Genomic DNA, 128,757 nt, shown 5'->3' on the forward strand with positions numbered 1-128,757 from the left:
GTTTTTGAACCATCATTGACCTGGATAATTGGACCGTTTGGCCCAAAAATAGTCCAGATAACTGATTCCATTTTGCCTTAAATCGTTCCTTTGTCAAAAACCATTGACTTAGTGACCTACTAACTCGAGTGGTCAAACCATCAATCAATTCGACTTAAAAAATGGTTTTTGGCCATTTTTATTTTAATTAATTTTATATATTTTTTTAATTACAACTGGTCATCCCGGACTGGACGGTTGAACGATTGGCATAGAAATCTAAGGTCAAAACGTTTTTGGTTTTGAGTTGATTTTCAAAACATCTATATAATCAACACCAATAAATATTATTAAAAATAAAAATTTAATGATTTTTTGTATCAATTTAATGAAATTTAATACAGCTTTGTCAAACAATGGATACTACAAAAATAATGCTTGTGATGGATTTAGTGTGACTTTACCCAATAAGAATAGATTAATTTCTTATAATAAAACGTATGTATCACACGTGTCCTGACTAATATAATAATATACAATATACCATGAGGATAGGGCTGAGCTGAGATTTGGGTTGGACTGGTTTGGGCTTGATTTGAGCTCTAGCTGAGCTATTCAAGGTCAAAGCCTAAGACCAGTCCATTATCCATGGAAGACAAAAACTAAAGGTTCAAGGCACAGGCTAAGGTAGGGACTCGTGGACTTAAGACCAAGCTCAAGCCTAATTCATACAAAAAATTAGATTGGGCCACGTCGGCCTCAAGAAGTCAACAAAACGCAAAAGAGCTGATTTGATGACCATGAGCCCAATTCTAAAACTAATCAATCTCTACCTTCACAAATTTGTTGAGACCGGCTTCACATATGGTGCTTCACATCGATCTCACAAGTATATTTCACCATGTATTGGAAATATTTCTTGCATTTATGTATTATGGGAGATGTTCCCAATCCCAAGTCATTGTGAGGCGCCCTGTGTGAAGAACAGATCCCAATTATGTTTTGTTAAGTAATTAGTAACCGGCGCAGCAAACAACCAAAAGCAGAGTTCAAACCTGTGCCCCACCATCTCTCGCCCCACACACTGAGCATCCACCACTTGTCCATTCGCATACGGTCAGTATTCCCACGGGTGGGGCTAACGGAATGGTCGTTAGTTTGTCCCGTTAGCCCCAAAACTAGTCCAAAACCCTCATTTCTACATTCCCACTCCCTCAACTGATCCCTCATGCTTGAACTAGCCATCCCCTAACCCCGTTCTTCTCCCCTCCACCCGAGCTCTCCTTCTCCGGCATCGGCAACTGCTCCGGCGAGTTCACCTTGACTAGGTATTCCCCAACACTCATTTTGCTATTTTGTTTTTTCATTTCAAATCAGATAAACCCCTGTTCTCTGATATTTTGTATATGTTTGATTCTGTTTATGTTTTTTGAGTAAACGTTTATTGACGGTGCCACATTGGCGCCCCATCAGCAAATGCCTCATTAATTGTATTTATATGTGATGGAGCGCGATCCGGCTGGTCTTAGCTGTCCGCTGCCTTGCTTCTGAATTCAAGGTAGAAGGGGACCTGGAACGAAAGAGATGGGAAAGCTCCGGGGGGAACCCGGTGTAGAGGCTCCGAAGCTCAAGTTAGAATCCTTCAAAAGCAAGGTAATACCAGATAGCGCAAAGTTTGCATACCTCCATTGTCGGGGGGCAGGGGGCTCTTATAGTCACTTCGTGTACTCGTCCCGAGGCCCTTGTCAGATCGGGTATGATTACCCTTGCGCTTGTCAACTCGGTCGTCATCCCTTCTGTTGAGACAGAACCGTCACTGCCTAACCGTCTAACTGGAGATGGCGGCGTCAGTGGCGGTGGCAGGTGGCCGTTTAGAGTGCTGCTACCAAATGTCAGATCCCAAGTCAGTCAGGCGTGGCGTCCTCGGGCACGGACTTCCATGGTGTCAGGCATGGTACGACTTGTTTGGCTTTGGCGCCTAGAAGATGATGCGAAGTGCTGAGCGAGGTGGTCTTGGGCTCGGAGGTATCCCGGACTGTTACAAGGTGGGTCAGTTCGGCGAAGTGTCCCGGACTGTTACAAGGTGGGTCAGTTCGGCGAAGTGTCCCGAGCTGTTACAAGGTGGGTCAGTTCGGCGAAGTGTCCCGAGATGTTACAAGGTCAGTTCGGCGAAGTGTCCCAAGCTGTTACAAGGTGGGTCTGTTCGGCGATGTCTATCCCGAGCTGTTACAAAGTGGGTCAGTTCGGCGAAGTCTATCCCGAGCTGTTACAAGGTGGGTCAGTTCGGCGATGTCTATCCCGAGCTGTTACAAGGTCAGTTCGGCGATGTCTATCCCCTTGTCCCCGCCTAGGCTTGGCCCCTTCTGCCGAGCTGTCGTTTCTGCCACGTGTCACATAATGAAGAGGTCGGGCCAAATCTTCCTTCATCAATTGCCCCCCACTCCTTGCGCCGAGGGTCTTGCCATGGTGCGGGGAGTTTTCGCGAGGTAGCTGGTGGATTTGTCCCGTCCTTCAAACCTTTACTGTACGAGACGCTTTTGCTAGGGTTCTTTCGGTTACCGAGGAGGCTGGGAATGTGCTTACTCAAGAACGCTGGTGGTTGTGACCGCGCGTTTTAAATTTCAAACCAACTCGCGCTGCTGGGACGTGACAGTGGGTCATTTCAAAAAGGCACGCCACTGCTGTACGTGCGCCGTCGACTATCAGGGAGACGTGCGGCGCGTTAGCTTCGAAAAGACGCGTGTCAAAGCGACGTCGGTTTCAAAAAAGACGTGCTGACATTTCGCTTTTTTTGGAAAGACGTGCGCCAATCACGTCTCGACTTTAAGGGTTGTGCGGTCGGTAAGAACGTGGGCCGTCGGATCGTCTTCAGTCTCCACGGTCGATTCTTGGTTACTGTAGCTATAAATAGTGGGGGACCCCGGTTGGTTTGTCACTTTTGCGGTTTGTCTACTGAGTTCGCGTCCAACCTTTCAGCTCGCGTCCAAATCTTTTCCAGCTCGCGTCAAGGCTGGTTATATAGTCTTCACGGTTCTTTGGCTTGTTCTTTAAACTTTCCAGTGAGTACTTTCTTGAATCTATCTTTCCCCCAATGTCTAGCTTTGATAGCTCAGACGATTCTTCGAGTAGGGCCGACGTAGGTTCTACCAACCGAGCCGTGTCCCCAGACTGCCTCAGTGATCCTGAGGTGGAGCTTGAAGACTATGAACCAGTGATCCGAGTTGCTTCGGGCAGTTTGGCGTCTACCTCCCGCCGAGGTCGGATGCTAAACAGGTTTGGTCCTTCGACCATGACGCCTGAGGGGCTTCAATCCATACTTCTGTCCTACAATCTTCCTGGGGGGTACACATATTTCATTCCTTCGGGTAGCTTTCCTTTGGAACACGGTCCCGACGAGATCGTGATTTTTCGAGAGCAGCTCGCTGCAGGGTTGCAACTTCCTTTCCATCCCCTTCTTGTCGAAGTCATAAACCACTTCGGTGTCACCATTGGCCAGCTTCATCCGAACTCTATTCGGAACCTGGTGGGGACAATATCCCTTTTTTGCGAGCAGAACTTCCCCTTGGACTTAGAGATATTCTCCTCTATCTTGATGCTCAAGAGACATGCGGGTCCTCTTCCTGGGGGGAGATGGGCGTATTACCTTACTCCTCGCCAGGGTTTTAAGCTTCTGCACGATCTTCCTAACAAGGTCCCGGCGTGCGAAATGCACAAGGATGGCCCTTTCAGATCGGGTGGGGTGAGGCCGCTCCCGACTTGGGCGTAACTCTTGATAAAGAGACGGTGAAGGGTCTCCGGCAGTGGGCACGGCAAGGCTTAAAGTGCCACCACTACTTAACGGAGGCTAAGCTTTTTGCAGCCGGCCTGAGTTCGGGTAGGTTTCTGGCTATGCGGCTTCTTTTTTTTTTTGATGTCGAACTCGTTTCTGTAGGTGTGATGGATGCGGAGAGAACTCACGGCGGGCGTTTGTTCCAAGGTATGAAGAGGAGGAAGCGGGTCACCAAGCGAACTCGTAACGAGCTGCCCCTGGATGAGGAGCCCCAAGCCCTAGACCATACGACAGAGGATCTGCCCAGGGAGCCCGAAGTGACTCCACCAGTGTACGAGACTGCCGGAGCGCCTTTCGCTGAGACCACTCATACGGGCGCTCCTGCGTACTCAAGTGCTCCTCACTCCGGGTCTGCTCATACGCGGGCTGGGCCCTCAGGCTCGGGAGCTCAAGGGGAGTTTAGGAGCGTGTTGTCGCCGAACTACGCTCTTCAGAAGAGTAGGGACGCTACTTTCCCTGAGGAGGTTGCGGCGTGGACCGATCTTCCCTTGAATCAGGTCGCTTGCCGCGCCGTAACACATGCCATGGTGGTGAGTTGGATCCCGTCTTCACTTTTTTATTCTGTTGCTTATGTTGTTATTTGCTCACTTGTTTCTTTTGGTAGGTGAATTCTTCAATTCATGCCTTGGCGGCCCAAGTGGAGAGGAGCTCGCGACAGGCGCGAGCTGCTGAGGCTGCCACTCATGCTGCTGAAGAAGCCTTCCGTGCTGCGGAGGCAAATACCCAGGATGCTGAGGCGGCAGCTTATGCTGCTCGCGTCGCGATGGCCAAATAGGCGACGTCTCAGCGTGACGCCGAGGCCATGGGGGTAGTTGTCAAGCACATGGCAGACTTGAAATTGGATTTGCAGCATCAAGTCGAGTATCTTCAGGAGGACATTAGGGAGAGAACACAGATTTTTTCCCAAGGCATTGAAGACGCCAAAAAGAAGGCAGTTGAAGACTACATTGCCTCCCCGCGTTTTGACGATCTGATGGTGGACTCTTACAGGAGGGGGTTCAAGTTGAGCCGGTGGATGATCCGGAATACATACCCCGACCTCGATGTAAGTGCCATAACCACTTCGCGCATAACTTAGGAGATGGCCAATGCTGCCGATGGCGAGCCAGACTCTGAAGGAGAGGCAGGGCCTTCGGGTGTTGTTGAAGTGCCTTCCGATGGCGAAGAAGTGGCTCCGGGCATGTAATTTTTTTTTTTTGCCAGTGTACTGTTTCTTGCAATGGAGTCTTTTTCCCCTTGCTCATCTTCCCCGAGCTGTTTCTTTGTTGGGTTTTTAAATTTTCGTGGCCTTTTATGCCGCGAACTAATTTTTGTCGAGCTGATAATGTGCTGAAGTTCCTCGGCTTGCCTTGTGGCACATGGCCTGATTTCGTCCACTTCGCTAGGTGGTTTATAGGTAGTATCGCCTCAAATTCACGATGTTCCACGTTCGGGGTACTCATTTGCCTTCCATGGTTTCGAGTTCGTATGCGCCCCCGAGTGCTGTTTTTACTTTATAGGGCCCTTCCCAATTAGGTCCAAGCTTGCCGACGCCGGGTTCAGGCACCATAATATTCCGGAGGACCAGGTCGCTGACTCGGAAGCTTCGACGCTTTACTCTGTTGTTGTAGTAGCGAGCTACCTGCTGCTGGTATGCCGCTGTTCGGATGTGCGCGAGGTCCCTTACCTCGTCCAGTAGGTCGAGGTTGGTGCGTAACTCATCTCCGTTCGTCCGATCGTCATATGTTTCTAATCGCAACGTTGGTATTTCGATTTCCGCCGGGATCACCGCTTCAGTGCCGTAGGTGAGGTTGAAGGGGGTTTCTCCTGTGGCTGCTTTTTCGGTCGTTCGGTGAGCCCATAAGACACTTGGTAGCTCTTCGGTCCACAATCCCTTAGCTCGATCCAGACGTGCTTTCAGCCCGCACAGGATGGCTCTGCTCATTACTTCCGTCTGACCGTTTGCCTGTGGGTGCGCGACTGACGTGAAATTTTGCCGAATCCCCATGTCTTGGCACCACTCCTGGAACTTGATATCCTCGAACTGTTTGCCGTTGTCGGAAATTAGAACCCGAGGTAATCCGAACCGACATACTATGTTCTTGGCACCACTTCTGTCTAACGGGTCAGTTCGACTCGTAGGGGGTCTTCGATGGAAGCTCCGATGCTTAGTGTGCGAGCTGGGTCCGTAGCTGAAGTCGGGATTGCGACTGTTTCCTCCGTGGGCGAAGCTCGCTCCTTACCTTGCTCCGCCGGCCGCTCCAGCTCGAGGTCGTCGGCCGCCTTGGTTTTTCCCTTTAGGGCGGCAACGTAGCACTTGCGGGACTCGAGCTGGTCGCCCCGCGCTACCCCTATACCGAAGTCCGTAGGGAACTTCATGGCCAAATAGTAGGTGGAGACCGCCGCCCGTAGGACATGCGTGATCGGCCGCCCTATTATGGCATTGTACGGGGAGGGGGTCGCGACTACCAGGAAATCATGGTTGAGTCTGACCGCACAAGGCCATGTGCCGACTTCCACAGGGACAGTTATTTTCCCGAGGGGCCTAACTTCCTCTCCGCTGAAACCTATCAGGGCAGTGTTTGCGGGCTTCAGCTCGCTCCTCTTTAACTGCAGCTAGTCAATTGCCGATTTGAAGAGGATGTCCGCTGAGCTGCCCGAATCTACGAGTACGCGCCTGACCTCGAAATCGCTGATCCTTAGCTTAATGACAAGCGCGTCATCATGGGGTAGTGGATTCCTCGCGCGTCGTCCTCCGTGAAAAAGATTGGCTCTTCGGTCTTTGGTCTCTTTGGGGGGTTCCTTTCTTCGAGGGCCGCTTCGCGAACTGAAGTCCGGGTTGCTGCCGAGGTACACCCCGCTACCACCGATCCTCCCACTATTACATGGATGGTTCCCCGAACTGGCCTCTCTTCCGGAGGCTGCTTCTGCAACGGTTCGGTAGGTCTGTTGCTAGACTCGGGTGCATCCCTTTCGCGCTCCCCTTGCCGACCTGCTTTATTATTGTTGTGCTGTACAAAGTTTCTCAAGTATCCGAGACGGATGAGTCCCTCTATCTCGTCCCGGAGGTTATTACACTATTCGGTGCTATGACCATGGTCTCTATGGAAACTACAATACAAATTCTTGTTTCTATCGTTCGGATTTCCCTTCAGGCGAGGTGGCCACTTAACGTACGGAGCGTCTTTGATCGTCATTAAGATCTCTGTCCACCTCGTGTTCAACGACGTGTAGTCCGTCCGAACTGCTAGGGGGGCCTGGAAGGACTGGTTCGGCTTCGGCTCCCGGGTCGGGTTTTTTCTACTCACCGGGTTGGAGAGCTCGCCTTCTCTCTTTCTTTTCTCATTCCTGCCTTCGGTTCATTGGTTGATCTCTTCCTCTGTCCTCATGAACTTATTCGCGAGTTTGAGGAATTCGGCCACGGTCGCGGGCTGGTTGGCCACCATGTGCCATTTGAACTCTTTGTGCGTCACCCCTCTTTTGGCCGCCGCGAGCTGCACTGCAGGGTCCAACCGCGGTATTTGCAAGCACGCCTCATTGAACCGCTTGATGTAGCCCCGAATAGATTCTCCTTCTCTTTGGACCACTCCGAAGATGCTTTCCTCTGTTCTGGGGCACCGTCGGCTGGTGACGAAGTGTGTGGTGAAGACTTGCACAAACTGGGCCCAACACTTTATCGACCCGGGGGCCAGGTTTCTGTACCAAGTGCGGGCTACCCCCCTGAGGGTGGTGGTAAAGGCCACGCACATGCACGATTCGCTAGCCCTGGCGAGGTGCATTTGCGACTAAAAGGCGTCAACGTGGTCGTTGGGGTCGAAGGACCCGTCGTACTTGTCCAGAGGTGGGAGTTTGAAGTCTCTGGGTAAGGAGACCGCCAGGAATTCCGATGCGAGGGGGGAAGGAACGGAGAGAGCCGGGGTAGCCCCTACCTCGTCCGAGCTCGCGGCTTTGCCTCTGAGTTCCGACAAGGCGCGGGTGGTGGTTTGGCGACTCCGGCGCCTTCGCCGTTGAGCGGGCCTTGTGCTAGCGCTGCTGGCCTCCGTGTTACCGAGCTCGATGGGCCCGGAATGCTGGTAGTCCGCCGCTAGGGCGCTGAATCGATTTTCGGTGAGCGGGAGCTCGGGCTTGGAGCGCCGGGGTGCCGACCTCGCGGGCGAGGTTCCCAACCCACCTGCGGGTTACGAGGCGGGGATGACATTTTTCTCTCTTCGGCCTGGGGACGAGGCCTGGCTGTTGGGGTGGTTTTGGGGCCGGGAGGCCTTCGCCTGGCGGGGGCGCCCATCCTGCGGGGAGGCCTTGACCGGCCTCGGGGCGGGGTGGCGAGGTGGAAGTAGTGGTTGGTTCAGTGGCAGTTGGGGGAACTGCTGTTGATAGTGATACTGGGAGATGTTGTGCAGCACTTGGTGCTGGTGAAGCTGGTGTTGCTGGAACTGTTGCATTTGGGCTTGCATTGCCCACATGCACTGCATCAGGTCCTCCAATCGGTCTTGGCTAGCTGCCAGGGGGACGGCAGTTGGTTCAGTGAAAGTTGTCTCAATGGGGAGGGGAAAGGGGACGTTTGTGGTAGGAGGGTTTACGGGTGCCACTGCTTGTGGCGTGTTCAGGATGGGGATCCCATCCGCCGAAAGGGGGATGGTGAACTGTCCAACGCACACTACGGGGACCTGAAGTTGTTCTCCGGTGGCGTTTGTCTCCGTGCCGCGTCCGGTGTTGCTGGAGGAGGCCATGAGTGTTGGGTTTTTTGAAGAAGAAAGGGGGTATCAAAGTTTGGAGGGAGGCTTTTTGAAGCGTTTTCCCACAGACGACGCCAATTGATGGAGCGCGATCCGGCTGGTCTTAGCTGTCCGCTGCCTTGCTTCTGAATTCGAGGTAGCAGGGGACCTGAAACGAAAGAGATGGGAAAGCTCCGGGGGGAACCCGGTGTAGAGGCTCCGAAGCTCAAGTTAGAATCCTTCAAAAGCAAGGTAATACCAGATAGCGCAAAGTTTGCATACCTCCATTGTCGGGGGGCAGGGGGCTCTTATAGTCACTTCGTGTACTCGTCCCGAGGCCCTTGTCAGATCGGGTATGATTACCCTTGCGCTTGTCAACTCGGCCGTCATCCCTTCTGTTGAGACAGAACCGTCACTACCTAACGTCTAACTGGAGATGGCGGCGTCAGTGGCGGTGGCAGGTGGCCGTTTAGAGTGCTGCTGCCAAACGTCAGATCCCAAGTCAGTCAGGCGTGGCGTCCTCGGGCACGGACTTCCATGGTGTCAGGCATGGTACGACTTGTTTGGCTTTGGCACCTAGAAGATGATGCGAAGTGCTGAGCGAGGCGGTCTTGGGCTCGGAGGTATCCCGGACTGTTACAAGGTGGGTCAGTTCGGCGAAGTGTCCCGGACTGTTACAAGGTGGGTCAGTTCGGCGAAGTGTCCCGAGCTGTTACAAGGTCAGTTCGGCAAAGTGTCCCGAGCTGTTACAAGGAGGGTCAGTTCGGCGATGTCTATCCCGAGCTGTTACAAAGTGGGTCAGTTCGGCGAAGTCTATCCCGAGCTGTTACAAGGTGGGTCAGTTTGGCGATGTCTATCCCGAGCTGTTACAAGGTGGGTCAGTTCAGCGAAGTCTATCCCCTTGTCCCCGCCTAGGCTTGGCCCCTTCTGTCGAGCTGTCGTTTCTACCACGTGTCACATAATGAAGAGGTTGGGCCAAATCTTCCTTCATCAATATGTATCCAAAAGCAAACTTCAGTTTCTGTGCGCCTCTCCCGTTTCAGGAAGTTTCATTTTGGAGCTTCTTGAAATAAGTAGGCGTTTATTGACATTTTGCTGATGTGGTGCTAATGGTGCCTATATATCATAAACGCCCTCATTAATTATTTTATAAAATGTTTACTGAATAAATGTAAATGGATCCAAATACCCTCTTTGTTTTTTCTGATATTTTGTTTTTTTTTTTTTTAATTTCAAATCATAAACACCAACACCGACGATCATCCGGCCATTTCACTGTCATAGGTACTCTCCAACTCTCATATCATCACTCGTTCACAAGACATCTCGAGAGATTCCTCAATGCCATTCTATATTGGATTTGCCCTGTGGACAAGAACTTGGGTTTGGATGTTTGATAGCTAATACAATGCCAAAACTTCGCCATCTTGAACTTGGGTTTGGACGTTTCAATGATCGTGGTCTCGATGCCATCTTTACCAAGTGTAGGGCCCTTACTCACCTTGATATTCAAGGGTGTTGGAGTGTGAAGTTAGAGGGAGATCTTGAGGATAAGTGCAGCCAGCTTGTGGTCTTTTAAGGACCCTTGGGATGATGATTATGATGAGGCACGTTCTTTCAGAAAATGAGGGTGATTGTGCGGATGAAGTTGCAGAATCCTCTTCCTCAACTCTGACTAGATAGCAACTTGATTTTAGCCTTGTAAATCCTCTTCCTTAATCAATTCTGTTGCCGGTGTTTTCTCTAATTTGAAATAGAAAAATAAAATATCAGAAAAAAAAATAAGAAAGATATGTGAAATAATGATGATATGAGAGATGGAAAGTATCTGTGATAGTGAAATGGGTGGATGACCGCCGATGGTCATTATAGATGGCCGGTGGTTTCTCTGATTTGAAATGAGAAAACAACAGAGAACAGGGGTTTATCTGGTTTGAAATGAAAAAACGAAATAGTGAAACAAAATGAGTGTTGGAGAATACCTGGTCAAGTGAACTCACTGGAGCGGTCGCCAGTGTCGGAGAAGGAAAACTCAGGTGGAGGGGAGAAGAACGGATCAGGGGATGGCCAGTTCAAGCATGAGGGATCGGTTGAGGAGGCAGGGATGTAGAAATGAAGGTTTTTGACTAATTTTGGGGCTAACGGGACAAACTAACGGCCATACCATTAGCCCTGCACACAGGAATGCTGACCCATGCGAATGGACAGGTGGCGGATGCTCGGTGTGTGGGGCGAGAGATGGTGAGGCGCAGATTGGAACTCCCAAAAGCACCAAATGACCAATGTAGCACCGATCAAGTTTGATTAATCAGAGCCCAAGTTTCGAAATTAAACGTTATTAAACCTGATTTACATCTCAAAAAGAAAAAGAAAAATTACAGATGTATCCTCGGTGCCCCATTTGATAGCAACTCCTCTAGTGCAATTAGAAACTGCTAATGTCTTTGGTTTCCCAATCAGACTATCACGGGTTGAATGCATTGAAATTTGATTTCGTAGTTCCATTTTTCCCTTTGGTTGCAGTGTAAATACAAATATATACACTACATATTTACCTATTTTTCTGTTCATGAATGCAAATAAAATTCACATTTTAAACCGTTGTTGCATTCATCTTGTTTGTTTGAAATCGGTGTAAAGTGTGGGCCCACCATTAAATGTTCCAACTATCTTATGCTCCAATGCCTTAACTTTGGTCAAAAAGTTAATTATCAAAAGAATACAAAATCATATTAAAAAAATAGGTACATTAATGCTCTCTTCTCAAATTACAAAGTATTAGAAAATACAATTTTGATCTAATAATCATTACTTTTTTACATATCAAAGAAACTCTCACAAACGCGAATTGGGGTACATAAATACCCCAGTTCGGTGTTTGTATTGCAAATGATAAATCATTTAGCGGTAGTATGTCATTGACAATTTATGCTCCTTTTAAGGAATTGGGATCTATTCGGAAAAAAAAAAGTTTTTTATAAACTTTTGATGCAAAGATAGAAAAAAAAAAAAAAAAACTCATGCACAAGTCGATTCATACCATGGCAAGGTATTATTCTACCTCTAAACCACTTGTGCTGCTATACTTAAGCTATCATTCAAATGAATATGGTGTCATATTTTTAGTTTTTCCCTTTCGGCCACATTTGAAAACGATGCAAATAAGGTATAAGTGCAAATATGTAGAGTGTAAAATGGTCCATATAAATTGTAAAGTTGGGTTAGTTTTGCACTATCAAATTTATCTTCTTAATGATTTTAGTTATAATGGATGCAAACACGAATTCCAATAAAACATGTGTTTTTTTTTATCAAAAACCCACTTGAATGCAATTTTACTTCATTTTTATTGATATACTCTTACATCTTATTATCAATGTAAATATGCATTGGAAAATGTGTTTTTTTGTCATTTGTCAATGCATAAATGTAATGTTGTCAAACACAAGCAAAAGTAAACCAGATGCAAATTTACCTTGAACCTGGATTTACACTCCATTTGCATTGTTTCCAAACACAGCCTTCCTATTAGTATCCTGGACCTATTAGTTACCTATCAATTAACTTGCAAGTATTTAACTGTCACCCACCCACAGGTGGGCAATGAAACAAGTTAAGGGAGGGTTTTGTAAATTCTAAACCCTATTTGTTTCCCTATATCTGTCCAAAACCTATAATAGGTTGAATTTGAGAATCCAAATCCTCATCGCACATGAAATTTCAAAACCCCCTAACCCTACTCACTGCATTCAAGAGTGGAGCTAGGGGACCAGAGGAGCCCCCCCTCCCCCTCAAATTCACTTTAGGTTTTGACCCCCCTCATAAGAAATTCTTGGCTCTGCCCCTGCAAGGGTAGGGCAGTTCCTAAAATACCCTTTCTTTTAAATTCACTCCATCTCCATCTCCGTATCCATCTTTGTCTCCCTCATTCGGGAAGACTTCATCTGAGCTCCCAAAAAGTGAAACGATTTCTCCATCACCAACCCAAACGGAAGAACAAACCCATTCTTCATTTTAAAGAGTTTGATCTAGCTTTTCAACAAAAATAAGAAAAAAACCAACACCTACTATGCTATCAACCTTTTTATAGTTTATATGCATTAATGGGCAGACTTTACTTTCACAAGGTTAGGAACTAGAAACTTTTCTGGTTCCTCTCGTCTCTGTTATATTATCTAGAGAAAATAAGCATGGAGTTAAATACTAAAACACAAAACGAGGGGTCAATCCAAGCTCAACAGCTCAATCTTCAATGGCCCATATGTGGGAGAAGTTATCAATGGTTAACATTGGAAGAAGCAACATTCTCAGAAATTGCAGCGGAGGAATGGTTGGCAAGTGGTCTCCAACAGTTGCAGCTGGGAAGAAGAAAAGGAGTTTGAAAGAGAGGGTTGAGCGGTTGAGAGCAGACGGAGAGAGAGAGAGAGGTTTGACCATTCGAAATGAAACAAATCTATATTGAGAGTTTGGGCGGGCAAGATATTAGACACGAAATTTTGTTTGTTCTAATATCCTGCCCGTCCAAACTATTAAACTACTCTCTCTCTCTCTCTCTGTCTTCTTTCTTTCTTCTCCCTAAACCTCTGGTTCCACCGCTGCTACCCACCGTTGACACCGCTCACACTAGAGCCAATCATTCCTCTGATGCAATCGTTGAAAATCCGCTCATTCCAATGGACAAGGATGCTTGTGATGCCGAATAACAGGTTGATATTGAGAACGACACTTAAAAGCTATTAGGACTTACTGGGTGCTGAATGATCCTGATCCACCATGTTTTGGCCATTAGTTCATGGGCACAATTAAGAAGATTATTGTTTTTCATCGTGGAAACAAATCATCTTCTTCATTTTGTAAAAAAACTTGAATTCAGATTATTCAAATTTAGCGTTTTTAGTGATGAACGCTCCTGACAACTCCGTTCATTCCAATTTCATCAACACTCCTAAGAACTCTGCTTGTTCCAATTTCTTGCAGAGTAGTCGATAGCTAATTTAACGAGGCTTGACCCCCAGTATGGGTTGTATAGGTAACTTGCTTTAAGCTAACGATGCTTTCTTTCTTTTAATTTTAATTTTAAAAACGAAAAATAGGTAGTTGATCATATCTAATTTAGTATAAGCATTAATTACTTGTTCTCCAACCATGCACATGACTAAGGGGCTATCCGCAAATCTGCAGATGAGGAGCTTCACTATGGGTTCGATGTGATTGTGGGAAAAATTAAATTCCATTTGTTCTAATATCTTGCCCGCCCAAATTCTTGAGATAGGTTTATTCCATTTCAAACAGCCAAACTTGTCTCTCTCCGTCTTCTTTCTTCCTCCCCGGTCACCTACCCTTGCTACCGACCGTTGGAGACCAACTCCTACTCTACAACGTCTTCATCGACGGAAACATCGGGCAAGTGAAGATAGGGGATCTGGGGTTGGCGACGATAGTGGGAAGGAGCCACGCAACACACTCGGTGTTGGGGGCGTCGGAGTTCATGTCGTCGGAGCTATACGAAGACGAATACACGGAGTTCATTGCATCGGATCCGGTGCTCTGGTGGTCGGAGTACCCATATGCAGTGTCGCTGTTGCAGGTGGTGGAATAGTAGCTGGCATCAATAGTTGACCAAGCCCGCAACTATCATCAATCTCGTTGGGTTATAGATTGAAATAAATCGACAAAAGGAGGACAAAAAACGAGGGATGTCTTTTTACTTTTCTCAATGTTGCCTTAAACTTCCAACCCTGCGAATACCGAAAGAAATCGACAAAGTTTCTAGAGCATGATTTCAATACGGTGAAAACCAGAGAGAGGTAGAAGGTGGGTGTCTCCGTATACACACTCCCTCCCCATTTCTCTCTCTCGATTTGTACTCTCTCTTTCCTCTTTTTGCTGTTTTATTTTGAAAATTTGAAGGAGAATAAAGGGTAAAATAGTATTTTTGTGATATTAACGGCAATAAAGTTTTAGACAATTGTAAGAAAATTTAGGGTATACTAAGACAATATGTTAAACATTAAGGATGGTTTTTGTCAATTAACTAAACCATAAGAGTAGTTTAAGAAATTTTCTCCAATTAAAATAATACAAACAAACAACAAAATTTTCAATTATTTGATTAAATCATGTAAAAATGCAAACTACCAAGTTATCTTAATGGGATAGGTCACTTCAAGGCCCATTCCAACAACCATCATAGCCTTGCATTGTGAATATCTCCCCATGAAATAAATCATAAAAGTACAGAGATGTTCCCGATGTAAGGCTGAAAAGGTTGTTCGAACAGTGTTCAAACGGGCCTTGTAGTGACTAAAGCTGATCTCCAAATTATCAATCATATAAAATTTAAAATATTATTAAATTTAACACCTAATACATAAAGTTTAAATGCTTTCCAACAATATGCATGTGAGGGAGAGTTGGGTTTAACTTAATACGATGACCTATCCATATCCATACGGGTTGTAGAATCCCAAAACCCGTCCTTGCCCAAAATTGAAGAGGCATTAGGGGTGCAAATGGATCGGATCATGATCCAATCTAATTCGAGATCCAATCATATTTGGTCAAATTTGGATCACCCATGTTCGGATCTTCGGATCGGATAATATGATTCGATTAAAAAAAAAAACTGATCGGATTCAGATCACCCCTATCCAATCTAAGAAGATCTTATCCAATATATTATATATTTATATAATATATATGCTATTTATTTATTTATAAATTTGTTATATTATTTATTTTTTATAAAAAAGTATATATATGGCAAAAAGAGTTAAAAAATACTTATATTTTTTGTTTTTACTTTATTTAAATTTGTATATCTTATTTTTCTCTTAATAAATTATTAATCTTTAAAGTAAATAAGTCAAATCAGATCAAATCTAAAGATCCGACTTACCGATAGGATTTGAATTCAAATTAAATCATATCAAATCCGATAAGATTGAATCTAACATAAACAATATCGAATCAGTTTCAAATATACCATAATTCTAATCCGATCCAATACATTTGCACTCCTATAGGGCGCTACCCACCACTTAGGGTAAAAATAGCCATCCTTACCCACACAGAAAAGTGGTTACATTTTTTGTATCATTTTAAAAATTCTAAATAAAAGTCTAAACCATAATCATAACACACTAACTAGATCAAATAGTTGAATTAGCCGATTTATCAATTTGTTGACTATTTAGGCTACTAAATTTTTTATTTATTTTTTCACACACACGAAAGGCCTGAGGTGAAAATGGACCAAGAAATTAAACCTGTCCAATAACGAGTTAACTGGTCTAATCAGTTGGTTTACCAAAACTTAAAAACCATTGCTTCAAATAGTATGCCTAATTACCAACTAGGGGTGATCATTTCAGCCCCGCCTGCACAAGCTTGGCCTGAAAATTCTAGGTTTGGGCTTGGTTTTGTGTTCAGGCCTGGCCCGAGCCCACATCAGGCCTGTAAATTTTAGGGCCGGGCTTGGGCTTAATATTTTAAGCCCGGTCCAGGCCCAGCCCGACCTACATGTATTTAAACTTACAATTTTGTATATAATGTATACATGTTATTTTACATTATATTATATATTTTATGTATATATTTTATAACATAACATGTATAATTTATATTATATGTAATATTTTATATTATATAATGTATAAAATAAGTTTATATGCATGTTATGTCATTTAATATATAGATATGTAATGTTTTATATATGAGTGACATTGGTCCAGAATCAGCCTGGCCCGGCCCAGGCCGATATAAACCTAGGCTAGGACTTATGTTTCAAGCCCAGAACCCCGAACCGAACTGGGCCGGGCCTAAACTATAGCCCTTATCATAAGTGCAAAGCCTGGCCCAGCCCATGATCACCTCTACTACCAACTAATGGTGACTCAGTTGATAGGATTTCTGATTTGTCAAAGTGGAGACTTGGGATCAAATCCCATTGCCACGAGAGTTGGGGTTAACGGAGGGGGATGGGCTATTTGATATATGGGATATGAATAAGTTAAACAATATCAATCACATGTAGCATGTGAAGAATAAATTGATACCTACTTGTATAGTAATATTTCAAAAAAAGGAAGAGAGAAGCAAGGTCAAAAGCTAGTGGTTGCTTCTAGGGGTGTTTACAATAAATGTTAAACTTATCAAATTGACCAAACTGGCTTGACTCAATCCGAGTTGGTTGGTTTTTCAAAAGCATCGGTCGGTTTCGATTTGTATGAGAAACCGACAACTTAGTTTAATTACGGTTTTCATGTATGAAAACCGAAACCAAACCAAATCAAATCAATCATATATGTTTAAGTTATTATTAATTAATCCCTACCCTATATGTTAAATGTTGATATATTTTATTTGTGTTTTCTTTGAACTTTGAAAAAAGAAATTAGTTATTTATGATAAAACTAAAAACGTAAAACCAATACAAATATAATACAATGGTACAATATTTAATTCAGTTTTGTATAATTTAATTATATATTGACAAAAAAAATCAATTTTACAAAAAATTAATAAATTTAAATATATATACTTTGATTTTACATAAAAACTAAAAAGAAATAAACTTAAATATAAATAAATATTTAAAATTTATATATTTTAGTTTAAAATATATATATAAAAAACGACTAAACAAATAAACTGACCCTTCATGTTTGTATCGATTTTACTTCAAGATCAACCAATTTCAATTTAATTAACAAGTAAACCGACTAAGTCTCGATTAAAGAAAATAACTCAAATAGACACTAAACACCTCTAGTGGCTTCAGCCACAATTGAATCTGAAAAATGTGATCTATTTAATCACATCCAATTCAGATATCGTGACCCGATCCATCAGTATACACTACACATATAAAAAAATTATAGTATTTGAATTTCTTTTAAATTATGTTAGAGTTGGGATTTCAATAAATTTATTTTTTGAGGTTTATGGTACAAATTTTTCTTTATGTTAAAATTTTTTCCTTATGTTTAATTAATATCATTATCTATTGGATATAAGATTGAATTAGACACCCGCATTTAAATATGCAGAAAGAAGGTCTCGGACCAATTATTTTAGATAAGAAAATTAAAGCAATGTATGTGCGTTGAACTACTTCCGGTTCTCGATCATTCCAAGTCCTAACAGCCACCTGTGGGATCTGCTCCTAACAAAAACTGTCACAACACGCTTCCACTATGATTTATGTCCCTAGAATCTCACCACAAGATTGATACCCACCATCTCCATGTACATATGTGTGTAGGATTTTTAATGGGTCAATTTTATCCAATTGTTTGAATCAAATCAATCCGATTATGTAAGTTATAGTTTCTTTATTTTGTCACCATTAATAATCAGGGTCGGCTGTAGTTCCTCTATTAAATCAATTATTTATTAAATGTATATAATATATTTTTTTATTTTTTTATATTTTTTATCATATTTTATGTCTGAAATGATAAATTTGATAGAAAATATTAATTAAAAAATTTTAATTTACTAACATATAAATAATTCAGTAATTTATTATCATTTTTATTAGGGTAAATTGCTGAAACCTTTACTAGAGTTTTTACCATTGCTGAATCCTCTAAGAATATGCATGAAAATGTCCAAAATGCTCATGTTGCTCCAAATTCTTCTTCATAATAATGCTATCCCAAATCCTTTCAACCTCTTTTCTAAAATTGTTTTTTTTTTTTTTAAATTTATCCTTCTGCTCAGTTTGGATGGAGTACAAATACAAATATGTAGAGTGCAAAACCTAGTATTTATATTATTTTGTATGTATTTATACTCTACATATTGGCATTTGTACTCCTTCCAAACTGAGCTTTCATGTTAATCGCTCAAAGGTAAAGCTGCAATTTTATTTTATTTTTTTGTTGTTTATAAAGTTTGCATTGTTTTTATATGTAGGACGAATCAAATCAGATGGTTCTATTTCTCAATCCTTTTGACTTGCTCTTACGGAACCAAGGTCAAAAAGATTGAAAAAATCAGTCGTTCACAACCATTGATGAAGGATTCCTCAAAAAGTTACGGATTAGTACCAACCTCAATAGAAATTGCTTGGGTATTTTGGACATTTTTGTGCCTCTTGTTAGAGGATTCTAACAAATGAGATATACTTGCAACCGTGTTAGAAAGTTAAGGGTAGGTGATTGCAATTAAAAAACTTCAAGGGAGATTTTAGCAATTTACTCGTTTTTATTAAAGTTATATTATCATAATGTAAGCTTTTAAGTTATTATTTAAGGGGTCACTTGTTAAAACACCCCCTATAGTTTGCAACAAGGTGGAAGTAGAAAATAACAAATTTGACCTTAACATCCCTTCAAAGAAATTTACAAAAAACAAAAAAAAAAAAAACAAAAAACAAAATGGAAACGTCATTCTTGTCTCTAGAAAAGCATGGGCAACATAAAATTTGTTGTATGTTTGAAGAAAGAAGACATGCCTTTTCTAACAAAGAACCCTAGATGTAATTGTTCTCCCTACTGAAGCCTAACATTTCTTATTGATAGATAGGAAATCAAACATTGTTTCTTTCTAGAAACTTGATATGAAGTTTGAGGGGTATTCTTGTGATAAAAAAGCATGGGCTCATGCTCTTAAACATTTTCCACTCTGTTTTATGGTCACATTACCATCTTTAGATATAAATACAAAGGATTCTTAACAAAAGTTTGATTAAGTAAATTGGTTACAAACAGTAGAGATGCTTTAGTAAAACGTAAACTATAAGGTAGGTTTTAGTCAATCCATGAAACGAAGGGGGTGTTTTAGTACATGATCTTTATTTGAATAAATAAATATAGTTTCTAGTGTACTCAAGTCTGTTGGGTCCAAATCCAATAAACTCAACTATTAATTGGGATAGTTCTAGGCCTATGATTTTGTCACAGTTAAAAAATCAGTTTGGGACTAGGACCACCTTGTCCTGCCCAAGGCTCAACCAGTTCTAGGCCCATCACCATTATTTCATTCACAATTAATTCAAGAATCCAACTATGATGCATTTCAAAAATTTTATGACATATTAAATAAAAATCTTAACCAATCATGTTAAAGACATCTCAAATATCTATTTATTTTTTTATTAATTCGCATTTCACTATATATATTGAAATAAGGAAGTTTAGAAAATTTCTTCTTTTTTTTGAATTTTTGAATTTTTGAATTCACTCCATTTTCGAAACTATCAATTAGAACTCTACTCTCCCCAAAAAATCTTCCTAAAATCTCTCTCTCTCTCTCTGCCCCACGTTCCAATAACCTAAATAATCTGGGGTAAAATACAAAAAACCTCCACTAAAGTTTCTAACAATCATAAATACCTTCCATATAGTTTTATTTTAACAAATACCTCCCCTGAACTTTTCAGAAACTCGACAAAAGCCTCCCTTCCGCCACCGTCCCAGATGGAAAGCGTTAGATTGATGCACCAGTTTTTCCAAATATCCATTCTACCCTTTTATAAATGATTTTACATACAAAATTACTGATATAATCCCATTTTAACTCAACAAAAATACATATTTCAGTAATAATTTTGTATATAAAATTATAGTTTTCATTTTACTAAAAAATTTCATATATTTTACAACTTATTTACTTAATCAACCTTTCATCAATGAGTGCTTGTTTTGCCATTAGGCCCATAATTTTTTATTCCAAAAATACCCTTAACACTTTTTTTTTGTACAAAAAACAAAATTGACCAAATATAGCCAATAGAGTGGTTGCTAGGGGTGCTCACCGAATCGTGGGGTGATTTTCTAGACCAAACCAAACTGTTCAATTTTTTCAATTTAACCAAACCGAAACCGAACCAATGCAACCAGTTAACTTATCGATTTTTTGGTTTTTTTATGCCCTCAATATTAAAAAAATGGGGAAAACCTTCCCTGTCGATGGTTTAAAGAGTGTGAACGAACTATGAACTGAGAGTGAGAGAGATGAGAGAGAGAGATTGAGAGAGATGAGTGACTGAGATTGAGAGAAGAGACTAAGAGAGAAGAGATTGAGAAAGATTAGTGAGTCTGAGTGTCGAATGAGAGAGAGAGACTGAGAGATGAGAGATTGAGATTTCAGATTTGAGAGAAGACGCCATATACCGGTCTGAGAGAGTGAAGGCTGAATCTGAGAGGAGATGCCAGCCGTTAGTGATTCGGTTAGAGGGTGGAGCACCAGAGGTCGTCGGTCTGTTGGGGAAGAAGTTGAGAGTCTGAGAGAGAGAGAGAGATTGTGAGAGACTAAGAGTGTGATTCAAAGAAAACCACCAAGACAAAAGAGAATAAAGGGCTAAAGCTTGAAACTTTTCGATTTTCAAGACTGAGAGACTGACATTCTCCAGTCTGGCACTCTAATAAGGCCGAAAATTTCTCTTTCTCTTTGAAACTTTGAAAGTTTCTTTCTCTTTGAAACTTTCCATTTTTTATTTCCAAAGTTCTTTTTGAAACTTTCAAAGATAAAGTCTGAAAAGTCTACTATCGAAAGTGTATATTCGATTAAAAAAATAAAAAAATTAATATTTATAAATATAAATTACTTTATATATATCAGCCGGTTTGGTTAACCGTTGGTTTATTTAAATGGTTAACCGGAACTATCAGTTTTTTAAGAATATCAAATCGAACCGGTTTGGTTAACTGGTTTTTTGGTTCAGTTTCGATCGATTTTTTCAATTGGTTTGGTTTTTATCGATTTTTTTGATCACCCTAGTGTTTGCCCGTGTCTTATTAAGGGAAAAAATGGTAGTTTTACTTTTATTTTCTTGTGATTAAATTTATTTAAGGCCCCGCTTGTTTTTCGATAAGTTATTTACCTATGTAAATGAAATTACTTGGGTAAGTTTTTCCTGGGAAACACTTACCAAGATAAGTGCATTTACCCAGGTAAGTGATACCCAGGAAAATAAACTTTCCTTGGTCCCCACATTAATCTGAAAAATGGACATGGTATTCTTGGTCAATTGGAACCAAAATCCCTTTGACCAACTTTCTCCCTCTCAAAATCCAAAAAAAGAACACCCCTAAATGAACATTAGGGTCAACACTGTCATTTCCCACTATCATCTAATGAAAGATTGATTAGATCCTTTGCAAATTATAAGTAGTATTTTAGTAAAATGCTAACTATAGGGAATATTTTAGTAAATCCATGAAACTATAAGGGGTATTATAGTAAATGACTATTTCTATTATTTAGCTTTCATTTAATAAATCCCGTACATCACACTGTCCCTACTAGTTTATTATTAAAGACTTTAACAACCTTAAAGATGTCACTTTATCACTGGTATATTCAAATATGAATTATGGTGAAACAATTTCCATAAGACTATTTATAATCTTTACCTTGATTGAACCTAGGCCCATTTAAAAGAAGGAAAAGAAATGAAAAAACTATAATATAGGCCCTTACAAAGACAACAAGAATAAAATTACAACATGGTTGGCTCACAAATGACCCATTAAAAGCATCAAAACTTTAAAAGATTCAACTATGCAATATGGTCCATGGTCTATGTTTTAAATAAAACGTTTGTAGATGGGGTCCAAGATAATATTTATTTATGGCAGAAAAATTAAAGAAAGAAAAGTTATTCTGTTGAAGAAAGCAACAGGAGACAAACAATCAAAACATTGAGAAGATACAGCAGCTGCATTACAAAAATGCAAGAACCGCAAAAAATATCGTTGTCAAAATTCTCCAAGTTCTTTTTTTTTTTTTGAAGGATGCGACAAGTTAGGAGTTGAGATAACCTTTGATACATTCACCTAGAACAAAAGTAATATTGGGCTTGGGTGTGGTCTAAATCAATGATTCAAAACAAAAAAGAATTTAAAGCTCACATGGTGGGATTTTTAGACCACACCATTAAAGATATAGATACAAGTTTCATCACGTGAGCTTAATAATAAACTTAAAAAGGTAGGAATGTTTTTTATATGGTACATGTTACACAGTTAAAGCCACATCGCCCCATATTATCATAAAAAATTAATCTTTTTGGTGAAAATAAAATTATTAAATTGATCATACATGATTCCTGTTCGGGTGATGGTTGACTTGGCCAAGGATGCCACGTAATAATCTTCGTGGCCACCTCCTTCTCAGGCCATGTGTAATGGAAGAGCACGACTAAGAAGGAATGTCTTGCACGAAAAATGAAATGAACTCTGCCGGGGAAGAGGGAACCTCCCAAAGGCCTTGATGGACGCTCTCATCTCGACAACCCTTGAAGCCCTATCCATCTAGAACACGGGCACTCAAATATAAATAGGTATTCCCTACTCAAGATAAGAAACTTTTGGGAACTGCATTCTTTGAATACCCCTTTGCACTATCTCTTTGGCATGGACTAGTGCTATTTCGACTTGCTTGTCTTGGCTGCATCATTCTCGATCCTATTGACTTGAGCTCCAGAGTATTTACCTGGGGAACAATTCCTCGGACCTCTGACTTTTCTCCTGATTGCATATCTCGGTTCACGGCTTCGTTCTTTCACCTTGGCCTCATCCAATTGACAAAACTATCTAACTGTATCCTCAATTCAGAACACCTCAAATTTAACAACATCAATTCCATGGACAAACAACAATAAATAACAAAATGATGAAAATAATCATTCTAAAACTCAAATTGTTCTCAAGGCTCAGTTTGGAAGCAATAATCTACATATTTGCATTTATACTCCTTCCAAACTCAGCCCAAGGGTTAGAATTTTACCCGGGGGATAAGTTAAAAGAGAAAATCTATTATGTATATGTGGGTATGTCTTATTATGTACGGGCTTGATGTGGGTTCGGGCCATACAGGCGGCCAGGAGAGAGCGAAAATGGCTTGCTCGGGCCCAAAAATTTGAGGCCCGAGACAAGTCATAAACGACTGAATTTGGACTGGATTCACATATATAGCAGAGAACAGGGGAAGGGTAGAGACTAGAGAGTTTAGGGACTAGCGAGGGAGAGTGGCCGTGTAATTGTGTAAACGCTTCTTTAGTGTTGGCTATATTACAGATTGCAAAAATTAGTCCCACATCGGAAGCACATAAGAATAGGGTGATAATTGGTGGCTATAAAACGTGACGCTACGAGATTTATAGGCGTCATTGCGCTTGGGGCAATGACGCAGCTAGTGAGGTGTTAACCGAGGCGCGTCAATTGCTGGTTGAAAACTATTTCCAAACCCCCTCTGCGGCCTGGGTTTGGCCTTGGCCGTAGAGAATTTCTGGAAGGGCTTCCTTTCTGGGTAAAGCCCTACAAATTTCAGTTTAATGATTCTTTATTCACAGTAGATGTTACTGGGTAAAGCCCTATATGTTTAATCCGTTCTCTCTCTCTATGATTTTCGCTGTAAATATATAATTATTCTTTTATAATGCTCCCGTCCTCCCTTCCTTCCCCACCCCCTCCCCCCCCCAGAAAAAAAAAACACAAGTAAATAAATAAAACCCTTCCCACCAAGTACTTAAGGATAGTGATACGAATTGGGTAGATTTTCAATTTTATACACCGATCACAAGTGGCTAACTAATCAACAAATTTGGAGCTCAGAATGAGTACCTGTGTTCCTCTCACACCTATTCAAAGAAAAAATTTCAGTCCAACATGCCTGGATTTCTGTTCTTGATCTACAAATTCTAATATAAAAGATTAAAATTCCTAATCATATATACATACAATTTTGTAGGTGAGAAATTGGTATTAAAAAATGGAAAGAAAAAATCTCAACAAAATAAATATAATGGAAAAAGAATAAGAATATAATTTGGAAAATTAATAAAAGTAAAGCCAGACAAAAATAAGAAAGTAACTCCAACATCCAACAGATTTTCCGTAAAAAAATAAAAGCAACTCTAAGAAGTAAGAACAAATGTTTTGAGGGCAAAAGGCAGAACTAAAGATGCAACTTGTAGTGGGTCGGGTTAACCGGTTAAGTAGTAACCATAGGTAAGTGTTGTTTGGTAAGTGGTAACTTATCGGGTTGGTGCTGGGTCATCCTTAATCAGGGTTCAGGTTTCTTTTTTTTTTTAAGCAACTTCATTAAGTTGTTAGTATAGATACATCTGGAGTTCCATACTTCATGGGCAGCTGGCCTTTTCATGCTATATAAGCCAAAGTGTGAGCAGCCTTATTAGTGCTCTCTTTACATACAAAAAGGATAAGGTGGTAAAGTTTTTCAAAAGACTTGTAATTCTTCTCCAGTGCAGCTTCTCTAACCAGTCCCCCAGCTTGTTCTTCTCTTGTAACAAAGTTACTAGTTTTAAGGAGTCACTAAATACTGATAGTTGTTGTAGCTTTAGGTGCGAAGGCAGCTGCTTCCAGTCCTGCTATAGGTGCTCTTAGTTCGGCATCATAGCTAGATACAACCCAGCAGGACCTCCCTTCTAAAATGGCTTTGCCTCGATCGATAGCATTGGATGATGAAAGCGCATTCTTCATATCTTGTGGTGGGATCAAAAGAACCATCAATTTGTAGGTAACGAGTGTCAGTGGATGGCATATGCCGAGGCGATGCTGTAGTTGGAGCAGTAGTTATAAATGATCCAAGCTGTGATAAAACGTGATTTGTGATTGAGATGGGAGAAATCAGTATCAGTTCATTGTGAAAGATGATTTTGTTCCTTGCCTTCCAAATGTAGTAGAGAATAACACAACCCTTTCCAAATAGGTAATAGGTAAAGCTGGGTCTCCTTATCGGCTGAGTTTTGTAGAGTTTGCAACCGGCTAGAGATAACGATCGAGAAGGGTTGATTGATCTATAACTCTGTCCGGGTTGAGTCCTACTTGGCCCAATAACCATATATATGAGTAGGTGAAGAAGATATGGCCATATGGGTGTTTGTATCAAGTGTTGAGAGATAGAAAGGACATTTTAGGTCATCTGTCGATAGCCAAGCAGTACATTTGTCTTTGGTGAGCACTCTGTTCCACATAAGCTTCCATACAAAAATCTGGAATCTTGGCGGAATTTGGTTCTCCAAAGGTGTTTCCATATAAAGTGAGGAGTGGATGAGGATGGTAGAGCAGAGGAGAGCTGTTTATAGGCTGAAACAATTTCCAGAGGAGCTAGGTTGGTTTCCAGTTCCAGATTAGTCGGTCAGAATCCACTGTGGTTCAACGGTGTTGCTAAGATGTGTTGAACACTAGAGGCCTCAAAAGTAATGAGAAATGATAGAGTGATTCCAGTTTTGATTGTTTTGGAGGAGGTCATAGGTCATAGACTTTGATGTAACGATCCATCCTTGAGTAACCAAAGCAAGCCGGGCTTCAGATTTTTCCCTTCAAAATATCATGAGCACATTTCCACCAATGTGAACTTGACCGACATCTTTTTGCCTAAAAAATGCTGGTTCTAGGAAATATATACTAGGCTTTTATAGCATTGGCCCATGTAGTGTTGGGACAAGTAAGGAGTCTCCGCACTTGTTTACTGAACATTGCTTTGTTCATTTGGAGATTGTGTTTGATCCCTAAACCTCTCATTTTCTTTGAAAGGCAAAGCTTGGACCAAGATATTGCATGCTTCGTCTTGTGCTTAATTGTTGTCATATCACCAGAATTCTCTCATGCATTGTTCTCTCTATGTTACTGCCTGCTTGGGAGAGAAACCTAGCACTCCATCGATTTACTTTTTGGAGATAGCTTCTCTATCAACTCTTTGTAAGAGCTCACACTTCTCTCCTTGAGACCTAAGTGGATGCCTAGGTATTTGGAGCCTTTTAAGGGTTGTTTAATGTTGAGTATTATTTATTTACTGGGGGAGTTGTTCTGTGTGAAAGAATTCAATCACCATGCATTGTCTAAGAAGAATAAATAAATAAATAGTGTTGACTGTATTTGTACTCCTTCCAAACTCAGCCTAAACAAAAATAAATAACCCCCTATATACTCTCTTAATTCATAGTGTTGACTGTATTGCCTATTTTGAAAATCGATACCCCTCTTATTGCCATGCCTCTGCCACATTTATGGCTTGGCATAAATGTGCATTAGACTCATTTAGTCTTAGAGCTTGCCTATTAGGAATTGTTGAGTCTAGTACACACCATTTTTTTTTTCTCCCGACAATACACAATATGACTACCTTCTTAGTTCTCACATTTAGAAAACATGTGCATTAGAACCCTTCTCACCGCCTCGTCAAGTTTAAACGACAACACAGTGACATGAGAGAAGAACTAGCAAGCGTGGTGAAAGTCACCTAAGGGAAAGAACTACTTGTCTTAGAGCTTGTTTAGGAGGGATTTTGCCTTTGGGGTGTATTGTGTTAATTGAGCTGTGATAGTTGAACATATCAGATAAGCTACGACTTAGAATAGCTTTATATTTGAGCAGTGGTTTGAGTGTTTGAAAACCCCGTATTGGCTTTTTGAAATTTTACCAGACATACCTTCGGGCCTTCCCATGTATGAACCAGCTAGAATGCCCCCGAAGGCCCTCGTAAATGGGCACTTAGGCCGTGTTGGGTTTGATGGAAAATGTAGGTAAAGGAAGGGAAATGTAGGGAAGTCTTTACAAATCATGTATAGGTTTCCCTATGTTTCCCTTCCTTTTCCTTCAAACCAAACACGGCCTTAGAGTGAGAGACATCATGGAAAGGCTTATCAATTTAAAAAAAAAGCACTTTTTTGCTACTAGATTGAAGATGTTGCATTATAAACTACAAAAGCATGATGATATGCTACATTCCTAAAGGTCAATGGTTAAGTTTGATTTGGGACAGGTGGCCTTGTCCCAAACCAATTATTAATTGGGATAAAATCATAGATCTAGAAACATCTTAATTAATAATTGGGATAATCATGTTTGACCCGATAGACCCAATTATATCAATATATAATTATTTATATAAATATCAATTTAAAACAATTTTCATATTATAATGTTAATAAAATGATAGTGATTTTAACTAAAAATATCTTATATATTATCTGTTGAATTTACCCTTTTAGACATAAAATATAATGAAAATTATGAAAATTTAAGATACACGTATATAATATTAACAAAATAATCGGTTTGGGAGGAATGGCAATGAGTAGGGTACCCGTGTAAATTGCCCTACCCATTTTTGAACCCGCCTATGTACCCTTCATCCCAAACCCATCTAACTTTTCCTCTCAATTTCTCAAACCTGCCATCCCATCCCAAACCCATTAAACTCATCTTGACCCATCCCAACTGATCATCATATGATCAAGTTAAACTTTTCTTTAATTTCAATATTAAGTATATAAAAAAAAGTTCTTCAAAATTCATTATCAACCAACAACATTCAACAAGAACCAACATTACATAGAATCCTTCTATATAAAATAACAAATAAAATAGTATATAAATAAAAAAACAAAAATAACTTTATAATTTCAAAGAACAAAAAATCCAACAAAAAACCCAAAAGTCACTCGTCCATAGGTCTTGAATCCTAGTCTTAACTATTAAACCTTAATGGTAGATGGGTAAACAAATAAACATGAAGGTTGAAGGATTGAAACTTGACTTTAAAAAAGGAAATTCTTAAAGTGCTAATTCCTAAAACAATTATGCATTTAAAGGGTATGTTGGTGATTTGGTCTCTCTCTCTCTCTATATATATATTAAAAGTTATGTAATATATATATTGTGTTCTAATATATATTGTAATGCACAATAGCAGTATAATATAATTCCATATATTATTATATGTAATCTATATGAGACTTATGCCATACAAGAAAACTCTGTTAAATCCTTCTAAATTCTAGAAATGTTCACATAAAAAAAACCGAAAAAAATGAACCAAACCAAGGAAATCAAACCAATAAATCCTTTTGGTTTCATCTATATAAAAAGAAAACAAAGAAACAAATTGATGAAGAACTAAGCCAATCAATTAGTAAAACCGAGGGACTAATTGGGTTTCAAACAATTTTCCATGGTTTGGTCAGCCAAACTATGACCACCCTACCAAATTCTAAAGCACTTGATTTCTTTTTTTTTTTTCTTTTAATTTTGATATCATAAGGTGTTTGGGGTTTGGGGATGAGGGTAGCCTATACTCGTCCCCCATACGCATAAGGTCATAATTACTCCAGCTCTGTCCCTCCTCCTAAGAGCCGAATTTGATCCAAATCACTTAAGAGTTAAGAGTATCATTTCAAATTGAGTTTGATTTTGAATTTTGACAGATAGATGCCACCTATAATCTTAATTACAACAATAATATTTTAAAAATAACTATAAATATTTAAAAATCACTAATAAGTATATCACCTAAAAATAATGCTTGGATTGGAGTTGAATTTACCAAGACCAATTGAGTCTCAATTTAAATGCAGACAAATAAATAACATTTGGAAAATTGCAACCCCAAATCCTAATATTATTAATTTAAAGTCCATTTGAATTTAGAAATAATTACAAATAATTGATAAAAAAATTTAACATTCATAGACAAATATTTCACCTAGAAATATTGCTTGGTGAACTTAAACTTTCCCAAACTAATTGGTTCTTAATTTGAATTTAGACAAATAGATACCATTTGTACTTTGCAATATTAAATCCTAATTATATTAGTTTAAAATCCATTTAATTTTTTAATAATTATGTTAATAAAATTTTAAAATTAATTAATAAAAATTTAAATTTCATAAACAAGCAACTCACCCCATAACTTGCAAATAAATCAATTAGAAATGTCATAAGCCATAAGGCTCCTCTTGGCTTTTACTTAATTAATTTCTCTTATATATTATGGCCATGTTTTTGAGTGCTTAAAAATAAGTGCTTATTTGGGCCATTAAGCACTTATTGGTATTTGGGAAATAAGCATGCAATAAGTGCTTATTTTAAAAATAAGGACTTATTTTAAGCCCAAATTTCTAGCTTTTTTAAAGTGCTTATACAATAAGCACTTATTCAAAATTTTTCTTCCAAAATTATCCTTTGTTAAATTTTAAAATACCACTTATAAAATTATACCTAGTTGACTTTTATAAAAGTACTTTCATAAAAGTGTTTTCATAAAGTACTTCGTAAAAGTGTTTTTATAAAAATAATTTAATAAAAGTAGTTCCATAAAGGTATATTTTGAAAATTTGAAAGAAAATGAAGTACGAAATAGTCACAATTGCTTATTTAAGTACTTATTAGAGAAAAAAACTACCAAATAAGCCAAATGCAAATAAGTACTTATTCGAATATGCACTTATTTTTAAACACTCCCAAACAAAACCTATATTATAAATTATTTTATACTATATATTATACTATACTATATATTTTATTTGCCAAGATTTATAATGAGATATCAGGAACAAATACCTGTATCAAATAAAACAGAGTATCAGATATCAGATAACCTAAAGTCAAAATCCAAACATATACCACACTCCTATAGGGTTTTTAATCTATAGGATTTTAATCTAAAATCTCAAACCCTATAAAATTTCTATAAACAGATACCTGAGAATTCCTAAAATTGCCATCGTATTTGGACGCAATACCTAAGTAATTAATTTGAAACAAAATCTTAGTAAGTTAGAAGAAGAACTAATATATTCAATTGGCTTCAGTTTTGGTCGGTAGAAAAAAAAACTTATATAAATGTTATCAATAAAAGTAATGCGTGATTTTAATACACGTGGATTAGTTATAAGGTCTCGGATACATTTAGCCGGTCATTTGTCCACGTGGCTGGACTGTATCCCCTACTTGGCTAAAGCCTAGTTGGCTAATTTGGCTTCCTTAAGAATTTTTTTTTCTAACAATTAATAAACAAATCCTTCGTTCCAAAGAAAGAAAGAAGATACGTTCTGAATCCCGATGAAAAGAAAATTTTGGTTCAAGTGCAATGTTATATAGTCGGTAGGTCAGTATGGTCATTAGATATTTAGTAAATGTACGGCTGTGATACTATCCAGATACGGTGACGGTGAAGAGAAAAACAAAAAACAAGAGACTGGGAGAGAGAGAGAGATGTCAGGTGAACAGAGACAGGAATGGTCCGGAGGAAGGGAAGAGAAGGGAAGAGGGGAAGAATTAGAGTCCAGATAGCAGAGAGGCAAAGCAAGGACCAAGGAGGCAACCAGGAGGGCAAAGTCGTAATTATGTATCCCGCCGAGAGATAATTGAATAACCTAACCTTAGAACCTTTTCGTCTGTGCTTAGTTGCTCAGCCATTAATTGCCCTGCAAAAGCCAACATTATGCATTAGTATCATTTCTTTTAATATTTCCCCTTATTTTCTTTTTTCATTTTTTTTCGGTTTTCCCGGTTCGGCGACTGGTCCGTCCCCGACGAGATTAATGTCGTCGGAGCCGGAGGAGGAGAAAATTGCAATAATGACACAGGTGAATGTGGTGGAGGATAAGGGTTATCCTTCACCACTCTCATCTCACGAGGATGTTGTCAAGAACCCGACAGTCTTTTGGGATACTCTCCGGCAGTTCCATTCTAACCTGGGTACCAAGTTCATGTATGCTTCTTTTTTTCTTTTTTTTTTTTTTTGAAATTTATGTTCTTTATCCGCGTGTTAAAAAGATGCTTCTTCTTCAAAAAGAAATCTAAGGGTTTTTTTTTTTTTTTGGGTTTCTGTTGCTTGAAGGGTTCCGGTTATCGGAGGCAAAGAGCTGGATTTGCATCTGTTGTACGTGGAAGTTACCAAAAGAGGTGGTTTTCAACAGGTTTGTAACTTGGGACTGATACAATAACACAGTGATGCCAAGACTTGAAATAGTTATAAAGGTAGTGTATACGGTGTTTAAATATCAGGTGGTAAGAGAAAAGAAATGGAGGGATGTGAGTGCTGCTTTCAACTTCTCTCCCACCACAACAAGCGCTTCTTTTGTGCTGAGGAAACATTACTCCAGCCTTCTTCACTTCTACGAACAAGTTTATTTCTTCAAGTTACCAGGTCCCTTACTCACTCCAATATGTGTACTTTCTCCTCTCTTTCTTTTAGTTTTACCCTCTAGGTCTTCTTCGCCCTCCTTGTGCTTTCTCTGTGTGTCTTCTCCTTTGCCTTTTTGTCTCATTCGTTTTTGGTTTTTGGTTTCTGTTTTTTGGGGGTTTGTCGATGTTATTGCAGAGGCATTGCCTGTGATGAGTCCGCCATGTAAATCAGAAATGCCTCATCTCATGGAATCTGGTTCTGAGTCTATGCAGCAGCAACAAGAACAGACATCCCAGAAGACGACAACGAATTCCCCTGACCTGAATATCAGAGGTTAGTATGTTTGTTCCTTTTGTTCTGTTTGTTCTTTGAAAGTTCTATTGTGTTTGGATGGAATCAATAGTGATATGAGGATTACATTTTATTCTACACTTGGGGGGGATTGATAGTGTACATTGAGTTCTATAGTTATGGTTGTACTTTGTAGTATGATTTACAAAAAGAGGGGTTGGAATGTGGCCGTGGACCCTCATACCGGGGGGAGGGGGGGTCTCTAGACTCTAGAGGTGTCGAAAAATTGGGGTAAGTTTAAAAGTGTTAGAAAAAGTGAAGGGAAGTAAGAGATAATAACCATTCTTTATTTTTCTGTTCACTTTTGTCATAAGCTCAAAGAAAAAGTTGAAAAGGAGTATCCTTGGGATGGAGAGCTCTTTCATGTGAGAGAGAGTTGATGACAAAGGCTTTATCCAAATGGCACCACAACCACAAGTTTTACACAAATCTTATCTTCCACAAGGTCAAAGAAATCTGCGAAAATAGCAGAAAAGGAATAATAGACGGAGGCAACCACCAATTGGTCTCATAATTTATGATGATGATGGTGGTGGTAGTGGTGGGTGCGACCTCGTTGTGATATTATCTTATACTTAAATTTAAATAATAAGAAGAGAACACGGGATGGTTTTCCTTCAGGTAGACCTGTTCATGGACTGGGCTCAGGATTAGCTTTTGCCAAAATTTGAATGTCCCCAGCTTGAATCCCAAGGTCAAAGCAGTGTAAAATGTTCATGGGCTGAGCCAAGCCTGGCCTGTGAACAGGTTTACCTCTAGGAGGACTTTTCATAGACCAAGATATGTTTACAAAATTAAAGATAATATAGGCAGGATATAATGCCACTCATGGGAATGAATTAGCCCATAATCTCAATATTGTACGTTGAATATATCTTTAGATGTCGTGGCTAGAAATACAGAGGGTTAGGGCATATCCATAAGAACTTTGATTTGTTGGTTGAATTGTAGTACTGAGTCATTAGCAAAAAAAAAGCTTTTCTAACAAACCATAATATTGTGAGGAAAAGAGGGTTGTCCGGCACATTACCACTGGCGACTGGTCACGTCCAAAAAAAAAGAAAAACTCACTCACTTTCAAGTAAAATTTAAGGATGTCTTCTCCAACATGATAGAAACAAAAACATATTTTCACTTCAATAAGGCTGATATGAGCTACCAAAAAAACATCTCTTTGAAACGAGTAATTCAAGAAGTTGCACACAACCAAGAACATATTTATTGTGTTTTCTTTTAAGGATCATTAGTTTCCCAAACCTTGTTTATGGAACTAACAAACAAGAAAAGAAAGAAAGAAAAAAAAAAGAACATCAGAGAAAACCCCCCAAATAGTCATAGTATGGAAACTGCATCGATGCTAACATGAAGTCATGTTAGTTTACTCTAGCTGATGTTAATTTAGAGTTTTCTGACTTCCATGAAATATTTTGGATAAATGTTATTGTATTCTTAGATAAATTATTTACAATAAACAATGTTACTATGTGCTCAATTTCCTGTGCAACTTCTATTCTACTGTTAAGCGAGCACAGACTTTAGACGTGAGAGTGCATTTGTTGAAAGATGGGATATTTCTTATCTATTGTTTGACCACCCTCCTCTTTTAGTCGTGTGAAAGGATGTAGTAGCCAGCCTAAACTATTCATTAAATAAGCCATCATTTGATTGGCCATGTGTCAACAACTCCGTTCCCTGCCTTCCATTGGATTCTTTTGCTATCGAGTTAATGGTTCGTTGAGTACTATTAATAGGAACAAAGTCCATTAGATAAGCCACTCCTTTTTCTCTTGATAACTTTTACATACAAGAGATGCAAATCCAGCTTTCACCTCTACAAGCTATGGCTTTGTTGTTGTTGCTGCTTTTATCATTGTTGTTAGTATTATTACTGTTTTGTAAAGGGCCTGATAAAGGAGTGCAGTGTTTTTTGTTTTTTTGATGAATGTAAAGGAGTGCAGTTTTTTCCACTTGGAAAATTGCACAACAGGGTGTTTTGGTCTACAATCCTTCTAAATCATGTTTGATTGCTGAAACCCATTAATAATATCGTTGCTGAGAATTATTAGTGGTGATGATGTATTCTCATTTGTATTATTAAACAGATAGTTTCATGGTAAAATGGATTCAACGATGAACAACAGGGGGATCTCCCCACCATTCTTCCAAAAACAATAAATAATCCATATGAGCAGCAAGCTGGACTGATTCATTTCCATTTTTGACAAAAGAAAACTTGAAGTTCATGCTATCAGCTTCATGGGAAATTTTCTAGTTGAAGGGGCCTTTATATCAGAATCAAAACTTTCTTTTTAGGTTTGCTGATGTTTTCACATTCACTTTCAAATTCAAAGTTCAGGTTTATGCAGCAGGCTTCTAAAATAGCATGCACCTATTGAAAAAAGTAGTACATACTTCAGCTGTTAGAGCAGATCAGCAGATGATGCATTCACGCAATCAACTCTTGCTCCAACAAAAAAACCTTCATATTTTAGAACCACAATTCCAAAAGAGGCCTGATTTTGTCTTTTGTATCACCATTTATATAATTTTTAGCCAACCCAAGACAAATACGATTGAAATGGTACTGCAAACTCTATATAGGGGCTTAACTGAACAAATTACCTAGAAAAAAATGATCTTGAGTGTAAACAAATATTTTCCCTGTACTACTCATGCAACATCACTCTCCCCATGTAATAGAGTTTCAGCACATTGAACCCTCTTCAGTCTTCATTTGGCCAAATATCCATTATTAATATTTCTATGAATCATAAAGATTAAATTAATTATTCTTCAAAACTACTAGAATATAGTCATCATGTGAGGGTTAGAAACAAGAAAGCAACACCACTAAACTTCCCGTGTGTCCAACCAAGGTTTTTCCATTCTTTCTTAGAGGAACTAAAAGAAAACCTCTCCATAAATGAGTATATAAATACCACACAAACCTTAATTACCTTAATAGGTTTATCAACATAAATCGCTCTGACACACAACACCTCTTTAGAAAGTGAAAGGTTATCTGATGGATTACATGTCTCTTCAGTAGTTGTCTGAAATACACAACTGCTTAATTTGTACCTTCACTCTACTTCTCACCTTGTGCTTTTACCCTCTTTTTCATCAGAACATTCGTATTTACCAGTGGTTGGAACAATTGATGGGAAATTTGACTGTGGTTATTTGGTTAGTGTGAAATTGGGTTCGGATATCCTACATGGGGTACTTTACCACCCTCCATCAACAGCCCCTTCTTCTTCCATCTCTCCCATCAATGCTGGCATCACTTGTGAGTCTACTCCTCGCCTCTTAGTGGTAAGAAGAAGCGGCGGAGGAAGCATGGAGATCCTAGCCACCCAAAACCCAACCGAAGTGGTTACAACTTCTTCTTTGCTGAAAAGCATTCCATGCTCAAAGCTCTGTACCCTAGCAAAGAAAGAGAGTTCACTAAAATGATTGGAGAATCCTGGTTCAAACTCAGTGAAGAAGAACGGATGGTAAGTTTCTCATTCTATTGTCATTCTTCATGAAATGTGTTTTTGATAATTTTGTTTATTTTTAATATGAAGGCATTTAAATTTTGTTTGTTCTTTATAGGTTTATCAAAATATTGGGTTAAAGGATAAGGAGAGATACAGGAGAGAATTGAAGGAATACAAGGAGAGGTTGAGCTTGAAGCAACTTCAAGCTGCCGAGGTTGAAACAGCTGATCCCTGAGGGAAAAGCCAAGATGAAAAACTAACACAACAAAAAATTAACTGACTCAAGCTTTATTGTTTTAGGGTTCTATAAAAAGTTTATGTATACGCCACTTGGCAGGACTTGGTAGACATTCTTACTTAAAGATCTTGTGAGTTGTGATCTTGGATTGGATAAAAAACTACATTAACCATCTTTGGTTGCATATATCCCCTGTTTAAATTGCTTGCTTTTAGTGTCTCTGTTGCATGGTTGATGGGGACACTCAGGGAAAACGGCCAAGGTTTTCTCGATATCAGGGCCATGTTCACAATCTTGTGTTTTACGTTCTATAGTATTTGTTTCAGTTGTTTGTTTTGGATGATAGATAAGAAATTGTTTGAGGCAAAAAAAAAAAAAAAAATTAAAGCTTCGTTTTGATAAGCTTTTGCTTATGAGCTTTAGGATGTGGGAAATAAAAAGGAGTGAAGGTTTGTGATGGTTCCGGCATCGTCCAGTAAATGATTTTTTATTGGGGACAAAAGATTTAAACATATCCTGAGTTTTAGTTTTCATAATTTGACTTAAATATATCCTTCTGGATAGAAATAGAAAAAGAAGGGAGGTGGAAGAAAGACATGAAAAGAGAGGAGAAAATGGAATATTAAATAGGGGAGAGATTGAAAAGTGAATATTAAATATTTGGTTACAGGAATCAATGCTTACATGAAGTTTATCTCATCTGATATTCTGGATTTAATGGTTGAAAGAGAGATGGGATTGGTTTGAAGGAAAAAGTAGGGAAAGGTAGGGAAATCAAATAGTCCTAGACTCAGTTCGTTTTTTGGTAAGTTATTTTATCTGGGTAAATGTACTTATTTGGGTGAGTTTTTTTTGGGAAACGCTTACCGAATAATTGCATTTACCCATATATTTTTATTTCTCATGTAAATAGTGCAATGATCATTTTATCCATAAAAGTCTATAATTAAAAGGGGTATTTTTGTTCCATTCAAGTTTTGACAACTTTTCTCATAGGTGGGAAAGTTATTTGTTCACCTAGGAGATGGGTATCACTTACGGTTAAGTGGTATTAGGAAAATAAAGTTTCTTTCATCTCTACATAAATCTGAAAAGAGAACATGGAATTCTTGGTCAATAAGAACCAAAATTCTATTGATCAACTTTCCCTCTCTCAAAATCCCAAAGAACTCCCCCTTAAAGTTCACTTCCAAGAAGAAATGTGTTTTACAGAATAAGATATTAACACCCCCTTAAAGTCCTAGTTGGAGACCATTTCCATGGTTTCAGAAATCTATGAAACATGAATATTCAAAAGAAGATAAAGATTGGAGTTAGAGATAGGATGGATTCACATTGGGCATTTCTTTTTTATCTGTATTTTTTATCCTATTGTTGGGGGTGAAGACCTATTGTCCTGTGGCATTTTTTACTAATAGCCCAACACCCACGAGTTTGAAAATTTTGAAAAAAAATGAAGGGGCACAAGATATATTTAAATAATTTTAAGAAACTTGAGTGTCTTTAAGTCGACTTATTAAAATTTAGAGTATTAATAAATCTTTAAATCTTGAGGTTTTTATAGTTCAGTCCGAGTTAAGATTTATAGTGGTGGACTCAATCTTGCCTGTGGATTGAATTCATGGGCAGATTTCTGCAGTCCACTTATCCCTTCAATCTTTTACCCTATTTTACCATTTAGGCTGAAGTTTGGAAGGAGTATAAATACAAAACCCACATTTTGTGGATCCTTCGTTCTACCCTTTACATGTACCTTCCAATAAAAAATCTGCTGGTCATCTAAAAAATCAGATTGAGACTTGGGCCTTCCTGTTTTATAATTAGAATTTTTGGTTCCTAGGAATAATACTAGTGTTTGGCAATTTGTTCCTTAGGCTGAGTTTGGAAGGATTATAAATGTAAATATGTAGAGTGCAAAACCTTATATTTTGTATATATTTATACTGTACATATTTGCATTTGTACTCATTCCAAACTGAGCCTTAAGAACAGATTTCTGTTCTAAAGAAACAGAAACAATGTTTGAATATGTTGTTAATCTTAAGATTATTTTTTCAAATCCATACTTGGACAAGTCCTTATAAAAGTAATAAAAAATGACCACATAGAAATGATGTCTTCCATTGTCCATCATTTGATAATTGTTTATCTAAGTAAATAAATTCAATGTCATAAATCAATACTTTTTTTTGTTAATCTCAAGAGGAAGTTCAAACCAAGGTTTTAAATATTGATACGCCTGATATGATGGTAGGGGTGTATCAGGCAGTATCGGTCATTTTTTTATTATTTTTTTTGTTTTCTTAAAACCGATTTAGGGGGCCAGTTTTAAGGCTCCTCCACCCCTTGAACCAGTCAGAACCCTGATACACCCTCTGTAGAGATGCATTGGAATACCCCTGATACGATATAAATTGGCCCATAGGGATTAATACATGTCAATACTTTGAACCTTAGTTCAAGCCTATTACTTTTTTACGATAAACAAGCAAATTGTGTGTTAAATAGAGATAATGAAAATAAAAAATAAATAGGGGTAAAAAGCATTGAGAGGCGAACTAAACAAGGAGTGAAGGTTCTTACCTGTGCGGCGAAAAGAAGGTGAAGATTGATAGCAAGAAAACCAACTGAAAAACGCGACCGATCAGCCTGGTCGAAGCTCTGCAAAGGCTTGAGAGTGTATCCGTGGTAGGAAGAGGAACCCCGCTCAGCACGTGGGAAACGTATACACGTTTCCGTTACTCAACAATGACGTCATGGGAACCACATGTTCCCAGTTTCTCGTTCCTGCGGAATGGCATCCTGGTCACTCCAAAAATTCGAGTTGGGAACACGCTATTCCCACTAAAAAAACACGAAACAATAAAAAATGTGTTCCCGCGGAATAATGTCAAACGAAGGCTTTAACTGCTGGTTTTCTACTGTCCGAGTTGCAGAAAATAGAGGTTGATAGGGTGTTGGAAAGCGTTTTGTTCGCAGGAGATTTCAATTCGGATTTGAATCACCTATCAACAAAAAGACGTTTTAACACTATGAAGATAATCTGATACCGCACATCTTAGCAAGAAAGGCAGGTGATCCCACCACATATGTGAGTTCAGCCTATATTTTGAAGCGTGTAGAAAGGGACTCTATTAGGAACAGATCCTTCCAAGGATTAAGGCATAGATACGATACTTCCGATATAGGTTGTATCATATTCATATCCATGAGGATATGTTATGACTGAATACGTATTCCATAAGTTATGTATATTGGTATGATATGTTTCTGTATGGAGTCATATTGCATCGCATGGTGGATATGATCCGATACACATCGATACGGAGGCATATTTGTGTTTAGTTGGACAAAATTGTATAATGAGACTGAGTATTTTTGGATTATTTTTTATCTTTAATACAAGTTAAAAATAGTATTATGAAAAATGAAATAAATAATTTACTGAGTATTTTTGGATTATTTTTTATCTTTAATACAAGTTAAAAATAGTATTATGAAAAATGAAATAAATAATTTAAGATTTATTTTTTTTCAAAAAAAATTAAAAACTAAAAATTATAAAAATAATATATTTCATTTACTTAGATGATTTATATATTTTATTTTACACATAATTATATGTTAAAAATGAAAACATAGTTATTATATAAAAATACTAAATAAATAAAAATAGTTTAATTTTCCCCCCAAAAAAAATTGAAAATTAAATAAAATTTATTTTATCTACCTTAAACGATTAATTTGTTTTATTTTACAATTATGTGTAAAATAAAAATATTATATGTTACAAATGAAAACATATTTACTATTTTAAAAAGAGTTATTTAAATAAAATACTAAATTAATAAATATTCTCAAAAATTAATAAAAATTGAAAATTATAATTATAAAATTAAAAGAATGATAATAATTGTACAATATTTGAATGTTCTAAAATTTCACTATTATTTATTATAATATTTCTCTTCTTTATATCTTATTCATAGATAATTCAACTTTTGATTTAATATTATTAATTTATTTATATGATTTATATGTATTTTACTAGCGTATTTAAGCGTTTCTACCCGATACGGACCCTTTCATACTTGATCCCCCAATTCTCCCCTAAGGTATAGTAATTATTATGTAGGCATACCATCCCCAAACAGTAGCGTAGTTCCTTCCAAAAAAACAAATAAGAAAGAAGTGTATGGTATGTCCTAGCAATATACTATTATATCTCAACCTTTCCCCTCTTCATCCCTAATTAGCGGTCCGACGGAGAGAGATGATGGCCTTCTCAACTGTAATCTCATCTTCTCCCCAGTTATCCTTTCCAAGGAGACCGTTTCGCTGTTCTTCGAGTTCGATGCTGTCGACCCCGTCAAAGCAATTCGATCTACGGACTTACTGGACAACCTTAATCGGCGAAATCAACCAGAAGCTCGACGAAGCAATCCCTATTGCATATCCAGAACGGATCTACGAGGCCATGCGCTACTCGGTCCTAGCCAAGGGAGCCAAGCGTGCCCCACCAGTCATGTGTGTCGCTGCCTGCGAGCTCTTCGGCGGCCACCGCCACGCCGCTTTCCCCACCGCCTGCGCCCTTGAGATGGTCTTGTAACAACAGCCCTCCCTTGTATTCCTTTTCCTTTACTCATTGCATTTATTTATTTGAAATTATCTCATTGCAGTCCAAGTTAACAACTAATGGCCTACTAGAAGTTGCAAGTTCTTCAAAGATTGTTTTTTCCTGTTTCTTATAAACAACTAATCGGTACTAGCTGCTTAATGTGTCAGCTTGTAGGAACTGTAACTGTGGTTCTGCCTTCTGAACCTATTAAGTTTAATAGGGTAGATTATTATTTTTTTTCAGAATATCAAATCAAATTATGTTTTTTTTTTTGTTGAATTATAAATGCAAGATGAATTTTTTGATCCAGGTATTTTAGAAGATGAAAAATTTCATTGTTTTCCTGCATTTATTTGCTTATTATTTAAGAATTGGAGTTTCAGTTTCCGCCGTTAGGGGAAATTTTCCAAGAAAGAAAAACCCAGGAAAACACCATTAAGTGAGTCCCTCCTCACGGTCACGGAGGAAAGGCGTTTAGTTTAAAGAAGGAAAATTCCAACACACGAGAATCGGCCCTTGTAATTGTAAATAGCTTTGATGGATTGTGAACAGGTTCATGCCGCTTCTCTGATTCATGACGATCTTCCCAGCATGGACGATGATCTTGTACGCCGAGGCCGCCCCACAAACCACGCAGTATTCGGCGTCGATATGGCTGTCCTCGCCGGTGACGCCCTCTTCCCGCTCGGGTTCGAGCACATCGTTTCCCAAACCCCGCCCGAACTAGTCCCGGAGACACGTCTCCTCCGCGTCATAGCGGAGATAGCCCGTGCAGTAGGATCCACAGGCATGGCGGCCGGTCAGTTCTTAGATCTGGAAGGAGATGCGTCGGTGGAATTTGTTCAAGAAAAGAAGTTCGGTGAAATGGCGGAGTGCTCAGCGGTGTGTGGAGGATTATTGGGGGGTGCTGAAGACGAGGAGATAGAAAGGCTGAGGAAGTATGGACGGGCGGTGGGGGTACTGTATCAGGTGGTTGATGACGTGCTGGAAGCAAAGAACAAGAGGGAGAGAGGAGAGGTGTGGAGCAAAAGGAGTAAGAGCTATGCTGGGGTGTTTGGTATAGATAGGGCTCTGGAATGGGCCCAGGAGCTTCGATCCAAGGCTATTGCACAATTGGATGGGTTGGAGAGACACGGTGATAGGGTGACCCCGCTTTACAGTTTCGTGGACCATGCCATGTATAGGGGTTTTGTTGTCGGTGGTGATCAAACGGTTACCGTCGTCGATCAGGATGCGTCCACTTCTCAAGCATAATTTGTTTGTTATAGACTTATAGCGCCACTTTGATAACTATGATCAATATCGTTCTTTTTTTTGATCACTCATGTATCAATATTGCAAGGAGCACCACTTATCCCATTATTCTCTCGCTGAGTTTTTGGTAATAAATATGTTTTTCTTTGCATTTTAGCCGAATTAGAATACAATTATCATTTAGAGAGGGACTGATTACAGCCCTCGACCTCGAGGTGGCCAAAATCATTTGGAAGGAAGCTGTTAATTGGGATGAGCTTGATTTGAATTGGACTTACTTTGTTTGCAATTAATGGCTTAATGCTATTTCATTTGCTCTGCTGCGAAACCTTGGGAGTGCGAATGCTGATTTAATTTTGTTTGTTTTGTTTGTTTTACGGTGTAAATGAAGTAAAATAAAGCTTTATTAAAAGCAAAGTAACATCAAAGCAAATCTGCCAAAGTGAGTACAAATTTATTATTTTTTCGTATTTGCACTATGTATTTGTACTAATGCAAATGACATTTCATTGCAAATCAGAATGGCCCAACATAGGTCCGTTTGGTTTGCAGCTGGAATTGGAATTAAAATCCGTTATAATTGTAATTTGCAGCTGGAATTGGAATAAAAATCCGTTATAATTGTAATCGGAATGGTTTATACCTTTTGAATTTTGATGGGGGTAGAAGTGACCGCCAATGGAATTTAGACATGCGGTTGCGCAAAAGGTGCTCATGCCAGAACGGGATCTGCGCCTCACATGGCATTGAGAACATCTCCTGTAAATTATTTTGTAAGTATGGGAAATGTACGATGTGCATATGAGCCGCCTGTGATGAATACATCTGGTTTTGCTCATGCCTCTACCTACGTTGACCCATAGAACTTGCCTTGGACGCCCAGGGCCCACCTCCCTCTAATATAGCTAGCTGATGATGAGTTGCTCTCCTGATTGAACTGTTGACTTCTTAAATCTTAATGGTTGCTCGGTGTACTTGAGCTAGATCTGTGAGAAAAGCACACTTTTATCATGGCGAGCTGCACCTAAAGATAAAAAAAAATTGTTACGTATCGGTCTGATTCAGGGGTGGAGGAGCCCTAAATTGGCTGCCTTGAATCGGTTTTGAAAAGAAGCAGAAGAAGCATACCTGAGCTCCACCACCTGTATATGGAATGGCAATTTGATAGCCCCGCCTGATCATATCATCATTGCGCATGATTGTCCCGTTAATCAGTGGGCCCCGTGCTTCCTTCATGCATTGACAACATGATGCATGAATCACCTATACGTGTTCCACTTCAGTTCCAGGTGTCCTGATTGACTTCCAACTCCAGGTGTCTCACCGAGCCTTCATGCGTCCAACACCTCTCTGATACATATCTTTTTGGCACAAGCACCGAGAGCTTATTTAAAGGTTAATTCCACATTCATTATATGCTTTTGGCCTCATTAATTTATGATTTGATCATCTTGGACAGATCAACTTCTATTGACTTGCTCATGGGAGTCTAAGCTCAGGATTTCACCCCAAACCTCTAACCTTGTCTTCTCTTACAGGAACTGTCCAACCCTTTAGCTCATTCTGAGACCATGAGTGACTTTTGATCTTCATCACCTTTTGTCTGTTTGGTTCAGATGGAAATCATAATTAGTTGGAATGGATTCTTATTCCCATAGGTGTAAGAGGAAATGGTCATTCTCTTAGATGGTTAAATGAGGGAATGCTATTCCATTTGCAATAAAAATGTTGGAATGGAACCAACCAAGAAAAAGGAGTTGTATTAATAAGCAATGAACACACAATAATGTTTTGATAATCGAGTAGTTCATCAATGTGGAAAACTTTTTTCCATTGGTGAAAATTTAAATGGTTCAACAACAACAAAATCATTCTCAATCTTACATCAAATAGGAGATCTTATCAACCAGCTGATTGGCATTTTGCTCTTCAAGTAGAACAATTACAATTTATAAATAGAAGTTTGGAAGGAGTATAAATACAAATATATATAGTGTAAATATATACAAAATACATATATTTATATTTATAATTCTTCCAAACTGAGCCGAAACCACCGTATGAAATTCCTCCCAAACGGATACATAGTATTGTGCTATTAATAGGGGAAAATGACAATTCAGTCTGGGGTCAGAATTTTTAAGCCCAAAATACAATTGACGTAGGTGTCAGTTCGAAATTGATGCCAATTCACTAACGGGCATTGATATATAAAATGGGGGTATTTGACACATTTTGAATGTTTATAAATATACAGTAAAATTCAGAAATCTGCATTGGTCCGTACTTTTCCGCTATTAATAGGTAGTAAAGTCTCAAGCCACCGAACGTATGCAGCCAAAGTTTTCTCCGCTTGGTCCATGGTCCCGACGATCCGATGGAGATCGGGACTCCTTTGTCTCACCCAACAGGACACATAGCTTAAGCATACCATCAAGATAAGTCTCTCTTTCTTTCTGTGGATATACTACAAAGTGCAAACAGTTCCATGACAACGTGGCGTCGAGTCATCCCTATTCAGAATACTAAGCATCCATTCATCCTCACACTTTTAATCCTATTCCTCGACCGACCATCGCTTGAGTTCTCAAAAAAGCAGCTTCACACACATTAGTCTAATTCCCAACGCAAACTATCCACTTGATCCGCAGTAGCAGTTTTGAGTTTTAATTTTTGATTCTCTATAATAAAATAATTCAGTAAAATAAAGGAGATTTGAATTTGAGAGAGATTTTAATAAATATTTATTTATTTATTTTACTAATTTAATTATTTATTTAGTTAAAAATAATTTACTAATAAATTACTTTTTCTCCTTGAGTCTAATATTTAGGGTTATCAATAAGGGTGCAAATGGATTAGATAATGATCTGATCTGATCTGATCTTATTTGGTCGAATTTGAATCACCCTTATTCGGATTTTTAGATTGGACCAAATAATAGGATCCGATCAGATTTGGATCACCCATTATCTAATCCGAGAAGATCAAATCCGATATATATTATATATTTATAAATATAAATATATATAATACATATCTATGTGTTAGTTATTTATTTATAAATATATTTTTTATATTATATTTTTATAAATTTGTCATATTATTTATTTTTTTATAAAAAACATGTATATATATGATGAAAAATATATTTTTTGTTTTTACTTTATTTAAATTAGTACTTTTTATTTTTTTTGAATAATTTTATTAATTTTTAAAGAAAACAAGTCGGATAGGATTAGATCCGAAGATTCGACTTACCGATAGGATTCAAATTCAAATTTTGAGTCCTATCAGATTTGATCGGATCTTCAAGTTGGATTGGATTTGACATGAACAATGGGTCGGGTCAGGTTCAAGATAGCCTATATGAGTTTCATCCCAATAAAACTTTTATTAATTTATTTTATTCAATTTAACAAATTGTTATATAAACCTTAATTTATTTAAGAAAAATAGGGTTGAACCAATGGGTCGGATCTATCTTCAAGGAGCTAAATTGAATGAACATAATTATAACGGTTTTGGTTCAATGATTTTGTCCCGATTAATTATTGGATCAATTCTCGTTCTTACCTATCTAGAATTGATTCAAGTCTCGAATATAATATTTATGAAAAATAATCAATTTTATAAATAATAAATAAGATAATATTAGTTAAAAATGTTTAAGTTATTAATATAAAAATAATTTAATATTATTTTAACTATTGTTTTCAATATAATCAACGATTTTATCCCAATTAAACAATTGCTTCAAGATTAGTTCTACCTAGTCCTGATTTGTTGACAACTCTAAACAAGATTGAAGCTCACTATAAATATTTATTATTTATATATAATAATATAGTTATAGTTATTTTATTTAAAAAAATATATAATCTAATTTATTAGGGTAAAATACAAAAACCTCCCCTGAGGTTTGTAACAATCATAAAAATCTCCCCTCAAGTTTCATTTTAACAAAAACCTCCCTTAAACTTAAAAAAAATTCAATAAAAACCTCCCTTCACTCACTAACTCAAACTGAAAACGTTTGAGTGATGCATTATTTTTTTTTCAAAATATCTATTTTACCCTTTTATATGATTTCACATTTCAGATAGAACTTTACTAAAAAGAAAATTTAACTTGAATAACCCATTTGTCTCCTCTTCTCCTCTTTCGGTCTTTTCATCTCCTACCCCAGAAACTCCATTGTATAAAAAAAAGGAAGCATTCAGCCACTGTAAAGTGGTGCAGCCATCAAGAATAAGGGAAATTGCAGTGACCTTGACACTCTTGCAAGAAGTAGAAAAGTGAAATTGGGTTTCCTTGCAGCCACCAAGAAGCCACTTACTAACGAACCAAATTGGTGGGGTTTTTTGGGAAGTAAGACTAAAGCTGAAATAGAGGCTTCTCCTTCTTGCGTGGTTACTCTGAAAGCATTATTCGAAGAAGAGGAGCTGCCTGACCATAGAGATGCACAGAATGGTGAATCTTCCAAAAAATATCTTGTTTTATGCAAAATGAGTCAGCTATACCTACAAAAAGATCTCGCATGATGAATTTGAATTCTCATATTCCCTTTTCCTAAGTTCATGGTGAAATGGATCTCAATTCCTCAAAGGACTACCACAAGAGGCACAAAGTTTGCGAGGCTCACACTAAAACTGCCAAAGTTATCATGAATGGAGTTGAACAGAAGATCTGTTGTAGCAGGTTAGTCTTCTTCCCTTTTGGACTTCAGTTGAAGTAGCCTTTTTTTTCCTTTGGTTCATTTTGAAGTGACTTTCAGTGAAATATAATGTTTGCTATTTACTTCCAGTATATGGCATTCCTTAGAACAAACTCTTTTAACTAGTTTTCATTCTCTTTCTCTTTGTATGTTTTTCTTTTTCACATTTTTTCCTTGGGGTGGGAGTAATCTAATCACTTCACTTCTAAATTTTGATAATGAAATTTTCAAAAATTTTGTATAAATCGGTTATTAAATTTGATTAGAACCTCAATTATTTGTGGCCGGGTCAAAAAAGTTGAACATCTTCAATACTATGGCACAATCTACTTTTTGTTAGTTAGATTCTTATTAATGGCATAGCATAAACACAATTGTGAGAATATCTTTTTGTTATCCAGGTTTCATTTCTGAGTTCGACAATAGTAAAAGTAGTTGTTGTAAATGCCTTGCAGGCTGTAATAAAAGTTCAAGTTTCATTTGCTTTCTAGATATGTGGTTGAATGCTTCCTCTTTTTTTGGGAGTTTCAGTGGTGGTAGATTGAAAGAGAAACAAGACGATAAATAGGTTATTCAAATTAAAGTTTCTTTTGGAGTTATTTTACTAGTATATAAAATTATATGCAAAAGGATAAAATTGGATTTAAAAAAAAAATAATGCATCAGTCCAACGTTTTCCGCTGGATTGGTGATGGAAGGGATGCTTTTCCCAAGTTTTTCAAAAGTTGAAGGAGGTCTTTATTAAAGTGAAACTTGAGAGGATGAGGGAGTTTTTTTTATTTTACCCTTTATTATATATCTAAATGGAAACCGAATCAACCCCCCACATAACTGCCCCCACAAAATCTTACAGCACATCCCAGCCGTGTATTGAAAATATCTTTCGATGACATCATCATTCTGGATATTATCATCGGGAGATGTTTTCAATACACGGCACGGATGTGCTGTGAATCGTTGTGGGGGTGGGGCTGATTTGAACTCGTCCAAATGGCATTTTCCCCCGCTAGTACCGGTTAAAATTTAAAGATGCCCCATCCCCACGTGATAGACGACGTTACCAATTTACCATCCTATTATTAATTAATTATGATTCTTAAACTCGCCACGTCATCAACACATCGCTATACCAACTTGAGCACATAAAAAATTTCTGGTGTGAGTGATTGAGAAAGAAAAAATGGCGACAACGTCCTCCTTCGTTACCTCCGTTTGCTCTGCTCGCTGCTTCCTCCTTCCTCGCCTGCATGCTATTCAACTTCTTAATACTAGGTTTATCTATATCCTTAGCGTTTTTATCTTTCATTTATTTTATCGGCTTTCTCTCTCTCATTTCTAACATCAAAATCCGATATTTTTCAGGAATTTTCCCTCGCCGGTGAAAGTTAATCTCCCACTTGTGCATCCCGTCGGCGCCAAAATCAGGACATGGAACTTCCGGTACCTTTTAGGCTTAAATTTCTAAATGTTTCGAGGACTCTAATTTTTTAAATCATTTTTGTATTTTTTTTAGTTTTGATCTATCAAGCATCAATTCGACGACGATTGTATATCGGTAATGCAGGTCTATTTCCGCCGCAGTAGGGTCAGAGAGTTCAGAACCGATAGCTGTTCCTCGTTCGGTACCTGTCCGTGTTTCGTACGAACTTCTTCAGGCGGGACACCGCTACCTGGATGTCAGGTGCTGCTATTTTACTTGGGGGAATTTCTTAATGCATTTTGATGTGTAAGATTGCAACTTGACGGATTAGGTTTCTCGATGTTTCTGATTGTGATTTTGTAGGACTCCTGAGGAGTTCGGTGGTGGTCATGCTTCAGGGGCTATAAATATTCCTTACATGTTCAGAGCTGGAGCGGGTATTGATCCCTATTAAATCTATTCCCTCTCAATATTATTCTCAATCTATTACCTTTTTTATTTCCTGCTTTATCTTTTGCATATAATGGAAATTGTGACTATGGAGCAACTCTTCCAATTGACGTCTCTCCAATTTGTTAGTTGTATCGATTCCACAGAGGCTCTTCTTGAGCATCACTTTTATGTGGCTGCACAAAGCAGATTGAATTTTGACCAGTCAGAGTGTTTTACGAGTGATTACAGATAGCATACTACTTTCTTCCTTTCTTGCCAAAACAGTTGTGCTCAATCCACCATATTCTCTGTGGCGTAGATGCAGTAATAACAGTCAAGTGTAAGCTGCTGCCAATCTGCCATGGTTTTCTGGCAAATTTATGCCTGCCTTATAAGTTTGATAGGGTGTAATTTCTCTTTTATGAAAATTGCAATTTTTGCACAAGGGTAAACATATAACAGAGCTTGTGATAGCGTGCCAGAGATGACTAATGCATTCAAAAATATAAGAAGCAATATAATATAAAAGTATATCTAACATAATTTTATCTCTACCTTCGGTGCTAATAGCTTGTCTGGGCTGCCATTCGAGTTCACTCGTTAATTGTTTTCTTCTCTTTGTTGATGTAGGGATGACAAAAAACCCTAATTTTTTGAAGGAAGTCTCATCACATTTTGGAAAGGACACTGAGATCATTGTTGTGAGTACATGTGCCAAAATCTTATTCTATTTGGCTTGAATTTCAGGGTCCGTCCTACTACAGTTGCTCACCTCAACATGCTGACTCCATTTCTACCTTTTCAGGGATGCCAGAGTGGGAAAAGGTCACTTATGGCTGCTACAGAACTTTTATCTGATGTAAGTAGGGCTTTAAACCCATTGCTTGTTTCTTAAACAAGGATTCCAGCATATTAAAAAAATAAAGAATGAGATTTCACTATCTGTTTTCTTTCTTCAATTCACATTCTAATCTATTTATTCATATCTCCACAGTATCATGTTTTTCTTTCAACAATAAAAATAAAGGTCAGTTTTGAAGGTTTTTGATTTTATATTGAATTAAAAGTTGCTTGGTTCGATAGCCTCAAAATTTAGAAATGCTAAGATGCTTTTAGGGTATCAAAAAGAAAACCAAGGTGAAGATCGACATGTGGAACATGTAAAGAAGAAGTGGGATGTGCTCATGTGCCTGAAAAGTCGGCCCTATATTCTGGAAATAAAACAAGGGTTAATGATAGAAACCAAAGAGGCATTGAATGTTTTCAATGAAGAAGAGTGCAAATTGATAAAAAAACAAAGAAGAGAGCAAGGAAGGGAGATATAGGTCCATTAGGATTTAAAATGAGCATGAAAGGTGCTAAGGGTCATACTACAATGGGCTAGACAGCAAAAATATACATTTCTAGATTCTTTTCCTTTTTCCTATTTTCTGGAAGCTTAAGATAATACTTCAGGTGTGAATGTTTTACCAAGTTATCTATTTTATCCTTGTTAGATTATTAAATAAGGAATGGCGAAACATTTTGAACTTGTTTTAACTTTTAAATGTGTAGCTATGGAATAGTTAATTCTTGTTGAAATTTAGTTATTTCAAGATAAATCCTCTGACTTCTCTTTGATAAGTGACGGGTTTCATTAATTTGACACTTTTTCCATTTGATGCTGTTGCCTCAAACTCACAAAGCTGGATAGTTTTTTGAAGGAAACTTACAACTCTGGCCAATTTCACATTTGCACAGAAAATTGGCTGTAGAATGAAATGGAAATCCAGGGGATTGATATGGGATTGAAACTGGATATCATCAAGGCACAACAGTAAACTGTTTCTTATCCAATGCACAGTTCCTTCAGTGGAAATAGAGAATGTAATTCTTACTCTGCTCTTCCACGTTTAAAGAGCACATATATCTTCCCTGACAATCTGTGAGAGGAAGTATGCCTACTTATAGTACTGTCTTATAGCTCTTTTCGAATCCCTGTTAAAAAAGAGCAGTTGGACTTTTTGAATACGTGGATTTTCCCTTTCTCTTTGTTATTCACTAGATGCTAGAGAAAAAGAAGGTTTGCACAGATTTTGTGCAAAGTTGCATTCTAACTTGAAAGGTTTGTCAGGATGAAAAAATTCTATGGGGAGGATGGGATTCCACGTTTTTGAATGCAAAAGGAGAAAAAAAACTTAGGCTTGTAATTTTGCTGTCATTCTGCTCTTTAACTTGCTCTACTGTAAACGATAAAAAAAAAAAAGACTCTACTGTAAACATTCTTTAGTTTTCCATTTTCCTTGATACCTGGACTGTGAAATGTCTCAAGCGTTTGTTGTTCTAGAGAAGTAACTTCCATTTTGTTTATTTGGTACATGACCAACAGTGAGTGCGGCATTCTTCATTTAAAAAAATAAACTTACTTGCCTAGTGCAACTGAACTTGTCTACTAAGTATAGAATGCCAATTAACTATTTTCGAATTGAAGTTGAATTCATTGAAGCATCTGATGGAAAATCACGTTCTTTATGTTATCTGCAGGGTTTTACCGGGATTACTGACATAGCTGGAGGGTATTCTGCATGGACACAGAATGGACTTCCCACCGATCAATAATCCCTTGAGACCATTTGCTTGTGCGCCCTGTACAGTGCTGGAATCTTCAATTTTGGAGTAGATGAATAATGAAGACGATGGACAACTTCCCTAGACATTAGAAAATATAAAATAAAGATAGCCAGACATAAGTTGGTAAGGATCATGAAATTACTTTCATGATCACCATGTCTAATTAATGCTACTTTTGTTGATGTAAACTTGTTAACTTTGATCACCATGCCTAATGCTTCTTTTGTTGCGGGGTAAGAATTTCTAAGAGCGTGCTTTCCTTGATTGGTGCATACAACAAAATATGCGCATTATTGTGCGAATTGAATTTTCTTTTATAGAGAAAACATCCCAAATTGTATATGTAAGATATGCAAAGGCAAATGAACAATTTTAAAAATGTATATGCAAATAATATGGTTTTTTCAGAAATACAGGATAAAAATTAAAAAAAAATCAAGAAAATATTTTTTAACATTAAAAATTTATATTTTTTTCACTTGTGCATGACAAATCAATCATAGTTCTGAACCTTTAATTATCCATGGTTAGAACTTAGAACCATCAAATGTATTGTATGTGTACTGAAAGATGTTACACTGTTACAAACTAAAGAAAGATGTTATACTGTAGATTTAGTAATGATAAATACTGTAGATTTATTTTTATGTGTTGTCAAAGTTTACAAGGTGAGAAATGTGTAGTCATACCACGTATGAAAGTCCTCTAATTAGAAAAAATGCATGCATGGGACTGAATATTGATGTTTCTAGATTTTTTTGATCATTGACATTTATAGTTTGACATTTCAGATAGGGAGATTTAATACAATTCCCCAGTTTAAGACATGTAGTCTTTTATCACCGAACTGGCAATATAGACACACACGTACAGAGGTGCACCCTTGTTAGAACATATAATTTGTATATCCCATGGCAAAAATCTCGTATGCCTATTAATGATCTATAGGATTGGTTCAATTTAGAAGAGTTGGGGGGGGGGGGGGAATCTATGATGTCACTCTTGCAAGAACCTCTCTGTTTAGCAGATTGTTAGAAGCATAAATCAAGTTTGTTTTCATTTCAAAGCTCTCTGAAATGGGCCTACCATTCATACATATACGGTCACAGCAAAGATAGTGTCCGTTTAGAATTATACAGAACCTTTCTCCGTAAATAAAGCCAAGCCCATTTGGGAGGTCTTTATCTTAGATTCAGCTGTATTGACTGAGCTGCGTTGAAGAAACTCCTAAAGCCAGAAGCCACTGTGTGAAAGCCCTCTTAAAGTGTCCATTTGGAAGGGATTTGAAAATGTGGTTTCTAGCGGCTTAGTTAACACAACACATCCCAAATGCAGAAGCTGTCCCAAACAGGGCCTAAATCTTAATTTTCAGCTATCTATGGCTTACACATCTCAGTGCTTTATATATGTTCATTTGGAGTAGATAAGCCCAATGGATGTTTAAAGAAATTAATGGATCTATTCATCAACAACTTATATTGTAAATTTCAATATTTCATCATTAAAACCAGTAGAATAACACATTCCCATAAAAATAAGTACAAGTGCCGTTCATCTGCTCCATCTGCTACCAGTGCCGGTGGTGGCATATGGTTGATTTAACTATGATCATTTGCTAAGGCCATGAAAGAAGTGATGTTTTCTCCTCCGCGAATGTCTCCTACATGCCCTTGACATCACAAAAGGAACATAATCAACCTGCACAAAAGGAGGATATATAACATAAATATGGCTACCCATCTCTACAGTACAGTCAGCCAACCCAACCTTCAAAATTCTTCCACTAATTACTTGATTATTTCAAGGGTGAACGTGAAACTACAAATTTATATATAAAAGAAAGGAGCTACCTGAGAGTTATTACGAACGCAATAATCCTGAAACAGAGCATTGTCATCAATGAGCTTCTGGTTTTGGTGAGAAAGACAAAAATTTGCCCAAACATGCCTCCTGCAAATCACAATGTTCAGATTATTAGAATACAGACAATGTAGAAAGAAAGAAAAGGTGATTTTGATAAGGTCGTAGTATCATCTTAAAAATGCAACAGGTTTTGGAATCCCAACTTGAAATCCCTGAGGAATACAAGTGCGGTGTGGCATACTTCGGTTCCAGCGCAATATGATACAAGAGAGATTGAACTGGGGTAGAGTACCATGAAATGTGCCGATGTCCCATCTGCAACTGCTCCATCTCATTTGTTTTCTTTGTGATAGCTAACTTCAGATTCTTAACAGTAGCACAATTCAGCACAGCCACATCTTCATCAAGAAGGCTCCACTAGTTAGTAAACCAAAGCCAACAAAGCTAAATGCATTTTGCTACTCTTTAATTAGTTAGGTCAGTCAGATCACTAGAAATCAACAGAACTTACTCAAAAAGGGGAAAAAAAAAAGAAACTATTCCAAGAATAAGACATGAATTGTGAACCCTGTCCTTATATAGGACCCTTCTTCTTCGTCTTTTCCTATCGTAAGTTATGTGTTCGCTAAAATGTGGCAACCACGAGAACGAAGCAGTGATATTAATCAGGAGAAAAGGAAGGTGGGTACCGAAGGTTGTGCCATTCATTTTAAGGACGGAAATTCTCATAGCGCTGCCCATTTCCAAGTTGACAAGGGTGTCCACACATAGGAAAGTGTGGGTTTCTTCGGGGCGTCAGTGAGAATGGGATCATCTAAGAGGGCTGAGAGCGTTGACTGTAATCTTGCCTTCTTTACGTTGCTACTATTGTATCCTACTCCCGCCTCTTCACCCTTCAAGCAGGACTCCATCTCTTTTCCTTTAAATCGTGACGATGATGACGAAGAAAAGAGAAGGAAGAAGATAAACAAGAAGAATGACTCCTGCAATTCAACACCATTGGTTTTTAGCTATTTGACAGCTTTGGAAGGATTACAAATACAAATATATACAGTTCAAAATCTTGTATTTTGTATTATTTTATATGTATTATATTTGTATTTGTACTCTTTTCAATTTTGTCGGTAGATATACTTTTTACAAAAATAAGAAAGCACAAACAAATCTGAAAAACTGGAAGTAGATATCTATTGTCTTAGCCTTAGCAGAGCTTAGACAGAGACTGATCTTTATTTTCTAGTGCTCACGACTTAGGTGGGTGTGGGTGTGGGTGTGGGTCACCCCATCCTTCTATTATATTTGTCCATGTACAATTTTAACTTGCTGGCGATCGTCGACTCGTCTTTCCCAGATTTGGAAAATGATGGCGGGAACTCTACAGTTGGCTCTAGCATTCTCAACGGACCTCCTTCACCACCACCATCATCGCCGACCATTGTTCCTGCCATGGTGTGCCTTGAGTAAGAAGGGCCATCGATTCTTTACCTCTCTCGCCGCCGCAGCTGGAGACTCCGCTGCCGCTAATCGGTTAATACGAAAGTTCGTGGCCTCGTCATCGAAGTCTGATGCCCTCAACGCACTCTCTCACCTCATCTCCTCCAACACCACTCATTTCCATCTCTCCTCTCTGGTACTCCCTGTAAGTAATCTGTAGAACTCTATAATTCTTCCTCTTTGTTTTTTTAATATTACATTTGCCTACATATCGAGTTCCGAGCCCTTTGGATTTGTGCGTTTAATCATCTCAGATGTATAGAAGGATCGCCGAAACCCCTTGGTTCAACTGGAACCCGAAACTGGTCGCGAGTGTCATTGCTTATCTGGATAAGCACGGACAGCCTGAAGAAGCCGAAGCCCTGATTTCCGAATCCGTCCAGAAACTAGGGTTTCAGGAGCGAGATGTCGCTCTCTTCTACTGCGACCTGATTGATTCCTACTCTAAACAGAGATCAAGGATTGGTGTTTTCGAGTCTTACGCTCGTCTGAAGCAACTTTTCTCGGACTCCAGTTCTTCTTTGAGTCGACGTGCTTACGAAACGATCATTTGTAGCCTTTGTTCGGTGGGTCTACCTCGTGACGCGGAGAATATGGTTGAAGAAATGACAATTTCAGGATTCAAACCCTCTGCTTTTGAGTTCAGGTCTCTAGTGAGTGGATACGGTAGATTAGGATTATTCACGGATATGCGTAGAGTTCTTCGGAAAATGGAGGATGCTGGGTACTGTTTGGACACAATTTGTTCGAATATGGTTCTTTCCTCGTTTGGAGCCCATAGCGAGCTATCGGAGATGGCTTCATGGCTTCGAAAAATGAAGGATTCTAACATTTCCTTTTCGATACGGACGTACAATTCTGTCATGAATTCATGCCCAACAATCACGTCCTTGCTCAAAGACTTGAAATTTGTCCCCCTTTCGATGGAGGATCTGAAAGGAAGGCTACAGAAAGATGAAACCTTGTTGGTTGAACAACTAATCGGATCGTCTGTACTGATGGATGCCTTGAAATGGTGCCCTTCGGAGGGGAAGTTGGATTTACACGGAATGCACTTGGCTACTGCTTATTTGATCATGCTACAGTGGGTACAAGTGCTAAGATCAAGGTTTAGTGCGGGAAATTGGGTAATTCCGACGGAGTTTAGGGTGATATGTGGATCGGGAAAGCACAGCAGTGTGAGAGGGGAATCGCCAGTGAAAGCCCTGGTTAAACAAATGATGGTTCGGATGAGAAGTCCGATGAAAATTGATCGGAACAATGTGGGATGCTTTGTTGGTAGAGGAAAGGCCGTGAGGGACTGGCTGTGTTGTATTCACTATGATCTCTGATTTCAAATTCTTTCTCAGGTTCAAGAGTTTTTGTATAGCCTATTAGCCTGTTGATAACATTCACAGAAACTAAAGGTGGCTCCACTTACCAAATCGAATAGACTCAGTGCCGCAGTGGGTAGTTGGTATTGCAGCCTTAGAGAGATTGCTGTTCAAAAAAGCTTCAGAGTTCATACTAAAGATGTTTTTCGATCTTGTTTATAAGTTTTCTTCCGATTAGCCAATAAGAAATGAATGTCCATTTGTTCACCACAAATATGAACAACTTTCTTCCAAAATACCACTCACCTTAAGATTGATGAACAAGTATTGATACCTAGTAATTCATTGTAGAATAGAAATGAGGAGATGGACTATTTCCTTCAGAATTTCTGTAATGACCAAATTACATAATTACATTGAAAATCCAATCCATTTCCAACAATCCTAGCTCCGTCCTACTCACAAGCTTGGAAATGGAGAGAAACAAACTTCTCGAAAACAGAAGAAAAAGCACAAAGCAAATTGACAACACAACTGAAAAAGTAAATCCCAGGTACTTAACTAGGTAGGAGTCAAAAAGCAAAAAGAAAAAGAAAGATGCTGTGGAAACGATCTAGCAGTCCCCATGTCGGTGAAAGGCCACTGTACCCATTATTTTCAAGAATCAAGAGGTCGGTGGAGGTGGAGAGTTCTGCAGCTCAACCACTTTTTTCCATGATTCCCGACTGGAGATCTCATCCAACCATCTCCCAACGTTCTTCCTTGAGTTAAACAGGTGCCCGCTATCTGTGCCATTCACCAAGTAATGAGTGTTGGGCAGGTGAGAAAGATCGGCTAGCGTAAACTCATCACCGGCGAGGAACCGACTTTCCCCGAGCCTCCGTTCGTACACGTCAAGTATCTTCCCCAGCTTCTCCTTATTCTGTCTGATCAAGCCCTCGTCCTGCTTGAGCTTCATTCTTGGTGCGAACGCAAGCTGAAACACAAGAACGGAGCTGGGTGGGTTGAAGCTCTGCCCTTCTGCCTCCAACCACTGATCTATCGAAGCCTTCTCTAGTGGCCCTGTCCCAAACAAACTCTTGTTCCCCTGCTTCGCGTACTTCTCCGAAATGTATCGGCATATCGTTCTAGACTCTTCACACGGACAAGAAGAAGTTAAGCTTATTTGGTAGAAAGATTAAAGTCATATTCAAAAGAAAGAAAATTAAAAGGGAGGAACATATATCAGTTACCAAACAGAGAAATATCTTCGTCTTGAAAGGCTGGGACTTGTCCGAAGGGCTGTTGCAGAGAAGAAGGTTCAGAATGGAACTGGGATAAAAAAAAGTGTGCAGTTAAGAGTCTGATACTTGGTATGGTCGTATCATTTTCATACCTGAAGCTTGAGAAAATCGGGTTTTTTGTGTTCGCCCTTAGACATGTTGACGCTGATGAGCTGAAACTGAACTTGTTTTTCGAGGAGACATGCTAACACCCTTGAAACGGCAGTGGACATGGGCGGTCCATATACTTTCACAGGCGTCGTCATTACAGGTTTTACAGCGGCCGTCGGTAGCTTCCCCTCGTTCTTATGTATCGGATCGGTGTATGTATTTCCAGCCTTCCAGGCCAAAAGAAGAGATGGGACTTTATCCTTAAAGATCAGAGAGGATGGTCGCTTGTGCCACGTAACTTGCCATCAGTCTTAAATTTGAACGATCAGAAGCATTTAATAGGTGGTCTCACTCTCACCTTCAAGATTGATTAAAGATGGAGTGAGTAAAGTTGGACTTACCGCTTACGTGATCTCACTCACTTGATGATGTGGGAGCTGGCCGGTCCAGTCGTACAAAGTGGAACTCATGCAAATACAAAAAAACAAAGGGGTGTATGGCTCACATCATTTTTTTCTTTTTGCTAGAAAGAAACGAAAAGTGCTTTCACTCATTCCAGTACAAGTGCTTTTACTTACGCTTTAGCGTAGGGCTAAAACATGAATCATGCCCTTCGATCTAACGTCATCTCATTTAATTCAAAGAGGTGGGGCCACGTAGCAGAGATGGTTTACATTTTGGCTAAGGCCAAATCGTATAGGCAATTGCATTCAACCAGCTCGATAAAGAGAGTTTCAATATCACTGTAAAAAGGGTAATTGCTGAAACCTACCCTCAAATTTCTGCTGGTTGTTGAAATTTTTCTTGAGGCTTGTTAATAGATCCATTCTGTTGAAACTTTTCTTGAGTTTTGTTGATAGATTCATTCTGTTAGAATCATCTAAAAAGAAACATAAAAATGTCCAAAATATACATACAGTTAATTTTGATTAAAATGTTTAGTTTTTTAAGTTTTCTGTACATATGAATCATTACCCAAAACCTTCCATTTTTTTTATAAAATTGAGTTATTTTTCAAAATTGCCTTCATTTTATTTTTATAAAATTTGTATTGTTTTTTTTTAGAGAGAAACCAGCTTCAATAGTAATTGCATAGTTATTTTAGATATTTTCATGTCTCTTTTTAAATGATTTTAACATAGAAGATTTACTTACAAATGTGTCAAAGTTTAGGAAAGGTGATTGCAATTAACAAATTTTAGAAGAGGTTTTAGCAATGATTCAAAACTTCAGGGGAGGTTTCAGAAATTTACCCTTGTACAAATTATGAAACAACAGAACAAGTGAATGGTTGCAATTCAGTTTGTGAACCAATATGACCAATATCTTGGGATGACCAAATTAATTTGAATGGTTTATATGAAGGTTTTAAAAACCAACCCGAAATTGAAACCGTTCTAACCATCGGTTTTTGAGTGAATGATTCGATCACCTGGGACAGTGTATTGCTAACCAAATCCGCAGTTTATGACCAAGGACCAGGTTGACGGTGAAATGAAAGTAATTGCCTGAACGGTCTGACCGTCCAAGTTAATGGAGGTTCAAAAACACGGGTTTATATATCCTATAACTAAAGCGAACTTGGCTAAAGGGCTAATGGTGGATGGATGGATTTATGTTAACCCATTTATGGATATTTGGGCTGAATGTGGATGTATTTTGTAGTAACCAGACCAGACTTCACTTTGTAAGTTGTAGCTGGCTTAGTCCACCATCCCAATAAAATCGGGCCGCTTCACTAATTTTAGAAGAGTAACAAATTTCACATCATACACGATAATGGAAGCATGACTAATGGCAAATGGCAATGGATCAACAACCTTTTTTTCTATAATATTCATTCACTAATCAATAACTGACCGGAAAAAGTGGGAGATACTCAAGTCAAACATACATCAGCGTCAGCGATATCATTGGACAAGGCCCGACTATATCCCATCTTCGCACTCTTCGCTAACCAAGAAATGCGCCGACGATGTTCTTTCAATCAAGGTGACGCCAAACTGATTTCTCAAAACCATTCATTCACTCCGTCTCCAAACCAGACTTTTGCACACATATCAGTATATCACCTTGACCTGTCATAGCTTTGACCAGGTTTAAACAGTCTTATTCCACACACCATTGAAAGATGAAGATTTGCACACTCAGGAGAGCCGAGAAGAGCGCTGATCTTGGAAGTTGGAACACAAGAGTCAACACATCAACAAAAGGTCTCCCTATTCTTTATATATCACAAAGCAATAACCCGCACGACCAGAAGATAAGAAGGCACCATCAATTCTCATTTTATCAAAGTCTGGTTGAAACCTGCATGCTTGATATGGGTAGGGCTGCAACAATCTTGAGGACGTCTGACCATTAACAGACCAAAAAGGTAAATGCTACCACTACTCTTAAGGCAAGGAGAAAGGGAAACGGCAGACAAAGGGGTAAATGGGAAAAGTAATAAAATCTGCTGGGAAGGTAGGTAAAGAAATCAAAATCACCCTCCTCGCCATCTCATGCTCTTCTGAAGCTTGCACTCATCTACACCTAAACTCCAAGGGATCTCTAAAATGTTAATTTCTTGCATCATCAGTTAGAACAAGCAGTCCAATTAGAGGGAAATCGGGTAGACGTCAAAGCAGGCATATTACGGACATTTATGTCAAGTGGCAACATGCGATATTCAATGTCGAGCTCTCTGAAAACTTTAACCATCTCCTCAACCAAGAGGGCTCTCCTCGACCACCTTTCGCCCATGTCCTGGTGGTTCATGCGATGTGTCAACCAAATTGCTATCTTCAGCCTGTTCATGTCCTCTACATCCTTCACCACAACCATTGGTCCAGGATACCAGTGGTCCTTCTTGTTCTCAATGTATCTGTAACAGCACCCATATGTACAAAATTCTGTTAGGGACTCAGATCTCATTCAGCAACCCCCACCCCCCAAACGAACAAATGAAACAAGTACATCTGAAAGAGATCCAACTCCTAAGAATCTTCTATGAAAATGATCCACCTAACATGGTTTATCTGTCAGATTCGAATCAAAACCCAAGGCAACAGAAATGTTGGCATGAATACCCCAAGATTCTGATCTAATCCAACTATTGACATCATTTTCATGCTTAAATGCCTGTTTTTTGAAGTATTCTCATGCAACATCTCCAATAGGGAAAATTGGGTCCCATTCAATCCAGAAGAGTGAACCCACTGACCCGCAATCCAGAGGAAAAAACAGGTGAGCCTCTGGGTTGGTTATTAAAACACGTCTAAAACCAGTATTTTTTTCCTCCTTTGGGCATGGAGGTTGGAGGAACTAATCAGGTTCCGGGAAAAGGAAAAGCAAGACAAAAAAACAAAGACAAAAGTGAGGAGATGAGACATACTCTGTTATTCTTTGTTTCATGATTGCAATTTTTTCTGCTGGAGTGGAAATGTGGATACAGAACTCAACAGCATCACCCATATCAGGACTGCGGTAATAATTGCTGATAGGCTTAGTAGAAAGAACACTGTTTGGATATATGATCTTCTGGTTGTCGTACCTCAGAAATACGGTAGTTAAGATATTCATCTCTTCCACAATCATCTAACACAAGAAGTTAGATCCTTAAAATCTTGAACTGTTCACATGTATAGACATGCACATCATAAACAGCATGCATATGATTAGTATAATAAGCTAAGCAAACTCTATGTTACCTAGATATGACAAGAACGCAGATAGACTAGGTGTTCGATACAATTTTTGCACAAAAAATTAAAGAATGTGGAAGTCAAAAGATGGAAAAATTATTTTGAAAATTATTAAATGAACAACAAGGAGAGGGTGCTAATGGAGGAGAATCTAATAATATTAGTAGTGTTAAAAATAACATGTACCTTTGTTGAATTGAACATACTAAAGTAAAAGAGGCATTAAGTAAGATAAAGAAGGGAAGGGCGTTAGGACCTGATAGGATTCCAATAAAAGTGTGGAAGGTATAAGAGGAGAAGTATACTTGTTATAGGTAACTAAGCTATTTAATAAGATGGTGAATGAAAAGAAGATGCCTGATGATTGGAGAAATAGCTATATGGTGTCTATATTTAAAAACAATGTGATATACAAAGTTGTAATAACAATTAGGGGATTAAATTCATGAGCCACACTATGAAACTTTGAAAGAGAATAATTGAAGCCATATTTCTTTTGAGACGATTGATAAAAAAAGTTCAAAGAGAAAAAGAAAGACCTAATATCATGTTCATTGATTTAAAAAAGGCATATGATAGAATTCCTAGAGAGACAATATGGAGTGTCTTAGAAAAGAAAGGGGTTCAAAATAGGTATATAGCCCTAATTAAGGATATGTACGAGGGGGCAATAACCAATGTTAGATATTAGTTGGAGAAGCTACTCCAGATGTTATAATTACAATGGGTCTTCACCAAGGTTCAGAACTTGGTCCTTATCTATTTGCCCTGATATAGATGAAGTGACTAAACATATTTAGGAGGAAGTGCTAAACCTTGGTTAATTTTGCATTCTAATCGTAAAATTAAGCTTATGGACAAATGCCTTGGAAACAAGAAGTTCTAAAAATAATAGGACTAAAACAGGGTATATGATATGTAAATTTAATAATAATAATAATAGTAAGAGTGCAAATCAAGATACACTTAGAATTGAAGATCAAGAGATAACTCAATATGACAATTTCCAATGCCTTGGTTCAATAATTCAAAACAAGGGAGAGATTGAGGATGTCACTCAAAGAATTAGAGCAAGATGGGCAAAATGAAGGGGTGCATCTAAACTTTTATGTGATAGGTGAATAGCACTTAAATTAAAAAGAAAATTCTGTAAAACAGTTGCAAGGCCGATTATGTTGTATGGAGCAAAATGGTGGGCAATCAAGAAACAACATATCAAGAAAATGAATGTGGTAGAACTGCGAATGCTAAGATGGATGAGTGAAAAAAACTAGAAAGGGTAAGATCAGGAATGAAGTCACCTATAGGAACCTAGAGTAGCTCCAATAGGTGAGAAAACGAGAAAAAGTAGATTAAGATCGTTTGCCGCATGCACAGAAGACCATCAACAGCACTAGTTAGAAGAAACAATTTTTTTTACATGTTAATGGGGCTAGAAGGGTTAAGGGTAGACCAAACAGGACATGGGTAGAGGTAGTAAGAAATGATTTAAACACCAACAGTTTAAAAGTGGATATGGCTTTAAATAAAACAAATTAGTGAAACAAGATACATGTAGTTGATCCTATATAAATGATATTCAGCATCTGATGGAGTTTGTTCACAGCTGTTTTTGTATCATTAAGTGTTAAGGCAAGCGCTCTCCTTTCTCTAAATGCATTAACCTGAAATTTGAGAGATGTAAGACAATAGATATCACCATCATATCAGTTCCTGTTATCATGAGTACAACAAAAACTGCACAACAGATAACCATTTGCACTGGTTTCCCCTTAACAAGGGCTATTGCCCAATGTTGGTCCCTGATATCCAGGGTCTTGGGAGGGGTGGATTGAATATGGACCGAACCTTTTTTGCACACAGTGACTACTCTGAGACTTAAACCAGCATTTTCACACTTCTCAGACAGGTTTCTCCTGCTTTCCACTCATCAAGTATCAGAGAACTTAGTAATTTTCTTCTATCCTGTGGAACATCCAGTTTTAGCCAACTTTCTGGATGCTCACAAGACAGAAGATGCAGCTAACAGATTTCTCTATTGGAGGATTAAGTTTTTAAATTTTCAAAAGTTCTACTTGTCTTAGACTAAGACATCCTTTCTTCTATTCTTTATCCCGAACCATGTTGCTTGTTAAACATAGATGCATAGCTAAGAATTGAAACAATCTAGTGTTTTGCATCTTATTGTATTCAAGGAAACGTTTTGCAATTGTTCAATAATACAATGCTCACTTATACCGTCATATTAAGACAAACCACCTTCCTAAGCTTTTGAGGTTGGTAAACTTACCATTTAACATTAAACTAATCAGACATCTACCAAAAATGGGTTGCACAACTCCAAAGAGAAAAAAACTAATTGCAGCATGAATCCCTTGGTTACAATGGATATGTGTTGGAATACCAGACCTTTTCTTTTTCACTTTCTTTGTTAGAGCCTGCAATCCAGAGAATGCTTCATTGAATGTATGGTCATGATATAGTCCGGATCTGCCTACCCATCCCTTTGAATAGCAGAAAGCCATGGATTGCATGCTCTAAACACATGCTCTTCACTAGAGGAAGGAGAAAAGCAGACAAGAAAATAACCTACCACCCAGTTCTTGAGAGCTGACTTGCTGATTCTTTTACTTTCAGTGGCTCCTTCAAATAGACTCATGGTCTTTGAAGCTTCATCTTCTCTCAAGAAACGCATCAGATCCTCGAGGTAGATGTACCTGTGGCAAGAAAAAGGCCAAAGCATTGACATTGGGAAAAGAACAGAAATAAGATGAACAGATAAATTACTTGAAGGAGAACTTGAAGAATGTGAAAGGTTTCGCCCACAGTTGTGCTGAGGTATTTTTAAAAGTTATATGAAATATTTATTTATTTGCAAAGGTACTCGACAAGTCCCTCTTAGGAGAAATGGTTATGGGCTTTCAAAATAAAGGTTATTAGTTCAACTCATATCAAGTAACAGATTCACTGAATAGACAATTAATTGTAATCTCAAAGTTTTTTGTGCATTTCTTTTACCGTGATTAGAAGGAACTGCAAGTTTTTTTTTTCAATTTTTGATACATAAGTAATTACAGCGCTTAACTTCACAGAACTAGAGTGTAGGCTTTGCATCCTGGGGACAGAAATTTCTTGAGAAACTTGCAACCAATAAAACAACATTCTAATAGTGATGAATTTACTGTCTTAAAGACAATACATTAAGTGGCATACCTTGCACTTAATTATTCTATGCAGCTTGTTTGAATTCTTCTCCAACTGGTTGAACTAAATGGTGCTCCATGGATTGGTCTTGACATCAAAGAGTTCACACAAACACCCTTATGATCAACTCTAATAAAGATCTCTACGATACAATAATTATTCTTTTTCTTTATGTTTCTAATTAGCAACTAGGGTAACCAACTGAATGAAATTCAATTGAATCGAGAGGTAAAGCAGAACTAGGGTAATTAACATATTGGACTTAAGATTTTAGAATCTAAACTATCTATTTAATAAGTTATTTTGAATTTCCATGTTAAAAAAGGAATGAAACATAAAACTTTATTTTGAGGCATATATAAAAAGGTACCTTTCAAGTTATTCTTCATGCTTGTGCACCGGCAGTTGGGTTATGGTTCACAAGGTACTTTTCAAATCTTGAAGTAAGATGTATGTTAAGTTAAAAGGCTGAAATTGCATAATAGAAATGGTTTGAGAGACATTTAGAAACCAATTGGGGGCAAGGACATAACTAGATACACTAACGGTAACAGATATGGAATTTACACTAAATTTTGAAGTATCTGATACAATAAGGAACCCTTGTTGGGTATCATTAGAAATAAAGGCATATGAATTCAACAATGTGCTGAACAATTTGACAGTTACCGTGTAAGCATCCTAGAGCACAATTAGACCAGACATGGTGGAAGTAATAAGAAATAATTTAAGCGCCAATAATTTAACAATGGATATGGCATTAAACACAACGGATTGGCCAAACAGGATTCATGTAGGATGTAACCAACCCTATATATGTATGTATATAGACATCATCAGCATTCGAGCAAGGAGAAAAGAGAGTATGAGCAAGAAAGGAAATATTTACATACTTGGAACCACACATGGCCACGTTGTTAAAGATTTTCTTTGCCGCAGCTTTTGCCTCACATTCACTTCGGATTTGCATTGTTGACTCGTCAGTGTGAGCCGAACCTAATATCGTTTCATCCAGTGTGGACAGGACACCATGCCGGACTATATTCATCAACCTTTTCATGTTCCAAGCAGATATGTTCTTCTGGTTCAGCTTGTGCAAGTGATCAATTGTGATCCCCTCATCCTGCTGTTTAGAAACTGTGCCAGACTTTCCAGCTTTAGGACTCCTCTGGAGACCACCGCTTCCAATCACCTTCCCACTTCTGGTCGTCGGCAAGACAGTTGCCCGGAGGTCAGGAGGCATAGTAGCACCTGCATTTTGAAGGTTCCGAACCTCGGCCATGACCTTCTCGTTTTCTTCCTGTGCATGCTGGATTTCAATCAAAGGGGGGCCAGATAGGGTCTCAATCACATATTGATTGAACAGAGACTCCTGAATCCGGTCAAAGTATGCACTAACATGAAACGATGATGCAAGAACCTTAACAAGGAGTGTCTTGACAAGCCATATTAACGTAGCGACTAAGAAACAGAACAAGATCTTGGTTACAAAATGCAGAATACTAGTATTCGTCTCCCTCGCAACCTTCTTATCCAACATAGCATGCCAAGCGATCAGAACTAAACCCAACCAAATACAGTTCTTAACAGCTTTCCTCACTCCATAGACAAAATACAGAACCCTTTTCCTCAAAAGGAAATTACGCTCAATGAAGAAGACTACAAGCCGAATTCCCCAACCAGAGACCAAGCGTCCGCATATCACAACCAGAACAAGGACCTCCCATTTCCATAGATGGAGCCTCCACACCAGCTTCTTTGACAGTGCAGGGATCGAAAGACTGCAAACAAGCGTTGCTAGGATCAAAATCAGACTGACCCATTCAAGAAGCGTTAAGGCGCTGATGTTACCCTTCTTATATTCCTCTGGAACGTCCTCCTGCGAAAATGAGTCGTCTTCATCCTCGTTATTAATCCTCCCCAACATCCCAGATTTCACCTGGCCGGACTTTGCCACCCTCCCGGATTTTCGGTCTTGGTCCTCCGGTGGGTCCATGAGCCTCGACTTGGTTTTAGCTTTCAACAGGCTCGAATTCCTCCGATATGAAGCATTGGAAGTACATCTCAGAACCTCGCCTCTGCCCCTACCACTACTATTAGCACTACCACCGCCTATATTTGACGATCCGCCATTATGTTGTTTTATTTGGTTGTGTTCGTCTTCCTCGAACGAGTTGTTGTAGCGTCGTTGGACGAGTTTTTGGGCAGTCTCAACCCAAGTGGGAGAAGAACCTTGAAAGGATGCCTTGAGCTCCCGGGAGGAAGTCTGCCGATGATTCATCGGACTCTCTGCCATAGGTGGCAAGTTACGATCGTAGCGGAGCTCGTCCTTATCCAACGCTATCTCCCCCGACGCCGTCTGTTCATGCAAGAACTGCACAATCAGCTTGGGTAGTGGACCATCGGGACCTTGCGGTCGCTGGTGAAAAGAGAAACCATCAGCGTCAGCAGCACCGCTTTGGCCCGCATTTTCACCACCAGACTCCCTGCTGTTGGCATTTTTACCATTGTGACGATTTGAGTTGTTGTTGCCGTCGATGTTGAGGACCACTTCTCTGTGGTTGTCCGAAGAGTCAGATTTCGACATGCGCTCGTCGAGGTCGAGGAGGATGGGCTGCAATTCGTGATTTTGTTCCTGAGCTTCGGCGGAGATTCTACAAGTATATTTGTGGGAACCTTGGGCCGACTTGAATGATTTTCTAAGCGATTCCATGAAAAGAGGAAGAAGGAACTGCGTGTTTTCTCGAATAAAAGAATACGCAGGGTTGCAACCACTTGAATGTTGAAACGTCGACGTGGGTGGTGATCTGTCACCACTCACCAGTAGTAAGTGAGGACTTCTCCCTCGAAAAAAAAAATTATTGGGGTTGTTTTTGAGAGGGAGAGACGGGGTTTCTTCAAAATTCAAAGTTGGAAAGTTTAAATGAAACCTGGAAGGCTGAACTGAAGGCACGATAAAAAGCTTATAATATAAATTGCAGAGGAAGAGAGAGAGAGAGAGAGAGAGAGGAGAGAGAGAGAAAGAGCGCAGAATGTAAAAAAGCAACAACAGAGAACAGGTGGCTAAAATATATAGACTGGTGTTTGAGTCATCACCGACCATGACTCCATGAGCATGAGTTATTGAGTTGAGTGCATGACCATAACCAAAAGAACCAAAACAAACGAAAAAAACAAAGAACACAGTAGTAGAACAGCTTCAGCACTCAGCAGGCAGCAGGCCTCGACGATGAAAATATAAATGACCTGGTATTTTCTGTTTAATTGCGATAACTGCCCTTCCTCACTCTTCAGAGTCAGATACGCGTGGGATGTCATTGTTCTGTTCTTCGGTGGAAAGCAAACATTATCAACGGCTATGATGAAAAGGGGATCAACGATGCAGATGCAGCAACATCGCCTCCACTCCAACGATTCATCATCAATTCATCATTCAAGAAGAAGGAAAGAAAACTACCTATATATTCAACACAAAAGAAGAGAATCGATCGTAACCGTATCCGTATACTGGCTCTCGATATTTTGTAGGAATCGAGGGCAGGGCATGGGTGTAATTTCAGTTGAGAGAATCGGTGACTGACAGACAGTGAGCGAGTGCAGTGTGGGGACCGCTGTGTTACGTGTTACGACTTACGTGAGAGACTCTCGCTCCTGCGCACAGTGGTAGTGGCATCACCTTCACCGCGTAACACAGAGAGGCACAGCTCCACTCACTCCACCAGAATCGACGGAGAGAGATAGCCAGATAGGCGGGGCGCACTTCCAACACGGTCGGTGTGCATGAGAGAGAGAAAGAGAGCTTCTTGCATCTTGATCTTGACATTGACATATACCTAGTACATCATATATGCGGCAAAACGAGACGAATATGAAGTTAATAATCATTGCGAAAAGGAAAGATCAACCGAAAATTAAGATTTAAGAAATCAAGCACAAATCAATAAGCAAATGGCCATGCAATGAATGTTAGTCTTATATATATATAACTAGCGGGGACGTGTGTGATGTACGAAAAAATAGGGAAGATTGAATAATTTTAATTATTATTAATTATTTGATAAATTAAAGGTAAATTCCTTAAATTATTCTTATGGTTTAGTTAATTGATTGTATTGACTAACACAACTTATTTTTAATAATTGACTAACTCTATCCTTATGTTAAGTTGTGGTAATATTTCATCAAAACTCAACACATGACATATTTTTCTTAAAAACTCAATTTTACCCTCCACCTCCGACCTCCCTCTTTTTCTCTCTTTCCTTTTCCCCTCTTTCTCTCCTTTACCCTAAACAAGGGAGATCCACCGCTTAGTCTGGTTAAAACACATTGGAAAGAAAGAAAAGGAGAATAGGGGAGATTTATCGTTGCTCTCCATTGCTTGGTCTAATTAAAACACATTGGAAAAAAAGGAGAATATAGGAGATTCACTATTGCTCTCCACCGCTTGGCCCGCCTAAAACACATAAGAAAAAAAGGAGAATGGGGGAGATCCGTTGCTACTCTCCACCGCTTGGTTCGGCTAAAACACACAGAAAAAAAAAGAACAGGGGAGATCCGCAATTGCACTCTGTCGGTGGTTGCTGTTGTTGCCACTATTGCAGTTCCAACATTTATGACAAAGAGAATGAGAGGGAGGGAGAGATCTGAGTAAAGAACACAAATATGAGTATCTCTCATATTCTCAAATTTGTAAGGAACCTAGATCTGAGATTTGAGAGATACTCAAATATGAGATCCAGTCATCATCCGTCGTTCCGACAGTTATGGTGAAGAGAATGACAGGGAGAGGGAGAGATCCGAGTAAGAAACCTAGATCTGAGAGATACCCAGATCTGAGATTCGGTCACCATCCATCGTTCTGGTAGTTCTGGCGAAGAGAATGAAAGGGAGAGATCCAAGTAAGAAACCCAGATCTAAGATCTAAGAGATACTCAGATCTGAGATTCAGTCACCATTTGTCATTCCGGTAGTTTTGGCGAAGAGAATGGGAGAGAGAGGGAGAGATCCTAGTAAGGAACCCATATCTGAGTAATTCTCAAATCTGCAAGGAACCCAGATCCGGTCATCATCCGCCATTCCGATAGTTCTGGCAAAGAGAATGAGAGGGAGGGGGAGAGATTTGAGTAATCTATAGTGGAGGGTAAAATAGTCTTTTTCATATCTCTATTGACGCACGTTAATGATTAAAAAGGATTAGTCAATTGTCAGAAATAGTAGGGATAGTGTTAGTCAATTTTCAAAGAGAAAAGGTACACTTAGTCAATTAGCTAAACCATAAGGGTAGTTTAAGAAATTTACCCATAAATTAATAATCAAAATTTGTTGTTAATTAACTAAAAGCATTTAAAGTTATTGTTAATATTTAAATTTTTAATAATTGTAATTTTCATTTAATGTTGATTACAAAAAATATTTATTGTTAATTTAATATGAACAAAAATGTATTAATAAATTTAACTTTATTAATCATTTGTAGTAATTTTAATAATTGTTATTAATTTCATTATTTTTAAATAAAAATTTGATTAACTTTAAATAAATACAAATAATTACAAAAACTAACATTTTTATTAATTTCACTAATAATTAACAATTATATAGGAATGGCAATGGGGTGAATTCAGGGTGGGGTTCAGGGCAAGGCACCCACTACTCATCAAGAATGGGGAACCCTTGAATTTTTCCTACTCGGTCCCTAGTGTTGGGTGTGTTCAAGGCAAGGCACCCACTCCTTGCCAACCTAATATTCAAATTGATGACAAAAATGATAAAAAATATATAGTGAGTAACAACCACATAGCAAACTTCCAAAAGTACACTAAATTGTCTTTAATTTTCAAAAATGTAATTTTATGAAAATTTTGGAAATTTTATCACATTTATGTAATTTTGAAAATTTATTCCAATTTACTTTTGAATTGTTATTAAATTATTTATTTTCTTTTTAAATGGTTTACTTACAAAATTACACTAATTTATCTTATATTTTGTAATATAAACTAATCAATAATTTCCTTTTTTCAATGTTATGCTAACTTATCTTAATAAGTTGTATAATTTTTTGTTCAAATTATTGTTTCCGCTTTCCCATACTCATTTATCTTTAAAAATTTTCAATAATTTACAATGAAAATTACATAATTTTTCAATAGCTTTCCAAATATTATCAAATGTAATAAAATTTCCTAAAATTTCCAAAATATTCCAATAATTTTCAATACTCATTTATCAAATGTAATATAGTTAATTTCCAGAATGTTATTTTATGAAACTGTAGTCTTATGAAAATTTTCGAAAAATTTATTATGTTTGTGTAATTATGGAGCTTTATTAAAAATTATTTTAAATTGTTTTTAAATATTTATTTTTATTAGGTAAATTACTAACAAAATTACACTAATTTGTCTTTTATTATCCAATATTAATTAATTAATAATTTCATTTTCTAACATTATAATATTTTATCCCCCCCATCTGCATTCGGTTATTAACTATAATAATAGCAATAACTAAAATTTTATACTCTTTGATAACTGTTAAATATAATTCTCAATTTTATAGAAATTAGTTAAAGAGTTTTAAATTTCTATAAAATATTTTTAATTAAAATGAATATAATAGTATTTACCCAAAATACTTTAAAAAGTCATGATGAGTTAGTTAATAACAATATTTATTATTTTTTGGTAATTTACTAACCATATTTATTAACTTTTGGTAACAACACTATTTAATATTCATTGAATATGGATTGGTTTAAATATTAACCATACTTAACTATTTATTAATTAATATGAATATTTTAAATGAGAGAGAGAGAGAGAGAGTTGATATAGATTAGGGGGAGAGATTTTTGGAATTGATTGGAGAGTGGAGTAACATGATAAGTTCCTAATGGCTTAGAGAAAATACCTAGAGAGATTTTAGGAATATTTTTATGTAGTTGAATTGGGAATGATGGCATTAGGGCTACAAGTTGGGCCGGGTTGAGGCCAACCCTAGCCCAACCCTACCTTCTTCTCATCCCTTAAAACCTCATAGAAATATATATATATATATATATATATATATATATTAGTCCTATGTTTCATTAGTATTTGTTTGTTGACGTTTTTTTTTTCTTTTTTTTTTGTTGTTCTTTTGGTACAAAATTCAGAAAAATAAGTTTTAGAAATGACTATAGTTTATTATGAGTTATGACTTAAGATAGATCTTTCTTGGGCGGCAAACAACATAGAGGAGATGAAGACTAAAATTTTCAAAAAACATAAAATAATGTTTTTTAAGTTAAGGTTTTAGTCTTTATGATTAGGACTAAGTGAAGTGATTATCTTAAAATAAATACATGATACTATCTAGCGGGAGCTATACAAATATCATGCATCTAAACAAATCAATATATGCTATATATTACATATAACATATATTTATATATGATATGTACTATAGAGTCGGGTTCGGGTTGGCTAAGGGGTCAACTCTAACCCAACCCAAAGTAAAATCGAGTTCATGAGTTTCAACCCTAACCCTAACCCGAACATCAACCCGACCCAACCCAACCCAACTTTTTCGGGTTGGGTTTGGGCCAACCCGGCCCAAGTTGTAGCCTTAGATGGCATGACTTAATGGGAATAGTGGGAACGGGAGAGAAGAGAGAATCAAGGAAAATGCAAGGTGGGGATAAATGGACAAAGGAGAGACATGACGACGTGAACTGTCCCTAATTCTTGTTTCTTTGGAATTCCTATTGCATCATCGTCCCTAATCTTATCTTATTATTACAAAAAATAAAAGAATACTAATAAATAAATTTGAAGTAAATTGTCATTCTTTTTAGTTCATCACCCTAGGCGCTTAGGTTCAATACATCGATGGCGATTAGGCCTGTCAATGATATCCGAAAACCCAAGGCTGGATCGGATTATTTCGAATTCGGATGGTGTATATAAGTAACCGGATTAGATTCGGATGTTACAATCTAAATTCAATTAATAATTGGATCGGATTCGAATTTGACCCAATCTGATCTCATTAAAATCCGAATTCAATTATAATATAATATATATTAATTTTAATATATAAGTTTTATATAATTATATTTAACATTATAAAAAATATATTCTATATATTTTATTATATGTGAATTTATATATATAATAAATTAAGTATGTTATATTTATATTAATTTATTATATATAAAGGTTAAAAAATAAATACATTTTTTATTTTTTGGTATTTTAGAAATTTTATAATGAAATCGTATTAAATCCTAATCCAATCCAAGTCCGTTAAGATTTAGATCTGAATCTAAATCTTTAAATCCGATCAGATTTCAAATTAAATTTGGATGCGTACAATCAATAATCGGATCAAATGCGAATTTTGCTATATCTGATCCGAGTCCAACTCTACAGTTTGGCCCATCCACGATATACCAACAACTGCTGTTTAATTCTTGCTTAGAGATAAAATAGCTAGCCTTTACCAAACAATATTCTTTTTTTTTTCCCTTTATTTTTTGAAGTTTCAATCACCCAACACATACATAGTATATATATATCAGTCCGTTTCCGTCAATACAAATTCAAAATTTAAACCTCTGTATTAATTATATCATTAAATTCTTAATTTAAGGTTTGGCTCTGTTTTTTTGAGTAGGAATATTTTACCTTTCACTAATTGTGCCTTTGACCCACAATATGTGCCCCATTAATTATATTTCATACAACAGAACTAATAACTCTCAGCACAATCAGATTGAAGATGAGAGAGAACGAAGTGACGGCCAGTCCAGGATTCATACATGCCGTGAGGTCTGTGCCACCATATGTTTTGCAATTTATATAAAAAGGATGTCTAAAATTTATCATGAGTTTTCAGCATTTTTTTTAAATTTGTCATATAAGTTTTTATTTTCTAGAACTCACTTTCTATTAGTGCATTGCAGCACTGTAAATGCTTCTTAATAGAGGTGCCCACTAGACCTGTTTATGGGCCGGGTAGCCTGACGGGTCAGCCCGATCTAAGTTGGGCTTGGGCCTAAAATATCGGGCCCGACTTTTTTCAAGTCGGGTTCGGACTTTCTCAAAAAAGCCTAGCCTGAGCCTGACTTGATAATGTATATTAATAAAAATATATTTTATATAATAAAAAACCATATATACAATATATTTTTCTTATCTTTTTTCAATTAATAATAAGACTTTTCATGATTTTTTTAGGTCTTGAGGACTTTTAGTATAAATAAAACAACTTTTAATTGAATTTAAAAGGAAAAATCTTTTTTTTTTTTTTTATTTCTAGTTGGGCTTGGGCTTCGAGCTTTATAGTCAAGTTAGGCTTGAGCTCAAGACCTAGGCCCAATGGTCAAGCCAGGCTCGGGCTTGGGCCTGAACATTTTTTGTTGATGTAAAGGCAAAGCTCGGCCAGGCCCAGCGTATGAACAGGTCTAGTGCCCATATCAGCATAAATAACAATTTTCATGACCAAATTACCCTTAAATGGTGAGTTAGAGGAAAAGGGTGCACCGTTATCCAATCTTTATATTATTCGAGTTTTTTTGTCTTTTTCAGTTTTTAATTTTTTTTTTCATTTTAGTGTTTTATTATAATTTCCAATGTTTTTTATAATTTATTTTTTTTACTTTTTTCTTTTTTTACAATCTATAAAATTTCCTATATTCTTTGTTATTTATTTGTGATTTCTGTGTTTTTCTATAATTTTTTATTTTTTTTCTACAAATTTTATTTTCTGATTTTGTTTTTCAATCTCTATAATTTCTATAATTTGAAAATAATTTTTAATTTTGTTTGTGATTTTTATAGTTTTTTATATTTTTTGTAATTTCTATGTTTTTATGTATTTTATATTTGAACATGCTTTTTGAGCTTTTTCCTTTTTTTCATGTCTAAATATTAAAATATATACATCTATGAAGGTTAAAATAGTAATATATTAACACACGTTAGTCTATTTAATGTGAAGTTAGTGACTTGGTGAGTTTTAGACATTTTGAAAAATTGTGGTGAGTTTAAGAAAAATGCAAAAAACTTATGGTGAATTTTAGACAATTTCCCTTCATTAATTGTGCCTTTGACCCACATTTTGTGTCCCTCTTAATTATATTTCATACGACAGAATTAATAACTCTCAATACAATCAAATTGAAGATGAGAGAGAATGAAGTGACGGCCAGTCCAGGATTGATACATTCCTTGAGGTGTGCCACCACATGTTATGTATAACTTAAAAGCAAAAAGCTGTACTCATTGTTTTGCATTTGTCAAATGGAATCTTTTTTTTTTATATAACCTAAATGAAATCTTATAATCTTTCCATTTTCATCTTTTAACTATTATCATTATAAATTTAATTAATTACAATGATACCATTGAATAAAACAAAAAAAATCATACCTTATCCTTTCTCATTTTCCTCTTTCATAGTTGATACTAAATATGTAATTATTTACAATAGTGCCACTAAACTTTTACATTTTTTCATATTTGTTAAAAATTGTCTTTATCTCCCATTTTAATTACAACCATGCCATGTTGGGTCGTGCTTCCCTCTCCTAGGATACTTTAGGGGGTTAGTCAGGCACAACCCTCGGCTTAAGCCTACACAGGCATGTGTCATGTTGCAGGTTGGGCTGGTCCGTGGGCCAAGTCTTAAGCCTAGCCAAGCCATGAACCGGGCTAATCCATGTTTTTTAAAAATTTTGAAAATAATAATGAAAAAGTTAACATAAATTAAAAAAATAGATAAAAAATAAAAAAAAAGATCTTAAAATTTTATTTTATATGAATTTTGATGTATACAACTGTTTATATAAATGCAATAATAAAATATGGCCCGAACCCATGCGGGCTCGTGCCTTGCCGCAAGCCAAGTCAGGCCATAGACCGGGCTAAGCCATGTTTTTATAAATTAAAAAATAGATAAAAAAATAAAAAGATTTTAAAATTTTATTTTATATGAATTTTGGTGTGTACAATTGTTTATATGTGCAGTAATAAAATGAAATATATATAATTATTGTATATAATATACAGCCTAAGCCCACACGGGCTCGTACCGTTCCACGGGCCGGGCTGGTCCGTGGACCAAGTCTTAGGCCAAACTGGACCATGAAAAGGGCTAAGCCATGTTTTCTAAAAATTTTGAAGATCTTAAAATTGAAAAAATAGACAAGAAAACTAAAGAAGATCTTGAAATTTTATTTTAGCCTGAGCCCGCACGGGCCGGGCTGGTCTGCAGGCCAAGTCTTAGGCTAGGTCAGGCCATGAACCAGGCTAAGCTTGTTCATGGGCTCGGTAACCCAGTAGTTCAGCCCGACCCACTAACAGTGCTAAATTAATTAATTAAATAATTTGAGATAACCTTTACCAATCTTGTGTTGATAATACATAAAGTTTTATTTATTTATTCATTTATTTTACTAAATTATTTAATTAGGTAATAATTTAATAATCTAACAAATTATTATTGCTAGCAAAGTAAGACATAGAATTGTGTATACATTTATATACATTTATTCTCTCACTTGATTGTCTATTTATCTCATTTATTTTATAAATTTATTTATTTATTAAATTAAATTAATTATTATTTAACTATTTACAATTATTCCACTATATAAAACAAAAATACAATAACAAAAGTCATCTCTCCCTCTTTTACTCTATTGCTCGATGGCTGTGATTATTTATTGTTTTATTTTATTAAATTAAATATATTATTATCAATAAGTTTTTATTTATTTTAAAGATATCATTTTTTCCAATAAATATTTAATTAAAAATTTTACCTTTTGCAATTTTTTTCCTATATAATAATTTACCTTTGACAAGCCACTTACCATCATGTTGCAGGGGCCCCTTCTAGTGTTATGGGTAGCAAATTCCCTAATCTAAGCTAGTAATATAAGTGATAGAAACAATATGTAACTTAGGAGTGAGAGAGGAGTTTGGCAATCATTAACGATAGAAAAAATGCACAATCACAGAGAAGCATCAAGCTCATTAGTTCCTACAACAGTGGAACGAGGGCATCTCCTTCGATGATGGTTGAAGACCTGGTATTTGGGTTGGGTCAAGACATTTTGGGTTGATTTCGAATCAAGTTGAATTTTGGATTGAGTCAATAAATGTTAGATTCTAATTCTAAATGTTCGAGTTAGAGATGATCCATGGGTCAATTCGGGTCAATCCTAAAAATAATTAGAACTTTAAAAAATAAAAAAATATGAAAAATCTCAAAATTAAAAGAATTAACTTTAAAATTTCGAACATAAAATAAAAAAAAACTTGAAAACTCAAAAATTCAAAGAGTAAACGATAAATAGTAAATATTAAAGAATGAAAACTTATAACAATACATAAATTCCAAATTAGATCTGATAATCAGGTTAATAGGTTGACCAAGACCCAACCTGACCCAACCCAGTTTTTTTCAGGTCAGGGTGGGTCGAGTCATTCTCAAATTTTGATAGATAGATATGAGGCCCTAAGCGTTTTTTTTTTCCAAGTTGGATTGGATAGGATCATTCTCAAATTATGGTAGCTAGATATGAGACCCTGTTTTTTCGGATTGGGTCGGGTCGGTTTCACCGGCTGAATCAACTTTTTTCCAGGTCTTGATCAACAGTCCATTGAAGAGCAAAAGAGACAAACCAAGCCCCTCAGCCTCATGAAATTGAGTACAGTGGAAATTAATATGTTATCCCAGCGGCGGCACCATCAATACTGAGCTTCACAGTAGATGACGGGGGACGCTGCTCACAGCGGCTCACACTAGGATCAGGCTGGTCTGAGTCCAAACTAATATAGTGGCTACGAAGAAAGGCCAGGTGGGCCAAGGCTGAGACAATAACGGATTACTCATCATGTAGGCCATCGGCCAATGTTATGCAAATAACGAAAAATGACACAAGTTTCATATAACTTAAAGGATATATGTAATTCAACCAAATACAAAATAAAAGATCATTAAAATATATTTTATAAATAATTTATAGAAATAGAATACTAAAAAATAATTATTTTACTAATTAGAATATAACTACTGCATATGATTTTGCTTTGGACCTTCTACATTTTCATGAATCTAATACATTTTTAGATTAATTATATATTTTTATAATTATTAATTAATAGTTTAACTTAAATAAATAATAACATATAAATGGTTTTAATAACATATTATATATAATATGTACCTCGGACTCTTGATGTGTAATCAGTAAAATTGTATGATATCTATATGTCCCACTAGATTGATGTAACATATTCTTTATATAAACCACAAAACTATATCTTCTAGTGTATTTATTATATCTTATTAATAGTTATTTCAATCTTAAATTTAGTATTATTAATGTATTTGTGAGATTTGTGAGAATTACCCTTATGTAATCAATCATATCCAAATCCTTCCACCATATCCATGCGCATCCAAATTCAGAGTATTAGAAATGCCAAGAGTATCAAAAAAGCAATTTTAATAAGCATATCAAGATATGCATGGAAATTGGTATAAAAAGTAGGACACGTAGAGATATAATAAGAGAACCCAAAAACTTTGATGAATAAAAAAAATACATCACACTAAATCTAGTTTTATGAATGTATGTGTATAAAACACACATTAACGCATATATTTTAGGGCAAATTTCTTAAATTGTCCATACTGTTTAGTTAATTAACAAACTCTACTCTTACTGTTTAATTATTGTCTTAAACCACCCCTACTGTTTCTGACAATTGCTATTGTCGTTAACTCATAATGGAAAATGATGAAATGCCCTTTTTGCCCTTAAGTTAAGAGAAAAAATCCCCCTTCCCCGACCTCTTCTTCCCTATTTCGAGTCTTCTCTCTTACCGTCCTCCCCTGTTTTAAACGTCCAATATTGAGCTAGCCGAAGGTCGGTTCTTCTCACACAGATGAATTTGAGTCTAAGATCTTGAGTAGCATGAACCTGCTCTTGTTGCTGCTAGAAGAGATGAGTTTCGGCAATGGAGGAAGTTGAGCCATCGGTGAAGAAACGGTAAGAGAACCATGTCTCGTTGAACCTGTTGGTGAAGTTGGTTTGGCTGCTTTAGTCAATTTGATAGGAAGTGTTAGAGAGAGAGAGAGAGAGAGAGAGAGAGAGAGAGAGAGAAGGCAATGCAGATCTATCGCTGCAACTCGCTGCAGTGGCAGTGGTAGTGACAAAGCAGGGGTAGAGAGAGAGGAGAGCGAAGGAGGGCAGAGGGGGAGAGAGAGAGAGGGGGGAAGGCGATACAGATTTGTCGCTGCAACATGACAAAGCAAGGGCATAAAAAGAGAAAACAACGGCCTTTCAATAAGTCTTCACAATCTAACACGACTTTGACTTAGGTTCTAGCCAAGTGATCTCTCCGAAGAAGTTGCAGTCTTTGGGTTCTAACCAAAGGTTCTAGGTAGTATCTCATCAAAAGATATCTCCAAAAGTTTGTAGGTTCAAGTTCTAGGCTTATTGTCTTAGGGCATAAAAGGTTATGGAAGAAATATGGACCAAGGGTTCCAGTCTGAAAGAATTAAAGCTTAAGAGGGGCTTGGATCAATGGATCAATGGCTCTGATACCAAATGGAGTGGGGAGTGAGCAATAATAATTGGGCAATAATTGAAAATGATTGAGGGGTCCGATAATTGAAGGGTTATAGTAATAGAGTAGTATAATAACAGAGATTCAGAATGAGGGAGGTAATATGCTATGCATGAAAACAACAAAACAGTATAATTTGATTTCTTATTAAAGAAAGAATATACTAGGATTACAAAAAAATAAGTTTATAGAAACATTCAACTTACAAGGAAAAAAACACTCTAGAAGCACACTAGAAGCACAACTTAACAATTACACTCATCAAACCTCACAAGAACTTTCACTCAGATGAAATACACTCATACAAGAAAATGCTCACAAAACACTCAGAAGAATACAAGAAGACTACTCAGAAGGAAAACACCCTTAGAACGTAATTCTCAGCCGTCTCCATGGGAAGGGAAAACGATCCTTATTTATAGGCAGGAGAGCTGTTTCAAGAAATTTCTTTCATATTCGATCTTATCTTGAGGACATCTCTAATTGAGATGCTTGTCTTTTCTGCTTGTCTTTTTAGACAGGGTGATGAACTGGAGATGCATCTTTATCTCTTTACTGTGGGAAGATGCTTCTTTATCTTCGACTTTGGAGGCAGCGAATCTTACTGTTGAAGATAAGGACGAACCTTTTTAAAGTGGACAGATGTCTATCAACAGTGAAATTCCTTTATAATTGAGGCCTTAATGGGGTTGAGGGACCAAACGTTCTCGGTCTCAATGTCCTTAGAGATTCCCTTGCTAGGAAGTTTTCTCAACATTTAGAAGGCACAATTCTTTATCTAATACAGTTTATTTCAGCACCTAAACCAATTAGGGCTATTACTGAGGAACTAAAATTTCTAATTTTAATTGTAACTTTTGAGTACCATTTTTGGTACTTGACTTCTTAGGTTGAATATACAAATTCTTCATCATCTTCTACAAATTCAGCAGGTTCTACATTTCCTATTTTTGAGGATCTATTGGATCCTCCTTGGTATATTGAATCTTTATAAGTTTCTAATATTTCAATTCTTGTATTTAGAGATATAACTTCATTTTTAAGATTATTGACCTCTTGCTTTAGGTCTGATAAGGTAAGTGCCTGAGAGGAGGTTCCTTGGGCTTTCTTCATAATTCCGTTGTATGAGATTATATCTTCCTTGTTAAGCAAATCATTTTTAGATTTTTGTTTTTTATCCTTTTCTTTATGGTTCTGTATTGATATAAGTAGATATTTTCTCCTGATTTCCTCATCAGAAATATCTTCTAATATTTGTAATAGATGTTCTTCATCTAATGATAGCATATCGATGCTATCTGGCCTTTTGAGTTCTCGTGATCTTTAGAGGTGGCAACATGAGGATGTGCTCTCAAAGGTGAGATCGATGGGGTGAAGACGAAGAAGAGAGAGAGAGAGAGAGAGAGAGAAGAACGGGGGAGAGAAGAGAAGGAGGTGAATGAGGGAGAACGAAAGAGACCTTTTGAGATAGAGGGATCCCGACACCATACCTTTTGAATTCTCGTGCTTTCGAGGTGGCAGCAGCGAGGATGTACTTTCAAAGGTGAGATCGATGGGGTGAAGACGAAGAAGAAGAGCAGGAAGGGGAGAGAGAGAGAGAGAGAGAGAGAGGGGGGGGGGGGGGGGGGGAACTGTCCACTTCGTTTCTCTCAGATTGAAATAAGGGAGGTGAGCTCGTTGCTTGTTCGGTGCGACAATCTTGTTGATTTTAGGCCAGGGTTGTGATGGAGCCATCGGCTTCAGCTCTGTTTCCAAGTGTCGAAGGGAAGCGTGATAAAGCCGGCGTACATTCTCCAATGTTCTGTGTGCTCGACTCTCTGTTCTCAAGCAATGCAACATCCATTGTCCCCGGGACTGCAAGCTACTAAAGAGCCCGGTTAAGCTTTTAAAAGGCTGTTCTTCCAAGCATGAACGAACGATAATCAACAGATTCCGACTCTCCACATTCAGGTTATGTCTACATGTCAGTTCATATGTACCAATACTGGAATAGAATAACGCATTGGCTGATATACATCGATGAATCGATTCTTAATACGATGCTTGTATCCAAAACGTATTGCAGTGTGCATCCATTTCTAAGCTTTCTTTTTTTTTTTTTTTTGCGCTTCATGCCCATTCCCAATTCCCTTGAGCCCCCACCCTCCAATCCTCTGACAGCAATATTTGATCAGAAAACCAGAGCCACCATTAGGTGGGGTATTCATTTCTAACCATACTGATTTTCTCACAATCTGGAAGGACCAAGATGAAATGATTGATATTCAAGTATTCATAAGACGGCAATAAATCAATCAATTTGGCAACCGTTTATTACTGATTCTATTTGCTCTATTTCTCTGATCCCTAATCTCTTATAAGTTATTTTCCCCTTGAATTGTAAGTAATATGTGTCAACTTAAATGTGAATCAAGTGAATATCTACCATAGCCTAAGGGCAAGCTGGGGCTGGGCGTAAGGCAGGCAGAAGGTATGTATAACCAGCAACAATACCCTGAAGCCTAGAGCCTTGTCCTACAATTCCACCTTTGCCTCTTGCCTTTCCATAAGTTGAGGTGCATGCAATAAAACATCAAAGTTGGAAAAAAACCACCAGTGAACCTTAACGCTCTCTTATTTCAACACTCGCAACAGATTTATTTTGTCGGACAACGACCAAGTCACCAGACCATTGAGAGATTATTTTCCTTTTGATCTCCAAAGGCCTCAACAATTGTAGATGACAGCAATTAGTTTCATGTTGGAAAATGGTTTATCCATTCAATAAAATTCCACGACAACAATTAGGTTTCTATCCAAAAAGCAAAACATGATAATTATGATTCATTGATTTCATCAATTCTGCACTAAAATTACCGTGCACATCCATAAAACCATAAATACCGCGGGAAGTGAAAAGAGGCGGAGAAAAACAAAAATAATAGAAATCTAAGGGGGAACTCAAAAACAAAAAAGCAAGAATTTTGTTGGTAATCTGATTAAATACTGTACAGTGCAGGATAGAGCTAGATGGGAAATGGCCTACATGATTAGAGCAGTAGATATACATTATGAACAGCAACCTCTCTCCACTCTACCTTCAGTGGTGCCCCCGTCTGAGGACCGATAGGAACCCACTGGATGATTTGTCCTTGCGCCGGTCCTCACTATCATCACCTACCTGTTCCAAGAGTTTGCGATCAGCTCAATTCCACTCTAATATAAATATCCACGAGAGCCAATATCTTATGTTGCTAACCTCCTTGGTTAATTGCTGCAAGATCTCTATAATTTCAGAGAAGTCAGGTCTTAATGTTGGGTCTTGCTGCCAGCATCTCTCAAGCAGATCAGCAAGCTTTGGATGAGTGTTCTTTGGGATAATTGGTCGTAAGCCCTGTCAGCACATTAAAGCAAGTAATTATTTGTTATTTAATATGCAAGTCGAAATATTTAATATATCTGATTAATACTACCCAATGTCCACAATAATGTTAACATATGTTTTATATTAAATGGAATTATTCTTAAAGATATTCACATTAGTTCTGCTCAAAGAAATTAATGACCTCACACCCATAATGAAGATTCAAAGTAGTTTCTACTTTCTACTTGGAATGGCAATGTTATTGTTTTTCTGTGGGATAATATCCTCAATGGGTTGTCTAAACTCTATTATGGTAACAAATAAGCACACCCACTCTGTGATAAGACAAATTACAGTGGGTAGATTGAAAAATATTGATATTTACTCATTAAAAAATCAATCATATATACCATAAATGGTGGTGAAATACATGTGGAATTGAGCTTGTAGACTTCTTTGGCAGCAATTCCACTGAAATGACTTCTCTAGTTGCTTTTCCATGGTGGCATCACATAGGTATGGTAGGAATAGTTTGGTTGTAATAAAAGTTTAGAAGTGATGAATACCTTTTGGACCACACCAACTGCTGCTTGTAATGGTGTTAAATACTCGTATGGAAGCTGGAAATCAATATAATAGAAAATTAGTGTTGATAGATTTATTCCATCATTATGAAACAAAATTAAATGGAATAACCCCCCTCCCCCCGAAAAAAAAAGAAAAGAAAAGAAAAAGAGAAGTTAAACCAAAGAACCCACTTCAGTTGTAAAAATAAATTACTTGTGACTACCTTTCCTGTTAATAGCTCCCATAGCACAATTCCAAAACTGAAAACATCAGCCTTGTGGTCATATGGCTTGTGTTCTATTACCTTCAATAAGAAAAATAGATACAGTGATAAGTGAATCCTAGGAAGGAGAAATCAATCTTATATTTAAAAGGTAGTCAGTCTGACATGTATAACTCCACTACAGTTGGAGTGGAAATTGTTCTCTAATTTTTAACTCCCTACAAAATGCCTACCTCTGGAGCCATCCAACGATATGTTCCAGTTTCTGCGGTCATGACACCAGACTGAGCTTTCACTCTGGCAACTCCAAAATCAGCAACCTTAACAACCTGAAGCAAAAATTTAATTATTTTAAACAGGCAAGCACTGGAACCACAGAACCCCTCTAAAGAATGCTACGAACTACACATATACAGCATAAACAATTTTGACATTAACACATGAAAAAAGATGTTAATGACATGAATTTGTATATCATATAGGAGTTTGCAGGATGATAGGAATTCAATGTACTAGAGCAAGATGAAACCACATCCCTCTGATTAATCTACTAAACAAAAAGATGCAGCAGCAAAAATGGTATGAGCTCAATCTTGGCACTTTTATCCCTTTTCTGAATTAGAAGTTACTTTGAACACAGGCAACGCTAACTGCCAACCAAATGAATAACTTTTAAGGAGTTTAAATTTAACAAATCTCAAAGGCTACCTCAACATTGTCTTTAAGAACAGTGATAAGAACATAGTTCCTTTAAGCCTAGGGGCCTAGGAAAATATAAATTCTAGGTTTATGCTGAGAATAAACTAAAACTTATATAAACCTTGATCATCAAAATCAGGTCTCATTAACTCCCCCCTCTTAAATACCATAACAATAGGAGATGCCCAGCTACATCTTGTTTCTTTTAAATGAAAGTGGGCTTACAAATAACCTACTTTGGCTTATCAAAAAAGAAAAATAACCTAGTTAGTTAAAAAAGATACTATCCGGCCTGTTTTAAGGCCTACCTAAGTTTTTTTAATCAACCTGGGACATCTATATGGGGATCAGTGCTTTAAAAAGCATGGGAGGCATGTCCCTGGAGGCACACCTGGCACGCCTCCAGGCAAGGTGCCCCCAAAGCGCCCTGAGGAATATGCCATAGGAGTTAATACCTCTGAGGCATATGCCTCAGGGGCAAGAGGTGCACGTGTCGTGTGCCTCATGCACACATCATACAGAAAGACAAATAAAAAGAAACAAAAAAGAAAGGAGAAAAAAAAAAAGAAAAAAGAAAGGAAAGGCAAAGAAAGGGTACTCCAAAAGCCAAAACCCCATTTGAGGCATCTCTTTCTTCCTTTCTATTCCCTTCCCCTCCCTCTATCCACGTCCCGTTCAAGTCCCATGCACAGGAGCAGGGATGAACAGGTAGGGTGCTCTCTCTCTCTCTCTCTGATGATATTAGCATTCTGCACTTCAAAGATATTTATCAAAGCTTGTGGTTCCCTGCAACAAATCTATGATTTCAGATTGAATTTCTCTGCAACGCAGTTGTAATTTCATTTTGAAACAGCATTTAGTATATTTATTTTCTAGTTATTTTTTTATAAGTTTTATTTTCTAGTTATTTTTGGCAACCTCTCCATTATTACTTTGTTTTCTCATTTTTCTCATATGAAGCTTATATCCCCTTAGTAAATGTTGTATGCATTTGTTAATTTTTATAGTACCAAGACATACATTAATACTGAACTATGCATATTACTGCATCTCAAATTGCATTTTGGGTTTTTGGAGATTCAAATATTCAAACAATTGGGACACTTGTCACCATTTCATTGGGAAATCAGCATTGGACACAGGTAATAGGTAACCAGCAGTTACACAGTGGGATGATCATAGCTTTCTATTGGAAACAGAATCATTGAAAGCATGTCGGCAAAACAAGATTTCTAGAGCATTGTTCTTAAGCTCAACTTACTACTGCTCCCCACAAAATCAACATATAAGGATCCAAATGGGGATTGATTCTGCCTAGAGCCCAATTACTAAATATAATTGATTACTATATCCTACAAATGCAATATCTGAAGATCTAAATAAGGATAGACACTGTCTACAACCCGATCTATCAATCCAGCGTATTACGGTTCCTTAGAGGGCCTACAATGCATAAAAACTTGTTAAGAAATGAGACTTTGTATCAAAAACTTCTATTTGTATTTCTAGCCATCATAAATAAATTCTACAAAGAGAAATACAACAAGAATTCCCATTGGAGGAATCCTGTAGTAGTTGACAATATACATGTTGGTTTGTTTTATTGATCAACTTCTTCAAGTTAGAATCAACATTTTTCTCTGGCCTTGGCAAGGATGCAAGGGGAATATTTAAAGAACACCCTGAATGGGCCTTACCCACACTAAGGTATTTAATTGAGTGAATTATGTTGTAGATATGAGAACTTTTATCAAATTTACACATAAACAGTGTATCATCAAGAATTTGTAATAATTGCAACACAAAGAAAGCAATTGATGGTATGCAAAAACAACTACTAATTAGTAATTACATGAATAAGAAAAGTGAAAGGAGGTGGCAATGTAAAAGGATATGATATATATGGCAAGAAGAATAAAAGATGCAGAATGCACAACATTGGAACAGAATTTACAGAATGAGATATAATAAGTTAATGGTTTCTGAAAATAATAAAATTACAATAATAATAATAATAATTATTATTATTATTTAAATAGAGATCACCAACATAATACGCAAATGTCAAATGATGAAAGGGCCAAATGAGTCAAAATGTTGAGGCTGAATGGAAATCCTTACCTCATTTTCGTCCATTAGAAGGTTGGCAGCTTTCAGATCCCTGTGAATTATGTTATTTTGGTGCAAGTAATTCATTCCCTTGGAAACGTCAATCGCTACTTTGAGCAAGGATGGGAGCTTAAAAACGCCCTTCTGTTTATGCAGAAAATCATATACACTTCCACCAGACATAAACTCTGGCAAAAAAAGTGAAATTAAAAACTACAGAAAAATAAAATCATAATAAAGAATGTCAAGCTCAGATTCTAAAAATATTAAAAAAATTTAAGAAAATGAAGTTATATGATAAACTACCTGTAACGATGCACAAGGTTGGAGGTTGAGTACATGCTCCAATGAACTGCACAACATTCTTGTGCCTTACTTTCCTGCAAAAGCCAAAATAAAGAAAAGGCTTGGAACAGGCAAAGTGGAAAAACAAACCCCAAAGAGAATGACAAAGTAATCTTCTCCCTCCTCCTATTTTCCTTTTATTTATATTTCCCATTATCTATATTTATATGTATATAAATACAACAAGAAAGAAAGAGTTCCCGCCACATATTATCATAGATGAAACCAGCTATAGCTTAAAGTAGTTCCTGAGAAGATTACATGGCTTCTAATGGATGAAATAAATTCCTCAATATGTCTCCCACTGTATGGACGGGATTCCCTGGCTTGTAATTATCTATTTCGGTTATCAATTAATTCTTACTTTGCCTTCCAAAAAAGATGTCAATATTTCTACCATTTATCAAAAAAAAATTAATGAAATTTCCACAGTCTATCAATAAAAACTCCCTGTATGTACCTAAAGAGAATCATTTTAAATACACCTTCTGTCAAAACAATAGCTCTCCTTGTTGGAGTTTTTCCCTATCTCATTAGCTGTGTTTGGTGAGAGTGCCAATGCAAATATGTTTGGTCCATGAAAATGCAAACTTGGTTTGCTTTTGCATAGATCAACTTGAATTTTTGTGAAACGTATTTTGTTGTGATGGCTACAAATACTTGGGGTGCAAATGGATCGAATGAAATTTGGATAGGGGTATCTGAATTCGATTTGATAATGTAAATCCTATATCTGATCCGATCTGACGGATCTTACAAAGAGCAATTCAAATTCAAATTTGCCAAGGATGTTGGATAACCGAATCTGACTCAAATCAATTTAATTACCCATAGGTAAAAAATTTAACAAATTATTAACAGGACAAAAGCAAATAAGTCTATAAAAAGAAAAAACAAAAAATACACAAGCATTGTTTCGATCTAATCTTATTCAAAAATCTGACAGGGATTATCTGAATCCAACAAAATAGGATCAGATTTGAATTTGAACCAGATCATGATCCGGTCCATTTACACTCCTAACAAATACGAATTTCAAGATCAGAATCTACCATTTTTTGCAATGACCACTTTGAACACAGAAGTATGCTTCCATTTTTTTGGAAGCAAACATTGATTGCATTTTGAATGCAAAAACGATAGAAAAAAATTACTTTTATTTTCAATACAAAAAGTGAATTCTTACCAAACTCCTGCAAAATTGAATCAGAGCGCAAATTCACTTCAGTTCAGCATTTGCACTCTTGGTAAACACAGCCATAAACTATGTCCATTGTAAAATTCAAGGCATAGTTTTTTTCTCGCTTTCCCACAGTACCACTTTCCATAAATTTTATAAGTATTGCTTTCCAAAAACTATAGTCATTATCTTTTCCATACTTTTTGGGAGTTTTCATCACCACTTGCTCTGATGGAAGGGGAGGATTTGAAAACAACTTTAAACAAAAGAGATAGCAAAGGATTAACTACTGTCTCACTTGAAAAACTGATTACTGCAGGATGGAGAGAATATTCGAGTGTATTTAAGTCATATCATTCATTTTCAAATAAACTGAACAAAAATAATTCTCTAATGGATGATTGGAACAGAACAACTATTTCCAGAAAATCCAATCAACAGATGCTTACAAAAGTGGCCACCATCAGTGGAAAAAATACCTAAGTTAGTAACTTTACTTGTTTGACTGATAAAAGCACTTTTATTTCAACTTGGTAAAGTTAACTTTAACCAGGATATTTCTCTAACCCATAATTGTAAGAAGTGAAAGACTAGGTTAACCTGCATAGATAGATCCAATGTTCCAAAATTAAACACAAATAACAAAGTAATCTCTTCACAATGACAAAACTAGCTATTCTAATAAATAGTAACAAGAGACGGTTACAGAAGATGCTGAATTTTGTTTAATCTTGAAGATAAATTGAATCTAATGTTTTCATGAAAAACGCTAACTAGTGGTACCAACCTATACAAGAATTAATTGAACAAACCTCATAATAAAGACTTCTTGTGCAAATTCTCTTTGCAAGTCCTCGCTTACACGTTCAGGCTTTAGAACTTTAATAGCCACTTCCTGGCTGCGGTAGGTACCTTTATACCTGAAATAGTTAATAGGTACAACTCAGAAAGCAGTCACACACAACCAATTACAGGTCCTACATGGTGGAAACAATTTACAGACAGGAATGAAAACTTACAGATCTCCATATGACCCCGATGCAACTTTGTTCTCAAATTTCAACAGGCTGGCATCGATTTCCCAGACATCAGTTCCATCGGTGGGTATTTTTACATGATCAGGAATGAGCTTAGGCCCAGTCTGCCCACGCTTGATGGCAGAAGATGATGACTGAAGCTTTGACTGAAATTTTTTCTGCATTGTACCTCAAATAATCATTTACAAACACCCAGACCACTTGTGACAGTGAAATGAATACAAACACACATGCCATGTTGAAATCCAATAGTTGCTTCATCCAAACACATGCAATAACAGTAAACACAAAGTTCAAACCTTTCCAGCATCCCCATATAATGATGTGGTTTTACTTTAAACACTCACCATACTTCTAGACAGCACACAAACAATATTAGGTGGAATTGATTACCTATATCATGGGGATTATAACTTCACTATGTATATGTTGAAAACAACCTTCTACAGGACATCAACCATATTCCAATGGGGCTATGGCCTTGTGAAGATAGCTAAGTAGGTTACATGTCTGTCAAGGCAAAATGGTATTCGTAGAATCTGAATAATCAAGGTTCTGAATAATCTGAACAATCAAGGCAAAATGAATTTTGATGGGTGTAGTATTGGCAACCTAGGGCCTTCGGGTATTAAGGGTGTTTTAAGGGATGAGAATGGAATTATAATTGCCTTGTTCTCAGGCCCAATTGAAGAGGGTAATTCTCTTAGAACTGAGACTTTGGCGGCTATAGAAGGTGTTCAGAGAGCCAAGGACTTAAAATTGAGGAAGTTGATCATCGAAGGAGACTCCAAACTGGTGGTAGAATGGCTTAAAGGAGATAAAATTGGTTTATGGATGTACAGCAATGAGAGGAAGAAATCCCAATGGCTGGCAAAAGTTTGGGTTAAGAGATGTGCTAACTCCCTTGCTGATGGGCTAGCAAAGCCAGGGGTGAATAGGGAGAACTTGTTTTGGGCTCAAATGTAATTTTTTGTTTTTTCTTGTTTGGGGAAGATAAGAGTGGTTATCTCCTCCCTCTGTACACTTTTTATTAATTAATGAAATCCTTTGTTATTGATCAAAAAATAATCAAGGTTTAGAAAAAGGTGTTGATTCAGGAACAACAAAAAGATCATCCAAGACATTAGATCAATCATCATGAAAGATATTAATTAGATCTGCGAAACGATCCTTCACTCCTGATTTATTCTGGAGCCTAAATGAATGTCTAGCTAGTTGGCAAATTTCAACAAATTGTTCCTTACTTTGAACTTAATGTAACATAGGAACTTATGCTTATGCACATGCCCAAGGAAACTTAATGCAGATCACTTGTCAACCTTTGTACAAGCACAAGTCAAGCACCACATCGAAAAGATTAAAAGTACCAAAGCAACTACTTGAGAAAGTAGCCACATATCCAAAATAGACAATAAATGCTAAATGAACAAGGATAAATGAAAAACTAAAAGGATTTCTATAATTAATATATTCTACACTGCTATTTTTCAATCCGTTGGTGAGGGTTATGTAGAATGCACAGCACAGGGTTTTCAGCCAGGTGGAGGGCTGACCGGCAGGTTCAGATCATCATCTAGAAAGGGACCATCAATGATCAAACTTCACAAGTATAGTGCTTGAGTGCATGTCTGTTTCATGCCCAATCAAATATAAATGGCCCTTGATCAACCTCACACCCCAAAAATAAAGGGTGACATAGATTATATAGTTCTTGCTACATCTCTTACAAGATGCACAGTTTAGCTTGGCCAACTGTCTTGATCATTGATAAAAGCTCAACTGTATCAATAGGATAAAGATTTAATGAACGAGACAAATACCTTTTGCCAAAGATATGCAATAAATATGATGTATGATACTGCTACTCACCCAAATATGTGAATGCAAACAAAAATGACATGTAACAGGGGAGAGATGGAGAGAGATTACCTCGAACTTTAAGATTTCCTTCTCAATTTCACATCTAAGCCGCTCTGTTTCCTAACAATTTCCAACATAAAAGTTAGAAATGAAAGTGTACAGTGACTAAGAGGAAGAAAAAATTCCTATTGGGTGGTGGAATTCGTATTCAGACACAGAATATTCAAATATACAAACATTTCAAAACAACTGCACAACCAAAATTTCCATTGGTTCAGGAAAAAGGAAATGGCATCAGGCTTTCAGTGGTTCAATTGAAAGCCAAACCACTGACCTATCATGTCCTAAGTAAAACTACACAGGAGGAAGGGGGAAATAAAATCGAGTAGATAAAGAAGTTACAATAAAAAAAATAAGACAACAGCTCTCTCAAAAAATGAATTTCATTTGATAACAAATACCACGTCTAGGGCTGAATAATGACAAATTCAGAATTAAGGTGACAAATGTGAAAAGTTACAAAAAAGAATTAAACAATAACAATAATAGTAATTATATATATGGTAACTTTCGTTAGATTTTCAGATACTTCTATTGATTTGTTAGAAAGAATGGTTTTACAGCATTTTGAAGCAGGAATGCAGTTAGTAGCTTTTCGATAGGTTAGTCATAGCTACCTAACCCTATTTTTAATTTTTTTATTTGGTTATTACAACACAGCCCCTAAAACAACTGATTTCTATTCACCCCTTGTCTTGCTAGTGCAAGAGCTATGTTGTTGGTTTATCTCTAAATCCAGTGGAACAGAGTTCTCCTAATTTTCCAGTGAACAATATGACCTCCCTCATTATGTATCTATATTTTCATATACCCATAGTATTATTCTGAAACCAGCTCGCTAACACTTACGAATTCAGTTCCACTACTAAGTTTGTGAAGTTTAGGGAATCTCATACCCTGTAGAAGCTCAACCTTCTGAAAACACCCACACTTTTTATTAGTAACTATTTGATTTAATTGATTTAAAATGAATGAGTTATAAACATATGGCTACATCCCTGAGATTGCGATGGCCAACACAGAATATGTATACATCATAGGTTCCCGCATCTCCTGAAAATAAATATTCTCGCCCCTTGAAAAATGGGTTCACAGTTCACCAATAGCAAAGAGAAATCCTAGGGTTTCTGGAGTACATGTAAACTTATGTATTATATAGTTTGTCTAGAGATCAGCTATTTTTAGATGAAGGAAAAGTTACACAATAAGAATAAATTCCTAAACTTCTAAGGGGCAGTATGGATGAATATCACTTAAAAACAAGAGTTTTCTCTCTATAATTAAAAGAAAAATCTCAACAATAGTTAAATCTATGGATACATTTGAAAATAAATAGCTAACTCCTAAGAAAACCATTGTGCAATTAATATAGTATGAGTTTACTACAAGGAAAAGAGAAATATATACATGTATATACTTATTTCAAAAAAAAAAGTAGGTGCATAGAAAGGGAGACAATTCCTGATAAAGCCTTTTGCAGGATTTTAAGTGATCAAATGGGGGAAGCCTATTGCTGTACAGATTTTTTAGTCTTGCTCCTATTTTAGCTAAACCATCTGCAATATGATTCAACTCCCTCGGTATTCACAGCAAGTTTGCGACTTGCGTTTATATTTTCCAAAGAGTATCTTGCCTCAGCCAGACATATTTTTGAACTTTTGACTAAAACATATTAGACAACAAATTATTCAAATATGTGGAAAAACACAAGAAATTTACATACAAGATATTTGATATGTGAATAAAATGAATTTCAAAAAAAGGATAAAAATACCAGAATGCATTATTTTAAAACATTCTTATAATATCAAGATAATAATTTTATTCATAAATATACATAATTTAATAGATTACACATACATTTACATGTTTAATATCCCTAACTCTTCACCTGTATACATTTCCAAAAAGTATTAAACACTCATTTAATCTTAACCAATCATTTCACCATACCACATACATTTGACCAAACTTTTTATCGTAACTCTCAATCGTGAAACCAGACTTTAATAAAATTTTGCCATTTCATAATTATGTCATATGTGTTTTTACTAACTATATTTTTAAGTTGGACGTTACACGTTAGGCACTAAGAATCAATAATCCATTGAACAACCTAGCCAATCCATCTGGAAATGGACCAGTTGCCACCACTACTCAAGACAAATCAAGGAAATGCTATTATCAGAACAAATGTCATCAACATGGAATCCAAATTGGACTGATGTCAACCAGGCCCCACTCCCACTCTACATATCACAAAGGTCCATGCAGAAAATCTAAACAGAGTATGCAAAAATAGTAGAATAGTTGCAAGGATATTTATCTAATGCCATACAACAAAACATGCTGATACTTTTATTCAAGAACACAAATAACTTTGATAACTAAACAGGGGAAGGAACATCAATAAAATGTTTCTTCTTCCACAAATTTTTACTTTTAAGATGGAAATACCTCAAGTGCCCAACCATCGACAACGAAGACATCTAAGGAATAGCCATCTACTGTAGAAAAAGCATGTGCTTCTTGGATGTTCAGCCCAACCTCACCAAGTAACGAAGTCAGCTGGAAATTTAACATAACTAAATTATCATAAGCTTTGAAAGAAGTGTGTTGAAATATAACAATAAACAGAATCTTTATCAATGATGCCAACATGCCAGAACAACCAGAAGTCTTCTTAATTGTTGCCAAGGCCCCTAGGGCTTTAATATTAAAACCCTTAAATAAAACATAAATAATACAATATTATGTGATATTATGTATTACACAGTACAAACATAGTAATAAGATGCAACCATAGTAATAAAATTATATCAAGGCATCCGCCTTGCAACTATTGTTAACTAGGTTGTTTGACATTCAGGCAAGGGTGCTTTTCTCACTTAGGTGATGCCTTCATACTATGGCCCTCTAACATCTTAGATCGATCATGTACCCATAAAGAAGCTTGGGCCAATAAAGGTATTAGTCAATTGATTCTTGACTCAAATTTAAAGATAGCATCAGGTTCACCATTTACTTGTGACCTGAAAGTTAAATGTCAAAAAGATAACTAAATGCCTTCATAAGTTAAATAAAAGACTAGTATCCTCTATCATTTATATTATTAATAATAGTTTCTCTGGTGATTTACTGTCCAATGGAAATTATCAATCCTTCCATTATTCAACTCAAAGTATGGATTTAAGATTTCTGAAAAAAAAATACTTTTTAACTAAAACTAATTTCAGCTGAAACACACTGAAATTACAGTAAACTTCTTAAACTCTGGTGAAATTTATTATAGATTGAAATTTTAGGTATAGTGAATAGAAATTTTTGTTAGGCATGTTGTTTACTCCCAAGTTTATGCTTTTTATGCCCTATCATGTTCTACACAAAATTACTGGTGGGACTCCATCTTAGGATTCATAAATCGCCTTTTCATTTCCCCATCACTAAATCTAATACCAGCAGTCTAGCACCACCCCCACCCCCCACCAGGGGAAATGTAATGAATTGTCCTCTTACAATGGATATTTGTGGAAATGAATATTACTTAGCAAATTTTGACAAGCAACTCATCAAGCATCAGCTTGTCCTGCATTACCAATCCCCCCAAGTTAGGATACTCAATGAAAGGAACCCATGCAAGGAAAGGTTGGTCAAGGACTTATTTATCAAAAGAGGGGGAGGTCCCAATTGCATAAGAAAGGTTCTCTGTTATGTCTCACACTCTCACCAGATGCTCCACAAGTCAACCTGGATTCTGGGCATGTGAACTGTTTTTTTTTTTTCAGATAATATACTACCTTTTGGAAAGAATCATTTAAATGTGAATCCTGAATGTTTGACAAGAGATTTAGAATCTCAGATTGCTAATCCCATGTAAGCTCTCTGGGACTTGTTTTGTTTGGATGTAGGTAGAATCAGCCAACAGAATAAAATTATTATTTCTCCATCTACCTTTGCTTGCCCAACAAAAAGAGGGAGCAGCATGTGGAAATGTTCCAAAGCAGCCACCCTATGGACAATTTAGAAAGAAAGAAATGCTAGAATTTTCCAAGATAAAGAGAGATCCTTTACAGAAGTGAAGGAATGTATTTTAACTAGGGCTATCAACTGGCTGAAATCCTTGGCTTCTTTCAACTCATTCTCATTTGATGACATTTGGAGGAATTGGGCTGCAGTTGCACACGCTTTGGCTAGGAAAACAACAGCAGCAACAGTTTGGGTAACTCCTCCAGAAGGGGTTATTAAACTGAATTTTGATGGAAGCAGTCCGGGTAACTCAGGACCATCAGGCATAGGAGGAGTTCTGAGTAATGAGAATGGCAACATCATGTCCTTATTCTCAGGCCCGGTGGGGATAGGGAATTCAACAAGAGCTGAGTTGTTGGCTGCAGTACAAGAAATTCAGATTGCTAATCAACCACGAGTGGAGAACCTATTAATTGAAGGGGATTCTAAGGTGATTGTGGGCTGGTTGTCAAATCCAGACTCAGTTGTTTGGAGTTATAAGGATCACATCAAAAAAGTTAAATGTTTAACAAGACACATAACGTGCAGATACCATTCAGTGGGTAGGGTGGAGGCAAATGCTTTGGCTGATTATCTTGCCAAACAGGGGTCTGCTAGGGATCAGTTATTTTGGGCAGCTTTGTTATCTTTATTTCTGGCCACTTGTAATGTTTAGGGGAGGCTGCATCTCATGCCTCTCCAAGGGATGCTTGTAAAGCTTTATTCTTCTTGATTAATGTGATAAAAAAAAATATATCACATTACTTGTACTCTTGAGTTTGAGTTTTCATGAATTCAAAAACATTTAGAAGGTGGTCAGGAATACAAAATTGATAACATGTGCTTACCTCCAGTAGAAACAAGACCACCAATTTTCCTCACAGGTTAAACCCTTAAAGTTTGTTCTCCTTTGACCAATTGGAGAGATTAGCGCAGGTGTCATAGGCCAGGCCGGGATGGGGTCCAGGCCTATGACTTTATATATAAAATATTGTTTTTATATTATATGACATATAATATGTTTAAATTTTATGTTATACATTATATAATATAATATATTATAAATTATATTTTATACACCTCTCCTCTTTCCTTTTTTTTAATATTTACGTATTCTTCTGGACCTTCTCTTTTAGTAACCTCTTAATAATTTGTTTTGGCAAGATGCAGGTGGATAGATAGAGGTATGTAAAGAATAACATTAAATATAGACATTATGTCATGCATAAAAGATAATATGCTTGGAAAATATTGTAGGATGCAAATTATCCAAAAAACAATATAGTGGCTGCAAATTTAATTTTCATATGATGATAGAACTCACATGCTAGAGTAGAGAAACCATCAATTACCTGACTCAAAAGTTTTGGCTTGTCATCTGATGAAAATGTGATTTCATGCATCGGCCTACATGATTTTCAAATGTATAAAAAGATGAATTTCATAGTCTTTCACAAAGTAGCATTGCAATATTTAAGCAAGAACAGATATTTTAGAAGTAGCACCATTCAATAAAAGGTGAAAACCTCACAAAATAAAGTTAAGCATTTCAGTCAACTAATAATTGCACCTGAACAAAATTACAACTCAGCTGCAATAGAAAAGAAACATAGTGATAATCACACACACACAAGGCCATTACCCAAAGTTGGTCCATGCTAATGGTATCTTGCATGAAGATAACCTATGCCATTTTTTACATGAAGTCTTTGTTCTCAGAATGAAAACCATGTTCACATTCTTGTCAGCCCAAGGTTTTACCCTATGGACCAAGTAATGGCCCCTAAATTATTGAATGAGTGAAGAAAAGAATCATCTTGCATTCGAAACATAAGAGTAAGTCCATAGCTGGCTAAACAATAAATAAAGAAGGTAGAAAAGATTATTTGTAATTTATGCATCACAGAGATAGTGTATTAAACTGGCTAAATGTAGAGAAATCCAGGAAATCCATCGGCAATGGCAATTTAATGTTTAAAATAAGCACATTTAATGTTTAAACTTTAAACTTTACCAGATGCAAAGCAAATTTAATGTTTAAAATAAGTACAAATAAATCCATTTGCAATGTATAGGAGTTCCATGTTCTTTTTCTACAATAAGCAAAACATTTTATGTAAGTATATGGATCTACAAGTAAAAAAGGCATTAGGTTGCATGTGTTTACGGTATACACCCTCTATGCCCAATATAGCAGACCAATTAAAAACAAAATACCTTCTTTCGAGCAGCCCAAAATCATGCTGAAAATACTAGCATCAGCAAAATCTAACTATCCTTTACATTGACCAAAGACAACCTGTAAAGATGAGTTAGGCAGCACACCCAACCCTAAAACCCCATTACAATATGACATTTTCCTTGAAATTAATTAAAATTAGAGAATAATTCACACAACTTGGAATTAAGATAAGTAAAATAAACATTTAATACAAACAATAGTGTACCTACCCAGATCGATGAAGAGAGGGATCTATATAACTTTACAGGGTGATGTTCTGCTGATTTAGAGGACGGAGGACCTGAAGTCCTTCAAGGCCAATAATTTTGGATCCGTCTCTCGGTTGGAGAGCAAAATCCTTAGGGTACAATCATTTTACAATCCCTCTGGATTTTTTTTATAGGAGCTGAAAATTTATGTAATCTTGTTTTCCCTTTTACTTGATCCAAACACAGCACAAAACAACTTAGTAAACAAAAAAATAAAGGTTTCAAACTACAGATTCAATGTAAATTTCACTCTATATGGAAGCAGAATCAATTTGTGGAAGTTTATAGAAGCTCACAGAAACATTCTAAAATAATGGAAATTATGAAAGTTAAAAATCTTTAATCAACATTCAGAGAAATAGTTTATAGGAGCTGAAAATTTATGTAATCTTGTTTTCCCTTTTACTTGATCCAAACACAGCACAAAACAACTTGGTAAACAAAAAACTAAAGGTTTCAAACTACAGATTCAATGTAAATTTCACTTTATATGGAAGCAGAATCAATTTGTGGAAGTTTATAGAAGCTCACAGAAACATTCTAAAATAATGGAAATTATGAAAGTTAAAAATCTTTAATCAACATTCAGAGAAATTACAATATATCCCAGAAATTGGTATTTCTTCCCACCCCTTGTTTTGCAAAAGCATCAGCCATACAGTCAGCATCCCTCTTAAACCAATTCAGCTTGATTTCCATTCCTTTTGTCAAATGTCTAAATTTCCTTTTTTTCATCCATGTAACTCCACCACCCCCTTTCCTCCTCTTTTTGGAGCCAGCTAATAACCAACTTAGAAATTAGAATCCCCCTCAATTAGCACCTTAGTAAGGTTAAGCTCTTTGGCTCTTTTAACACCTTCCAGCACAACAAGGATTTCCGCTCTCAATGAATCCTCAACACCGATGGGAGCAGAGAAAAGAGCCACAATTTTTCTATCCTAATCCCCAAAAACATCTTCAATACATAAGGGTCCAGGATTTCCTTCACTGCTGCCATCAAAATTCAGCTTGATGAAACTATTAGCAGGGAGAGACCAAGTAGGCACAACTAACTCTTTCTAAGGCTCAAAGTCAGCCACTTCTCTCCACTTCCTAATCAAATCAGCAGCAGGGATTCCGCCAAAATCTTTAAAGTTTTCACCCAGTGGATCACCCTAACTGTAATGGCTTCAATTAGAGCATCTTTACTTCTTTCTTTGCCTTCAAACAACCTCTGATTTCTCTCTTCCCAAACAGACCAGCAAAGAGCAGCCTTGAACATCTCCATAAAATTTCTCCCCTCATCTTCTGCCAACTAACAAAGGTAGGATCAAACAGCCTTTGAACATTTGGCGGGGGGATCCACCTCCAACCAAGCAAGGAAGAACACCATTCCCAAATTGACAATGTAAGGGAACAAGAGATTAATAAGTGATGAGTGGACATCCCATTAGCTTTACAAAGGATACACCAGTGGGGGCAAGCAACAATTAGGTCTTTTCCTTTGTAGAAACTCACAAGTATTAATTCTATCAAAAAAAAAATCCCAGCAAAAACCCCCAATCTTATACAGAATAGGCTTACCCCAAACCTCTTTAACCAAAAAAGGTCAGCCCCCAATATCTACTGGTCTCATTAAGGATAGAAAGAAAGAAGCACAAGTGAAGTCGCATGAAGGGGAGAGAGTCCAAACCCGACAGGTAGGTAGGGTATTGCATTTTCTACCACAAATAAATAAATACAAACATGTTTTCCTCATTTGAGATTTTCAAATATCTTTGTTCTCACCTATTTGTTTTCTTAAGTTTAAGATAAGACCTTTCCCATTTTTATTATTTTATAAAATGTCACTTCGATCTCCGTTATGTTTTTTAAAAACATTTTTTTTATCAATAACTGGAATTCATTAGATTAAAAGAATTTGGTTACAGCGCTCCAAAGAGAGATAAACAGGTTTTACTCTCTCCAGGAAGACAACAAAAATTTCTATCTCCATTATGTTTTTTAAAAACTTTATTGCCACACTTTCATGTTTTGACCAAAATCAGGTATTTTTATGTTAGGGTGTAACGTTTCAGTTTGAACAATCAAAATTTACTGAAAATTTGACCAAATTTTCAACCTGGTAAATTTTATTTCAGTTTCCATGGAAACATTCAGTTTGAGAGGAAGTTTAAACCATACAAAAAGAGGAATAGGCATGAAGTTCAAAATATATAACCCAAGAAAACAACCAAATAAGGACAATTCATTTCCAGATATCATACGACCAATTAGCAACCTTAAAAAAAGCCTAACATAATTCTCTCAGCATTATTTAGGGAATTTCCTGAATGAGATAATTTTTTTTTCTGCAGAAAAGCTTTCAGCAAGTATTTACCGAGGAATGAGTGGATTGGCATGCACAGAACTATCTCCATCTTCAATATTTGATCTTTGGGCTTCAAGTGCAAGAGCTTCAAGATTAGGCGAGGAACCAAATGCAGGTGGCGGATGAATGCTAAATAATCAACAAGGAGATAAATCATAACATGATCAATGAACAGTAAAGAGAAATACAAAGGACATAAAAGGAAGATGCTGACAAAATGCATTCCTAAACGTATCTGTAGAAAGGAACACATGATTTGAGGAAATATGCAGAAAAATAGAACAAAGAGTCTACATTAGATTACAAATGAAAAACAAAAATAAATAAATAAATAAATACCTTTGCCTCATATGAAAATTAGAACTTTGAGCATCTTCTTTCATTGATGAGTCTACTGAATTTCCATCAGAGAGAGGAGGAACCTGCATAAGAAAGAGAGTAGCAATTACATATTTGCTCATTACACTTAGAATGAATTTAAAATAGCATAATGGGAAAACCTTCATTATAAGCAATTAAACAATTAAAAAGAAGTTCAAAAAGATTGAAGTTTTCCATCAACTTGCAAGTGCTTGGATCATTTCTTACCGATTCATCCCATGTTTTTTTCCTCTTTTTTATCTTTTTTTTATAAGAGTTTCCTCGTTTTTATCTTTCCATTGCTCTTTTAGAGCCCTTTACCTTTTAGTCAACCAAAAGAATGAAAAAACAAGGAGCTCTACTTGAAAACAAACAAATGGAACTACTAGCTAATAAGATAGGGAACATTTTCCTCAAGTCCTATATGAACTAAACATCCCCCACTAAAGGGAAGCAATTGAGAGTGAACTTTATGTTTGCTGGTGTCAAGAAGGTATGGTGGTCATATCAAAGGTACAGTGAGTCAGGAACAGCTTAACCAAGGGTCACTTGGGGTGTGTGAAGAAAAATAAGAATGCTTCTTTTTAAGGTTCAAAATACTGGTAATTATGACTGCCATAAAGGAGGTGCTCCACTTCTGCTTTCAGTTGGAACTTGGAAGCTTTTCCTACAAGAATTAGGTCAAAGATAAAATACTAAAATCTCCAACCATGAAAGTGAACCATAAGGGTATGCCAAATATCAATTTGAGCAAAGCCCTTCAACATTCAAGTTCACTCCTGAGGAGCCATAATACATTTAAGAAGATCATATTTACTTTGGTATATGGAATGGAGGTGCCAAGGATTCAAGCTTCCAAAGGTGTATGGCATGTCAAACGCAAAACTCATGACATTGAGACATGGTGATATACAAAACTTAATTACAGGTAACTCAAAAACGTATTAGAAACAAATTCCTTATAGCATGCATATTTTTTCGTGATATATTTTTTGTTTACATGTGCTAAGTGCAAAGGTTTTATGCTGATTTGAGCTTGGAGAATCATCAAGATGCTACAAGAAGTTCAATGCCAAGTGTTGGCACAGTATCCAAGAGACAGCATGGCTAGATCCTCTAGTTCCAAAAAGTCCAGGTGACAAAGTAGAAGACATTGCACTACAAACCTAAAAACCAATAGAAAATAAAATGAACGCAAGTAGGCAACCAAAGGAATAAATGCCAAGCCAAAAAAACTTGACACTTTCCCTTTCCTCTATTGAATGAATAGGCAGGCAGCTCAAGCTATCAGTAAATAATCATGGGGCAATACATTATTACATGTTAAAACCTGCATTAGAAACAACGATTATATAACGAGCCCCCGTTGATTGAGTAGTCCATTTGCATGCTAACTAAGGGAACAATACACCATGTGACAAGAAGGCAAGTGGGATACACCAATAAATTGGAGAAATAGTTACACCTGCACAAGACGGACATCAAATACAGGTCTAGTGGGGTTGTCTTGTGCCAGCCGCAGCAACCTCTTGTGCGTCAGAACATCTTCTGCCCTCTCAGCATTCACATCCATTGCATACCTACAATGCAGCAATGAAATCCTCAAGACAAGCACAAAGTATCAAACTTGCAATAAGAAAACGATGTGTTTCCCACTGTATAACGGCAAACCACAATAGAAATGATCACAGTGCAACATCGGAAAATCTAATCAACAGGATGAAGATAATCGAAAAAACACAATGGAGTGAATTTGCTCCGTTCTACGACTCCGTATTTTAGTCCAAAAGCTCTAAAAGTCAAGAATTTGATAGTCTGACTACAATGTAGAGAATTCCAGCAAGCAGCACCAGGAACATAATTTTAAATGAAAGCACAAACAATAAAACGAGAATCAGTCCACATAATATCAAAAAAGACACTTAAACCACAAGATTTCACAAGCAATCCTTCGATGACCAGATTCGTAGATACTGATAAAGCAAAAGCACGATCAATACAATTAGAAGTACACTTGGAAGAAAACAAGAGAGAAACAAAATAAGAATTAAGCGAAATAATACTTAGGGTTACAAGTTACAACATGTACCTAGCGGGCAGTCGATTAAAATGGTTCCAAAGGTCATCTTCAAAATTAGGAGCATTTGCCTCCTCATTATTGGATTCTATGAGTCTACGAAGCACCTCGTTATAAATCTCAAGCTTCTGTCTTTGCTGACGAGGATGCGTGGGCGAAGAGTCCACCGTTCTGCTACTGCAACTCTCGGTATCATCCATCGCCATTAGCAAACTCAAAAGAAATCAACTAATCAAAGCAAAACAGGGACGACAATCGCCGAGACGAAGAAGAACAAGTTGAAAAAAGAAGAAAAAAAAATCAGTCGCTTCGAGATCCAAAACTGTCTCTATGCACGCGAAGGAACAAAAGCAGCAAACGACGATATCTCATGGTTGAAGATCAAAATACGAATGGCCAGCGAGACAGAAATCACGACGAGGAACGGTGTGAAAATATATGAGCATTAAAGAAGGAAAGTCTCTTTTTAAATAAAAGTTGCAATATATGGAGCCCTTCTTTGGAGCCATTCCTTATTTAACAAAGATTTACCCATTATTTTACTCTCTCTCTCTCTCTCCTTGCCGCTTGCCTTTTTCATGAGAAAATTTAACTAATAAAAAATTAAAAAAGATTAAGCAAATGGAAACAACGGCGGTGGCCCTTTGGGTGGCTTCACCCCTCTTGCGTCTCTAGTTTGCCTTTAGGGGAATGCTTAACGGCGTAGTGCGCACTGCGCAGGCACCCATGTTGACGAGGATTTGATGGATCCTACTGATGCGCAGTGCCCCCACTCCTTTGCTTATTATTTCCCATTTATTTATTTATTTAATAAAATCTGATTTATGTAATACCTCTAATTAATCGGTGATGCCATCTCCCACCACCACCACGCACCACCTTCTCCTTTATCCAATGCGGTCTCATCTTTCCCCAATTCCCACTCAACCGTATATAATAATAATAATAACGAATAAATAAATATTTGTGTAAAAGAGAAAAAAAAAACGCTTTTAGAATTGCTGAATCGGGGCAAGCAGGGAACTTCCTTGCACGAACCTATCTGTCGCTGAATTACGAATATAGCAAACGGATCTTGTGGTCGATCCAGACCGTTGATCAAATAAAATATGCTTGGGAATGGCTACGTGTTCGGTCCCACGTAAGCTGGCTTATAAGGTTGAGAATGGGTGGCACCATGGTACAAGTCGAGAAGAGCGTGAAAACTTTAGCCCGTGGTCTCTTCTAGACTGTATTGAAATGGAAAGAAAGGGGGGAAGTGGAAGAGATGGTGCTGGGAGTGTTGGATTTACTTTTCAGGGCTCATCCATGTCGAATGGACCTTTCATTGATGTGTTTTCCTTCTTCTTTGGTTGTTGAATATGAATTGAATCCGCTGCAGCACCTGGAAGATAAAAATTTTACTTCCTACCTATCAGGAATAGACACGCATACAGACCAGGTTATCTCGATTTCAGTGTGAGACTCCTGCTTGGATGACCCAGATGTCCTTATCAAGCACGGCGTGTGTGGCTGATGTTACATCATAGAGCTATACTACAGTGCAACTCAATTACAAACTAGTTTAGTAGTCCGAATTGATTAGGTATGATCAAGCTAAAAGGGACTCACAAGATAATTGTTGATTGAAAATGGTATATGTGATAAGATAGACTGATAGAGAGGGAGAGACCTCTAAGAAAAAGAACAGACGATATATTATATATATCGGTTGTTGGATAAACCCTCAAATCCAAACATTCTGGAAAATACTACAAATGGGATACGGATAAGATCGATATTTTTCTCTGCGGTTGTAGCCTGTACGTTGTAAACTTGTAATTAATCATCTAGCTAGCTTAGCTTAGCTAGTTTAGTTCAGTTCAGTATATATAGGAGCATAGAATGAGTTGGTGAGAGATCATGTAATGTAAGAATGACTAAACACTTATTAAATAAGAGAGTGGAGAGTGTCAGAGTGTGAAGGAACCTCTTACCTCTCAACCTGAGAAGGAAGGAAAACGAAAATCAATTAGGAGGCACGTGGTATGTATGTCGCAAGAAAAGTAGATGCGTATGTTGATGGGGTTGGGAATGCCAGATGCAGCTTTACAGATGGATACGCATATGCACTAGTAGTAGGAGTAGGAGGGATGGCTGGATGGGGTCCATGGGGATGGACTCATTCAAATTCATGTGGTAGGGCAAGGGAAGGAATCGTCGGAGCTAATCTGAAAAGAGATGACGTGGAGTAGACGTGGAAAAATCTTAGGTGGCGAAGTTGTGCTTATCATCGGAACCCGAGGGAGGGAAGAGATGCACGTTGACAGCTAGGCTCTTCGTAAGCGGCGATTGGTCGCCGCTGGAATAGCCGGTGGAATAAATTTCTAAATCTTATCCAGAACCTCGGTACTATCCTTTTGCTAATTAATTTAGTAATAATAAAAAGGAATAAACAGCGATGAAAATGGTAAAATAAGCGTCCAATTGGGGCCGGCCAAGTCAAATTAACGTGGAATCTGCAGAAGAAGATTAGAATTAGTTTGGTGCCCAACTCCTTGATTAAAACTCTCTCTCTCTCTGCAGCCCACGTGCAGCAGAAGGTAGCCATATATCTTTTAGTTTTATGAAGAAATGCAAATAGTCCCAAAACTTTTTGTCCTCCATCATCCAACTGCTCGTCACCGTCTACTCGGAGCAACGAGAACGACGTTGGCGACGGCGAGGATCTTGAATTTATACTTTATATTGTCTGGAAGTAAGTCTGATTACTCATTTTGGATGGCAATGCTATTGTTCTCTGAATAGGATCTTATTTATTCGAGAGTACAATTTATTATTCGCGTCTTTCACTGATTGCTACCAACAGCTTCCTTCTGATTTGATCAGAAGTAGCCAGAACAAAGTTTAACAACTACACAAATTCGGTTCATTACCTGGAGAAAAGGACTCAAACGGATCCAATAAAAGTAGATCCACAAGCAGAAAGCACTGAAACATTTTATTTTCTAGTTTATTTTTCATTGCTCCTCATATGAATATAGATCAAAAGGCACCCACCGCCCTGGTCTAGGCTACTTGAGCGCTCATCAACCACGAATGCAGTTGGAGGTAATCAATGAAAGTTTTGGTATACGAAATGTAAAAAATGTTTGAGAAGAATGTCTATCAAAAAATGCACCAGAACAGCTTGCAAACAACAACTTTTCCTCTATTTGAACTTTGTTTTCTTCTTATTACCAAAAAATTTTGAAAACTCAGATGAAAGAGCACTTCAAACTCTGGCCAATTTATCTCTTTTTCTCCAAGACTCCAACTCCGACCAAGTTCCCTCGTCTTCCAACTCCGACCAAACCCCTTCCTTAGTTTTGGGTAATCTACTTAATTAATACCCTAACAAATCCCAAATTGCTCGGATCCCTTCTTATTACTCCCAAACTTTTGTTTTGTTTTTTTCATAAGAACAATATAAGTACAAAAAAATAACAATAATTTCTCAACTCAAGTTTGGGTGTTTGATCGAGTAATTATGGACCATATGCAATTTTTTTTTTTAATGCGTTTAACTTATGCCTTTAAAGTATAGTCACACCCAAACGTCAATGTCCATATTTAAGGTTGGTCTATTCATGGTTAAAGTATGGATACATCCAAATGCATCACCAGGTGTTTATCCATACTTTTTTACTCCATGCGTTTTATTTTTAATTTCTTCTCAAAAATTTATTTATATATTTTTATATTATTTATATTTAATAAATAAAAGATGTGGTTTATGAAAACATCTTTAAATAATTGTGTTGGAAATCCAACAATACGATACACTCAATATATGGCGTATCATATTGATATTTTGAATCTTTGGTCTATTATTAGTTCTTATCCCACCCAATCTATCTAATTTATACCCATGTTTTGTTAGAGAGAATCAAAAGAGTTTCAAAAATATTTAATAGGAAACAAGGGATTTAGTAGAGTAGGGGAGATATTACAAACATTGATTATTGAAAAGAGAGAGGGGGATTAAAAACAATTTTATTAGAAAAGAGTAATGATAGATTTTAACATAGCAATTTAAAACCTAGAAAGGTTTATGAGGAGACATAAGAGGGTTTTTAATATTTCACATGTGTGAAGAAGAAGAGAAGGGGAGACTATGTATGAGAATGTGGTGAAACACCCTTCGGTCTTGGCCTCCACACACTCCTCTTTCAATCGTATACTAGTAAGTAGTAGTGACCAGTGCAATGCATGGGTTGTTGTTTAAAAATTTAGGCCCTGTTTGGATATACTTTTATAAAGTACTTTCATACTTTTGAAAATATAAGAGTACGAAAAGTACGATATAGTATTTTTTTGTATTGTATACTTTGTGCTTCTACTTTTATACTTTTTAAAAGTACAAAAACCCCAAAAAGCATGAAGTCGGTTTTTTATACTTTGTGCTTTTGGTGAAATTGCACTTTTGTTTTTGTGCAAAGGGGTGGTCATGTGTAACTACCTTTCGATACAACTCTTGGTCCTACCTTTATTCACCACTACTGGAGATACACTACCATTGTTGGTCTCAGCCACTAGGAGTGGCCAAGAGTCAAGCTCTTCACGAGCTATTCGAGCTCAGCTTGTGAAAAGCTCAGCTTAGCTTGGTTTCAACTAAGCTTCGAGTCGAGCTCAAGCCTAATAAAGCTCGGTTCATGAGGCTCACGAGCCGAGCTCGAATAGCTACATATAATAATAATAATAATAATAATAATAATAATAATAATATATAATATTATTATAGAAAATAATATATAATAAAAATATTATATATAATATTTTTATTTTATATATAATAATAACTTAAATATTATATTTCTAAATTTTTTAAATATCAAATAAAAATATTTTATATATAATTTTTTATTTTTATTAAAATATTTTTCTCAAGTTGAGCTTGAGCTTATGAGTTTTTGACTAGAGCCAAGCTCGAGCTCGAATATCTAACTATTTGGCTCGGCTCGGCTCGAATCCAGCCCTATTAGCCATCAAACCACCTGAAACAGTCACCGGAAGTATAGACGGACGTGCTTTTACCAAATAGGAAATGGTTCTTTTGTTATGGAAAGTATGCTTTACAAAATGTTTAACCTAAACGGTTTTCAAAGCAAAATCATCAAAGTAAAAACATTTTTTGTACTTTAAACTCTGGTACTGTTAAAAGTACAAAAGTATAAGTCTACCCAAACAATGCCTTAATTTGTAAGTTAAGAACATAAAGTAACAATGACTCACCATTGTTTTTATATATTTCTAGCTCTTTATATAAAAAGGAGTAGAAAAAATAATTTTTTTCTTTTTTAGTTATTGAGATTCAAACTTATTCCTTTTTATATGGCTTATATATTATGAGCACATAAACCAACTGCTTAGCATGAGAAAAAAATTGATAGTGGCACAATTGGGGAGTTAAGGGTTTGAGGGATGTGCTACCCCTATAAATCCAAAAAAAATGTATTGACCATAAACCAATTACCAAGTTAAAATAATGAGGATAAACAAAGACTTACCGTAGGTGCTTTCTTATTGCATTTTATTATTGAACCAGAACAATCCATAAAACAAACTAACATTGAAATAATAGAAAAAAGAGAGTAAAACTAATAACCTATGGGAATGAGTAATGAATTCTTTAGACTTTTATATAAAAAAGGTTGGTTTACCATGTGTACTTGTAATGAGGATAACCGAAAGCTTACAGTAAGTGCTTTCTTATTGTATTTTATTATTGAACCATAACAATCCATAAAACAAATCTACATTGAATTAATGTAAAAAGAGAGAAAAACTAATAACTCATGGAAATGAGTAATGATTTCTTTAAACTTTTATATAATAATGTTGGTTTACCATGTGTACTTGTGGTTGTGGGCAAGGTTTTGACATTAGTTTGGGTCCAAGTTAGGGTTCACATTTTAGGTTGGCCCTTAACCTACTCAATCCATCTAATATATACCCTATTTTATTGGGAAATTGTCCAAAACCCACCATCACTTTTTCCGAATTCTCTTAAACTCACCACAACTTTTGGAAACATCCAAAACTCACCATGTCAATGAGATAACCCTAACTTGACTAATAGACAACGTTAATTTACCCTTTACCCTTCATTATATTTGGTCCATTTTGCAATATGCCAAAATTACTCCGTCAATCTTCAACCCAAAACCCAAGCATTAGTCGCTACTTTCTTTCTCCATCGGCCGCTGCTTCCCCTTTGTTTGAGAACTTGAAGAAGAACAGGATGCATCTGAGAAGAAGAACAGTCCGCAACTTCTCACCGGTCACTGCTTCTCTCGTACCTTCGTCTGAGAAGAAGAATGGTTGGATGCTCATGAAAACTGTTCCCATCGTCTGAGAATAAGAGCAATCGGAGTACAGTCCGCAACTTCTCACCAGTCGCTGCTTCTCTCATCGTCTGAGAAGAAGAACAGTAGGTTATTGCCTCTCTCATCATGGATATTGATTTTTTTTCTAATTCATCTTTGATAAATGTAACTCAGATTTCACAAGAAGGAATTCGGGTTGCAGGGAAGGACTAACGTCTCCCCGAGTTTCATATGAGCAAAAAGAGAATGAAGAAGATTATAACTTTAAGCTGGTGAGGGCAAGGTCACCATTGATTTCAAAGGGATCAAAGAATTTCATGGCTCTGACAAGTGTGACTGAGAGAAACAAGGCTGTTAGAACTTCCACTATGTTCTTTGATGGAAAATCCCCTCTTACTTGCATAGATCTATCAGAAACTATGGAAGAGACTGGTACGAAGTTGGACGCAATTTTTCATTCTCAAGTATGTTTAGAATGCAAAAGCAAATCAGAAACGTTACGTGAACCAGTCATTGCAGATTTTGATTGCAACCTCATCCTACCTCCTTTGGTTTCTGAACCTCTCGAAAGCACTGCTACACCAAAAGCCAATAGTTCATCGATTCCAAGAAATCTACCCCCTACCTCAACAATTAGGTCTCTAGACTTTGCAGTAGGAGAAGAGATTGGTGTAGAACCAGATGACCTTCTCGATTCACAGGAACCCTTAAAAACCCAGACACATACTACATTAAGGTTCCTTCACAGGATTTTTCCTTCATCGGCAAACCCAACTCGGTAACTTTGTGCTTTAGAGAACTACCAAAGCCACGGTTGTCTACCATCTTCATCAATGAACCAACATCAAAATCTGCCTTGCTAGAACTCCCAAAAGGTTCCTTCACAGGATTTTTCTCAAGTAATTGTGTAGAAGTTCCTGATTACCTTTTGACTACCTAACCTTTTGAACTTGCTCAACTAGAGTTGTTGCAACTGAACTAAACATCTCTAGGCTTTCTATGACCTTTCTTGTGGGAATAACTGGCTCACCAGTCGCATTATTAGGGATGCTCTCACTCCTCTTTTCCTGCAACCTCTTGCTTTTCTCAGAAAGATGACTCTATTTCTACAATCTCATCCCCTAAACACTAAATCTTCCACTTTAGTAGGAAAACCTCCAAACTTGGACTCCGAAGACACCAGTTCTTTCTTCCCTACTTCCTCTATTTTTCAAGGAAAAGACCTCTATCGAGATTGAGAAACCAAGGAACTACCGTCAAAGATCTTACACTAAGATTCAGATGCTGCAAGGTTTGTTGTTTTAGTGTTGCTTCCAAACTTACCCAAAACCCAAGCTTAAGGGTATTTCGGTCAAAAATTGTTTAACAGGCCGACTCACCATTTAGGGGCAATTTAGTCATGAAATATGCATTTAGGTTGACGTGGACAACTTGGGTTGTTCAACTTTAACGGTGTTGTAACGGATGGTGAGTTTTAGAAAATAAAATCTCATTGACATGGTGAGTTTTAGACATTTTGAAAAGTTGTGGTGGGTTTAAAAGAATTCAGAAAAAAAAATGATGATGGGTTTTGGACAATTACGTATTTTATTTAGAGAAAGCCCAAAGGAAAATAGGGATTTAATGGGGAGGAACTCACATTTGCTGCAACCACAATCGCCATTTCATCCGTAACCACTAATGAAATGCAAACACGTTATCTAATTTTCCTCATGTCGGATTTAACGTTAACATGGACATAATGCCCAAATTAAATTAAATCCCATTGAGTGGGCATTTTGAGTTACAACAATGAGGTGGGTTCGGGGCGGGGGTCATATTCCTTGTCCCCAACCCCAATTCTGAAATTAACCCCCATCCCCGATCCTTGGACGGGGATGGGTTCCTTGTGGAACCCAAATCCCCAAAAATTTTTTAGCGTCTATTTGGCATCATTGTCGTCGCTCCAGAAAACGGCGCCACATCGGAAAAAAGGGTGCTCCAGGAAACAGGTGCTTGTTTGGAACCATTTTTTCATAAAAAGTAGTGTTCCAAGCCACGCCTTGGAAATCGGGAAGGCATGGCTTGGAGCAACGCCAAATTTAGCGTTTCCTAGAGCTGCAGCTTGTTGCTGCCAATAGGGATGTGAGGTAGTAGTGATGTGGCCGTGGATAATGGGTACCAATGCTGAAAATGTTTCCTGGAGCATTAAGCATTAGTACCAAACATGAAAAGTTATTGTTGCTCCAAGAAACGTCCTACCTGGCAGCAACGATTCCAAACAAAAAAAAAAGACACTATTTTCTCATAAAATAGTGCTTCCAACCCACACATCAATTGAGAAAACGGTATTGTCTCTGTAGCATTGATGCCAAACATATACTTAAATAACAGTATTTTTAAAAAAATAAATTTACTTAAAATAAATAAAATATTTAAATTATAAATAATATTTTAACATATATATATATATATAATTAGGGTCGGGGGAGGGTGGGGACCTCAATCCTCATCCCCGACCCAATAGGATCCCACTCTCAGCTCTCCCCTTCTCAGCTCTTACCCGATTGGCGACCAGAAGCCCTAACTGGGAGGTGGTTTAAATGTTGAATCTCATCTTCGTTCCGTGCAAACCGTTGTTTATAGCCATCTACCAAACTCAAGATATTCAGTATATAGATGGGAGAAGAGGGTTTGGTTGAAATATATCTTTGATTAAATCGGTATAAGTTGGGCATGAATTTTAGTTCAAAACCTGCACAGAATATAGTTTTGACATTTTTCCACCGTTTCACGAGTTGAAAACTTGATATGTTTGAATTTAAAAACTTTAGGGCTTGTAATGGTGGAGTAACGAACATAATTCCACCCACAAGACATGGGCTTCCAACAACATCACAACAGCGGCAGCGATGGTATTTCTCACAGAGAGAGACCCATGATTCGAAGAACTCACTCCACCAATCCAAAAACCCATCATGAGATTGACCTCCAACTCAACTCCTCAAGATCGGAGAGCCCAAATTGCCCCATTTTGCTTGATGGTGACCTCCCATTTGTGAATCCCAATACTATATATCAAATAATCCTGAGTCACAGTTAGGTCTCATTGGCATTCTATTGTTGCCGCAGATGATGGAGGTGGGGTTTGTAGCTGGAACTTAAAGAAGGGGAGAGAGGAAGAAGAAAATGGGATCCTATTGTGGGTTCGCCGCATAAACTATGGTGAAAGTCTGAGAGATGGGGGAGTGGGTTTCTAACTCAAAATGCCCGCTTAATGAGTTTTAATTTGGAACTTGAAGTGTCAATGTTAACGTTGAATTTGAACTTGGAGCAAACTAGATGACGTGTTCGCATTTTATTGATTGTTGCAACGGCGACCGAATTTATTAGAGTAAATAAGTTATTTATGAAAGATAATGAAGACCAATCAAGGCTTTAATTTTAAATTGATATATTTTTAATGATTTAATTCAAAAATAAACATGAGGATGTGTGATAATGGAGAGGAGATAGGTGTTATAGCCTTATAGGTGTGAAGTTTGTGGTGACTGGTGAGAGGAGATAGGTGTTATAGCCTTATAGCTGTGTGATAAACATACAGCTGTGCATTAGAAACATCTCCTTATGAATGACTGAATGAGATGATACTAGATGTAACAGTTGAATGTAGTGTAAAAGTTTGGTGTGAGGAGGGCTTTTGTAGGAGGAGATATCCCCACAGCCAAACTTTGTATTAGAGATATAGGACTTGGATGGTTCCAAGATTAGAACCAACATCGACATTCAATATAAACTTTAAAATGAATATCAGGCCCAGGTGCCTAAGGGTGTCAACGAACTGGTTTTGATGGATTGGACCAATTCAATCCAAATATTTATTAGATTGGATTGGAGCTGGTCTGTTTATAATAAATTTATATTAGATTAGGTTGGATTAAGCCAATATCTGATCCATTGAAATAAGATAAGAATATAAGTATCAATGGACTTGATTTGGGTTGAAATTAATCTAAATCAAAATGAATTTGAACAAATTAGATGATCCAGACATTGAACTGAATCAGTCTAAAATGGTCCAAAAAATTCATTAGATTAGATTAAACCTAATCCATTTATAATGGACTCACATTAAATTAAATCAGATTGAACCAAATCCATTCCAATAACCATACAAATACAATATTTTCATCATTATTTAATCCTATCAGAACTGAAAGTTGCAATATTTCGTCGCAAGCTTCTTGAAATCATGTGGACCAACAACAAAACTTTCAGCTCATACATACGACTCATAGCCAAACTTTATTCTAATGTTACCACGCACCAACCTCTATGTTAATTTTCTACGACTTCCGTCCTCCTCCCCCTCCACAGCCACCAAATTCGAGTAAGTCATCAATATATAAAGATTGTTCCGGCTTCCGAGATTACATCTGCACAAATTCTTGTAACTGCCCAATAAATTAAATACATCCCGATTTGTATTAAATTCAAAACAAAACAACCCAAAACTTGATTGATCCAACTCAATTTTAGGAATGAATTGGTTTGGTTCTTTATAAAGTTTCATCAACGTGTATATATTTTGTTGATGTAACGGTTATTTTTTATTTAAACAAAAAAAAAAGGATTCTTACTATTCAGTCCACTCTATATTAACTCGGAATTAATGTTAATATACGAAAGTGGAGTGCAGTCTAATTTTCGACTCACGTGGGTGTGGCAGCAAAATAAAAAAAAAAAATCGGCTCGGGAGGGGGGGGGGGGAAGTCGGTGAACGAATCGATGGTTCAGATTAACAAATACAGGACTTTCAGCCTTTCACTGGCAAAACAATCCGAATATGAATATACCAAAAGAATATCCTGATTTAACGGATCCAGGACCCTTGAATAGGTCAAATACAGAACATATATATGTTGACGAACACTTTTTTTTATATGTTAAATAATAAAAAAACAAATCAAATCGATATAGATATGTTTTCCATGTGATATATACGCATGTTGCCCATTTTTTATTTTTTTATTAAATTTTAATTGGTCGGAACGAGGTAGGATCTCCTCACACAAGGCGCTCCACAATGACTACTGGCACATCCCACCGTGACTAACCATTGTAATTTATTATCAAAATTCATGGGTTCTGTTTTCTAAAGCCAAATTCATGTGGATTTTGATTGGTCAAGGTTTTTTCGGTTATCTGGCACATCATATTTGCCTCTCGCTTTAGAATTAAAATTAAGTGAGCATGCATGCTTTTATCTTTTAGTAGTGGGGACACGTGCGGTGTACAAGAAAATATCAAAATTTGAATATTTTTATTTATTATTAATTAATTGATAAATTAATAACCAAAATTTATTGTTTATTAACTAAAAGTATTCAAAGTTATTGTTAATATTTAAAATTTTAATAATTGTATTTTTCATTCACTGTTGATTTAAAAAAAAATAGTTATCGTTAATTTAATATGAACAAATATTTTTAGTAAATTTAATTTTTTTAATCATTTGTAGTAATTTTAATAATAATTATTATTTTCATTCTTTTTAAATGAAAATTTGATTGATTTTAAATAAATAAAGATAATTATAAAAGCTAACATCTTTATTAATTTCACTAATAATTGACAATTATATAGGAATTATAGTGGGACGGGTTTGGGGCAGGGCACCCCATCCTTATCCCCACCCCGTAGTCAAGACACTATACTCCATCCCCGCCCCCACCCCAATGTCAGGTAGGTTCAAGGCAAGGCACCTATTCTCTGTTAGGGATAGGGGATCCACGAATTTCCCTACCTCATCCAGTCATCCTTGGTGTCAAGTGAGTTCAAGGCAAGGCACCCACTCCTCATAAAGGATGGGGAATCCTCAAAATTTTCTCGCTCTATCCCCAGTGTTGGGAGGGTTCAAGGCAAAGCACCCACTCCCGGTCAACCCAATATTCAGTTTGATGACAAAAATGATAAAAAAAGATATAATGAGTATCAACCATATGGCAAAATTCTAAAATTACACTAAATTGTCTTTAATTTTCAAAAATGTAATTTTATGAAAATTTATTAAATTTGTGTAATTTTGAAATTTTATTCAAATGTATTTTTAAATTGTTACTAAATAATTTATTTCTTTCTAAACGGTTCACTTACAGAATTATACTATTTTATCTTATATTTTCTAATATAAACTAATCAATAATTTCCTTTTTCCAATATTATACTAATTTATATTAATAATTTGTGTAATTATTGCTTCAAATTATAGTTTTCCCTTTCTCATGCTCATTTATCTTTAATAACTTCCAATAATTTACAATGAAAATTACATAATTTTTAATAGTTTTTCAAAATCTATCAAATGTAATAAATTTTCCTAAAATTTTAAAAATATTCCAATAATTTTCAATAATTATTTAATATATTCATATATTATTGAATTAAATATTTATTTTTATTAGGTAGTTTACTAACAAAGTTACACTAATTTGTCTTTTATTTTCCAATATAAATTAATTAGTAATTTCATTTTCCAATAATATAATATTTTACTCCCCTATATTCATTTAGCTAACAATAGAATAATTATAATTTTATACTTTTTGATAATTGTTAAATATAATTCTAAATTTTATAGCAATTAGTTAAGGAGTTTTCAATTTTTATAAAATGTTGTTAATTAATATGAATATAATAGTAGTATTTACCCAAAATATATACTTTAGAAAGTCATGATGAGTTAATTAATAGCAATATTTATTAACTTTTGGTAATTTACTAACCGTACTAATAAGAATATTTATTTTTTGATAATTTACTAACCGTATTTATTAACTTTTGGTAATAACACTATTTAATACTCATTGAATATGGGTTGGATTAAATATTAGTTGTATTTAACTATTTATTAATTAATATGAATATTTTAAATGAGAGAGAGTGGATATAGATTGTGGGGATAGATTTTAGGAAATGATTGGTGAGTGGGGTAACATGATACATTTATAATAGCTTAGAGGAGATATCTTAGGAGAGAGATTCTAGGAATATTTTTGACTAGTTGGGTTGGGAATGGTGGCATGGCTTAATGGAAGTGGTGGGAAGGGGAGAGGATAGAGAGTCAAGGAGAATGTAGGGTGGGGGTGGGCCATCTTGCTATATATACATACTAGTAGGGACCCATGCGATGCATGGGCTTTGTTAAGAGAAAATTGGAAATACATAAGAGTATATAATTGTTTTATATTTTAACTTTTTAAAAACCAATCTCATTGAAATCGACTTGAGTTGGTCGGTTTTCTAGTATTTCCGGTCGGTTTAGCAATTTTCCAATATGACCAAGTTAGGTTAGTTTCGGTTTGCCATTTGTTAACAAACAAAAACTGGATCGCCCTGACCATAAATATAATAATATTTTATATTATAAATATATTTTTTTAATACCGAAAAGTGGAAAAATTCTCATATTTCTTAGTCTAGAATATTTTTATATCATAAATTTATTTTTAATAATACCACTATAATTTACTTTTTAATGTTAAGTTTTTATTGCATGAACAACATTTAAATTGAATAACTCGTAAAGTTATAATTTATATTTTTTTACTACATAATTTCAGGACGAATTTTGTAAAAATATAGAACTTTTAATAATATGAATATTATTAAATCTATTATATTTATTTTTTATGTTTTAAAAAACTATTTTAAAGTTACTACATAATTTCGTTATAATATTTAAATAATTCTAGTTTTTTTTAATCCAAATTTTCTTTAGATGTAGATAAAAAGTGTGGGAGAGGAAAGGATAAATAGGAATTAGAGATAGTTTAGAAGAGAATCTCTGTAATAGATTAGAGATAACTTAAGAGATAAATAGGAGTGAGAGATAATATATAAGCTAAATAGGAATTAGAGGAAATTTAGGAGAAAGTGGGGACACTTGTCTAAACATTAGAAAAGTAAATCCACTCTTATTATGGTTGTTAGGAATAGTTAAGGCTATTTTATTTTTTTTATTGATTTAATGGATAATTATGTGGAATTAAAAAATAAAAAAACAAATAGACAGAAAATTAGGAAAGGATTTGAAGCAAGAAGAGGCATAATAACATGAACTGTCTTGCTATATATAGATAGATGGTTGGTGTATGTATGGCTTAAAAAATTGGTTAGGAGCCCTGCCGGGCATAAATCCTATCTCTGTACCATAAAAAAACTCATCAATTAATCCGCAACGGATGAATCTCCTGACCATCATAGTGTATGATATTAGAAACAGCGTGTAGCATATTGGCATCATTCACGGGAGTAATGGTCACTTGTTAAAACAAGATCGTTTCAGTGTTGAAGGTAATTCCGATGTTGTATATGGTTCACTGTACATGCAAAATGGAGGAATAAAGAAGAGCCAACTTTCTTTAACTAATATGGTGATAAATATATGATGTTTGTGGTGCCTTATCTCCAATTGCCATATTTGCTATTTATGTCTTTTATGTATTTGTAGATGCAGTTTTGTCAGATTCATGTGGACACAAATCGGGTCAACCACTTAGAGTATCTGGTTCAACCTTTCAACTGGTTCAAATAGTAATATTAATAAATACTTGTTAGATATCTTTTAAATCTCTCTCTCTTTTCCTCAAAATAGGCTCAAGATGATATATGGCATTGCAGGTTCTAACGCACCCCTATTATCACGTATTGACCAAGTCAACGTATATATATACTTAGCTAAAGTTAAAAAAAAAACAAGGAGAGTGATTTTTTGCAATAGACAAAATCGATTTAGATCAGTATAAATCCATACTCACACCATTCGACCAGCCTCTTTCAATTTTCAATCTTGTTTTATATTAGGAATATCTTCTTATGAAATAAAGCATATAAGCAGGAAGATATTAATGGGACTTGCACTGACTGAAGTGGAATTCCAACCGATGATGGTGGGTCTGGAGTCATTTAGATAAACACGTGGAAGAAGATAAGAGCATAGTCAGTCTCTCATCGTAAGTCGTGGCACAGCAGCAGCTCTAACTCAGAATTGCCATGTCATCGAGTGATGACACAGACACACACAGGAGGATTAAATGAGGGAATCTTTGTCTGACTGCAAAAATAAAGGCAGGCAGGGATGCGTATAAATGTCCACAGTTTCCGTTCTTTAATGAACGCCCAACACCCCAAATTCCACATTTACTCTTTTCAACTAACAAAAAAAACGCACCAATGACATAGATTTGCTACCAACATATTAATAAATCACCAATTCACCATTCACCAAGAAAAATGATAAAATAAATCTCAATGAAAGCCCGAAATTAAGGGGGCAAGGTTGACTCCATCCACTGATTCACAGAATTCAATTCTCCTCCCACAAGGGGCCGCCGCCCCGCAGCACATCCCAGCCGTATATTAAGAATATTTTCCAAATTCTAATAATAATATTATCAAATTATCGGGAGATGTTTCCGATACACAGCGAGGATGTGCTGTGGGGCATTGTGGGGAGGAGATGTGATCTCTGATCCACACTACGTTAATGTAAGAAGACCGTGCAAAAAGGCTATCATCTTTTCTCTCTTTTTTGTTAAAATGAACAAATATAAACAGAAATAGGAGTAGCCTTTGGGCAACCGGCAAAGAAAAGTAAATTCGACTAATAAGTACCTACGATATAGCATAATTATCGAGAGAGAGAGAGAGAGAGAGAGAGAGAGCAGAAAAGTTGGTGCAGAGAGCAGTTTGGTTCAATCTATTGTAGCAAACAGCAGTTATGACATAAACCCGACGTTCACGGATCTGGTCTACTGGATTCCAAAACCGGTTATTGATTAGACGGTTCCCAACCGTATTGCATAACTGGACCAATGAAGTGGATGATAACTTGATAAAGTTTACAGTTTTGCAATGGGCAGACGGCAGGAGGGGGGAAATTGAAACTGAAAAGCAATATTTATTTAATTTTCACTTATTCATCACACGATAGAACTCACGTCGTTCCTGTTAAGTGATGAGCTCAGTTGCTCGACGGCCCCGGCCCAGATTGGAAGGATATGGAATGTTAGACTCGAGTAGTTAAAACCCTAGCTAGTTTAGAAATGAATAGATTATTTAATCGATGGAATTGATCTATCAAGCATTAATGGAAGCAAGGTAAAGGGAAAGCTACCATTGCTAGCTCAGGCGACTTTCTCACCACCGAATCAGAATAAGCTGGACGATGAATTGGTGAAACCCATCAGTTATTCCAATCCATTGATCAAGGAGAGACAGCATACTGTGAGATCATGTAATATGAATTATGTAGCTCAAGTAGCTAGAAATAATTAAGCGAGCTGCGAGCAAACATATATAGAAACCACAGTTGCTCAAACCCAAAGTTAAATTAATTAGCGCAGGGGGTTGTGTGTATAAATGAAGCGCAGATTGATCAATATATGGATGCATGGTGGCATCAAATAAAAGCTGCATATTGACGTGCTATCACGATGTGCATGGCTTTGAAATTGAATATAAGGATATACAAACCTTGTAATCGGCCGGTTAGTCAGTCTGTTCTCTGTTGCGGCCGGCCGGGGAGATGGTAGTGGTTGGACTTGGACATGATGAGAAATATGGGGAGATGAAAAGAGTACTGAGATATTGGCACGGCTCAATCAAAACTGCACCTCTGAAGGCGGGCGAGATGTTTGTCTGAATGAACCGGGCCAACATCACAGTAACTATTTCAATATCATAACCATTAACCAGCAGCTTCTCTCTCTGATGAGTACGAGTACTCTCTTAATTTTTTTTTTCTTGAATCCTTCACTGTGATGGTCCTTTGTTACAAGAAACCCAAAAGCAGCAGCAGGGCGAAAAGATCAACAGAAGAGATAAAGGTGGAACAGGAAAAACGAGAGAGAGAGAGAGGGAAACGTGTTTGAAGGAAGGGAGTAGTGAGAAGAGATGGGAATGTCTTGGTTGAATTTATGAAGGTTGAGGGCGTGCAACAGCATTTAATCCCTCGACTACCAGATCAGAAAAACGGACCAGAGCATTAATAAGGAATCCCGGCCGGTGATACTCTCTCTCTCCCCCCTACCAAACCAGAAAAAGCAGATCACAACATTAATAAGGAACCGCTCCATAGAATCCCCTTGACCCTCTCGAGTCTCGACTAGACAAAACCAGCAGAAAGACGGACCAAGCCATTAATAGGAAACCACCCCGTAATCTTCTTCTCTCTCTCTCTATATATATATATGCACATGCATATTGATTATTGAAGATCTAGTACCATACATATATATAGAAGGCCAATCACGTCAAACTAACAATCTAGGAATTATCTGCTATGGTTAATTATATTTCTCATTTTCAATACACAATAACTTGATTGTTTAATTAATTTCATTACATGATTAATGATGAATCTGATATTTACAAAACATAGAGGCTGAGGACAGCTAACACCCTTCTGACTTCTGAGTTCTGAGGAGGTAGCCAATCGTAATTTTCATCTCTCTTTCTTAATTTTCTTTGGTTTCTTAATTTCTTTTCGACAAAGGGAAAAAAAGGACTCTTCTTTTTTTTTTTTTTTTCTCTTGCCTTTCCGTGGTCCATGACTCCATGTAAGAGAGTAATAAAGGAGAACATATCAACAATAAATACGTTGTCTGGGTCACGAAGACCTCGTTCTTGTAATTGACAGCCTTGTGTACGTCTATGCTTTAATTGGGCATGGTTTAGTAGTAATTCTCAAAAATTGAAATAGGGTTTTATTCTGAGAAATGAATTCATTAGTAGTCATTAGATATATAGACATGCCCTAAATCACCAAAGTCTTAATTAAAAGCGGTGTCCCCAACACCACCACACTTTGCAAATTTACTGGTCGTGCCAGGGAAAGTATGACTGACGGGGAGACACAGACAAGTAGGTGGCTCAGGCAGTCGACTGTGACTTGAGAAAAAGGCTTTTAAATTTCATGCCTGCAGCCCAAAATGGCCGTGAACGGGAAGCCTCGGGTCTTCTTGGCTTTCAAGAAAAAAAAAAAAAAAAAAAAATATATATATATATATATATATATATATATATATAAGTGGTTATAAATAAGAAAGCAGTACGTGGTCTCCAACTTTTAACTGTCACACTCTTTCAAGTTTTCAACCGCCGGGGTTTGGGATTTGGGTATTTGAGAGTGTTTTGACCTAAAGAGTTTTCATCCAAATTTCAAGTCATATTTCTGCCTGTTTTACGGCCAAAACATGGAAACGGACACGGCTTTATGTAAAAAGAAAAAGAAATTCCCCACAGCAGCAGGCAGCGGCAATTCATTCAGATTTCAGCATCGTAAAGACATGAATGGATAATAATAGCATCTCCCTTTTGCTCAATATTGCCATGGCAACGGGGATGTCTTTTATAGCTTATGTCATGACAATCTAAGGCATGGGGATGGGATATTATCATAACCGGACCGCTAACCCTAGCCTGCTTATCTCTGTTGGCATTTCATAGCCTAAGCTCAACCCTAACATGATTAGTAGTGACAAACCAAACCCACCCCTATTGGAGGGTAGGATGGGACATCAGCATCGATCTTACCTCACAGCCAACCTGCTCCATTGACAATCCTTGATGTTGCCAAGCCCAAATCTCATACTCAACCACACAGCTTGGTGGTAAATTGCCGGGGCTGCTCTAGATTCAACCCTTTTTTTAGTAGAACGGCTTACTTAAAAGAAAAAGTAGTAGGCCCGCTTCAACTTGACCACTGAACAAGGCGGCGAGAGACTGGGCCATCTTACTACTGCTTACTGCCATCCCATGCTTGCAGCTTTAGGCTCCCATAAATGGAACGTATTTAGGGAGGCCACCTCAGCACCTAAGGTGGGTTTGCTGATGTGTCATTTGTTTTTATTTTCAAAAATTAAACTAACCATGCTCTACAACTCCCCCCAACTCTCATTAAACCACACAAGTTTGTAGGGTTAGGAAATCTATAATAAAAGACATTTTAATTATTAATAATAATAAATTTAATGTTTTTATGTTATTTTATAATTTATATATATGTAGTAACATTTTGGTAAAAGCTGAGCCCTAGCCCGGCCCATGAAGTGAGCTCAATACTCTTTCTAGTGGTCACAATAAATCTCTCTTAGAATTAAGGTCGCCTTTGGATAAGCTTTTTAGTACCTGTGCTTTTAAAGCCTAAAAACAAGATACCAAATAAAGCTTAAAAAAGTACAAGGCCCCAAATTTAGGCTTTGTGCTTTGAGCCTTAAAAGTATTTTGGCTTTAGATTGTTATGTTTTTAATTCATTTTTATTTTCTACAGACCAAACTCAAAAGCAAATCCAAATAGAGTCTTGATTATTAAAACTTCTAATGGACAATCTTAAGGGCTGCTTGATAATGCTAAAACAGGACATCGATCAATTGTTGAAGTTCTCTTTCCCCTCCTCTGTTTAAGTTCTCCCATTCAATGATCAACTGTAATCGGATGACTACTTATTTGGTTCATAACTCTTTTTCTCCTTTTCTTTTTTTAATACTTAGCAAAAATGGGTAAAATGATGATAATTTTACCATTTTAAAATTATTTAATAGCATTTGATGTCACATAACGAGTTGACTAACGCTTACAAACTACTGCTACATAAATCTGCTAGTACCTCACATCAACACATGGCCACTCCTAATCTCTCTTGGCAAATCTTATGGAAGCTGAACATACCATCACCTCGTATCCACATTTTTCTTTGGCGATGTAATGTTGGAGCCCTACCTGTTTAAAAAGCAATTCAAAAGTGTTTGCACTTTGCACTTTGCAGTCTATAGATCCCACATGCGTTATCTGTGGTTGCGAAGATGAGAGTGTTGAACATTTGCTCTTTTCATGCCCAGCGGCCCAAAAAAATTGGTTTGCCTCTAACCTGGGATTAATAACTGCAAAGCATGACAATTGGAGCTTTCCACTTTGGATTGAATGGTGTATAACTTGGAACTTGATGGGTTGCTACTTTTGATCATAGGCGTGTTATTCAAGGGACCCGGGCTCTATAGTTTATACAATTCCTACCTCAATCTCTTCATTACACAATTTGCCACCGCTTTCAGTTACAAATGCCCCTCCTATCCTTGTTTGTTGTAGCAAGCCCACCCTATGGAAAAATTAAAATAAACGTGGATGCAAGTTTTAAAGATCATCAGTGTGGAATTGGCTGTACTGTTCAGGACCATAATGGAAATTTCTTGTTTGGTCGACCCTCTCGTATCGAAGCGTCTTCCCCCCTTGTTGCTGAGGCACAAGCCTTCCATGCTGGTGCTAAGGATCTACACTTGCCGCATGTCATTTTGGAGGGAGATTCTCAAGTTTTAGTAAACGTCCTATTGGGTTGTTGTCCAAACCCACATTGGAATGTTGTAGTTGAGTGTAGGGCTGTGATTTCTTCCTCACATTCTTACTTCTTACTGCCTTAGGGCTTGTAATTCAGCGGCTGAGCTTTTGGCCAAATATGGTGCGTCTAGCTTAAAAAATATTGTTGAATGGATTTGCCTACGGGCTTAAAAAATATTTAAAGATAAAAAAAAAATAGACTGACAATAGAAACCCTCATAATTTGAAATTTCAGACTACTGTAGAGACACGTTATGATACATCTCACCTAATGTGAAGGAAAAGGGAAAATTAGTGATCGGTTCAATCAAAGCCCTCCACGTCAGAATATTATTATAAATAAATTCTTCAACACATCACAACTGTCCATTTCGAAATTAGGATGAGATTTCAAGGTTATTGCAAAAATTTGGCCTGCTTCTATTGATACACCTCACCTCATGTGAAACCCAATTCATGCTATTTTTTTTTTTTTTTTTGTTTAAACAATTCAGGCTAGAAAACCTAAATTCCAGCACGACGCTCGAAGCTTTGAGTTCACATCTACGCCACACAATGTCCTACAGTATATTCTTGCTGTGTATTGAAAATATCTCTCAATGATAATACCATTATTGCGAAATATGCTGTAGAACGTTGTGGGTGCAGATCTGAATTCCAGAGAGCTTTTAACCATAAATTAAAAAATTTCATATCACTGGAAAATGTTTCGAATATATGGCGGGATGTGTTGTAGAACCTTGTGGGGCGCCCGTTGTAGGTGCAGATCTGAACTCCAGAGAACTTTTTTACCCATAAATTAGAAAATTTCCGATGGCTCTCCTTATCATCTCAAACATGAATCGCCCCTAACTGTTGGACTTGACTCTAACCAGTTAAATTTTGACACGTGGGATCCATAGAATACATCTGATAATAACCATTCAAAGAATTGAAGGAGTAAGAACGAAAAAAACGCCGAGCTTCCAATAAAAAAGACATGTACAAAGAAGGAGGGAGGGAGGGAGGGAGGGAGGGGAAGGAGGTGGGTGAGAGTTGAGACAGAAAACTTTCGGCTTCGGGAGTAACAGGAGGTGACCCGAGAACTTGAAGAGCATGGACACTAAGGTGATGGGTCAATCAGCCTCACGTCTACCGAAGGAGACAAAAAAATTGGATTATTCTTGGGCCAAGAACCGTAGATGGTTGGCGTTAATAAAGGAACAACGGTCCAGATTTTACATCATGAGAAAATGCGTGGTAATGCTTCTCCGCAGCGATAAGTACGACAAGTATTAACTTGTTTCATGTTTTATCTCTCACTCACTTTTTTCCTCTGAATTCGGATTTGATCCTCACAAAACCATATAACCGTCCTCACACCGTCTTCACAGCTTTTGTAACATCTCCATGCTTTTTTTTGTTCGTAGAGAGATATTTGTAATGAACGGCTGCAATATGCTATGAGGACGGTTTAGGATCAAATCCGATTTTTTCTCTCTCTCTCCTTCATCTCTTTTCTCTCTTGTATGTTTTTAATAATAATAATACATATTCATTTTTTATCTATATACTTTTTATTTTTTCCGTTATTTGAAGAAGGATTGAATTGTATGATCTCGTATTTCTACGTCGGCATGAAGTTTAATATTTTGGGTGGATAGGGGAAGGGCGGAGGGAGCTGAAAGCCTGAAACCAATTGGGGCTTCAACTTCTTACAAAAATATAATGAGGTTAAATTGCTGAAACCTCCTCTAAGGTTTTTGGCCTTTGCTGAAACTTTCACTGAAATTTTGTAATTGTTTGTCATCATTTCCTAGGAATTTTTTGATATGGTTGCAATTAAATAGATTCTGTGGTCAGAATCCTTTAACAATAGGCATAAAAATGTCTAAAATACCCATACAGTTACTATTGAGGCTGGTTTTTATAGGAAAAAAACAATGCAAACTTTGTAAACAATAAGAAAAAGAGAATTTAAAATTATAGCTTTACCATCGTGGAGGAATTGACATGAAGGGCGGATTTGAATTTGGGGTAGCTATAAATATAAAGAGAAATTTTGGAAGATAAATATTTTAGTCAAAAGTAACTTGCATGGGTGTTTTGAACAATTTTGTTCCTCTTCTTAGAAGATTCAAGCAAAAGGGGTCTAATTGCAATTATGTCAGAAAGTCCAAAGGAGGTTATTGTAATTACCAAACTTTAGGGAAAGTTTCAACAATGGTAAGAAACTTCAGGGGAGGTTTCAACAATTTACTATAGCTTCAATTAAACCCAAGGTTCAAAATATCGACATGTATCAAACCCGTATCGGCCGATACATATCATTCTAAGACCCCTCCGATATGCCCCTACAGTGGGTGTATTGGAAGTTTGATCGGTTCAGGTGGTAGAGGAGATCTAAATTGGCCCTCCTAAACCAGTTGCAAAAAAAAAGTAAAAAAAAAAAAAAACCAAAATGTGTATCGATTCACCCAATATGCCCCTACCTACGTACCGGACATATTCGATATTTTAAAATTTGATTAAACCTAAACATAAATACATTAAGCCAATTACTCAAACAATCATAAGAATGAATATGTTATATGCGAGTGATTGTTTTCCCCTTCTTCTTTATATTCTTCTTCTTCTTCTCTCCCTCAGCGGATCACAATCCAACTAACAACCTTCCTCATTATTGTCCAATTATTATTATTATTATTATTATTATTATTATTATTATTATTATTATTTCCCTAAATTTATCCAAGGGGTGACCATCTTAACATATTTTTAACCATTCTCAAAATTAGGATAAAAAGAAAAAAGGGAGGACATAGCACTCCTTGCCCCAAAAGCCATTGAACAAAAAAAAAAAAACCTCTCCCTGAATCATTCAGCCCAATCCAACAAAACAAAATAAAACAAAAAAAGAAATACATTAATTAATTCTAAAGCCTTATTGTGTACTATTAGTTGGCTATTTTTAAACTAACGGACAAATGGGCTAAATGAATTAGAATGGATTGAAATCATCAAATAATAACCTGTTATAACAATACGATCTGGATTTTCTGCCCACAAATCTCTACCCACACTCATACCCGCCTTGAATTGAAGTTGCAGCAACACATCACCATATTGTATTTGTGGGATGTGTCGCTGCAATTTACTGTAGGTAGAGAAAATAAATAAAAAAATCTGGGTTGATAACAATTACCATTCAGATCTACTATTCACAGGAATCCTAAACACCTACTTACAAAAACACTATAACCGTACATTGAGAACATCTCTCCGTATGAATGATAATATGCAAATATGTGAAATGTTCTCAATGTGATTGAAATAATGTATGGATAGGAAATCCGAACTGAATTATCCCATGGATGCAGAGACTATTTCTTTCTTTCTGCTGGGCCGGACTGAAATAATCACTCCTCAAATAATAGCAGACGCAGAACAATTGAGGTGAGATAAACCCTCCAAGCAATACAACTTTCGTCTTCCCTGTCGTTCATCATGCTCCCTTTGCGAGAAAAACGTCAACATTGTGGGCCACGGCCCACCAACCCAGTAATCTCTAGATTTTGTACTGGGCAATTATGATTAACCTAATAGGAGCTTGGATCCTTAGATGGCCTGGATTTTTTTTTTTTTTTTTGTTCTTATGAAAATAATGGCCTGGAAATTTAAACCATAGAAAGGTCTTTCTCTTGTATCGTCATGAATTGAAGAATCTCTACCGTATCTAACTTCATAGTTCTTTTGGATCGTTAGAAGCAAGCCATCTGACAAATAATCATATGATATCAGAAATGCATAGACGACTAAATTCTTCGATATGACTTTTTTTTTTCGAAATCATGTTCTTCGTTCAACATTTTTTTCGAAATGAAAAAAAAAAGATTTTTCTTAAATTCTTGGTCTGAAGATTATTCATTTGGTGATTGATATTATGTATAAATAGGGACGATTTAATATCTATACTGCAAAATTTATCTTTGTTTTATAAATCATTATATTGATAGTTTCAAAAATATGGATTGTTTTTATAAATAAGACTTACGTCTTTGCTTGTCATTTGACAAATAGAGTCCGGATCTCTTGGATCTCCTGCCGAGAAGAACTCTATTCGCGTCTATCTAATCAAGTTTCCACATCAAGTTTTTAAATATTGATAGAGGCCGATACGCCGTATGGCCTATATGGTGTTTATTTTTATGTTTTATTTATTTACTAGCAAGAACGGGTGGGATGCACGGTAAAATATGATAGATTTAATAATTTTATTTTTTATATAATATTGATTTATAAAAAATAATTATTGTTAATTGAATATGAATAAATATTTTTTTAATAAATTTAGTTTTATTAATAATTTGTACTAATTTTAATAAGTTTTGTTCTTTTTATTATTTTTAAATGAAATTTTGATTAATTTAAAACTAAATGAAAATAATTATAAAAGCTAACATTTTTATTAACTCCACTAATAATTAGCAATTGTATAGGAATGACAATGGGGTGGGTTCAGGGTAGGTCGGGCACCCCATCCCTTCCCATGCCCCATTGTCAAGACACTCTACCCCATTCTTGCACCGTCTCTAGTGACGCGCGAGCTCAGAGCAAAGCAACCACTCCTCAATGTTGGGCGAGTTCAGGGGAAAGGCATCCCACACCTCATCAACCTCGGATTTCCCTACCCTGTTTTCAGCATTCGGTAGGTGTCTCGGCAGTGCCTCCCTCTTCTAGGATAATTTGGGGGGTCGGTTCGGTATGGCCCACGGCTCAAGCCCGCATGAGCCCATGTCGTGCCATGGGTCGGGCTGGTCCATGGGCCAGGCCATGCCACACACCTAGCCAAACTCAAGGCAAGGCACCCACTCCTTGTCCATGGTTTTTAAAATTGGACTAGATAGAGAACCGTTCTTGGGTCGAACAGTCTATCTGTCGAATGGATGATCCGTTCTAACAAAAAATAAAAATTAAAAATTAAAAAAACAAAAAAAGGCAAAAAACTATTGTTCGGGTTGACGGTTCAATCGCTCATGTCAGCGATTCGCTAACCAAATAAATGGTTTTTGGACAAAAAACAGTTTTGAGGTGAAACGGTGTCCAGTTCCCAATTTTTTGGTCTAACCATCTGGTTTGATCAAGTTTTGAAAACACTGTCCCTGTCAACCCAAGTTTTGAGTATCAACCACATGGTAAATTTCTAAAAGTACACTATTGTCTTTAATATTAAAAATATAATTTTATGAAAATTTTGGAAAATTTATTGTACTTGTGTAATTTTGAAAATTTATTCAAGTTTATTTAAATTTTTATTAAATAATTTATTTTCTTTTTAAATGGGTTACTTACAGAATTATACTAATTTACCTTATAATTTCTAATATAAACTAACTAATAATTTCCTTTTTATAATATTATACTAATTTATCTTAATAATTTGTGTAATTATTTGTTCAAATTATAGTTTTCCATTTCCCATAGTCATTTATCTTTAATAATTTTCAATAATTATTTAATGCATTTTAATAAACTTTCAAATACTTTATATCTTTTAATTTCGAAAATGTTATTTTACAAAAATGCAGTTTTATGAAAATTTTATTACATTTGTGTAACTATGGGGATTTATTGAAAAATTTTTAATATTTTTTTTTATTTGGTAGTTTACTAACAAAATTACACTAATTTATCTTTTATTTTTCAATATAAATTAATTAATAATTTCATTTTCTAACATTATAATATTTTGTTCCCCCATTTGTATTTGGTTATTAATTATAATAATAACAACAACTAAAATTTTATACTTTTTTATAATTGTTAAATATAATTCTCAATTTTATAGAAATTAGTTAAAGAGTTTTCAATTTATATAAATGTTGTTAATGAGTTAATTAATAACAATATTTATTAATTTTTGGTAATTTACCAACCATATTTATTAACTTTTGGTAATAACACTATTTAATACTCATTGAATATGAGTAGGATTAAATATTAACCATATTTAACTATTTATGAATTAATATGAATATTTTAAATGAGGGAGAGTGGATACAGATTGGGGGGATGCATTTTAGGAATTCATTAGGGAGTGGGGCAACATGATACTTTTCTATTGGTTTAAATGAGATACCTTAGGAGAGAGATTATATGAATATTTTTAGGTAGTTGGGTGACATGGCTTAATGGGAGTGGTGGAAAAGGGAGAGGAGAGAAAGTCAAAGAGAATGCAAGGTGAAGATAATGGAGCAAGGAGAGGCATGGTGACGGGGACTCGTGCTTTTTTAAGCGAAAGTTAAACAATAGAAATACATAAAGGTATATAATTGTTTTATATTTGAACTTTTTAATAAACAATCTGATTAACCAGCCCGAGTTGGTCAGTGAGTCTACACTCATCGCGATTATGTGATGACTTTAAACTTATCGCAAGTCTGCACGGGTCCAAAGCTCATCGCAGTTATGTGAGTTATGGACTCATTACAGGCATTCACATAATATTAGTTTGACACATCTTCTGTTCCGATGGTCTAAGTGACCACCATTTACCTACAATTGTACTGTAATTTTTAAAATTAAATTTAATTTTTAAGTTTATATCTTTTGCACCAACTGACCCAGAATGATACAACTTGAGTGGGTCGGTTTTCACAAAAGATTAGTTTGCTTCAGTTGACCAACTCCCCAACCTCCAACCTGACCAGGTTAATTGGTTGGCCAAATAGCCTACGACATGTCCGAACCAACTTATGAACACTCATACTTTTAGCTAAATTAATAGTCATATCTCCGATAAATAACAATAGTTTAATCTCCAATAATTATTAAAAATTTATGGTGAAAACACACAATTATTGAAAATATATTGATAATGAAAAAATACAATAATTATAAAAATTACAAAAATACAATAAGTACTAAAAATATATTAACCTAGTCAATAAATAATATAATCTCAAATAATAGTTTAATCTCTAATAAATATTAATTAATCAATAAGTTATAACAAAAATACAATAAGTACAAAATAAATTGATACATATTCATTGCAAATGCATTTATCACAAAAAACTATAAATAATTACTGAAATACAATAAATTATATATAATTATATAATAAATACAGATTAAGAGTTAAAATTATTATTAATAAATATTAATATTTTTGAAAGTTATTTTCTTGAATTATTACTTGATATAAGTGAAATTAGTTATTTACAATATTGAGTAAAAATATTAAATTATTATTATTTTCAATATTATGTCATAATT

At 36.7% G+C, this 128,757-nt stretch overlaps 8 protein-coding genes, 3 long non-coding RNA genes, 1 other non-coding gene and 1 pseudogene across 17 annotated transcripts; 6 read left to right on the forward strand and 7 right to left on the reverse strand.

Moving 5' to 3' along the window:
* Positions 1-9,671: 9,671 nt before the first annotated feature.
* On the reverse strand, positions 9,672-10,623 carry LOC148849853 (uncharacterized). The gene is made up of 2 exons (XR_016099973.1): positions 10,482-10,623; positions 9,672-10,242 (listed from the first exon to the last, which is right to left on the reverse strand). It is a non-coding gene; the product is annotated as an uncharacterized LOC148849853 (long non-coding RNA).
* A 12,993-nt stretch (positions 10,624-23,616) lies between these two features.
* Positions 23,617-23,768, forward strand: LOC148849854 (U4 spliceosomal RNA). Its single transcript, XR_016100140.1, has one exon. It is a non-coding gene; the product is annotated as a U4 spliceosomal RNA (small nuclear RNA).
* A 6,502-nt stretch (positions 23,769-30,270) lies between these two features.
* Positions 30,271-35,646, forward strand: LOC148849855 (high mobility group B protein 9-like). Of its 2 annotated transcripts, none has more exons than XM_088947315.1 (6): positions 30,271-30,972; positions 31,102-31,180; positions 31,269-31,410; positions 31,585-31,722; positions 34,868-35,237; positions 35,338-35,646. In XM_088947315.1, exons 1-5 carry the CDS (start codon positions 30,803-30,805, stop codon positions 35,194-35,196), a joined length of 858 nt encoding a protein of 285 aa, XP_088803441.1. In that variant the 5' UTR covers positions 30,271-30,802; the 3' UTR covers positions 35,197-35,237; positions 35,338-35,646. The 2 variants fall into 2 exon arrangements, 1 of the variants encoding a protein (XP_088803441.1); XR_016099767.1 differs by having other exon boundaries at positions 30,444-30,972; positions 34,932-35,237.
* A 3,904-nt stretch (positions 35,647-39,550) lies between these two features.
* On the forward strand, positions 39,551-41,483 carry GGR (geranylgeranyl reductase). The gene is made up of 2 exons (XM_088944558.1): positions 39,551-40,060; positions 40,631-41,483. The coding sequence occupies exons 1-2, from the start codon at positions 39,734-39,736 to the stop codon at positions 41,330-41,332; spliced, it is 1,029 nt and encodes a 342-aa protein (XP_088800684.1). The 5' UTR covers positions 39,551-39,733; the 3' UTR covers positions 41,333-41,483.
* Positions 41,484-46,994: 5,511 nt separating this feature from the next.
* On the forward strand, positions 46,995-50,758 carry STR16 (sulfurtransferase protein 16). Its single transcript, XM_088944706.1, has 7 exons — positions 46,995-47,321; positions 47,412-47,489; positions 47,614-47,730; positions 47,833-47,906; positions 48,532-48,602; positions 48,707-48,760; positions 50,425-50,758. Exons 1-7 carry the CDS (start codon positions 47,230-47,232, stop codon positions 50,497-50,499), a joined length of 561 nt encoding a protein of 186 aa, XP_088800832.1. The 5' UTR covers positions 46,995-47,229; the 3' UTR covers positions 50,500-50,758.
* Positions 50,759-51,948: 1,190 nt separating this feature from the next.
* LOC148849858 (U11/U12 small nuclear ribonucleoprotein 25 kDa protein-like) lies at positions 51,949-53,285 on the reverse strand (annotated as a pseudogene). Its single transcript, XR_016099763.1, has 4 exons — positions 53,064-53,285; positions 52,667-52,772; positions 52,362-52,461; positions 51,949-52,209 (listed from the first exon to the last, which is right to left on the reverse strand). The product of XR_016099763.1 is annotated as a U11/U12 small nuclear ribonucleoprotein 25 kDa protein-like (transcript).
* An 85-nt stretch (positions 53,286-53,370) lies between these two features.
* Positions 53,371-55,455, forward strand: LOC148849859 (pentatricopeptide (PPR) repeat-containing protein). The gene is made up of 2 exons (XM_088947307.1): positions 53,371-54,013; positions 54,123-55,455. Exons 1-2 carry the CDS (start codon positions 53,735-53,737, stop codon positions 55,197-55,199), a joined length of 1,356 nt encoding a protein of 451 aa, XP_088803433.1. The 5' UTR covers positions 53,371-53,734; the 3' UTR covers positions 55,200-55,455.
* A 71-nt stretch (positions 55,456-55,526) lies between these two features.
* LOC148849860 (glutathione S-transferase-like) lies at positions 55,527-57,002 on the reverse strand. Its single transcript, XM_088947308.1, has 3 exons — positions 56,557-57,002; positions 56,414-56,462; positions 55,527-56,315 (listed from the first exon to the last, which is right to left on the reverse strand). The coding sequence occupies exons 1-3, from the start codon at positions 56,707-56,709 to the stop codon at positions 55,846-55,848; spliced, it is 672 nt and encodes a 223-aa protein (XP_088803434.1). The 5' UTR covers positions 56,710-57,002; the 3' UTR covers positions 55,527-55,845.
* Positions 57,003-58,362: 1,360 nt separating this feature from the next.
* Positions 58,363-61,623, reverse strand: LOC148849861 (mechanosensitive ion channel protein 6-like). The gene is made up of 2 exons (XM_088947313.1): positions 59,931-61,623; positions 58,363-59,420 (listed from the first exon to the last, which is right to left on the reverse strand). Exons 1-2 carry the CDS (start codon positions 60,131-60,133, stop codon positions 59,132-59,134), a joined length of 492 nt encoding a protein of 163 aa, XP_088803439.1. The 5' UTR covers positions 60,134-61,623; the 3' UTR covers positions 58,363-59,131.
* A 32-nt stretch (positions 61,624-61,655) lies between these two features.
* LOC148849862 (mechanosensitive ion channel protein 8-like) lies at positions 61,656-66,623 on the reverse strand. 4 transcript variants are annotated; one of them, XM_088947311.1, is made up of 4 exons: positions 64,338-66,618; positions 62,834-62,957; positions 62,650-62,678; positions 61,850-61,904 (listed from the first exon to the last, which is right to left on the reverse strand). In XM_088947311.1, exons 1-4 carry the CDS (start codon positions 66,545-66,547, stop codon positions 61,868-61,870), a joined length of 2,400 nt encoding a protein of 799 aa, XP_088803437.1. In that variant the 5' UTR covers positions 66,548-66,618; the 3' UTR covers positions 61,850-61,867. The 4 variants fall into 4 exon arrangements, 3 of the variants coding, with proteins under 3 accessions (XP_088803436.1, XP_088803437.1, XP_088803435.1); XM_088947310.1 differs by lacking the exon at positions 62,650-62,678 and having other exon boundaries at positions 61,656-61,904; positions 64,338-66,616; XR_016099765.1 differs by having other exon boundaries at positions 62,650-62,957.
* A 7,596-nt stretch (positions 66,624-74,219) lies between these two features.
* LOC148849863 (uncharacterized) lies at positions 74,220-78,466 on the reverse strand. The gene is made up of 2 exons (XR_016099766.1): positions 78,281-78,466; positions 74,220-76,308 (listed from the first exon to the last, which is right to left on the reverse strand). It is a non-coding gene; the product is annotated as an uncharacterized LOC148849863 (long non-coding RNA).
* Positions 78,467-80,862: 2,396 nt separating this feature from the next.
* LOC148849864 (serine/threonine-protein kinase STY46-like) lies at positions 80,863-101,552 on the reverse strand. Its single transcript, XM_088947312.1, has 16 exons — positions 100,792-101,552; positions 100,168-100,282; positions 98,682-98,764; positions 98,352-98,471; positions 94,855-94,909; positions 91,955-92,065; positions 89,507-89,557; positions 87,560-87,735; positions 87,353-87,460; positions 85,322-85,395; positions 85,028-85,203; positions 82,441-82,536; positions 82,208-82,288; positions 81,984-82,037; positions 81,313-81,447; positions 80,863-81,234 (listed from the first exon to the last, which is right to left on the reverse strand). The coding sequence occupies exons 1-16, from the start codon at positions 100,983-100,985 to the stop codon at positions 81,154-81,156; spliced, it is 1,710 nt and encodes a 569-aa protein (XP_088803438.1). The 5' UTR covers positions 100,986-101,552; the 3' UTR covers positions 80,863-81,153.
* A 5,389-nt stretch (positions 101,553-106,941) lies between these two features.
* Positions 106,942-108,637, forward strand: LOC148849865 (uncharacterized). Its single transcript, XR_016099591.1, has 2 exons — positions 106,942-107,230; positions 107,329-108,637. It is a non-coding gene; the product is annotated as an uncharacterized LOC148849865 (long non-coding RNA).
* The last annotated feature ends 20,120 nt before the right edge of the window (positions 108,638-128,757 follow it).

The sequence above is a fragment of the Nelumbo lutea genome, chromosome 5 (genome assembly GCF_056320005.1).
Source record: "Nelumbo lutea isolate HS-2025 chromosome 5, American lotus-T2T, whole genome shotgun sequence".
In the NCBI taxonomy this organism is placed as follows: domain Eukaryota; kingdom Viridiplantae; phylum Streptophyta; class Magnoliopsida; order Proteales; family Nelumbonaceae; genus Nelumbo; species Nelumbo lutea.

What these genes read in the sequence shown, in the direction of transcription:
- LOC148849855 (XM_088947315.1), top strand. Translation starts at nt 30,803, where the DNA reads ATGTCGTCGGAGCCGGAGGAGGAGAAAATTGCAATAATGACACAGGTG. An exon ending in TTATTTCTTCAAGTTACCAG is followed by an intron (nt 31,411 to 31,584) that starts GTCCCTTACTCA and finishes ATGTTATTGCAG; the next exon opens with AGGCATTGCCTGTGATGAGT. An exon ending in CCCTGACCTGAATATCAGAG is followed by an intron (nt 31,723 to 34,867) that starts GTTAGTATGTTT and finishes CTTTTTCATCAG; the next exon opens with AACATTCGTATTTACCAGTG.
- GGR (XM_088944558.1), top strand. Translation starts at nt 39,734, where the DNA reads ATGATGGCCTTCTCAACTGTAATCTCATCTTCTCCCCAGTTATCCTTT. An exon ending in CCGCCTGCGCCCTTGAGATG is followed by an intron (nt 40,061 to 40,630) that starts GTCTTGTAACAA and finishes GATTGTGAACAG; the next exon opens with GTTCATGCCGCTTCTCTGAT.
- STR16 (XM_088944706.1), top strand. Translation starts at nt 47,230, where the DNA reads ATGGCGACAACGTCCTCCTTCGTTACCTCCGTTTGCTCTGCTCGCTGC. An exon ending in CACCGCTACCTGGATGTCAG is followed by an intron (nt 47,731 to 47,832) that starts GTGCTGCTATTT and finishes GTGATTTTGTAG; the next exon opens with GACTCCTGAGGAGTTCGGTG. An exon ending in AGGACACTGAGATCATTGTT is followed by an intron (nt 48,603 to 48,706) that starts GTGAGTACATGT and finishes CTACCTTTTCAG; the next exon opens with GGATGCCAGAGTGGGAAAAG.
- LOC148849859 (XM_088947307.1), top strand. Translation starts at nt 53,735, where the DNA reads ATGATGGCGGGAACTCTACAGTTGGCTCTAGCATTCTCAACGGACCTC. An exon ending in TCTCCTCTCTGGTACTCCCT is followed by an intron (nt 54,014 to 54,122) that starts GTAAGTAATCTG and finishes TAATCATCTCAG; the next exon opens with ATGTATAGAAGGATCGCCGA.
- LOC148849860 (XM_088947308.1), bottom strand. Translation starts at nt 56,709, where the DNA reads ATGACGACGCCTGTGAAAGTATATGGACCGCCCATGTCCACTGCCGTT. An exon ending in CCGATTTTCTCAAGCTTCAG is followed by an intron (nt 56,463 to 56,556) that starts GTATGAAAATGA and finishes TCTCTGCAACAG; the next exon opens with CCCTTCGGACAAGTCCCAGC. An exon ending in CGAAGATATTTCTCTGTTTG is followed by an intron (nt 56,316 to 56,413) that starts GTAACTGATATA and finishes GTCCGTGTGAAG; the next exon opens with AGTCTAGAACGATATGCCGA.
- LOC148849861 (XM_088947313.1), bottom strand. Translation starts at nt 60,133, where the DNA reads ATGATTGTGGAAGAGATGAATATCTTAACTACCGTATTTCTGAGGTAC. An exon ending in ATGAAACAAAGAATAACAGA is followed by an intron (nt 59,421 to 59,930) that starts GTATGTCTCATC and finishes GTGCTGTTACAG; the next exon opens with ATACATTGAGAACAAGAAGG.
- LOC148849862 (XM_088947309.1), bottom strand. Translation starts at nt 66,547, where the DNA reads ATGGTCGGTGATGACTCAAACACCAGTCTATATATTTTAGCCACCTGT. An exon ending in GTGGCCATGTGTGGTTCCAA is followed by an intron (nt 62,958 to 64,337) that starts GTATGTAAATAT and finishes TTCTTGCCACAG; the next exon opens with GTACATCTACCTCGAGGATC. An exon ending in CAGCTCTCAAGAACTGGGTG is followed by an intron (nt 62,679 to 62,833) that starts GTAGGTTATTTT and finishes TCTGGATTGCAG; the next exon opens with GCTCTAACAAAGAAAGTGAA.
- LOC148849864 (XM_088947312.1), bottom strand. Translation starts at nt 100,985, where the DNA reads ATGGCGATGGATGATACCGAGAGTTGCAGTAGCAGAACGGTGGACTCT. An exon ending in TTTAATCGACTGCCCGCTAG is followed by an intron (nt 100,283 to 100,791) that starts GTACATGTTGTA and finishes GCTGCATTGTAG; the next exon opens with GTATGCAATGGATGTGAATG. An exon ending in TCGGGGTCATATGGAGATCT is followed by an intron (nt 87,461 to 87,559) that starts GTAAGTTTTCAT and finishes TAACTATTTCAG; the next exon opens with GTATAAAGGTACCTACCGCA.